The following is a 142,039-nucleotide window of genomic DNA, read 5'->3' on the forward strand; positions in this document are numbered from 1 at the left end:
TCCCTGTTTTGTTGTCCAGAAGCTCTTTTCGGTCATATGAAACAATGTATGAAACCAAATAGAACAATTGATCAGGAAGACGGCACCATTATAAGTCCATGGACTCATGCTGCTTATGGAAAATCCTGACTCTACCATCAGCATGATCCAACAGGAACCGGGACTCGTGGGACCAGGCAATGTTTTTCCACTCTTCAATTGTCCAGTGTTGGTGATGGCGTGCCCACTGGAGCAGCTTCTTCTTGTTTTTAGCTGATAGGAGTGACCGTGTGGTCTTCTGCTGCAACAGCCCATCCTTGACGAGTGGCGCCTTTCAAGATGCCGTTCTTCACACCACTGTTATACGGCACCGTTATTTTGTCTGTTTGTGGCCCGCATGTTAGCTTGCCATTCTCCTTCGACCGCTCTCATCAATGAGCTGTTTTCGCCCACAGGACTGTCGCTGACTGGATGTTTTTTATGTGTCACAACTCTCTGTAAACCCTAGACACTTTTGTGTGTGAAAAGCCCAGTAGGCCAGGCATTTCTGAGATACTGGAACCAGCGCGCCTGGTACTGACGATCATACCACGCTCAAAGTCACTTAGGTCACTCGATTTGCCCGTTATAACATTAAATGGAACAGTAAACGAATGCCTTGATGCCTGTCTGCCTGCGTTACAAAGCAAGCCACGGCCACGTGACTCACTGTCTGTAGGAGCGAACCATTTTCGTGAACAGGGGGTGTACCTAATAAGTGTACAAAACATTAGGAACACCTGCTCTTTCCATGACATAGCTTTCATTTGGATTCAACTGGTCAGTCTATGGTCCCTTATTGATGTAACTTGTTAAATCCACTTCAATTAGTGTAGATGAAGGGGAGGAGACCAGTTAAAGAATTATATAAAATAAATGGCGGTGTCAGAGGAAGTCCCGTGTGGTGCCAGGTTAACAACCTCTCCCTCAACGTGATCAAGACAAAGGAGATGATTGACGACTACAGGAAAAGGAGGACCGAGCACGCCCCTATTCTCATCGACAGGGCTGTAGAGGAGCAGGTTGAGAGCTTCAAGTTCCATGGCCCAAACACGCCAAGACAGTTGTGAAGAGGGCACGACAAAGCCTATTCCCCCTCAGGAGACTGAAAAGATTTGGCATGGGTCCTCAGATCCTCAAAAGGTTCTACCGCTGCACCATCGAGAGCATCAATGGAGGTCCATCCAGGACCTCTATACCAGGCGGTGTCAGAAGAAGGCCCTAAAATTTGTCAAAGACTCCAGCCACCCTATTCATAGACTGTTCTCTCTGCTACAGCACGGCATGCATGCAAGAGGCTTCTAAACAGTTTCTACCCCCAAGCCATAAGACACCTGAACAGCTAATCAAATGGCTACCCAGACTGTTTATATTGTCAAGAACTGCAACGCTGCTGGGTTTTTCAAGCTCAACAGTTTCCTGTGTGTATCAAAAATGGTCCACCACCCAAAGGAGATCAAGCCAACTTGATACAACTGTGGGAAGCATTGGAATCAACATTGGTCAGCATCCCTGTGGAACGCTTTCGACGCCTTGAAGAGTCCATGCCCTGAGGAATTGAGGCTGTTCAGAGTGCAAAAGGGGGTGCAACTCCATATTAGGAAGGTGTTCCTAATGTTTTGTACACTGTGTGTGCGTGCGTGAGTACGTGTTAGATATTGTGGGCTTCCTGGGATTTGCTTTTGTATGTTATCGCTGTAAGAGCAAGTTAGCTAGCATTTACTAATTGTAGTGGTCGCATTAGCTCCCTGCTTATTCAGTTGTTTTCATGCTAACAGACGAATCACAAATCTACAGCCATCAACATACTGTTGGTCCTGCTTCCTTGTGTCTATTGTCAGGTACTTACATTTATTGTATTCTGTACTATTTTTGTCATTGTTATGATGTTTGATTACAAAATACCCAGTCTGATATTGACATGCAAATGACTAATAACGAATCTACAGCCGTCAACCTACTGTCCGTCATATCTAATGTGCTTCCTTGTGTCTATCGTCAGAATAAACACCAATCAACAGGGGATCCCTGTCTGGACAGAACACAACGCAAGAGTTCCGTAGTACGATCACATCTGTTACACATGTCAGCATTAGCACAGGGACACAGCCAGCCAGGGACCTGCTCCCTAGTCAGAGGAGTCATCCCTCCAGCCCCCAGTCCCTCGCTGTGGGAACATCTGCTTTCTCTGCTGCATCAACGAGAAAAGGGTATTTTTATAACGACGTCACAGCAACACAACCATGAGAATGTCGTGGCTACAGGTGGGTTATTAAAAAAAGAAAATGGCAGCACAGTGACTCATGTTTTAGTTAGCGCTGCATATCCTCAGTTGATCAGGTGGTGGATATTAGTGATACTGCTTGTGGTTTGATGTGTTTTGAGCAGATAAATGGTTGTACTGTTAGCTTAGTCTTATTTTTGTGTCATATCAGGCATTCGTCAAGATGTGACTGGCACATCTTTGTCTTGGCATAGTAAATGTGTGCAAATTAGTCCTATAAAAAACTGCAAGCATAATAGCTAGCCAGAATACATATTTTAATAGGCAGAGAAAATACTGTTCAGAAAAAACACAAAAAATAAATGTATTTCATACATCGATTACCATCGCACAGCATATTAAGAAGTACACTAGTACGAAACATTAGCAATCTATTCGTGGGTGACCTCCAAAGAAAGAGCTAGAGGTCAGATGGATATTGTTACACAGTCGAGAGCATGGCACTGTCCAGGGCCCTTCTTCACAAAAAATCTGAGTAGAAGTGCTGATCTAGGATCAGGTCCATGTAATCTTATCCATTATGCTCTGAAAGGCATGACTGATCCGATATCAGCACCTACCCAGGGTAGTCACTAGTTACCACAGCCACAAAGTCATAAACCCAGCCTATTTCTATTGTTTTCATGTATTTCTTTTTTGCAATATATAGCCAATTTAGACATTGTGGCTGTGCTATCTAGTGGAAACCCCACACTCAGAGACTCTTTGAATACAGGCCCAGATGGTAAAAGCAGAGTATGAAGACCTTTCTAAGGGCGTCTGAAGCGCTTCTCGATTGTCCAAACAATGCGAATGGATCAAGGCAGAGTGTAATTCATGTTAATGGGAAGATTATAGTGTGGCCTTTTGGCTCTCTCACATGCCTGATTTACACCATAGGGTCAAACTGAACTAAGCCGAGCTGTACAGTACTGGGTTGGCCTCGTTACGACTCCACCATAGTAGCTGGAACCGTGCTGCAAAGGATAATAAGAAAATACAATATTCAAGCCAGCACAGTACGTTTTGGTCCTGTAGTCGACCCTGTAGTGTGAAACTGTCAGTCAGGCAACAAGCAGGGGCCTGATGATGATTCTGTGCCGCTGCGCCGGTCCTAGTAAAATACCAAATCAGCAAACAAGGCTTGTCAAAGTGAATAACGTACGTCAGCAAAAGTGGAACGAACGAGAAGAGGAAAAATGTACCAAGCAGATTTGTTTCCCGAACTTCAAAAATTAAGAGGGAGAGAGAGAGAATATGCTTAAACAAACATCTATGAGGGCCTTGACCCAGAGAGCAGCCTCAGAGCAGAGTGATTAATGTCCCCTGAAGAAGACGAGGGAAGGAAGGCAGCTGGGGTCGGCTCCGTCTTGCCAACGGAGCCGAGGAGGAGCTGGGAGGAGGAGGAGGAGGAGCTGGGAGGAGGAGGAGAAGTAAATAGAACTCACACTCTCACAGGAACACTAACATCCAGACTTCGACAAAAAATAATGTGGAATTATGGACTGTTTGGATCTTTTTGTTGTGCTGTCCGTCTGACACACACAACTAGCTCTAGGACTCTATTGACATTTAAGTGGAATTATTGAGAACTAGTTTTGATGGGGGTCATTGTGACATTCTTAGGAGCACTCTTCATTTGGGAAAATAGATGAGAGAGAGTCTTCACTTGGCTGAAGGCAGTTAGTTCAGGAATAGCAGTAGTCTCCTCACATCTCTTCCAGAATTCCCTGTCTGTCCTGACTCTCAATTAGATTTTTTTAACAGGCAGATTCAAAGGTTTCATAATACCTGTTTTTTGTTTCTCTTGAGCACGTATGAGAGGACATCTAGAAGACTATCTCTCTGTAAAGGGATGTGAGGGAGATATCATTTTTTCCCTCAAGGCTGAACTAATTTTGATTTTAAACAGTTTTGGCATTTAATTGATGATCAATGTAAATTATTTTATACTATATATTATTTTATATCCAAATCACAATATGTTCATTTTCAAAGGATAATTATCGTCTGACTCCTCAGTATGTTTCAGTACACTCTTAGAAAAAAAGGTGCTATCTAGAACATCTAAAAAACACCTTGATTAAGTACATAATTATGAAGATTGTTACATAGAATCGTCCCAAACCTTGAGCTCCATCCACTCCATAAACTAGGCTAATTCAATACAGCAGTAACATCATGGTAATGTCTTAATTCCACAGAAACAAACACAATGGTGTAAACTGAAGAGAATTGGGGTGCTCAACCATGTTGCTGGCAGTGCGAAACACTGGTTGGACAGTCCAGACCCAGACTGCATCATGTTTTTACAGCGCCAGCCAATCAAAGGAGGGTGTGGGACGGCTGGGAGGTTGTGACCCGCCAGGGTCACATGTTCTCATTGCTGTCTTGGTGATGGCACTGGCTGACCAATGGCGTCTCCAGGAAAGGCAGCTCCTCCCCTGAGCCCTGGAGCTTTAGGACTCTACTGCTCAGGTCCACACAGCACTGGAGATAAAGGATGGATAAGGGAGACGTCAGATGGGTGACCGTGACTGACTATAGGGTCAAAACATGGTTTAACATCAACTCTACCACAGATAGAGTGCAGTGCCATGGAAACGCCATTTGTTTGTAGTACTGCCATCATCCAACAAAGTGCCATTTTAGACAACAGAAGGTTAATAATGTTATGTAAACCAATATCCTGGGAAAAGTGGCTGCTGCTGCTCCAAATAGCAGTTAAATCTGTCTGTCTGCACATGGTGACATTAAAGGGAGACTGTACTCTTTTCAGTTCTGTGCTTTTCCATCCAAATGGTTCTTGAGGGGCTCCATGCAATGTTGCACAACATTGAGTATGCCCCAGTGCGCATGCATATGTGATCACAATTCACACAATGGCTGTGAGATGCACCTGAGTCTAGCTCTCTGCTTTCCATTGGGCCTGACAGACTCCACTGAGCTCTGTGTTTTACTTCCAGGTCACCAGAATGGCCCAGGGACTAAACTGAACATTTTGTCTCCGTTCTAACAGTTGTCTATAACTGTAACTCCAGGCTTCCTCCATCTGAATGTATGAGTATCTTTCCTTGCAGGCATACGTGATAATTCAATTAGGATTCACCCTTTTTTCCAAGCCACCGATCTATTTAAGGAATATTTTGAAAACTTTTCAGCTATGATTTAAATTGAGTTAAAGTTCCCATCTTGAGTTTTGCCGAGGGAGATGAATACTGAGACTGGGTGCACTTGGAAGGAAAATTGGCTCCGGTATCGTGGATCCTTCAGGGGTGCTTTTGCGTAATCGGAGATCTGGTTTCCAGTGTACTCTTAAAGTCTAATTAATTTGATTCTCTGTGAGAAATGGTCGCAATTAGTCTCATCCCTAATTCTACTTTCCCTCTCAGACCCTCTAAGACAGAATTCTGTTCGTGTTTTCCTCTCCTGTTCTGTTTGTTGATTGTCACGTTGTGTTGTCATTTCCTGGTATATCCTGGGGAAATGGCAGCATTTTAAACCTCAGTGAGATGTGCTGATCTGAATTCTGTCTTATCTGTCTGCTTTCACCTGCAGTCCTCACCAGGCAACGCCAGCAGACAGCCGTAACCCTCAGATAACATAACACAAACCTGTCTGTCTCCATCTCTGTTTTAACCTGATATTACTTGATGTGTTCTGATAGGAACCGGCATCTTCAATGTGTTACTAAGGTCTCTGCATAATCTAATTGCTACATTCAATGTCTGCCTCCCTTTTTCCTATGATTATTTTTAGCAGTAATTTTCATTAGCTGTGAAGTTCAAGTTGGGGGAGATTTAGGGAGGATGGCAGATCAAACACAGCATTTACATATTTGCGACACTAATGAGGACTTACTTTGATTTCCTGCAGAGTCTGAAGACCCAGGCACAGCTCAAACACCTCATCCTCTGTGGAGAGATGGAGAGGAGAGAGGAGAGACAAAGAGAGGAAGAGAGCGATAAAGAGGAGGGAGAAGGAGAGACAAAGAGAGGAAGAGAGAGATAAAGAGGAGGGAGAAGGAGAGACAAAGAGGAAGAGAGAGATAAAGAGGAGAGAGAAGGAGAGAGAGATAAAGAGGAGGGAGAAGGAGAGAGAGATAAAGAGGAGGGAGAAGGAGAGACAAAGAGAGGAAGAGACAGATAAAGAGCAGAGAGAAGGAGAGACAAAGAGAGGAAGAGAGAGATAAAGAGGAGAGAGAAGGAGAGACAAAGAGAGGAAGAGAGATAAAGAGGAGAGAGAATGAGAGACAAAGAGAGGAAGAGAGAGATAAAGAGGAAGAGAGAGATAAAGAGGAGAGAGAGAGCTGACTGATTAATTAACACTGTATAAATGAGCTCAAAACTAACAGGAATCTTCAGCACTTCTCAATTCTCCCATCTGCGTCGTGTGCTTGTGTGTGTGTGTGTGTGTGTGCATATCTGTGTGTGTGCGCGTGCATGCTCTGTGTGTGTGTTCAACCATTAAGATATTAATCTCTCCCTGCTTGCTCAGTGTTATTTGTCTTTGTGATTTGACCCTGGCTGCTGAATAGGAAAGGTCAGGAGCACATGCTGCACACTGAGTACACACTCACACTCTCTCACACACATACTCACACTCTCTCACAGACACACACGCTGTCACACACATTGGCTGCCAAGCGCATCTCCAACACCTTTTAAGACAGCTGACTTTTTAGAGCAAAGCATTCAGGAATAACACAGCCAGTAAGCAAATCTATTCCCGTCTGTTAATGATCAGTACCCAGATGCAACACAGTGTTGGGTCTAGGCACTGATTCGTTGGGGGGGTTTTACCAGGGGGTTTTGTATTGACATTGGTAAAGGGAAGTAATCTTGATGGTGTGGAAAATGGCTTGTGGTCATTGTGAGATAGCACCCAGACGGTTTGTATTGATCACTGTCAGGAACATTACTGTTTAACCACAGCGTTTTATGTAATCAAGTGTACTTGTCCAATCCATAGTATTATTCAATTCAATTTTGTTTGTCACAGTCTGTATGTTTACGGAGAAAGAAAAACAAAAGTGTTTCATTGACACTATCATAACACCTGTATTCCTACCCTGTATGAGTGGACTCTCTCTTGCTTCATTGACAGTCAATACAACTGGCTGCAATGCTGCTTTAAATGTTTATGTGACGTAATATGTGGTCTCCCCTTCCTTACCGGTGACGTGGGCAGAGCACTGGACACTCTGTCTGCCCAGCTGCAGCTGCAGGCCCCTCACAGAGCCCTGGCCCTCTGTCTGCTCACAGGGTGGACCTTCCTGGGTGGGAACCAATCTGGCAACACAAAACACGGCCATGGTAGAGGTTATTAGGACGCTACTCTGTTCTGTCTCTCACAGGCCAGTTTGTTGATGCTGATGCAGTCTGATGTTGGTTGTGGTTGTGTGAGTGCCTGTGGAACTCAAATGTGTGTGTTGGCACTCTGTACTTCGGTGCTGGTTGGCAAACCTGGACCCAGGAGTGTTATGTGATGGGTGGGTATTCGTGGGTGTGGTAGAGGTCGACGGAGAAAGAGAGATACCGAGGGAGAATAAGGCCTCTCACCCAAGCCTCCTGCAGCAGGAGCTGGAGATGCGGTTGTGTTGACTCCCGGTGTTGATGGAAGCCTTCACCTCAGTGTCACAGCACTGTGGAAACACAACATAACAACTACTGTGTTAACTGACAGTGTACGTGTATAGTCAACACACTTATACTCCCACAAAGGAGAGAACATCAGACAGGAACACGTATATTTGTCCTGCGGCTTTAGTGAAATAGATCTGTTTGATTACAAAAGGCTTTTCATCAAATGGGTCCCAACAGCTCTGCTACGCCTGCCAAGTGCCTGCCTGTAAAACTGCCAAACTACGATATAAAGTCTGAATTAAAGGCTTACCGACTATAGAGTTTTGGTCATATTTGTGCTAGTAGTCCATTATTAAGTCACATTTCCCAACCAATTACAGGTAGTGTTTAAGACTAGGCGTTTTCTAGGTTTGGCATAGTTGTTTATATGCAATCACATTTGTATTGATCCTCTGTCTGAGTCAGAGACTATTAGACCATGAAGCCTGTGCTGATGATGCAGGACTATTCTGCCTCATGGTTAGAGATAATACCAAACCAACCATGACTGTTTTAGAAAAAAAACACCTATGAAATTAGTCTCACTCCAGTGGATGTGTTGACTATTAGTTCAACCATTAGAGCACGTGACTGTGCTTGTTTTCTGAAAAAGATGATGATCCCATGTTATCTGAGGCCTCTCCATGCTTTTATCATCCTGAATGCATTACTAGACAGTGGAATATTAGCCCAATCAGCAGAGCCTGCGGAAAATATTCTTCAAATAGTGTTCGTCCAAAACCATTATGCTCAAGGGCAACATCTTCTGTACAAGAGCAACATGATGTTGTCTTCTGAGCCAGAACCATAGAACAGTAAACAACACTGAAGTGAGGATCAGCAGTGCTGTCTTCTCCTGGGTACCTAAAGCATCCTATCTGTCTCACTTCCTGTCATCCAGCCTGTGTGTGTGTGTATGTGTGTGTGTGTGTGTGTGTGTGTGTGTGTGTGTGTGTGTGTGTGTGTGTGTGTGTGTGTGTGTGTGTGTGTTCAGCCAGGGTGGTGGTCCTTTATCCTCCTCCACATCTCCCAGTGGTTCTGCCGTAGGGCACTTCATGTCACAATGCAGTGATTCACGGTAAAGGGGAAGCAGACATTGCGGCAGATTCTAATGACTGCAGGTAGCCTAGTGGTTAAGAGCAATGGGCCAGTAACAGAAAGAGAGCTGGTTCAAATCCCCGAGCCGATTAGGTGACAAATCTGTCGATGTGTCCTTGAGCAAGGTACTTAAACCTAATTTCTCCTGTAAGTCGCTCTGGATGAGTGTCTGCTAAATGACTAAAATATAAATGTAAAATGTTCTACAATGAAGTTTCTGTTGTAAATCTTAAGGCTCTTATTAGAATATGACAAATCACACTTCTTCGAGTGGAAGGGAGAACAGGCAATGCTGGTGAAAACACGCAACTATGGAGGGAGGATTTAAAACATGTTCACACTTCACAGCATATGGTGGATCTGCGAGAGTGAGAACGGAACAAGATGTCACACCCGCCCCCTCTCGATGGAGAGGGAAAGACACCGAGTGGACACATAATGATATGCTTCCCTGAACACGAGTTAACACAACCCAGTGACATAACCTCTGTGTCCTTGCTAGGTCAGCAGTACTACCTTGTGGTTTCTGAGCCAGTGTCCCTCATCTCAAGCCTTCTCTAACATCCATGTTTTGAATGAATGGTTCGATAGGTGGATGGATGAATAAAGGTTGGATGGGTGGATAAATGAATCATAGATGTATGGATGGATAAAACATCCTGAGAAAGCACATTTTCACTTTGTATCACACATACATCGACTTGGCTCTAGGGCATTTTTACCCCCTAGATTAAAGCCCACTAGGACATCAAATCCCGTTGCTGTGGCTGGGTGTAAAAATGTAGTCCCCGACACACAATATAGTTGAGCTTCCCCCCCTTAATCCCTGCAGGCTTCTCACGGCCAGGCTTCTCAGAAGGCCTGCAAACGTGTGCTTTTGTCTCTGCCTGAGTGGTGAAAAATTCCTCCCTTTCTGTGATGTTTAAAAATGGCTCTGGAATTAATGGGTAGGTAACTATGGAGCTTTTAAACAAACAAGATCAAAGATATGCGGATCCCCATGGAATGTTCCCAGGCAAACCACTCACTTCAAACACATACACAGTAGCTGTGCTCGAATACTCATACTAACCGCACTAACCATACTACTTGTGACGTAAATTGAGTATATAGTATGCTTATTGGTAATAGTATGGATATAGTTAGTATGCCAAAAGTTCCCGGTTGTCGTACTACATTCGCCAAAATACGAAATGTAAACTGGGTAGTTTGAGCCCCGAATTCTGATTGGCTGAAAGCCATTGTACATCAGACCGTATACCACAGGTATGACAAAACATTTAGTTTTACTGCTTTAATTACATTGGTAACCAGTTTATAAAAGCAATAAGGCACCTCAGGGGTTTGTGATATATGGCCAATATACCACAGCTATGGGCTGTGTCCAGGTGTAACAGTTGTTAAAGTACTACGTGAATTTCACCAGGTGCATATATTAATATGTCGTGTTGATTTGTTATGCATGCCTGCATCCTGGGAGAAGGGGAGTGTGTAGTTACGTTTTGCCCTGCATGCTCGTGCTCAAATCATGTTGATGCACTATGAGAGGTAGGCACGCTTTTTCTGTCTTCAGAAAAGTTTGATTCTTTTAAGTACAAAGTCATACACACAGTGTTTTTGTTCATGAATAATGATGTATATTTAGAGGTTACTCATAAGTGGATGGTATTGTTAAGATGCACTTGTAATTGTACTTTTTAGGATGATTTCAACATTCTGAATTCAACATGTGGTTAATATCTAGCTAAGGTATTAGCAGGCTATTGTATGGGTGAACGATGGCTAGCTCCTCGAATGATCCCAGTCCCCCCTATTGTGCATCTGTTGTAGAAAGAGGCGACGATTCTCAGAACATATGTGCTCTACAAATGTTTTATTTCCTTTTGGATGCAGATGCAGGATGCAGAGAGTGAGTTCTGCTTGATTAAAACTACCTGATCTCCAAAGTCCACGTCTATAGTCTCAATCAACCACACACAACGCAGAGTTACAGCGGTGCAGTATAGCACCGGTTACACAGGCACTCCGCATTGTGTCATGCCTGAAAACAGCCCTAAGCAGTGGCATATTGGCCATATACCACACCCCCTCGGGCCTTATTGCTTAAGTATTCACCTTATTTATGAACCCGGAAAGAAAACAATGTCCAAACGTTCTGTTTTGTGGAGTACTTCCGTTGTGACGTTCTTGCCTTTTTGCGAACGTTAGCTAGCTAGCTCAAAATGTCGTGGGATCATACCAAAAAAAAAACTTTCAAAGCCAAATCAAATGGCAAGTCTGTGCCACATCCGCGGATTATTCAAGAGTGGGAGGACGATATGAAAAAATGGCCGAATATCGCCTCCGAAGACATCTTCAATTATTTTGTCTCGTCTCTCGGTGTGGATGGGTCAGAGGTGAGGAGCTATTATTCACTGTCTTGAGGATGACAACCTGCTGTTCCTCAAAGCAGATGCCCAGCCAGAGCAAAACACACCATCATTCTGCCTGGATTCTTATATCATCTGTTGGTACGGTGGAGAGCTCCAAAAAAAAAAAGCCAGCTAGCTCGCTGGCTTTTTGTTTATCATAACCCTTTCTTTGACTGATACGTTTGACGTTAGCTAGTTACTAACTAATTGTGATGATACCATATCACTGACCAGAACGTTAACTAGTACAACATGCATACACGCTTTTTGGTTTCAATGGCTCATTGTGTCAGTATATCAGTTTAATCTCGAATGGCAATGAGGTAGGTACAGAATCACAGTGAGTTTTACAATCGAATAGGAAATTACCAGCATAACCTAAACCTACCAGTTAAAAGGAGACTGTGTAAACTAGTCAGCTGTGAATACCATGTAAACTAGTGTTCTGTACTGTAATTGACTATTCTAACAGTGGTGTTTTGTTGAAGGTGCAGAATGCTGTGTATGTGTAACAGTATAAATTTAGACCGTCCCCTCGCCCATACCCGGGCGCGAACCAGGGACCCTCTGCACACATTAACAACATTCACCCACGAATCATCGTTACCCATCGCTCCACAAAAGCCACGGCCCTTGCAGAGCAAGGGGAACTACTACTTCAAGGTCTCAGAGCAAGTGACATCACCGATTGAAAATCTATTTAGCGCGCACCGCTAACTAAGCTAGCCGTTACACTCACCCCCCTTTTGACCTTCCTCCTTTTCCGCAGCAACCAGTGATCCGGGTCAACAGCATCAATGTAACAGTATAACTTTAAACCGTCCCCTCACCCATACCCGGGCTCGAACCAGGGACCCTCTGCACACATTAACAACAGTCACCCACGAAGCATCGTTACCCATCGCTCCACAAAAGCCGCGGCCCTTGCAGAGCAAGGGGAACTACTACTTCAAGGTCTCAGAGCAAGTGACGTCACCGATTGAAACGCAATTTAGCGCGCACCGCTAACTAAGCTAGCCGTTTCACATCCGTTACATATGGAAGATTGACAGGGGTGTCCTGTACAGATGAGAAATGCCAGTGGCACTCTGGGGACGCAGCGGAATTTAGCTCCAAAAAGGTTGAGCGAGATCTGTTTCAAACGTCACAAACCAAGTGACGAGTTCTCTGACATCACCCCAGCCGCTTCTCCATCTCTACCTCCAACTCCTGCGTACTATTCCAAAACCTTTATTAAGTGCGTTGTGGAAGGGGCCAATGTTCCAGTGGGGTGCCTTCTGCATCAAAGCTAAACTCAACAGTCGTCAGGTTCCAGCAGCAGCCACACAGCTACAGCAGCCTTATGGTGAACACGGCATTAACACGCAGTGTCAGAAATGCTTTTCATTTTGTGACGTTTATGTTAAGCTGGAGGAGTGTAAATGTGCCAGCTTGGAGAAGGTCACTAAAGCACAGAGTGTGTCCCATGCATTGTATGACGCGCGTAAACTTTGGATCACTGCTAGCTCAGAAAAGAAGGTTTGTGTGCGCAACCCAACAAATCCCGACCACTTTGTGCGGGAGCATCTCTTCCCCCAGGTTCCGCAACCACATATGGCAAGGAGAACGAGCAGGTGGCCTACACATGGATGGAGAGCTGTGGGTTTAGTCTGGAGAGTAGAGGCACAGTAGTGAGTGTCAAAGAGCCATGTCATTCTCCAAGCCCAGATGGAGTGTTAAACTCTCAAGAGCTATTCGAAATCAAATGTCCTCTTCTGATTAAAAAGTGTGAGTCTCTGACTGAACTGTTCTCTGGCAAACTCACCGATGTGAAGCTGGTGGATGGGGTTCCTCAGCGGCAACCTAATGCAGCCTGTGGGTACTACATGCAGGTGCAAATGGTTAATGAATGGAGAGATGTGTTAACAGTTGATGTTATTCTTCAATAACACAGACCCCAAAGCAAATCATTGGGAGAAAAATATATTTATTCAAAGAGAACAAATCATTGTTGTTATGCTTGAAAGTAGGTGGCAGATGTTTATTCTTCCCTGTCCTCAATGTTTCTCCTCTGAACAAAGAGACAGGATGTAGTTTATAACCCAACCCTAGCCTGCGGTCGACCAATTAGAATTCCTTGCAATAAAACTGGGCCAATGGCCAAATAACAAATATCCTGTTTCAGGCTCAACGTATAGACAATACGGACCAATGAAAACTTGCCACATGGAGCTATGAGACACGGACTGAAATTCCTTCCGTGTCCCTGACCCATTAATCTTCAGTTCCCCATTACAGAAAAACAACTATTTCCATTGATAATGAATTCCCTCTTGACTTTAAGTCCTCTGAGTTGTGTATTTATCTTTGAATATTCGTACAGATGCAAACTGCTTGTCTGGGCTCCATCCGAGCAGGTTGTTATTGATGTGCCTTTTGATGTGAAGTTCTGTGCTGATGTTGTCCCTAAACTGAAGGGGTTCTATTTCACAATATGCTGCCAAGGATAGTAGATGAGTTCCAGTCAGGCAGACTAACTATGTGCTCCAAATATGTTCATCTATGTGTTATCTAGGGGCCTTATACTTAAAAGAAAAAATAGTACATATATTTTGTGTCTTGTAAAGCTCTGTCAGCTCTACCTTATTATTGAAGCATAACTCTAGATTGGTGCGTTTTTGTCTGTCACAGTTCTCCTTCAAATGCACATTTACCTGATTATATTTGCAAAATTCTTGTTTTTTTAATATCTTGTCTTGTACAGCTCTCTTCATACATGTTTATCTAATGCCTACGGATAATGATTTATGAATGTTTTTATTGTGCCTTGTTATAGCGCTCTTTTCATATGGCACTTCATGAACTTATCTCAGCATACCATAACTCATCTTGCACTTGGCAAATGATGGTGTTAATAAAAATCACTATGAAATTCAACTTCGTTGACATTTTCTTTTGATACTTAACATTTTGAAATGAAGGACGAGGAGGCATGTCTAAAGGTTTCAAATGTGTTTTCAGTTTGATTCTGGGTTTGGTTTTCAAGGGCACAAATTAAGAAAACTGCAAAGCTATCATCAAGGCAAATGGTGGCTGCTTTGAAGAATCTAAAATACCAAATATATTTTGAATTGTTCAATAGTTTTTTGTTTACTACATGATTCCATATGTGCTATTTCATCGTTTTGATGTCTTCACTATTATTCTACAATGTAGAAAATAGTAAAAAATAAAGAAAAACCCTTGAATGAGTAGGTGTGTCCAAACTTTTGACTGGTACTGTATTTACACCCCTTGATTGGAGTCCACCTGTGGACATTTCAATTGTTTGGACATGATATAGAAATAAAACACACCTGTCTATGTACAGTAAGGTCCCACAGTTGACATTGCATGTTAGAGCATAAACTATAACATGAAGTCTGTAGATCTCTGTGATATAAATGTGACGAGGCATATATCTGTGGAAAGGTATAAAGTGTTGAAAGTTTCCAAGAGCACAGTGGTCACCAGCATTGGGAAACTGAAAAAATATGGAACTACCCAGACTCTGCCTAGAGCTGGTTGTCCGACCAACCTGAGCAACCGGGCAAGAAGGAGGTGACCAAGAACCACTCTGACAGAATTATAGAGTTCCTTGGCTGAGAAGGGATAACCTGCCAGAAGGACAATCGTCTCTACAGAACTTCACCAGTCTAGGCTTTATGGGAGAGTGGCTAAACAGAAGCAACTCCGGAGAAAAAAGCACAAGACAGCAGGCAAATCCTTGATGAGAACCTGCTTCAGAGTGCAAATGACCTTAGACTGGGGCTAAGATTTATGTTCCAACAGGACAATGACCCCAAGCATACAGCCAAAGCAATGCTGGGTTGGCTTCAGAACAAGAATGTGAAAGTCCTTGAGTGGCCCAGCCAAAGCCCAGACTTGAATCCCTTTGAAAATCTGTGAAAAGACTTGAAGATTGCTGTTCACCACCGCTCCCCATCTAACTTTAACAGACCTTGTGAACATCTGCAAGGAAGAATGGGAGACAATCCCCAAATCCAGGTGTGTAAAGCTGATACAGATATACCCAAGACGACTCAAAGCTGTAATCGCCGCCTAAGGTGCTTTTACAAAGTATTAACTCTGGTGTGAATACCTATGAAAATGATATATTTCTGTATTTGATTTTAAATACATTTGCAAACATTTAAAAAAAATACTTTGTCATTATGGGGTATTGCATGTAGATGGGTGAGATTTTGTATTGTCAATCAATCAATCAATAAATCAATCAATCAATTGTATTTATAAATTACTTCTTACATCAGCAGATCTCACAGAGCGCTGTACAGAAACCCAGCCTAAAACCACAAACAGCAAGTAATGCAGGTGTAGAAGCACAGTGGCTAGGAAAAACTCCCTAGAAAGGCCAGAACCTAGGAAGAAACCTAGAGAGGAACCAGGCTATGAGGGGTGGCCAGTCCTCTTCTGGCTGTGCCGGGTTGTAGCTAAAGTTATTGTAGTTAATCCATTTTGAATTCGGGCTGTAACAACAAAATGTGGTTTGGAATAGATGGAGCTTTGTTGATGAACTCATACACGTACAGTGCCTTCAGAAGGTATCATACACCTTGACCTAGGTGTATGAAGGTGTATGATACCTTCTGAAGGCACTGTACGTGTATGAGTTCATCAACAAAGCTCCATCTATTCCAAACCACATTGATTTGTTGGAACCTTGAATGCTCTCACAGGTATGATTCAGGCAGGTGTGATTCAGAAAGCCAGTCAGTTAAATGCTGCTAGGTAACACTGGGGACATTGAAAATACACTGGGGACATTGGAAATACACTGGGGACATTGGAAATACACACCACACTGCCTTGCGATGACATGACATCGGTCAGAAAGGATGCAACTGAGTGGGTGTTTTTTGTGTGGCATTTTGTGTGGCAGTCATCCTTGGTCTACAGAGTGACTCAGATGAGGTGATCTGGAGGAGGGAAAGTACACAGTAGTCTCTGCCGCCAGGGTCAAACTCCTTTAACTGGGGGTATATTTCTGTACCTCTCATCGAAGTGGATGCCTGGTTAGTCTCGTGTATGTAGGTGTTGTTTCATCAGTCTGAGCCTGTGTTCCAGACAATCGATACATGTGGGTGGGTGCAGTATGGTGTTTTAAAGTTAGTCCAATTATTACGTTGCAGTAGGTGGGTTGTCAGTGGGTTGTCTGTGGGTTGTCAGTGGGTTGTCAGTGAGTTGTCAGTGGGTTGTGTGCAGAAATAATGTCGCCTGAACATACGGAGTCAGAATTTAATTGAATGCTATTCATTCACTGAAATAAATGATGTTGGCAGTGAACTCAATGCATTTGCGTTACTGGTTTGTCTTCCCATCTTACATATAGATTGATTCTACCAATGTTGTTCGTATGATTATCTTGTGATGTTAGTATGATGGGGTCTTCAGCTGTGTGTTGACTTCATTATGAGGCTGTTGTTGATCCTGCATGTGGAGGAGTCACTGTTACAGTATGTTACATTAGCTCTTCATTTAGCCACAGACACAGTGTGATGAGAGTGTCTGAGGGGTGCAGAGGGTCGATATGGGGACTCTACAAACCCTAGCATTAAAGCCATTAAGAATTGATGAAAGCGGGCTCAGTGGAATACAATGAGGGAATGCATCATCTGGATAAATGATGAGTCACTGTCGTCTCTCTGAGTGCTTCTCTCTCCTCCTATCCCTTTATCTCTCCCTTTCACTCCTCTTTTATTCTCATATGGAATGGAACACAATAGTATCTGAGATTTACTTTAGGTGATTAAAAAGAAGGATGGGTGTTCAAGCGTACCTTGCACTGGACCAGCAGGGTAGTGAGGTGCCTCTCCGTCCTCTGCCTCTCCTTCCTCCCCTCCTCTGTTTTATCGTTCCCAGTCGTGCTGCTTGTCTTCCCCCCGGCCTCGCTGCTGTCCTCCTCCTCGTCCGACCTCGTCTCTAGGCTCCTCTCGCTCTCCTCTGGCGAATCCCTCTCCTCCGTGGAGTCGTCAGCCGTGCTCTCGCTCTTCTCCTCTGCGTCGCCGGCGCCGCCCTCCTTGCTGTCGACCAGGGGCGAGGGTCTCCCCACGCGGGCCTCGCCACGCAGCTGTGTGATGTTTCCCGCCATGAGGCGGCGCTGCACGATGCTGTGGGGCTGCTGTAACCAGGAGACAGGGCAGGTAGAGGGATGTCAGACACCAGTTTCAATGGGTTAATCCTAGTCCTGGACTAGATTAGATTAGAGAGTTTAATAGTCACATATACAGGCTGGCAGATGTAATTACAGGGTACAGTGAAACGATTGCGCTCCAGGATCCAACAATGCACGACAAAGTGAAAAAAACTATAAAAATGTAATAAAAATTGATAATAAAATAATAATATATACATATTACAACTGTGGCAATGATAAATGTCCATTGGGGTGGGGGCAGGGTGACTCAAAAGGATGTCACTGGAGAATCTCCATTGAAAATGCTTTTTAGTCTTAATAGGTCTTTTAGTTTTAATAGGTAGTGCACAGTAGACCTGGAATGGTAAATAAATAGAAAAGAGAACCAGCTAGGGGCGGCAGGTGGCCTAGTGGTTAGAGTGTTGGGCCAGTAACCGAAAGGTTGCTGGATCGAATTCCTGAGCTGACAAGGTAAAAATCTGTTGTTCTGCCCTTGAACAAGGCAGTTAACCCACTGTTTCCTGGTAGGCTGTCATTGTAAATAAGAATTTGTTTTTAACTGACTTGCCTAGTTTAATAAAGTCTAAATTAAAAAATGTAATAGAACAAATTGGCTGATGTTCAATGTTAGAATGTTATGATGATTCCATATTCTTCAGGACGGAGAGTTCATTAAATATGATACATTTCTATCTTAGTGTTCTGTACAGCTTTCATGTTCATTTACTCAGACCAACCCCATTCCATAGCGATATTAAGGCAACTGTTGTTTTATGATTTGATACTTGCCTGGATGACGAACAAGAAATGTGATTTTAAACCATTTCAAAACAACTGGTGGCCAATGGCTGAGTTGAACAATTGTTTTCATGTGATAAATCTAAAATTAATAGAATTTTGAGCTCCAGAGCCTCATGGTAATCTAATTGTTTTCCAGTAGGGAGTCACTCTAGAGAAAGATGGAAATAGTTTTTCTAAGAGGCCATGTGGTTCGAAGTGAACAGAAGGTCAGCAAACACCAGCAAAACCAACAGTATCAATTCACCAGAAGGACGATGTCAGTCATTTCAGATATCATAACTGCTGCTGAAAAACGATGCTGCTACTGACGTGATGGAAACATCCATTGTCTCTATGCCAGAGGCACATCGTTAGCTGTAAATAGTGTGTGTGCGCGCTTATGTGTGTGTAGGCGCGCCTCCAATTTGATGTTTTTATCTGCACTGTGCATGTCTGTACAGTATGTAGCCTACAAAACAGTTGTTCTGCTTGTATCACACAGTTGCTGGTCTCAAATCTCACCTTTGGGGCCTCACTGTGAGTTCAGTTGAGGTGTTGAAGGTTTCTGGTAATGACCACAACATCAGAGCATATCAGAGCCGAGCTGTCTGTCTGTCAGTCTCCTCCTGGGCTCATTTCTCCTGTGCTCCAGCTCTCCCTGTCAGCTCGTCAAAGTGATTACTGGTCAGTGCTCTCATACTGGCTCACACAATAGATCGTATCAGGCCTCTGTATACCTCTGTGGGTAGGTGTTCTATTGATCAGGGAGGAAGTGCTCTCTGGAGAGGCTTCTCTGTAATCAGGCTTATATGCACTCTCTCTCTCTCGCTCCCTCATATATACTCTCTCTCTCGCTCTCACACACACACACACACACACACTCTCACACGCACCCAGAAGCAGGTCTGCGTATGTGTGTTAACCACATGATCAAGGTCAAATTAATAGGTAAGCAAAAACAGGAATCTTGTTTTCTCTGACTTTTCTAAGACTTCAGTGGGTATACTGTATATAGTGAACTCCAAAGTATTGGGATAGTGGCTTTTTTGTTGTTGTTTTGGCTCTGTACTCCAGCACTTGGGATTTGAAATGATACAATGACTATGAGGTTAAGATACAGACTGTCAGCTTTAGTTTGAGGGTATTTTCATCCATATCGGGTGAATCGTTTTGGAAATGACAGCCTATTTTGTACATAGTCCCCCCATTTTAGGGGACCTAAAGTATTGGGATAATTCACTCATGTATATTAAAGTAGTCAAAAGGTTAGTATTTTGTCCCATATTCCCGGCACGCGATGATTACATCAAGCTTGTGACTCTACAAACTGGTTGTTTTGGTTGCGTTTCAGATTATTTTGTGCCCAATAGAAATGAATGGTAAATAATCTATTGTGTCATTTTGGAATCACTTTTATTGTAAATAAGAATAGAATATGTTTCTAAACACTTCTACATTAACGTGGATGATACCGTGATTAAGGATAGTCCTGAATTAATCATGAAAAATGATGAGTGAGAAAGTTGCAGACTCACAAATTTCAAACCCCCAAGACATGCTAACAATTACAATAACAGCATTTGGGGGTGGGGGGGTATGATAGTTGTGCGTCTGTAACTTTCTCACTCAGCATTATTCACGATTCATTTCAAAATCTCTGAGCGATGGCTACTGTAAAGTCAATAAGATTGCATTATGAGAGGAGGCTCAAATGAAGAACCTACATCTGTAGGTGGGTTCTGCTGCTGGTATTGTGGGAGACTGCAGTTTCTCTAAAGGCTCTGTGTCACACCGGAAGTGTCTGGTGAGAGTTTACACAGACGTGACCCTTGACCTCCTCAACACCTTCAGCAGATGAGCAGGTGTCCGTTTTGTATGAAGCCTAGAGTCTGTAGTCTAGTGCCTCCTCTAAAAGATACTATTACTGAGAGCAACTGTAGGACATCACAGCACAATCAGCCTCATTACTATGTTGTGTTACAATGCCACCTCTGATGGAGTTATTTTATAGTTCTATAATAAATCATGTTATTTTACATTTTCTCTCTATGTTAGTGTTATTAGAAAACCTCATAGCCTTGGTACCTTGTATCCTGCTCTCTCTGCATATAAATGAAGTATTCACATGGCCCACTCCTGTAATCACAGTATTGTATTGTATTGCACCCAGATACGAAGAGCACAAATCCCCAGAGGGTTGACTGTCCAAAATACTGCGATTGCGCAATCATGCCCAATAGCCTGAGGAACAGATGGAGCAAGACGGAGAGGAAGGAGGAGGATAAATGCCACGCTGGTATTTTGTCCCCTTTTCTCAGTTGATTGTATTGTTCATCCTTGTTTTGTATTGTGCAATGTGCAGGGCTAATTTCCATTCTCTACACAGTGCTGGAAGCTGCAGCTTGTTCTGCCTGTTTACAATATGAATGAAGATGAGGGGATAATTTAGGAGGGTAGAGACGGGGAGATAATGAATGAAGGATAGAGAGATCCCAGCTATAATACTGTCCTCTTATTTATTTAACTCAGCCAGTCAGTTAAGAACAAATTCTTATTTTCAATGACGGCCTAGGAACAGTGGGTTAACTGCCTTGTTCAGGGGCAGAACGACAGATTTGTACCTTGTCAGCTCGGGGATTTGAACTTGCAACCTTTCGGTTACAAGCCCAGCTCTCTAGCCACTAAGCTACCTTGCTGCACTACTCTGTGTGTGCGTGTGTGCGTGCGTGCGTGCGTGCGTGTGTGAGTGTGCGTGCGTGAGTGTGCGTGCGTGTGTGTGCGCGTGTGAGTGTGTGTGCGTGCGCAGTGTATATAATGGCTTTCCTCCTGCTCCACAACACTGACTGACATCTGTCTCTCTGTAACACACCCTGTCATCCTAGAGGTCACCTAGGGGTCACACTGTATTCCTCTCTTCATATACACATCCCAGTCCTATCTGTCATCCCTTTAGTTCTCCCTCCCACATCTCCTACTATTTTCCCTCCCATCTCTCCCCTCCTACCAGTGCGAAGGCAAAAGTATATTGTTGCTGTTGCTTCCTCATAGTCCAACCAAGGTTAATGGATACGGGATGTGAGAGGTATTCAATCACTCCCAGAGGACATGGAACTTAGATAGAAAAATCCTTCTGTATTGTTCCAAAGCAACTAGTTTGGGCATTACACAATTCATCTGGGTACTTTAGAAGCTACCAGTCTGTATGTCATTGTCCTCCCAACCCAGCCTCAGTTCTAGCTGACCATGTAGTTGTTAGGCTGATCTGTGTTAGTCAGCTCTGACACAAGCTGTGAAGAAGGCCTCTCCACAGGAGCCCTCCCCAGAATAGGCTTTTCACAATGAGCAGCTCGATGTCTGCTCCACATCAATCAACAGGACCACTTGGACCGGGCCTGAATCATAGTGATCTATTATTATAATAGATAATGGTCCCGGAACGAAGTGGACAGTGTTTTCTGACTGTGTCATATCTGACAAGCGTTCAAATCAAGCCCCATGTGGTTCCTTTGACCTCACTCACACTCACCTTCCCTGCTATCAACACCCATAGAGACGGGTTTTATCTCGATGTCCGCAGCCCTTTATCAAAGATGTCATTGGAAAACCAGCAGTGTGTCATTCTCGTTTGACCCCCACCATTCAGTCTTCTATCTTCCATCAGCACCAGCCTTGTTGAAGGCAACACAGAAAAGGCGTAATTGCCGCAGTTTTCTCATTTGCAATTCTCAAAGCTTGCAGCATCAGATAATTGATCTAAATCCAACAATGATTAAGGGTACTTCAACACGTGTCCCCCCGCTCCTTCCTGCTGTAATGAACAGCATGTGTACCGAAACACACACAGGGAGATAGATAATGAACCCAGGTAAATGTGTGGCTGGCTGATGGAGGGGCTTCCCTGGGTGAACTACTAAAGGTTTATCTGGAGGGAGGAGTCACAGTCTGGAGGGAGGAGTCACAGTCTGCGTCCACAAATGGCTCCCTGTTCCCTATTTTGACCAGAGCCCCATAGTATCCCTGTCATTTCAGACACAGACACAGTCTGTGGAACTACTGATTTACCTGACTGCGTCCCAGTGTGTTGCTTTTTACATTTATGGAGTTTTTGTTTGGTCCTTTGGAGGAGATAAAAAAAAGAAGAAGAAATAAACATATTTCTCATTGACACTTAGAGAGAGAGATAGAGAGAGAGAGAGAGAGAGAGAGAGAGAGAGAGAGAGAGAGAGCGAGAGAGAGAGAGAGCGAGGGAGCGAGAGAGCGAGAGCGAGAGTGAGAAACAGAGAAACAGAGAAACAGGAGAGGCAAAGAGTGGCCTGGTTGCCTGCCTCCCCACCCAATGAGAAACCTTCCTTTAAATCCCATTATTATAAATCAGTTAAAGAAAATCTCCATTACCCATACTTCCCCTCCTCAGTGCTCCTCTCTGACTGGCAAAGAGCAGAGCAGATTGAAGCTGACAGCAGTGTACCCAATGTAATTCCCCCTGCTCCATGTGAGTGAGGAGGCAGCTGGCTGTTGTAGGTTCCGATTGCCCTGCAGCTACAGTGAGGTCAGACTGTTTGGATGCAGATCCTCTGTCCACAACAAGCGGCCTGTGTACAGTGGTTGTGAACTGCCATACAGTATGTTCCCTGGCCTTTTTATAAAGTTCAAATGCAATTCCCTGTTCTAGCGCTGCACTTTGGCGTATGTGCTTAGTCTTTTGTCTGGTTCCAGGGACAGGGATGAAAGTGGCTGTAAAATAACCCGTTTGGAGACAAAGATTATAATAATGTCTGATGTTGCGTCTGTCTGGTCTCTTTTCTAGCCATGACATCCTCAGAGACAAGATAGAGTGCTAAAGTAAGCAGTATGATTTCAGGGCTTTTGCAACATGACATTCTCAGAGACAAGATGGAGTGCTAAAGTAAGCAGTATGATTTCAGGGCTTTTGCAACATGACATCCTCAGAGACAAGATGTAGTGCTAAAGTAAGCAGTATGATTTCAGGGCTTTTGCAACATGACATTCTCAGAGACAAGATAGAGTGCTAAAGTAAGCAGTATGATTTCTGGGCTTTTGCAACATGACATCCTCAGAGACAAGATGGAGTGCTGAAGTAAGCAGTATGATTTCAGGGCTTTTGCAACATGACATTCTCAGAGACAAGATAGAGTGCTAAAGTAAGCAGTATGATTTCAGGGCTTTTGCAACATGACATTCTCAGAGACAAGATGGAGTGCTAAAGTAAGCAGTATGATTTCAGGGCTTTTGCAACATGACATCCTCAGAGACAAGATGTAGTGCTAAAGTAAGCAGTATGATTTCAGGGCTTTTGCAACATGACATTCTCAGAGACAAGATAGAGTGCTAAAGTAAGCAGTATGATTTCAGGGCTTTTGCAACATGACATCCTCAGAGACAAGATGGAGTGCTGAAGTAAGCAGTATGATTTCAGGGCTTTTGCAACATGACATTCTCAGAGACAAGATAGAGTGCTAAAGTAAGCAGTATGATTTCAGGGCTTTTGCAACATGACATTCTCAGAGACAAGATGGAGTGCTAAAGTAAGCAGTATGATTTCAGGGCTTTTGCAACATGACATTCTCAGAGACAAGATAGAGTGCTAAAGTAAGCAGTATGATTTCAGGGCTTTTGCAACATGACATTCTCAGAGACAAGATGGAGTGCTAAAGTAAGCAGTATGATTTCAGGGCTTTTGCAACAACAACAAAATAATACATCGACCGAATACCGCGAGTAAACCTTGATTATTTATTCAGTTTCAGCTGTCACAGTTCATCACTTTTGTGCCAACCGTCAAATGGCAAAAGCATAAGTACATGCAAAACTGTCTCGTTTTGCCAAATAGATCATACAAGGCATTAATTTTGATGTGTCACACTAAATATGGAGTTACCCCTATTGAATCCCCCCTGGGATAAGGTAGCAGTCATACATCAGACATTGTGCTATACAACACCTTTCTGGTTGTAAATGCACCCTGATAGGTGGTAGTCTTTATTGGCTAAGTGGTTCACTTGGAATTGGCGTCCCTGCTATGAATTAGGCTCATCTTTGTCTGCATCCATCAGCGTTCATTGGCTGATATCATGATTAGCCATCATTCATTTCAGCCAGCAGAGATGATGACTGGATGAATCTTAAATAGTGATTTGTGATGGTTGGTTAAACATGTACAAAGGATGTGAAGATTCCTGTCCCTTCCTGTCCCTCCCCTAGTTGGTCTCTAGAAATCAATTGTCTCTTCAATTAGCTGTAATTAAAGAGTATAACTTCCTTTGGAGCAGAGATTGAAATTGTTTTTTTATTGGCATGACATATAATATGTGTTATGTTGTTATCACTGTATAACACTATTGATGAATACCAATACCAATACCATCATTTCAAGCCCTCCTCAAATACACATACATATACACACACACACTGCTTCTCTGTGTTCTTAATACATATTGCAGACTGCTGATTTGGCTGATGAGCGTCTTGCTGTGACCTCCCTCGGGACACGTCCACAGTGTTCCAGTTCAAACCGGTCACTATGATGCTCACTCTCTCTCTCTTTCTCTCTCCCTCCCTCCCTTTTGTCATGGCATGTCCTTTTCTCTCTCTCTCTCTCTCTCTCTCTCTCTCTCTCTGAGAGATTAGAGCCTAATTGCCATGTGGGCTAATTATCTGACTGCAACAGGCTCCTCTCTCTGTCATGGCTGAAGTCACATGACTCTGCTAATGCCTGCTTTTCCATTTGGATCAAGGTCCCCAGCCGCTGGCTTCCTGTCATACAAACCATCAGGGTGTAGCCAGCGACACATCTGCTCTCTCTCTCCTCTCTTCTCTCTCCCTCCCCTCTCTGTCTCTCTCTCTCTTTCTACTCTCGATCTCTCCCTCTGCCATCCCCTCGGTCTCTGTGCCTGTCTGTTTCACCCAGGTATTTTTAGGCGGCTGTCTGTCTGCTGCCGCCCATCAAAGCTTCTGCCAACTGAGAGAGGGAGAGAGTGGATGAGAGAGAGCGGGGAGGGTGAGAGAATGCAGAGCAGAGAGAGAGAAACAGGTAGGAAGAGAGGGTGGAGGGATAGAGAGAAGGGTCCTCGTCTGGCTGAAGTCAGAGGGGGGCTCACCTCCGCTCTCGTCAGCTGGACTTATTGGCTCAGTGCTGGGTTCTAATGGTAATCACTAGAACCTTCCTAAGATGTCTCCTGAATCAATTCACCATGGCCCTCCACAGTCAGAGTTAGGGCACTTTTCTCAAACTTCTTAGGGACATGTCAAGGGATCATATTGAGTGAGTGAGTCCAGACACCCAGACACTAAGTCCAGACACTTCCTCCACTCTGCTTTTCCCTTCCCTCGCTCTTGCGATTGAATGGTGGGTTGTCTTTGCCCTTTTCATGCTCACTGCTCCCTGGCTCTGGTATAGGATGATTACCAGAGCGGGAGAGCGGGAGAGCGGGAGAGCGGGAGAGCGGGAGAGAGGGAGAGCGGGAGAGCGAGAGAGCGAGCGAGAAAAGAGAGATAGAGATAAGGAAGAGAGAGGAAGAGAGGGAGGGAGGGAGGGAGGGAGGGAGGGGGGAGAGGGAGGGAGAGGGAGAGGAGAGAGGGAGAGAGAGAGAGAGAGAGAGAGAGAGAGAGAGAGAGAGAGAGAGAGAGAGAGAGAGAGAGAGAGAGAGAGAGAGAGAGAGAGAGAGAGAGAGAGAGAAGCTGAAGCCAAAACACATTCACTCATATAACTGGCTCTATACTGTTAAATGATGTACTGGCTCAGCTGAAGCGGAGTGACAAACCAGGCTACATCTAAAGAAGCCTTGCGTGGTTCAATGTGCGCTTTTACACCAGGATTAGTTCTATTTTAATGACTTGAGAATGATAATGAGGACAGATGTCTTCATCATTCCTCAATAGGGGAAGGAACCCATGAGACTGATAATAGTGCATTCTTGAGATATGAACACTATTTCAGAATGACAGACACACACACATATAGTCGGTCTATTCAGCTGTGAGGTGACATCACTACCCTGTTGTTGCCTATCAGCTGGCTTCTGTTTGGTCTCAGAGTAGCACCACGCACCTTAGGGACACTCCTGCTGCTCTTCTACAATTCACTTTAGCCATGTCTCCACCCGGAGCGTGATTGCTTTTGACAGTCAGTACGGAGAGCGAGGCACGGCGGGGGAGCTGTAACAATGGCTGCCTCTCTGGCGTTCTGCCGTCCAGGCTCCGAGGCCATTACAATGCGATGCAGGGCCGTGAGATGACATGCAAATCATTCTGTAACCCCTGTGGCCTGTTTCCTCCATCGAATGGGGTTTCTAGCAAATGAGGTATGAATCAGAGTTATTTTCTCTTTCCTATGAGCAGATAATTGGTATTAGCATAAGAGGGATTTATCCCAGTAAGGTGGTAGAATGAAATGCTGCCGTTCAGCAGATGTGGTCTGCATGTTGAAGCTGATGCAGAAAGGATTACATTCAGCTCTGACTGCATTACATCTTGACAAAGTGGCATAAAGTTAAACATGTGACTGTAAATATACACTGAAGAGCCTGAGTGTGTCAGTGGCATCATCCTCTGTTGTTGTCACCCTTGTAATCAAATGTTCCCCTGAATATTTCTTGTTTATATTCAGAAGAATGGAGAAGCTTGTTTACAAGTCAAACACCATGGGTGAATCCCAAATGGCACCTGGCTTACTACTGTATATAGTGCACTACTTTTGCCCAGAGCATTATAAGTGTGTAGGGCATAGAGGGCCCTTTAGGATGCAGGAGACAGTTACCTCCAGGTTCTCTCACTGCATAGAGAGTGTGAATAGAATCCAGAGCACCAGACAGGCTCCAACAAATATTTAATTTCGCTCAAAATTACAGCTTGTTATCCTCCCACCATGCTTTTGTGAGAGAATTCAACTCTGAGAGCAAAGGAAAATAGATTTAGATATGATATTTAGATATAACGTGAGAGGGTTGAGAGAGATGGAAGTTAGTCATGGATATGCTGCTGCTGCCTTCTGTGAAAGCTGGATTTAAATACACAGTGTAATCACACACAGACACACACACACACACACACAGACAGTGTAAACACACACACTTCTGATGCTCTCCAGTCATTCTGGAGATTCTGGGAATTTGGGAGGCAGCCATCTAATCAAGACTGTGTCAGGAGTTGACAGTGTGGCAATAAAGCCATTATCACAGGAAGCCCTTGTGTCCATAGAGGAGGACTGGGGGAGAGAGGACTTAGGGAGGTAGTTTGGGCTGATTGAGCAGGAGGTGGGAGTATGGTGGGGGACGGACGGACACTTCATAACAGGGACTGTCGGTCTGTCTCACAGTGTGGTCTGTCAGTGTGTCATGCATTGATTAGAAGAATGTGGGTGGCTGCATGGGTGGCTGCGTGGGTGGCTGCGTGGGTGTGCGCCTGCATCTTAATCTAACTTGCCTCGCTCTGTTTGTTCTGTCGCTCTGACCTCATAGCTAGTATACTGATGGAAGGAGACGTGTGAGGGCCACACTGTGTCTCTGAGGCTCCATGTTCTCTGACAGGGTTTGACAGGCAGTCCTCTCATCTACTGTATCTACCGAGTCTTTCATCTTCTATGCGGTTGCATGGCCTACCCTCTTCTCTTGACACCTCGTCAGATAATGGAAATTGCAGTTGATGGTGCAGCGGTAACAGTGAACGGTGGTAGATCCATGATAGGAACACCACAGGTTTGATAGAAAAGCAGCATGGTGTTGATATTCAACTCTTTTTCTGACGACGACATCAAGAAAACCGAGCAATATCATAGTCAATCAAGGGTCCACCTCATTAGTCATAGACTTAGTACATTTACTTTACACCGCATTTTAAACCTAGTAAATCATGCAGTTAGATTCAGCCAACCGTTGACCCCATGTCTTTCAACCTGTCTCCCAACGGTCCCCAAAGCACCAACAATGCCAAGCAGCTGGTGGCAAACAGAGGACAGCCTCTTCAACTAACTATCCAAACAAGCTCATTTCAACATCTTCTATCTGCCAAGTCTCATCCAAAATGTATTTAGCCATTAGCCACCACCACGAAGAGTCAAAGTGACACAGTACAAGCAATAGAGTGTGATCTAATGGGACTTTCAGACAGCCACTGACCAGGGTCGTATTCATTAGGTAAAGACTGTTAGAGGGAGGGACTATCGGAACTTGTTCAATAAGAGCAGGGCACACTGTAGTAAAACATTCTACAACAGAAAACAAACATGTTCCCTTGCAAAACGTTTTGCTACGGTGACTTAATGAATAGAACTCATGTAAGTGACAGTACCGCCAATAACAGAATAAGAATAGTCCAATGGGACATTGACAGCCACTCACCAGATCTTTGGAGGTGCCCAGTCTCTTGAGCCCATCCAGGGGCAGCAGGTCGGCTGAGTCTTTGTGTGTGAACTGGGTGGCCTGCTTCAGACGCCTCTGCTGGCCCAGGATGGCTTTATCCCGGATAGCCAGATCACCCTTCTTCGACTCACTCATGGTCAGTCAGTCAACCAGTCAGTTAGTGCAGTACAGTACAGCTAGCTAGAGTGTAGAGCAGAGCTGCTACCTTCAGCGTACCACTGTCTGATGTAGCCTGGTTTGGAACAGCAGTAGCAGCAGTAGCAGCACAGAAGGGTATGAGTGTTGAAGGCAGAGCAGCACAGCCCAGTGCCCTGTACTGTAAAGTCTCTCCTTTTCACTTCCAAGAGATAGATCGCAGAGAGTAGATGATACCGTTGATTACTCCTGTTTTAGTTGGTCTCTTCCAGAACAAATGTCTTCCTTCACCTTTACTGTGTCCGTCTTCAAACTGTTCCACCTTCAAACTGTGACCTCCCTCTCTGTGAGGGTGAGGTTGTTTTGAGGTGCTAGTCCTTGGCATCTATTTGTGTTCTGTGTTGCTGTCAGTGTCCAGAAATGATTAGTGTGCTGATGGTCCTGTTATGTAGACATGTCTCTCTTCAGGCTGGGCTGTGTGTGTGTCCTCCTCTGTCAGTGCAGTCTGTCCTTGCAGCGCTGCAGGAGCAAACTGTGCCCCTCTCTTTCTCTGCTGTCTCTCTCCTTTTCTCTGCTCTCACTCTCTCTCTCTCTGCTCTCTCTCTCCTCTCTCTCTGCTCTCTCTCTCTGCTCTCTCTCTCCTCTCTCTCCTCTCTCTCTGCTCTCTCTCTCTCCTCTCTCTCTCCTCTCTCTCTCTGCTCTCTCTCTCTGCTCTCTCTCTCCTCTCTCTCCTCTCTCTCTGCTCTCTCTCTCTCTCCTCTCTCTGCTCTCTCTCTCTGCTCTCTCTCTCTGCTCTCTCTCTCCTCTCTCTCTGCTCTCTCTCTCTCTCCTCTCTCTCCTCTCTCTCTGCTCTCTCTCCTTTTCTCTGCTCTCACTCTCTCTCTGCTCTCTCTCTCTCTCTCTGCTCTCTCTCCTCTCTCTCCTCTCTCTCTGCTCTCTCTCTGCTCGCTCGTTATCCTCGCTTTCTTTCTGTCTCCTCTCTCTCTCCTCTCTCTCTCTCTCTGTGATTCTGTCTCTTCCTCTCATTGCTGCTCTCTGGAGGAGTATATACCCACCCCCTGTCCCTCCCCTCAAGCCCTCTTTCCTTCATACACACTGACACACTGACACACACACACACACACACACACACACACACACACACACACACACACACACACACACACACACACACACACACACACACACACACACACACACACACACACACACACACACACACACACACACACACACACACACACACACATATATATATGTACACACACACACATCTGGACTAGTTTCAAAACACGACACCCACATGTTCTCGGTTAATGCCCCGTAGTGGGGGGACACTTTGAAGTAGAAAAGCACCCTAGCTGCCTTCTTATTACCTCCCTACCCTCCACACACAGAGCTGGAATACCTTTCTGCCCTGGCTGACGTACAGAACATGCTGAGTCATGCTGCTATAGAACATCAGAGATGATCACATCAGACGCTTACTACCTGAATAAATACATAAAGATCAGATTCTCTCCCCTTGGATTTATTTGAGCCTTTCCCCTGAATGTCCTTCAGCTGTGCACCGAGCCACATCTAAAGCACATCAGAGATGTAACATGTTATAATGCCGTCAACCAATAGAGATTCTAACTCCTGTACAGTGGTAGTTCTATGTGATGGATAACACATTGAGGGATCCACTCTGTCAGCTATATGTGTATTTAGCTGAGTTCTAACCAGTTGTCATTTGGTTCCTCTGGGTTTTCAGTGGTTCCGGCACCTATGCTACGGTTGTGTCTGTGATTAGTGTCTGTGATTAGTGTGTGTGTGATTGGTGTCTGTGATTAGTGTGTGTGTGATTGGTGTGTGTGATTGATGTGTGTGATTGGTGTGGTTGCCCCAGCATTGATCTCCACTCAATCAAGCCCCATGAATAAATGAACAGGCTCCAGCATGAGATTCACAAACCCCTTCAGTTCAGACCCCCCTCATTTATATAAGTATAACCTCATGTATATATAATTATCAAAAGGGGAAAAAATCAATCCCTCAATGAGCATCGGTGTAATAGAACCTATTAAAAGGGTAATATATATTTTGCAACTCATTGCTTTTGACCTTGGGCTAAGCAGGTTAAGTCATAAACAACATTTCTCTGGTGCTGCAAGAATGCATGTGGCCTAACGCAATACGTTTACATTTACTCATGCCTCACATGTTTCATGTACTCAACATTTACATGTCAAACAGAGTATAATGTCCTTAAAATGTCTCTGTGCACAGAATATTGTTTTCACACATGCAATTAACCTGTTTACCGGTGTTTATTTAGGGGACTGTTGGACTTCCCAAGGTGACTGATTGGAAATGGACTGTATTGAAAATCTAAATACTCAGACAGGGATATACTGCCACCTTCTGGTGATATTTTTCTTTAACCCTGGTGGATTGTTACATGGGGTTTTTGTCAAAGATGTGCTCTCTCACACCACAATTTGCACAGCTGACATTAAAAGGTTGTATTTTTGCTTTGGCACCAGTCTGTGTTTGCTCTCTTGCCAACTCCTTATGGAATTATCTACAATGCCAAAAAGCATAAACAAATCTGAGACCAGGCTAGTTTTGTTTATGTCGTTTAAGAGAAATGTAATCTAAATCGGTGTGTTTGGTGGGGGCTGCAAAATGCTTTTAGCATTGATTTGCAGCTGTGTAGAATAGTAAACATAGTTGCACAAATGTTGTAGATTCAAATCTCAAAGGAAGCAGACAAATTCCAGATGTTTTAATGGCCACTATTTTAGAATTCTACTAATGTGCAGGGCCATTCCAATAGAATTCAGAATCATTTCCAAGTGATTGTTTCCATAGAGACATTACAAACCAAGAGTGTATAAAAAATATTGTTTTAATTCAAATAAGCAAAGTGTTGATTCACTGCAAGACATGGAGGTGGTTCAGCCCTATGCAGAGAAATATCTTATGAAGCTGACATTCTATGCAGAAGACGATCCTGCCTTCAGTTTAGGTAAATATTGTTTTTTTAATGTAAATTGTGAAATAGCCACCAATTTATTATTATTTGTCAGAGTTATTTCAAACTATTTCATAGTTCCGTTCTTTGTTTCATGATTGGGCAGATTTCATGAAGGAAACATACTCCAACTCAACATACACAGTGACAGTGCGACTGACCAATACAGAGGAGAAGCCTCTGACACAGCAGAACCTGCAGTGTGTGGCCCTCAGCATCCCAGACCTCCACTACCGTCTCACAGGCCATCCTTATGCCCTGGGTCTCCTCCACCTTGCCTACCTCCAGACAGACCCTCTACCCCTGGACTATAGCCCTCCAGCTAGACCAACCCTGGATCCCAGAAAGCAGACATGGGACAGAGTCTCTCTGGAACATTCCACTATTCCCCTGACCAATGTGTCTCTTCCTGAGGGCCAGTTCCATGGCTCTCAAGGGGATAGCGAGAGCAGCAGTATCACTGACTGGTTCCTCTGTGACGGGTCCTTTGTGCCAGACTTCCCAGGGAAGGAGTGGACCTCTGTGAACTACAGAGGCCTAGAGTTTATAAGGGCTTTCTCCCCAATCAGACAGACTGATGATGCAGCTGATATACTGGGAAGGTGTAATATCACCGATTACACTGCTTACGAGCAGTTTGTCTTCTCTGTCGATGTGGACATCCTCAAGGCAAAACATCCTTCAGGAACAGAGGAATCTAGTCCTGCCTCCAAAATGTTAGAAGAGAATAGTTTAGAAAGAGAGGAAGCTAGTCACGCTTCCAAAAGGGAAGAGGGGAATAGTTTTGTAAAAGAGGTCACTCGTTTGGACGACAAATGGGACAAGGGGAATAGTTTAGAGAGAATGCCAGTTCCGCCTACACATGGGAAGAGATGAATCATTTAGACAGAGAGGAAACTAGTTCCACCAACGAATGGGAAGAGCAGAATAGTTTAGGAAGAGAGGAACCTAGTCCCACCTAGAAAAGAAAAGAGAGCAATAGTTCAGGAAGAGGCCACTAGTTTTGCCTACAAATGTGAAGAGAGGAATAATTTAGGAATAGAGGAAGCTAGTTCGGCTTACAAAGGGAAAGAGGGGAATCATTTCAGGAGAAAGGCTGTTAGTTCCCCCTACATAAAAAAAGAGAGGACAAAGTACCTGGATGTACAGAAGCAAGGACTAAACCGAAGACAGGGATGAAAGATAACTAAATGATCCATAAGGCCTTAATATGGCCAGACTATGAAAGTTTAGATGTGATTCAAAGTATTTTATGTCGCTTCACTTGCAGATGAAAAGGCAAAGCCTCCTACTTCCAAAAAGGCATAATCACTGAATGCATGGTTTCAATGTTTTTACAATTAAACAGAACACCTACTCCCTGAATATTTTCTTTATTCTTCTAAGTCAAAGTCCAAGGCATCTGTCAGAACAAAACCAGAGGTGACAAAACAATATACAGTACATTCATCAAACTCCAACACATCTTTAGAAGCCAAACAACATAGTTGTATTATCAGCAGAAAGACAAACCATCTCCACAGAAAAGGTTTGTAATCCCCTTTAATTAAAGGTAGACTCAGCAAAGTTACGTTGCCACAAGCAGCGCCGGAGATATTGAGATGAGCGACAGTCACACACAGTATCTGTGCACGGGTTCGCGTCACCCTGTTCTCAGCGTGGTAGCCAGGGCACCAAAATAGCTGAGAAGTCGAGCCTCACGCTCCTACGCTTCTTAGTTGTGGAAATTGAACCACTATGTTGTTTACTTTTCTGCTTCATATCGCTGAGTCTCCCTTTAAACCCAAACTACATTCTCATGGTCTTTCATCAATTTGTTCTTAACGTACCCTAATGAAAGCTCTTTCCTGATAATTCAACAGGGAAATGGGAGGGAAAAAAACACAGTTTTGGTTGGTCACTTACAATTCAACTCTTGTTCATCTGTACAAAATCCCCCCAGGTGAGGGAGAAGGCACGTTCCTTATCCATTTCATTGAACTGTACTGCTGCTGAGCTTAGCATTTGTTTTCTAAACAATGTTCATAAGTTAAATCAAGTCAATGAATTACTCAATTTCATCCATTCATGATTCTACCATTTTTTTTTCACACTGAAGAGTTCAAATATTTGTTTTAGTTACAGTATTAATTGTGGTCCGGCATCAGCAAAACCGGCAGTGTAAAACCAAAGCCACTTCTTGGCTACAAACTTTCTTCAATATCCAATATGACATGTATTACATCTATTAGTAATTTGCATTAGCGTTTAAGGTTTGTAGTGAACACTAAGATGAAGATTTTTTTATGTGCAGTGTAAACAATAGGGAAAATTCTATATGATTCAAGTCTACTTCTAATCAAAGAATCCGAAAATGGATCTCGATAGTAGGCCAATGCTGCTATGCTAACATTGACATTGACCCGCAACGCGTGACCGTTGCTTTGCCTGTGCTTGTAGCTACTTTAAGGTTTAAATAATGTAACAAGTCTGTGTCTTTCTATATTTTGCCCCACCAACAGGGATGTGGCCACACTGTGTCCTACTGCAGCCATCTACAGCTCTACCGTTACCACTTCTCTTCATGGGAGCTATGTAGCCGCAGCACGCACAAACAAGCCTCTTGTGGCATACGATGTAGTCTCTGGACTGTACGACCACTGCCATCAACTAAACATCCTTACATTCCATCCGCAACGCTCACAGAACGTTGGGCAGATAGAGGGAGCAGAGTAGCATATTCTGGCCCAGCGCGGGGAAGCGTCTGAAGGCCTCCCAGGCATCTGAGAAGATGTTGTACTTGAGGAAGACGCGGTGCTCCAGGCTGGTGGGCAGGCTGACGTCGCGCGACATAATATAGACCCCGTCGTTGTGCAGTGTACACGTGAGGTTCAGGCCCGACTTGGAGGTGTTGTCCTTCAGGTGGAGCCACTCCCCCGTGGTCACGTTGTAAGACTGCACCGTCAGCATGTCCTCTGTCTGGCTGGCCCGCCGCCCCGGACCCGGCTCCAGCTCGTGGGTGTACCCCCCCACCAGGTAGATGGTATCTTCCACCGAGAGCATCTGCTGCTTACGCACGTGGGCCGAGCAGGAGCGGAACACTGTCCAACTGTCAGAGGTGGGGCAGTAGCGTAGTACGCTGGTATTCCTGTCTAATAGATACAGAGAGAAAAAACAAACAGCATTTGTTAAAATAATTTAAGAACCAATTGATATTTTGTCAAATGAACAAGCACTATTTGTGTAGCCTACAGTTCTTCATGTCTGCTGTGTGTATACATTGGACATTTTAGAAAATGTTCTCACTTCTGCTGGGAATGAAAATCACCCCCACTAACCTCTGGCAGTATATCCTCCCATGACGTAGATCATGCCCTGGCACTCGCAGGCAGAGAACTCTGCCAGGGGGTCGGGTAGTGACGACACACAGGTCCACCAGTCCTGCTCAGGGCTGTAGCACTCCACAGTGCCCTGACACTGGCCTCCCACTGCATACAGCTTCCCTCGTACCGCCAGCAGCTTGAAGTTGGACCTGAACGGAGGAGAGACGGATATACAACAACGTTACAGGACGGAGACATACTGTAGCCTATGTAGTTTGCTGGCTCAGCATCAAAACAGATTGAAGATCAAGACATCGACAGACTGCATAGAGATCTATTCATATAGCTGACCTGTACTGACCTCTTCTGGTTCAGGGGGGCTACCTGGTTCCATTCATTTCTACAGGGGTTGTAACAGTGTGCCGCTGAGATCTCCTGGCTGGTCATTCTGTACCCACCGACAATGAACAGGTAGTTGTCCAACACGGCCGAGCCGTAGCCTCTCACATTGACCATGTCAGAGGGCAGATTGTTAGCGAGCGGCTTCCAACGCTGCTCTACTTCCCCATACCTCAGCATGGACCAGGGCTCGTCCTGGTCTGGTAGGTCCAGAGCCAGACAGGTGAAGAGTCCGATAGCCACCAGAGTGGCCGTGCCTTTCATACGCATCTCTCTAACCTGGTTGCGCAGGGCAGCAGGTAAGTCGCTGAACTCTGGTCTCCGCAGCATCGGGTGGTAGTGACAGCTCATATATCTGAGACAAGCGTTGTGTAAATCATGAGTTCCATATACCTCAGATAGGCTGTATAGTTCCACACAATTCTCTTGTCGAATTTCAGACGAAAGGAGTTTTAGGATAGAGGTGACTTGCAAAAAAGATGCAGTCTCAATCAGGTCTTCCAGGGTCTCGTTGACTACTTTCACTTTGGAGGTGTTGATAAACTCCAGGACCAGCTCGAGCCCTGGCACACTCAGCCCCTGCAGTTGCACTGAATCCTCTCTGGACTCGCGCATCCCAGAGCTGTACAGTGCACGGAAGTAGTCGCTTTTTTCTATCAACTTGCCTTTGTTGACGTTGTACGTTTTGTCATCCATGACAATTACGATTATTTGTTCGGATGACATGTTTAGTGGTTGGGTTAGCTTGATAATGTTGTCAAGTGATCTGTTTTGTTGACTGTCCTCTTCCGGCCTCGATCTGTTAATGACTGCCTGTCAGTTTACATTTCTCAGGCGCAGGGGTGGTCTGCAACTCTAGTCGCACCGCAGTCACCAGGCCTATATATGGTAATATTCAGCCCATACGTCTGGATGATGCCTGGATCATTTCAACTCAGCTGTGAGTGTGCTAGCTAGCTAGCAAGAGTGACTTGGAAATCTAGCTAGCCTCTTTATCTTTCAAAAACAGTGGGTATTATCTCGACGTACATCCAAAGAAGATGTTTTGCTGGACCATGTGGTCATTTTTAAGATGTATATACTGGATAACACACTTTATTTGCATTGTCGAGATAATCTGCAGAAAGCTGCAGTTGGTTTTTGAGGAGAAATTGGCCAGCATATTTCCTGTTTTGATCCTGTGGGTTGCGTCACTTGCTTGCTCAACCGGAAACCACTGTTTTCTTCTTCGTGTAAAGACAATGCCATGCAGATTGGTACAAGATGTGTTGCTGCCACCAGCTGGCTTGGGGTATAGGTGCAAGCCACCCGTAGTGCATGTTCCTATATTTTGCTTCACCAACTTTTCATGGAACCAGGTACATTAAAACCAACCGTTTCCAACTATCAACAACATAAACTTGCAATGAAGTAAGACTGTGTATAGGGCGGCAGGTAGTGGTTAGAGCGTTGGACTAGTAACCGGAAGGTTGCAAGATCGAATCCCCGAGCTGACAAGGTCAAAATCTGTTGTTCTGCCCCTGAACAAGGCAGTTAACCCACTGTATCTAGGCCATCATTGTAAATAAGAATTTGTTCTTAACTGACTTGCCTAGTTAAATCAAATAAATAAAATATAGCCTCTGTGGCACCTGACACACACCTCATCTAGCCTACAACCTCAGGCTGAGTCTACCCAACAGGGACATGTTTATTGGGGGTTGATGTAAGATACAGTATTTTACTGTTAACATAATGGCTATATGGACTGGAGGCAAGCATGGTGCATTACTGCCACCCAGTGATGAAATATGTAACTGTTTTGCACTTCACTGAGTAGGCCTTTTGGAGTACCAATGATATATATTTGATTCTCAATTTAACAGTAGAGTAGTAGGAAGCTGAATCTGATACTTTTGTATCAAAAAACACTCATCGAGGGAGGACAAGTCTAGATAATGGCTGATAGCTCTCTTCAAGAATGCAGATGGCCATGTATAGGGGCAGGCAACGTGTGTGTGTGTGTGTGTGTGTGTGTGTGTGTGTGTGTGTGTGTGTGTGTGTGTGTGTGTGTGTGTGTGTGTGTGTGTGTGTGTGTGTGTATGTGTGTGTTGGTAGGAGGGGGGATGGGTGATGACACGACACTATTGCAGACCCCACTACTTAGACTGGGACTAACAACAGATATTCACCCCTGCAACGGGTCTACCCTATATGGGACCTATGAGCTAGACTGTCAGGTGTCCATACGTTGTGGACACTGCCCCAGAACTGTGGTTTGCTGCACCTCTACAGACAACCATCTGGCACCTCCTTCTCATGTACCAAAGCAGATCAATTGTATTCCTATGCATACATGTTTCCAGGGTGTGGGTATATTACTGGTAACTTTAGTTTACCAGTAAACTACCAGAATGTTGGTAACTTTCAAGGATTTTATGTCATTTATCAAAGGACATCTAGTGGCCCTTTTGGGTACTTCAGATTATCACAGGCATCTAATTATATCTAGACCTCTGTGTGGCCTTATCACATGTAAAATATATAAAATAATAAAATAAGAACATTTTTTACCATAAACTCAGTCAATACCATTGGTCTTTATATAAGGGTTTCATTTAAAGTGGTGTGTGGTGCCAGGGTCTGCTGCTTGACCCAATGCTTGACCCATCTGTCTGCCTATTCAGCCTCCCCATTTTGACCAACATTCACCCCATTCCATGTTATTGGACTGCTGTAAGATTTTTTAATGTTCGCCTAATCATTTATGGAAATAAACGGTAATATATTTTAACAGTGGCCACTATTGGTAATAGGTCTATACACAGTGGTGGACCTAATAACAAAACAAATTGTTCTTGCTGTCAATTAGACCGAGGTAAAGTTGGTTTTATATTCATATGTTCAGACCTTCATTAGACATTCAACAGACATTCAACAGACATTAGTCAAAATTAATTTAAAATGGTAAAAATCAATAACTAATTCATCGATTGTCACAGAAACATACAAAAATAGATGGTTTATTCTATAAATATCTAGCATACTTTTACAATATTTGTTTTGAATAAAAATTCCAGTTTTGATTTGATGGAAATACATAAAATCTTTCAAATGCAATTTAAAGCGGTATAAATCAATAACTAATTCACCGTTTGTCACAGAAACATCAAACTAGATATGATTTATTCTATAAATATCTAGCATACTTTTGCAACTTTTGTTTTGAGTAAAAATTCCAGTTTTGATTTGATAGAGGGCATGTAGTCTGTCTTGAGGGCGTGTGGTAAAAGTTCTAATGAGTCTGTTATACCCTATTAGAAGGGGCCTGGCGTAAAATTCTGCATCTTCAGTCATATTAAATTAGATTACAGGAAAAAACTATGGGATGAAGGGGTCAGGCCTGACTAACAAAGAAGACAGGTGGATGGATCAAGAGGACCAAGACAACCAAGAGGATCAACATGGGCATCTCCACAGTGGAGATAAGGAAAACTAAGAGTGAACCATAACATACACTACCGTTCAAAAGTTTGGGGTCACTTAATAATGTAATTGTTTTTGAAAGAAAAGCTATTTTTTGTACATTTAAAATAACATAAAATTGATCAGAAATACAGTGTAGACTTTGTTAATGTTGTAAATGACTATTATAGCTGGAAACTGCAGATTTTTTATGGAACGTCTACATAGGCGTACAGAGGTCCATTATCAGCAACCATCACTCCTGTCTCCCAATGGCACGTTGTGTTAGCTAATCCAAGTTTATAATTTTTAAAAGGCTAATTGATCATTAGACAACCCTTTTGCAATTATGTTAGCACAGCTGAAAACTGTTGTCCTGATTAAAGAAGCAATAAAAACTGGCCTTCTTTAGACTAGTTGAGTATCTGGAGCATCAGCATTTGTGAGTTCGATTACAGGCTCAAAATGGCCAGAAACAAAAAACTTTCTTCTGAAACTCGTCAGTCTATTTTTGTTCTGAGAAATAAAGGCTATTCCATGAGTGAAATTGCCAAGAAACTGAAGATCTCGCACACTGCTGTGTACTACTACCTTCACAGAACAGCGCAAACTGGCTCTAACCAAGAAAGGTCTTCTCTCTACTACCGCATGGAAAGCGGGGCCGGAGTGCCAAGTCTAGGACAAAAAGGCTTCTCAACAGTTTTTACCCCCAATCCATAAGACTCCTGAACACTATTTGCATTGTGTGCCCACCCCCCAACCCCTCTTTTATGCTGCTGCTACTCTCTGTTTATCGTATATGCATAGTCACTTTAACTATACATTCATGTACATACTACCTAAATGGCCCGACCAACCAGTGCTCCCGCACATTGGCTAACCGGGCTATCTGCATTGTGTCCCACCACCCGCCAATCCCTCTTTTTACGCTTCTGCTACTCTCTGTTCATCATATATGCACAGTCACTTTAACGATACCTACATGTACATACTACCTCAATAAGCCTGACTAACAGGTGTATATAGCCCTGCTACTCTTTTTTCAAATGTCTTTTTACTGTTGTTTTATTTCTTTACTTACCTACACACACACATACCTTTTTTTCCCGCACCATTGGTTAGAGCCTGTAAGTAAGCTTTTCAATGTAAGGTCTACACCTGTTGTATTCGGCGCACGTGACAAATAAACTTTTTTCAAAAATAGCATTTTTCCTCAAGACCATGGTGTATACCTCTGGCCCTTCTTTAGACACCTCCAGACGAGCTTCAATGCCATACAACTCTCTTTCCGTGGCCTCCAACTGCTCTTAAATGCAAGTAAAACTAAATGCGTGCTCTTCAACCGATCGCTACCAGCACCTGCCCGCCCGTCCAGCATCACTACTCTGGACGGTTCTGACTTAGAATATGTGGACATCAACAAATACCTAGGTGTCTGGTTAGACTGTAAACTCTCCTTCCAGACTCATACCAAACATCTCCAATCCAAAATTAAATCTAGAATCTACTTTCTATTTTGCAACAAAGCATCCTTCACTCATGCTGCCAAACATACCCTCGTAAAACTGACTATCCTACCGGTCCTTGACTTTGGCGATGTCATTTACAAAATAACCTCCAACACTCTACTCAGCAAATTGGATACAGTCTATCACAGTGCCATCCGTTTGGTCACCAAAGCCCCATATACTATCCACCACTGCGACCTGTATGCTCTCGTTGGCTGGCTCTCGCTTCATATTTGTCGCCAAACCCACGGGCTCCAGGTCATCTATAAGTCTTTGCTAGGTAAAGCCCCGCCTTATCTCAGCTCACTGGTCACCATAGCAGCACCCACCCGTAGCATGCGCTCCAGCAGGTATATCTCACTGGTCACCTCCAAAGCCAATTCCTCCTTTGGCCGCCTCTCCTTCCAGTTCTCTGCTGTCAATGACTGGAACGATTTGTAAAAATCACTGAAGCTGGAGACTCATATCTCCCTCACTAACTTTAAGCATCAGCTGTCAGAGCAGCTCACAGATCACTATACCTGTACATAGTCCATCTGTAAATAGCCCATCCAACTACCTCATTGCCAAACTGTTATTATTATTATTTTTGCTCCTTTGCACCAAAGTATCTCTACTTGCACATTCATCTTCTGCACATCTATCACTCCAGTCTCTATCACTCAGGTGTTAAATTGCTAAATTGTAATTATTTTGCCACTATGGTCTATTTATTGCCTTACCTCCTTTATCTTACCTAATTTGCACACACTGTGTATAGACTTTTTTCTATTGTGTTATTGACTGTATGTTTGTTTACTCCATGTGTAACTCTGTGTTGTTGTTTGTGTCACACTGCTTCGCTTTATCTTGGCCAGGTCTCAGAAGTAAATGAGAACTTGTTCTCAACTAGCCTACCTTGTTAAATAAAGGTGAAATAAATACAAATGATTAAAAAACAAAGGTTGTAAAAGTATGCTAGACATACATAGAATAAATCATTCTGAGTTAGATGTTTCTGTCATAATCAGTGAAAACGTTATTGATATATATTGGTCTAAATGGCATTTTAGAGATGTTATGCATTTCTATCAAATCAGAAGTGGAATGTTTACTCAAAGCAAAGGTTGTAAAAGTCTACTAGACATTTATAGAATAAATCACACCTAGTTTGATGACTCTGTGACAAACAGTGATTTAGTTATTGATTTATACCGCTTTAAATGGCATTATATAGATTTGATGTATATCTGTGAAATTAAAACCGGAATTTGTATTCAAAACAAAGGTTGTAAAAGTATGCTAGACATTTATAGAATAAATCATACCTAGCCTGAAGATTCTGTCATAATCAGTGAAAACGTTATGGATTTATATAGGTTTAAAAGGCATTTTTATTGATGTTATGTATTTCTATCAAATCAGAACTGGAATGTTTACTCAAAGCAAAGGTTGTAAAAGTCTACTAGACATTTATAGAATAAATCACACCTAGTTTGATGACTTTGTGGCAAACAGTGATTTAGTTATTGATTTATACCGCTTTAAATGGCATTATATAGATTTGATGTATATCTGTGAAATTAAAACCGGAATTTGTATTCAAAACAAAGGTTGTAAAAGTATGCTAGACATTTATAGAATAAATCATACCTAGCCTGAAGATTCTGTCATAATCAGTGAAAACGTTATGGATTTATATAGGTTTAAAAGGCATTTTTATTGATGTTATGTATTTCTATCAAATCAGAACTGGAATGTTTACTCAAAGCAAAGGTTGTAAAAGTCTACTAGACATTTATAGAATAAATCACACCTAGTTTGATGACTTTGTGGCAAACAGTGATTTAGTTATTGATTTATACAGCTTTAAGTTGCATGTTGTAGATTTGATGTATTTCTATAAAATCAAAACTGGAATATGTATTCAAAACAAAGGTTGTAAAAGCATGCTGGACATTTATAGAATAAATCACATCTAGTTTGATGATTATTTGACAGACGGTTAATTATTGATTTTTAAATTCGTAAATTGATTTTGGTGAATGTCCGTTGATTGTCTGGTGAATGTCTGTTGAATGTCCGAATGTGTGAATATAAAACCAACTTTACCTCGGTGTCAAATAGCTGTTTTAAGATAACGCAAAGCCTGTGCTTTAGCAGAGTGACGTCGGCCGCGTGCCTCTGACAGGATGGATCTTGAGCGCAGAGTAGCGGAGTGGGTGGAGAGAACCGCGCGCATACATAACGACGGAGCACCATAACCAAAATCACTCACTGTCATTCATGCGTTTGGTCTTCAACCGAATCCTTTCACGGACTGTCTTTACACAAAACGAGGATGAGGGAAGAGTCACGCGGGTTCTGTTTTCTTAATTGTTTTTTATTCATCATCAGCGCCCGGCAATGGGTGTCCGCGAGCAGGAACCTGCGCCCGTGCAATGAGGTAAGAGCGCGCAGCTCGACATGTTCGGCAGAGGCTGTCACACTGTAATTTATAACACTGTTTTAAACTACATTAAATAAGCAAGCCATGACATTGCCACCAAGTGCGCTGAACGCACAATGTGTAATCATCTTATACTAGACTATGTCCCAACCATATTTATCATGTTTATGATACGAACGTTATCAAATGGGTCAAGAATTAACATTAACCAGAGGATTATAGGCTACAACCTTCTGCCAATCATTGTTATAAAATGCCCATTGGCACGGAATGGAGTTGATATATACGATGTTATGGGAGCCTTCTTTGTGGTGGGATTTAAAATGTGTTGGTCGCCTGTTCTTCTTATCGGCTTAAATCCTAAGCATGTTGACAAAATATAAGGCTCCATAATATGATGACGCAGCGCACTGAGCCGATCACTTGGCATCCATCCTCGTCGGTGCTGCCTTCCGTCGATGTGCGGGAGTAATATTACCGCTGAGTAAGAGGAAAACAGAGGAGGGAAGGACAGCTGAACAGCAAGGGCCCTGGCACTGCATTATCCGGTTAGATTGATCTGTTATGGCAATGATATCAACTCTCTAAGGAAAAAAGCTGCCTGGAAGCCATCTATGTCTCAGCCTTCTCCGTATTATTTGATCTGAAAATGATTGAGTGCTGTCAGATTTGTGTCCCAGAGTGTGTGCCATTACACTGCCAGATCTACACACACACACACACACACACACACACACACACACACACACACACACACACACACACACATTAACACATTAACCTCAATACCCTTTTATCTAGCTCCAAATCCACTGCACAAGCCCCATATCCACTACAGTACCAATATTTACCCACCAACCCCTCCCCAGACTCCAGTTGCCTCAGGGGAAAGCAGGTGCATTCCTCTTGAAAGGGGTTGCCATGGGGCATGGTACTAAGGGATTTCTATAGCTACCTCTCATCTAGCTGATATATGGCCTCACCTATTGAGAGTTTGTTATGTGTGTGTTTGCTTGTGTGTGTGCCCATGTCCCCAATATTTGTGTGGAAATAGCAGGAACAATACTTGTTAGAGCTAGAGAGACATGATGATCTATACAAAAGAGCTCAGGCTTATCTATACTCCATGCACAGCTGTAAACTGTCTCTTGCTCTCTCTCTCTCTCTCTCCATCCTCAGATTCCGCACCCATCTCTCTCTCTCTCTCTCTCTCTCTCTCTCTCTCTCTCTCTCGCTCTCTCTCTCTCTCTCTCACTCACTCACTCTCGTTCTCTCGCTCGCTCGCTCTCTCACACACAAACACAAACACATTTAGCATTAACAGAACCACATACAGTCAGTATATACACACACACACTCACCCACTTTGAATGCAAAAATGATTTGGGTGGCAGTGAGCTGTTTGTCGGTGGTCCTGATTGATTGCCATGGCAATGCTGGGTGAACAGAAGGTTTGGGGGGATGGGGGAAGGGGATGGTGAGCAATATGGTGGTGGAAGTGAAGTGTTGCATGACTGGCTGCAGATAGAATGCTCTCTCTCTCTCTCTCTCTCTCTCTCTCTCGCTCTCTCTCTCTCTAACACACACACATGCTTGGTTGTGTGGATTAACAGTTTTTTCCAGTAGAAGTTATAATGTCATTGACCTGAAGTGACCTGTTCATAACTGGCTTACTACTTAGTAGTAAACAAACAGTAGAACAAATGCACACGGCTGAGACAAAGATGAGCGGTAATAACCCAGAGTATTGACTTAACATACCGCAGTCTCTGACTCTGTCATCAGAGCTGCTCAGAGACCATGATGGTGACTCTCTGTTCATTTTGAATGGAGCTTTCTTCTCTTTCCGTCTGATTTAGTTTTCCTTATCTGCCCCGCTTCACTGATGACAACCTGCTCTACCACTGGCTTTCCGTCATACTTGATGTTGGCTGTTTAGTGCGCCTATGCAGCTTATTAGATTCATTTGGTGCATGCTGTCTTGAAGAACAACTGCATATGACGAGTGAATGGGTGTTCTGGCACATTGACACAGAAATGACAAGGAGGTGTCACTAAAATGAAATGCTTGCAACCTGTTCTGTCACTGCAGATTTAAGTGTGTCTTAGATTGTTTTATCTACTGGGTCATGTGTGACTGATCGTGACTGTGTTTTAGGTGAGTGTGTGTATCATGCTCTAATATGACTACTGTGTGATTGTGTATCTTCCAGACAGACTACTACTATGAGTATACAGAGTGTGACAGTGTAGGGTCTCGATGGAGGGTGGCCATCCCCCACATTCTGGGCACCTGCTCAGTCCTGCCTACTCCCACCAGAGGAACAGACTGCTGTGAGTGTGTGTGTGTGTGTGTGTGTGTGTGTGTGTGTGTGTGTGTGTGTGTGTGTGTGTGTGTGTGTGTGTGTGTGTGTGTGTGTGTGTTCATTCACATATATTTCACCTTTATTTATTCAGGTTTGCCTCATTTAGATAAAAATCCATTTTTCCAGAGAGACCTGTTCAAGATAGCAGTGTACGTTCATGAGAGAGAGAGAGAGAGAGAGAGAGAGAGAGAGAGAGAGAGCGAGAGTACAGTTGAAGTCAGAAATGTACATACACTTAGGTTGGAGTCATTAAAACTAGTTTTTCAACCATTCCACAAATGTATTGTTAACAAACTATCGTTTTGGCAAGTCGGTTAGGATATCTACTTTGTGCATGACACAAGTCATTTTTCCAACAATTGTTTACAGACAGATTATTTCATTTATAATTCACTGTATCACAATTCCAGTGGGTCAGAAGTTTACATACACTAAGTTGACTGTGCCTTGAAATAGCTTGGAAAATTCCAGATAATGATGTCATGGCTTTAGAAGCTGCTGATATGCTAATTGACATCATTTGAGTCAATTGGAGGTGTACCTGTGGATGTATTTCAAGGCCTACCTTCAAACTCAGTGCCTCTTTGGTTGACATCATGGGAAAATCAAAAGACATCAGCCAAGACCTTAGAAAAAAAATTGTAGACCTCCACAAATCTGGTTCATCCTTGGGAGCAATTTCCAAACACCTGAAGGTACCACGTTCATCTGTACAAACAATACTACGCAAGTATATACACCATGGGACCACGCAGCCATCACACCGCTCAGGAAGGAGATGCGTCTCCTAGAGATTAACGTAGCTTGGTGCGAAAAGTACAAATCAATCCAAGAACAACAGCAAAGGACCTTGTGAAGATGCTGGAGGAAACAGGTGCAAAAGTTATTATATCCACAGTAAAACAACGTGTCCTATATCGACATAACCTGAATGGCCGCTCAGCAAGGAAGAAGCCACTGCTCCAAAACCGACTACGGTTTGCAACTGCACATGAGGACAAAGATCATACTTTTTGGAGAAATGTCCTCTGATCTGATGAAACAAAAATATAACTGTTTGGCCATAATGACTATCGTTATGTTTGGAGGAAAAAGGGTGAGACTTGCAAGCCGAAGAACACCATCCCAACCGTGAAGCACAGGGGTGGCAGCATCATGTTGTGGGGGTGCACTTCACAAAATAGATGGCATCGTGAGGTAGGAAATTATGTGGATATATTGAAGCAACATCTCAAGACATCAGTCAGGAAGTTAAAGCTTGGTCACAAATGGGTCTTCCAAATGGACAACGACCCCAAGCATACTTCAGAAGTTGTGGCAAAATGGCTTAAGGACAACAAAGTCAAGGTATTGGAGTGGCCATCACAAAGCCCTGACCTCAATCCCAAAAAAAATTTGTGGGCAGAACTGAAAAAGCATGTGCGAGCAAGGAGGCCTTCAAACCTGACTCAGTTACACCAGCTCTGTCAGGAGGAATGTGACAAAATTCACCCAATTCATTGTGGGAAGCTTGTGGAAGGATACCCGAAATGTTTGACCCAAGTTAAACAATTTAAAGGCAATGCTACCAAATACTAATTGAGTGTATGTCAACTTCTGACCCACTGGGAATGTGATGAAAGAAATAAATGCTGAAATAAATAATTATCTTTACTATTATTCTGACATTTAACATTCTTAAATTAAAGTGGTGATCCTAACTGACCTAAAACAGGGAATTTTTACTAGGATTAAATGTCAGGAATTGTGAAAAACTGAGTTTAATATGTAAACTTCCGACTTCAACTGTATGTATACTGTCTAGGTGTGAATGTGTCAAATTGTGTGTGTGTGACCCTCCTCTCTCCCTGTCTGTCTGTCAGCGTTCTCGTGTGCGGTGGGAGAGTTCCTAGAGATGTCCGCTCAGCAATGTACGCCTTGTGCTGCCGGCTCCTATTCGCTGGGCAGTGGGGTGCGTTTCGACCAATGGGACACTATCCCTGCCGGCTTCACCAGCCTGGCCACCTACATGGACCCAGGACCCAGTGGAGAGGAGAGTCAGGCCTGTAATAGGTAACACACATGTCTGTTTTCCTGTCTTTGTGGGGACCAAAAAGTTGATTCACATTCAAACCCCTAACTCTTAACCCTAACCCCTAACTCCTAACTCTAACCCTAACCCTAACACCTAATACCCAATGCAAACCCTAACCTTAACACCTAACCCTAACCCTAAACCTGATTCTAATCCTTAACCTCTAACCCTAACCCTAAACATAAATTAGCCTTTGTCCCTGTGGATAAAATGTTCCTTGTTTTACTATCCTTGTGAGAACTTCTGGTCCCCACAAGAATAGTAAAACACACACACATTTACTACACATTCAGTCACACACACACACTCACAGTAATCCTGTATTCTCTTTCTCTCTGTGTACTGTAGCTCGTCGTGGACGCCGCAGGGTGTGTATCTGGAGTCTAGTCGTGATGAGTGCACCGTGTCTCTGGTCTATGCTGTGCATCTGGAGCAGCAGGGCTCTGTCTCCTTCAGCTACCAGTACCCTGACAACAACATCTTTTTTGAGTTCTATGTGAGTCTGACTCTCTCCTCCCTGCTGAAGCTTATATCAGTTCATTTATTACCTTTTTTTTGTAGCTGGTTGACGTACATAGAGATAAAAAGTGGGTCTGTTTTGCGGTAGCAGAGAAGACTTTAATTGTGCATTCATATATTTTTGTACATCAATGGCTTTACATCAATGGGTTCTACATCAATGGCTTTACATCAATAGATGTGGGCAATTGAGTGCTTTTCTGTGGTCAGGAGAATCAGCTGCTGATTGAAAGCGAGAGAATCATGTGATGCAATATTCTGAGTGGTTACCGTGGTGACGCGTATTCAGGTCCAGAACGAGCAGTGTCAGGAGATGGCCCAGACAGACGATCAGAAGTGGATCAAACTCACCACCAACGGAGAGTGGGACACACACACGGTGAGGAGGAAGGCAGTGTGTGTGACCCATGTGTGTTATATGATTGGTGTGTGTGATGTGTGTAACATAATCTGTGTGCAACATACTGTGTGACATGTGACTCAGGTGAATCTTAAGTCTGGCACTAACATACTGTACTGGAGGACGACCGGGATCCTGGTCGGAGGGAAGATGGTTAAACCAGTGTTGCTCAGGAACATCCAGATTGAGGGTAAAGACCGCTCGTACCCGTAGTCCCCATCTTCACACTCACCTCTATTCTCTCTCCCATTCTGCATGCCTCTGTAATGTGTTTGGTCAAGGCAGTGTAGTATCACAGGTTCTTACCCACTCCAGAACTCGTCCTTCTTAGATCTAGGAAATGAGACCACAGAGACGATAGCTGAATCTACATCTTAATGAATTAATGTGTCTCTTTCTAGGTGTTGCCTACACCTCGGAGTGTTTCCCGTGCCGACCAGGCTGGTTTAGCTCCTCCCCTGGCTCCTCCTCCTGCCAGCCCTGCCCCAGGAACACATCGTCTAACAAGGGAGCCGCCTCCTGTACTCCCTGCCCCGACACACAGTACTCACGTATGTACTAGACACACACACACACACACATTGAAATGTATCAGTAGATACCAGTTAAAATATCCACTGTCTCTCTCTCTTTCACTCTTTCCCTCAGATGAAGGATGGTCACAGTGTAAGGAGAGGCCTCCATGTTCAGAGAAGGATTACTTTCAGATACACACAGCCTGCGACAGCGAGGGAAAGGTAAGTCACACACACATAGTATGCATATAGAGAGAGAAGGCTGTGGTCATATACATTAGATTACAATACATAAGACATCCTGTGTATAGTATCTCTATGGTTGTGATGTAACTGCTGTGGTTGCCGTGGTGACAGACTCAGGTGATGTACCGGTGGGTGGAGCCGAGGATCTGTGAGGAGAATGTGACGGGCGCTGTGGCACTGCCCCCTACAGGGGAGAGAGAGGCCTGCCCTCCCTGTAACCCTGGTTACTACAACACCAACGACTCCACCTGCTTCCCCTGTCCTCCTGGAACACACTCTGACGGCACCTCAGGTACACACACACATACTATATGTAAACATAAACAGTGCACATACACACACTTACAGTACACACACACACACGCCTGTATTGCTGTATATTGAAATGTGTTGTTGACGGTTGTGTGTGTCTGCCCCAGTGTGTGAGGAGTGTCCTGCAGGAACAGAGCCAGTACTGGGGTATGAGTATAAATGGTGGAACGTCCTCCCTTCCAACATGAAGACTTCCTGCTTCAACGTGGGCAACTCCAAATGTGACGACATGAACGGTGAGACAGAGACGTGTCTCGGGTGATTAGGCTCAAGAGATATGTGATATGATTGTAGTAGTACACATGGGTGAATAGTAAATATGTCTAATATAGACATCCTGCTGGGTATGTAATAACTCTGTCTCTCTCTGACTGATGGGAGCATAGATATATTTTTAATAGATATGAGGTGTCCCTCAGATTGTTATTATTTTACCTTTATTTAACTAGGCAAGTCAATTAAGAAGAAATTCTTATTTACAATGACGTCCTCCCGGGAAACAGTGGGTTAACTGCCTTGTTTAGGGGAAGAACGACATATTTTTACCTTGTCAACTCGGGGATTCGATCCAGCAACCTTTTGGTAACTGGCCCAACGCTCTAACAACTAGGCTACCTGCCGCCCCTGTAAGGAATATAGATGTGTGTTTAATAGAATGTGTAATCACAGTAATATGTTGTTGTTCAGGCTGGGAGGTGGCAGGGGATCACATCCGCAGCGGTGCTGGAGGCTCGGATAACGATTACCTCATCCTGAACCTGCATGTTCCTGGCTTCAAGTTAGTCTTGGCTTGACTGCGTATTATTGTTAGAGCGCTCAGGTTTTTCCTGGTTAGGTCATATGGCCAGAATGAACACATGGCTATGATTATTGTGAAATATAATTTTTTATTGGCCCTGTGTGTGGGTGTGTGTGTTCTGTCAGGTTACCCACATCACTTGCTGGGATGACCGGGACTGAGTTTGGCCGGATCACCTTCGTCTTCGAGACAATCTGCTCTGCTGACTGTGAGCTCTACTTCATGATGGTGTGTGTCGGACTATTCACATCTGCACGAGTGTGTGTCTAGGATCTCAGGGAAATGTTACTGGCAATATCAACAGTGTATCAGCCAGTAAATCAATATTACCCAACCCAACATAGTCAGTATGACATAGCCAATACATGAGTGACCTACTTTCATATTGCTATTGGATAAATACATATCAATATCTATGTTTGTTAGTAAAGCCATATAAAACAGAACAGGGTTCCCCAACTGGCAACCCGCTGAGCCCAAAGAAATAATACAAAATGTAATTGTTGGACATAAAACACTGTAAAAACACCAGCAATCAGTTACAAATGGTAAAAAAATCTGTTCCCAAGTATTCCCACATATAATAGAGAGATATATATGACCGTATACAAATGTACGCAAGGTTTGAAGTTATTATGTTTTAGTCAAATATTATGTTTGGATTTCTTGCGGTCAATCCACTCAAGAAAACATCGGCCCTCGGCTGAATCTAGTTGATAATCCCTGCAGTAGACTCAGTTAAAACAAACCATGTATCCAAATGAAACCAAAGTATATTTGAACAAACACAACCAATCACAGTACACAATCTACACAACTAAATCACAGTAAATCAGTGAGATTTCAGATAAACCAGTCACTGTGTAAATTGTAAACCAGAGTGATCCACTGCCATATAAACCCTGTGTGTGTCGCCCCCTGCAGGATGTGAACAGGAAGAGCACCACAGTGGTGGAGTCATGGGAGGGCAGTAAGGAGAGACAGAGTTACACACACATCATGACCAGGAATGCATCCGTATCATACACTTGGGCCTTCCAGAGGACCAACCAGGCTCAGGACGTGAGTACACACACACTCGCACAAAACACATACACTCTCTCACACACACACATAGTGACACTGCACACACACATACTACACAGACACACTTACATACATATACAGATGTACTTACATATAATATATTGACGTGGGTGTATCTAGGTGCGGCGGTACATCAGTGACGTGGTGATACTCTACTCGGTGAGCGTGACAAATGTCCAGGATGGCGTGGCATCTGCTTGCCGGGCCTGCGCCCTCCTATCCCAGAGTTCTCAGCGGTCTGGGTCGTGTATTCCATGCCCAGCTGGGTTCTACATTGACAGAGACACCAACCGGTGCCAGGAGTGCCCCCCCAACACATACCTGTCTGGTCACCACACATATGGAGAAGACGCGTGTCTGCCCTGTGGCCCCGGGAGTAAGAGCAACAAGGTATTATATTACACACAAACACACAACTCATATCATCACACAACCATTAGTTACAACCTTAGAAACTAACCATGTGTAACCATTATAATCATTAGAACCACTTTATAACATTAAATCCTCCTAATCTAAAATCTCAGGGCCATAGTTATGAGTTTTACTCTCATCCAGATCAATAGTTAACCGTCTCTGGTCTGGATAAGAATGTTTTTAGCATTGGTACTATCATGTGTGTATCATGTGAGCCACTATTTGTTCGATGTGTGTTGACTTGATGCTATTGTGCCCCCCTCCTAGGAGCACTCTCGTTGCTATAGCGACTGCTCCTTCAGTCACACGGAGCACAACCGTACCCTGACCTTTGACCTGAGCTCTCTGAGCACCGTGGCCTCGCTCACCATCGGCCCCAGCTTCACCTCTAAAGGCACAAAGTACCTCCACGTCTTCAACGTCAGCCTGTGTGGACACCAGGTAACACACACACACATTCACGCATGCACACACACACATTCATGCACGCATGCATCAGCTTGTGTGGACACTAGATAACACACACATACCTCAGGGTTGTCGTTGTGTGTTCTGTTTCAGGGGAAGATGGCAGCTGTCTGCACAGATAATGTCACCGATCTCGCCAACAAGGACATGGGGAGTGATTCCACCCAGTTCGTCAACTCAGTGGACAGCTTCATCTGTCAATCAACCATCATTCCTGCGGATGGGCGGGGCTTCAGGATGGCTCTGGCATCCCAGTCTATCAGTCTGGCTGATACCTTCCTCGGTGAGATGGCAATCGAATAGTGCCTTCATAATGATTATAGGACAGTGCCACAACCACTAGTAGTCATATATCCAGAGCACAATGTATACTCTTGATCTAAAATCTGATTTATTTTCAATCATTTCATTTGAAAGTTATTTTCTCCATCTCTTCCCGTCTCTCTCTCAGGAGCGACAGTGGACAGTGATTTAGACGGAATAAACGCCAGACCAGAACTCTTCTCTGACAACTCAAAAGGCATTCCAGACATCAACTTCTTCTACAGGTAGGCCAGCGTAGAGCTAGATGCCATAGAACTGCATTCATAGTTGAATGGTTCCAGTGAAGATCAGTCTGTCTATTATCTATGCGATGTCTATTATCTATGCATATTCACTTTACCCACACCTACATGTACAAGTGACCTCGACTAACCTGTACCCATGCACATTGACCCTGTATATAGCCTCATTATTTTGTTACATTGTATTTTTTTAAACTTTAGTTTATTCAGTAAATATTTTCTTCACGCTTTCTTGAACTTCATTGCTGATCAAGGGCTTGTAAGTAAGCATTTTACATTAAGGTCTACACCTGTTGTATTCGGCGAATGTGACAAATAGAATTTGATTTGTGTGTTTGTGTTTGACTCTCTCTTTCTCAGGTCTACTCAAGCGACTGGATCCTGTGAGCGTGGTCGGAGTGCGGTCATGACAATACGCTGCAACCCAGAGAAGATGGACCGCGGGCAACTCACAGTGCCCAGGTACACACACCTGTCTGACTGTCTGCTCAACGTCACCTGTCTGACTGTCTGCTCAACGTCACCTGTCTGACTGTCTGCTCAACATCACCTGTCTGACTGTCTGTTCAGCATCACCTGTCTGACTGTCTGCTAAACATCACCTGTCTGCTCAACATCACCTGTCTGACTGTCTGCTCAACGTCACCTGTCTGCTAAACATCACCTGTCTGACTGTCTGCTAAACATCACCTGTCTGACTGTCTGCTCAACATCACCTGTCTGACTGTCTGCTCAACATCACCTGTCTGACTGTCTGCTCAACATTACCTGTCTGACTGTCTGCTCAACATCACCTGTCTGACTGTCTGCTCAACATCACCTGTCTGACTGTCTGCTCAACATCACCTGTCTGCTCAACATCACCTGTCTGACTGTCTGCTCAACATTACCTGTCTGACTGTCTGCTCAACATCACCTGTCTGACTGTCTGCTCAACCGCACCTGTCTGACTGTCTGCTCAACATTACCTGTCTGACTGTCTGCTCAACATTACCTGTCTGACTGTCTGTTCAACATCACCTGTCTGACTGTCTGCTCAACATCACCTGTCTGACTGTCTGCTCAACATTACCTGTCTGACTGTCTGCTCAACATCACCTGTCTGACTGTCTGCTCAACCGCACCTGTCTGACTGTCTGCTCAACATCACCTGTCTGACTGTCTGCTCAACATTACCTGTCTGACTGTCTGCTCAACATCACCTGTCTGACTGTCTGCTCAACATCACCTGTCTGACTGTCTGCTCAACATTACCTGTCTGACTGTCTGCTCAACATCACCTGTCTGACTGTCTGCTCAACATCACCTGTCTGACTGTCTGCTCAACATCACCTGTCTGACTGTCTGCTCAACATCACCTGTCTGACTGTCTGCTCAACATCTGAGCTGAAAACGTTTGTATTATTTGTATGTGAATTTTCATTAGCTCCTTCTACATTTCTCCTGTGTGCATGTGTGTGTGCAGTGCGTGCCCTGCAGGTACATGTGACGGCTGTACGTTTCACTTCCTATGGGAGAGTGGGAGCGCCTGTCCCCACTGCACCCAGGATGACTATCACCAGATAGAGGGAGCCTGCAAGGGAGGGGTCCAGGTAACCTATACTCCCTCTATTCCCTCTCTCTTCATCTCCTTTTACACACTCATGCTACTCTTACTTTCACCTCTTGGTATTTCAATTTAACCTACTTTCTCTACTCGCTCTCCATCACTTTCCCCCTCCTTCCCTCTCACCTCTCTCTCTCTCTCTCTGTAGGTGACTCTGTCTGTGTGGAATGAGCCAAAGCTGTGCACCAAAGGCATGTCCCTGCCAGCTAAGAGCTCCGCCCCATGCGAGGCCATTGCCCTATGGCTAAAGGTGGGGGTAGGGGGCGGGGCCTTCTTAGCTGTGCTGCTCGTCTCTCTCACCTTCTATTTCTGGAAGAAGAACAAGAGGTGATTGCCTGACACCTGTTAATGAAATAACCATCCCAGCCATATTCCAGGGCTGTCTAACCCTGTTCCTGGAGAGCTTCCCTTCTGTAGGTTTTCACTCCAACCCCAGTTGTAACCAACCTGATTCAGCTTTTCAACCAGCTAATTATTAGAATCAGGTGCGCTAGATGAGGGACGGAGTGAAAACCTACAGGACAGTAAGCTCTCCAGAAACAGGGTTGGACAGCCCTGCCATAGGCTGTAGTACAACGCTCCTGACTCCTGCATCTCTGTGTGTTTCTGTGTCACTATGGCACCCCATGTCAGGCTGGAGTATAAGTATTCTCGGTTGGTGATGTCAGCCAATAAGGAATGTGAGCTGCCGGTGGCGGATAGCTGTGCCCTGGCCGAGGGGGAGGAGCCTGAAGATGACGTGGTCTACTCCCACAAACCGTCACTGCTCGGCAAGCTCAGGGCCATCGCCAACAAGGTACCTGTGTGTGAGTGTGTTAACCCTGTGTGTATAATCGTGTGTGTGTGTATTAACCCTGTGTGTATCTCTATCTTTCAGCAGAGGGAGGGAGACAGCAGTGAGTCAGTACAGCTGAAGTCATCCCAGTCTGAGAGATGGGTCTGGGGGTAACGATGAGCAAGAACGAAGAGAGAGAAAGAAAGAAGAGAGAGAAAGAAAGAGAGAGAAAGAAAGAAGAGAGAGAAAGAAAGAAAGAAGAGAGGAAGGAAGGAAGAAGAGAGGAAGGAAGAAGAGAGAGAAAGGGAGAAGAGAGAGAAAGAAAGAAGAGAGAGAAAGAAAGAAGAGAGAGAAAGAAAGAAGAGAGGAAGGAAGGAAGAAGAGAGAGAAAGGGAGAAGAGAGAGAAAGAAAGAAGAGAGAGAAAGAAAGGAGAGAGAAAGAAAGAAGAGAGGAAGGAAGGAAGGAAGAAGAGAGAGAAAGGGAGAAGAGAGAGAAAGAAAGAAAGAAGAGAGAAAAAAAGAAGAGAGAGAAAGAAAGAAGAGAGGAAGGAAGGAAGAAGAGAGGAAGGAAGGAAGAAGAGAGCGAAAGGGAGAAGAGAGAGAACGAAAGAAGAGAGAGAAAGAAAGAAGAGAGAGAAAGAAAGAAAGAAGAGAGAGAAAGAAAGAAGAGAGGAAGGAAGATAGAAGAGAGGAAGGAAGGAAGAAGAGAGAGAAAGGGAGAAGAGAGTAAGGAAGAAAGAAGAGAGGAAGGAAGGAAGAAGAGAGGAAGGAAGGAAGAAGAGAGGAAGGAAGATAGAAGAGAGTATGGGAGAGAGAAAAAGAAGAGGAAGGAAGATAGAAGAGAGGAAGGAAGGAAGAAGAGAGAAAGGGAGAGAGAAAAAGAAGAGGAAGGAAGATAGAAGAGAGGAAGGAAGGAAGAAGAGAGAAAGGGAGAGAGAAAAAGAAGAGGAAGGAAGATAGAAGATAGGAAGGAAGAGAGAAAGGGAAAGAGAAAAAGAAGAGTAAGGAAGATAGGAGGAAGGAAGGAAGAAGAGAGAGAAAGGGAGAAGAGAGTAAGGAAGATAGAAGAGAGGAAGGAAGGAAGAGGAGCGAAAGGGAGAGAGAAAAAGAAGAGTAAGGAAGATAGAATAGAGGAAGGAAGGAAGGAAGGAAGAAGAGAGAAAGGGAGAGAGAAAAGAAGATTAAGGAAGATAGAAGAGAGGAAGGAAGGAAGAAGAGAGAAAGGGAGAGAGAAAAAGAAGAGTAAGGAAGATAGAAGAGGGGAAGGAAGGAAGAAGAGAGGAAGGAAGGAAGGAAGGAAGAAGAGAGGAAGGAAGGAAGAAGAGAGAGAAAGGGAGAAGAGAGGAAGGAAGATAGAAGAGAGGAAGGAAGGAAGAAGAGAGAGAAAGGGAGAAGAGAGGAAGGAAGGAAGAAAGAAAGAAGAGAGGAAGGAAGGAAGAAGAGAGGAAGGAAGGAAGAAGAGAGAAAGGGAGAGAGAAAAAGAAGAGTAAGGAAGATAGAAGAGAGGAAGGAAGGAAGAAGAGAGAAAGAATAGAGGAAGGAAGGAAGGGAAAGAGAGGAAGGGAGAGAGAAAGAAGAGAGGAAGGGAGAGAGAAAGAAGAGAGGGTTGGCACTGAGTTCCACTCCTCTTCATGTCTCCTGGGCTGTTTATTCCTGAGAACTCCATCGTGGCTCCAGCCACTCCAGTTTTCTCTGCAAAGGTACTTGTTCCCATGATTCTGACTAAAAACTGGAAAGTGGTTTGGCTCTCCACCCTAGACCCTACAACACAGGGGAACACATTCCTGCTTAATGCTATGGATATTATAGGGCTGCAAATGAAAGGAACTGTCACTGTTTTGTATATTTTGTATTGTCATTTGGAGTTTATCTGTACAGTCATGTCTAAAGTATTTATAATTATTAATGTTGGTATGATTCATCTTTATTAAATTCTCACTTGGCTTTGGGGCCGTGTTTGTATTTGTGTGCAGTTATGTTCTGTTAGGCTACACATTATTATTAGTTAATGTACCATGAAAGAAAAATGGCAACACACAGTCACACACACAAATAAATCCATTATCTCCCAGGACGTCCCATACTCTCGTTGCAGTTCCATTCGGTAACATAATTCCTCCCCACCACAGTCACGCCTCCAGACCAGTTTCCGCCCTTCTGAGAGAAAATACTCCGCCTGCGATTCATCGACGACAGCAGGAAAGTTTAAATATAGCCCACACAAAGAATACAATCGGATTTGTTAACTTCTGCATTATCGCGAATTCTACGCTGGAAAACCGGATAGAGGTCGGTCGCAGTAGTCAGGAGATGGTTGAAATGAGGATGAGCTGAACTCGAGCTGGCACAGTTACGGTACGGAATCATCTCTTTGGTCTGGATACTTCGGCCATGGTGTTTAGGACAAGTCTAAAATCATCCCAGTAGTCTGGGTATATATCCAGTCTGTGTAATGTTCTAAAATGTTGATGAGAATATATGCTTGTAAAGATTTACGCACGACCAAAGTTATGTTTACAACGTTAACTAATTAAATCAGAAGTGTGGCCAAAACCATTGGACCTGGCTGCTAAACAATGTTGACATTTTCTTTTAACAGAAGTTACATCATAACACTATCAGATTCAAACAGTAACATAACACATCCTAGAGCGAGCAACAATGTTTCTTTCTCGATCCTCACCAAATGTCACTTCCTGTGGTGGCGATGTAGAAAAAAAGATGAAGAGGGAGTGCAATCTGATGTATTATTCTGTATTTGGCCTAAAAGTGATGGTAGATTTCTCTCTCTCTCTCTCTGTGTGTGTGTGTGTGTCAGAGCCCACCACACTGTTATTGGCTCGGTAAATAATTTCCAGAAGAACATAACTAAGTTTCTACTACATAGAACAACAGTAGGCCTACATGAAATAGTTGTGTGTGCTTTGTCTTACAGGTCCCTCCGCTGAAGGCTCGACGGCACCATCTAATTCCTTGTCTAAGTGGTAAAATTATTACGAGAACAGTTTACATGTTCAAATAGTATCAATTGTCATGCCTCAACACGACCCCAAGAGGGCAGCCCTTTCCCGTGAAATAAGTGACTAAATCAAAACATTGTTCGGTGTGTTCTTTAGTTTTTCAAATGCATTTTCTGTTATTTCTGCGGGGCTACCGGGAGGTTTTGGCATTGTGCTCGTATATACGACGTTCCCAAACACTTCTATATCAGGAGTGAACTGGATAGCCTACATAATTATGAAAACGTTGCTTTTGTCCATAGGACTCCAGTCACGTTCAATCTTGAGCAAACTCTGCCCTCGTGGTTCCGCTGAGGAATTTACAGCGGAGTATATTTTCACTGGTACATGTGAATCAGATGGATAGGAGCTACTCATCTTTATGTATATTCACCTGGGGAAATGTAGTCCGTAGTCTGTTGTAATCTCTCAAAAGATCAACCAGATTTTTTTTTAGCAAAAAACCCTTGACATTTTAATAGATGGGTTAGCTGGACATGTCACGAAAACAATGTGCATGATTCTATGGGGGCAGAAGTCAGCGTCTTGTGGTTCTGGATGACCAGATTGCTCGCCAGAATGAGAAGTGCCATGTAGGGAATCGTAAGTGGCTCATTTTCTTGATACCATGTCTTGTTTTGACAGATTTCATGTCAATGCTATGGCCCAAATTTGCAAGCTAACCAACAACTTTAACAATGTATTTGATAGACAATTGCTCATTGTGCACATGTATTTCTGTTTTTAATAAACATTGAATTCGAAATACAGTTTACATGTTGTCAGTAATGTAAAGCCAAACCCGCGGGTTTTGCCCTATAGTTGTGTAAGCGTTTATTTTGTTGCTAAACAACCAACCCTTCTATACCTGCGTTTTGATTAGTTTACTTTGTTACCGCTGCACTGGTGGTTTCTTGAGGAATTACAATAGTTTCGCAAGTGAGGTGAGTGCAGTATTACTATTTACTAGTACCTATGGAAATACACTCCGTTGTAACGACTAAAAGGAAACCAGTTCGAACAATGTTTGAAGTCATCGAGATATTCAGTCACATTTGACTTGTAGTCGTTTGCAAGGGAGAAACGTACAAATTCTTAACAAAAGTTTTGCATAATAAACACTGCCGTTTTATTTGCAGATTGTCACAGCTTCACCATGGCTCGCGGCTGCCTCTGCTGCGTCAAATACATGTTGTTCCTCTTCAACCTGCTCTTCTGGGTGGGTGAACAAACTCACTATACACATAAAGATTTTCAAACGAATTGATCTTCTGATTCTGCATTATATTTTATTATTAAATCATAGTATACTAAAGGTATAATAATGATTAGCGTAATGACAATAATCATGTATTTATATTTTATTCTGCCTCTCAGTTGGGGGGCTGTGGTTTGTTGGGTGTGGGGGTGTGGTTGTCTGTGTCTCAGGGCAGCTTTGCCACCCTATCACCATCCTTCCCTTCCATCTCTGCTGCCAACCTCATCATCACCCTGGGTGCTGTCATCATGGTTACAGGCTTCCTGGGTTGCCTGGGTGCCATCAAGGAGAACAAGTGTCTGCTGCTGAGTGTGAGTGAACTACACAACCCACGATGCACCACACTACATTGCTTGGCACATTGGTAACCTCACCTGCCCCTCTCTCTTCTTCCCTGTAGTTTTTCATCACGTTGTTGGTTATTCTGTTGGCGGAGCTGATCCTTCTCATCCTGTTCTTCGTATACACAGACAATGTAAGACTCCCATAGAAGCCTCCTGTCAATTCAACCCCATGTTATCCTTCCTCCTATGGTTCCTGTACCCATAGTGCCTCTGCCTACATTTCTCATGATCCACTGTGTGTGCAGGTGAGTGATAACGCCAGACAGGACCTGCAAGAGGGACTTGCTCTGTACAGCACCAACAACAACGCTGGCCTCCGCAACGCCTGGAACACCATACAGACAGAGGTACGGTACCTAACTACTAATGATCTACCATACAATGCCTGGAACACCATTACAGACAGAGGTACGGTACCTAACTACTAATGATCTACCATACAATGCCTGGAACACCATTACAGACAGAGGTACGGTACCTAACTACTAATGATCTACCATACAATGCCTGGAACACCATTACAGACAGAGGTACGGTACCTAACTACTAATGATCTACCATATAACGCCTGGAACACCATACAGACAGAGGTACGGTACCTAACTACTAATGATCTATCATATAACGCCTGGAACACCATTACAGACAGAGGTACGGTACCTAACTACTAATGATCTACTATACAAGCCTGGAACACCATACAGACAGAGGTACAGTACCTAACTACTAATGATCTACCATACAATGCCTGGAACACCATTACAGACAGAGGTACGGTACCTAACTACTAATGATCTACCATACAATGCCTGGAACACCATTACAGACAGAGGTACAGTACCTAACTACTAATGATCTACCATATAACGCCTGGGACACCATACAGACAGAGGTACGGTACCTAACTACTAATGATCTACCATGCAACGCCACACTAATAGCATAGCATTCCACAAGGGAGAGGTGCAATATATAACCCTGTCTCCTCTCTCTCCCTGTCAGTGGCATTGTTGTGGGGTGAATGGGTACACAGACTGGCACACTGCCCTGCAGGAGAAGGTGGTTCCTGACCACTGCTGTCAGGATATCTACCAGGACTGTGGGCGCAATGCCACCAACCAGTTCTGGACACGGGTCAGTTTGTTTGTTTAAAAATGTCTGAACTTCTCCCTCCCACCAGGGAGGGTGTGTCTGATCTTCTCCCTCCCACCAGGGAGTGTGTGTCTGATCTTCTCCCTCCCACCAGGGAGTGTGTGTCTGATCTTCTCCCTCCCACCAGGGAGTGTGTGTCTGATCTTCTCCCTCCCACCAGGGAGTGTGTGTCTGATCTTCTCCCTCCCACCAGGGAGTGTGTGTCTGATCTTCTCCCTCCCACCAGGGAGTGTGTGTCTGATCTTCTCCCTCCCACCAGGGAGTGTGTGTCTGATTTTCTCCCTCCCACCAGGGAGGGTGTGTCTGATCTTCTCCCTCCCACCAGGGAGGGTGTGTCTGATCTTCTCCCTCCCACCAGGGAGGGTGTGTCTGATCTTCTCCCTCCCACCAGGGAGTGTGTGTCTGATCTTCTCCCTCCCACCAGGAGTGTGTGTCTGATCTTCTCCCTCCCACCAGGGAGTGTGTGTCTGATCTTCTCCCTCCCACCAGGGAGGGTGTGTCTGATCTTCTCCCTCCCACCAGGGAGTGTGTGTCTGATCTTCTCCCTCCCAACAGGGAGTGTGTGTCTGATCTTCTCCCTCCCACCAGGGAGTGTGTGTCTGATCTTCTCCCTCCCACCAGGGAGTGTGTGTGTATTCCTGTGTAGGAGTGTCCTTTTTCACTTCTCAAGATTGTATGTTCCTCTCTTGTCAGGGTTGCTATGAGAAGGTGGAGGAGTGGCTGGATGACAATAAACACCTGCTGGGAACCATAGCCATGTGTGTTCTGGTCATACAGGTAAGGGGTGTGTGTGTGTGTGTGTGTGTGTGTGTATAATGATGTTGTTGCAGTGTGATTGATGTGACTTCCTGTCTGCAGCTCCTGGGTATGGCCTTCTCCATGACTTTGTACCAGCAGATCCACCGATCCGGGAAGAAGTACGAAGCTTAGAACACACACACACGAGTTTGAGGCCCATTACTTTTATACAAAATTATACTCTAAAAAGGCACAAACTTGCACACACACATGCCACAAAACGACTTTTATTTGAGTGTTTATATTCACACACCCATGTATCATTTTGTGCACAAAGGCCATTTTTATGTTTTTTTGAGGATCATCTTTATCATTATAATGTTCTTGGCCGGGATTGAATCGCATTCTGATTGAATCCCAGCCCTAGTTCAGTTATGGTGGGACTAAGGGTGGGTGAGGAAGGGGGGGTGGATTGTGTGTATGTGGGTGTAGGGTTATCCCTCGGTCATCCAGAATAGAATGAATGGCTTGAACACAAAAAAAGAGTAGAGGGACAGAGGTTTAGTTGCTCATGCCTTAGAAATCCTTAAACGGATTAGTTATATTGTATGGATGCATTATTGTAAAACCAGTTACTGAGATGTGTTCAATAAAAGTTAAGCTTATTCTGTCAAAGTGCTGGCAATCTTTCCTTCAGTACAAATTCCAATTCTGTTTACTAAAGCATCATCTAGTACTGAACTGTCATCTAGAAACTGTTACAGGAGTGAACTATCATCGTCATCTAGAAACTGTTACAGGAGTGAACTATCATCGTCATCTAGAAACTGTTACAGGAGTGAACTATCATCGTCATCTAGAAACTGTTACAGGAGTGAACTATCATCGTCATCTAGAAACTGTTACAGGAGTGAACTATCATCGTCATCTAGAAACTGTTACAGGAGTGAACTATCATCGTCATCTAGAAACTGTTACAGGAGTGAACTATCATCGTCATCTAGAAACTGTTACAGGAGTGAACTATCATCGTCATCTAGAAACTGTTACAGGAGTGAACTATCATCGTCATCTAGAAACTGTTACAGGAGTGAACTATCATCGTCATCTAGAAACTGTTACAGGAGTGAACTATCATCGTCATCTAGAAACTTACAGGAGTGAACTATCGTCATCTAGAAACTGTTACAGGAGTGAACTATCGTCATCTAGAAACTGTTACAGGAGTGAACTATCGTCATCTAGAAACTGTTACAGGAGTGAACTATCGTCATCTAGAAACTGTTACAGGAATGAACTATCGTCATCTAGAAACTGTATCTAGTAAACTTGTAAGCAACTTCAGTGGATGTTGAAGCAGCAAATGTGTCAAATGATAGCCCTGGTTTAATAAAAGGGATAATCAACTAGTGGCTCTGCATTATCTGGAAAATAATGCAAATCTGTGGAAGGTCAGTTCCACTCCGCGAGCTTGTCCTACCTAGAGGTTATGTGTCCAAACCTCATATCTTGTGCTTTTATGTACGTTTCAAACAATTACCCATGCCAAACATACAGAGGGGACTGTGAAGAAGTCGGTGGCTCTGGTGTAAGGATCTTATCCCATAAGCACAGGGTTGTAGGTTCAAACCCTGGTGCTGGCTCATTGTTGCCCATTGGGACTGTGAGTCAAGGGGAGTGGTTGCCACACAAAGATGGTTGGTGCAACAATACTGGATCATACTGAGCACAGTCCCCTTGCAACACTACTGGATCATACTGAGCACAGTCCCCTTGCAACACTACTGGATCATACTGAGCACAGTCCCCTTGCAACACTACTGGTATGCCTGATCAGTTGAGCTGGCAGATAGTACCAAGTTCTACAGGCTGAGCTTCCTCACTAATGATTCACTCAACTCGCCTGTGTTTGTTTTACTAACTCTCTTGCAACCTCAGCAATGAAACATGAAGGGGAGGGGTGTAGAGCTGAAGAATGAGAGGAACGGGTCAGAAGGTCTCCAACCTAAAACAGGGGAGGGGTGTAGAGCTGAAGAATGAGAGGAACGGGTCAGAAGGTCTCCAACCTAAAACAGGGGAGGGGTGTAGAGCTGAAGAATGAGAGGAACGGGTCAGAAGGTCTCCAACCTAAAACAGGGGAGGGGTGTAGAGCTGAAGAATGAGAGGAACGGGTCAGAAGGTCTCCAACCTAAAACAGGGGAGGGGTGTAGAGCTGAAGAATGAGAGGAACGGGTCAGAAGGTCTCCAACCTAAAACAGGGCAAAAAAATGACAGCTCAAGAATGGAGACTTGTTTATGATAAGAAAAACATTTAATTGTGTTCTTTATAACAAACACTTACTGGATATGAACCCTACCCAACTCCACAGTCATTTGGAGATTGTTTCTCCAATGGTTCAAAGCCCATACTCAAATGTTACCACATAACCCACTGACCAAGACATAGAATATCTGGTTGATATTAACTTGTCTATTTACAAATCCTTGTCTGTGAGCCATGTCCACAAGGCCACGGGCCGTGTGAGACTATGTCTGGGGGAAGAACAATTATCCAAAACCAATTTTGGAGTTGGAAGTCCATGGTTTTGTCGTTGTTGTAGACGACGTTGCCCCTGATGACAACGTAGCGGATCAGTTCCTGGTGTCCTCCTAACTGGTAGATGAGATGCTCCCAACCACCGGACAACAACATGGACTTCCAACCTCAAAATTGGTTTTGGATAACACAACACTGTCAGTCTACACTAACGTGTCACCCACACACAGACAATCAACACAACTTTAGGTAGTCTCACTCACACAATCAACACAACCTTAGGCAGTCTCACTCACACAAACCAATCGGTTCCATTCACACAGCTACTGCATTTTAGACATTACATTTAAGTCATTTAGCAATGACAACGCCATACACAGTCCTCACCACAATTACAAGATAAGTCATCTAGCTGCTGCTGAAGGTTAACGGTCCACTGGAACATACACTGTGGTGTCTGACCAGTAAATGAAGCCAGCTCTTACAATATAGTAGCATTTATTGACAGCAACTTTACCGTGGTGCGATGAGGACCAGCAGGTCGCCATGTTTGTTGACCTCCAGGGAGCCGTGCGCGTGAGAGCGGCCCAGGACGTAGGCTGCGTTGATGGTGAGGGCGGCCAAAGACTCGGGCATGGACATCCTCAGGTTGACACACGCCAGGTGCATCACCACCGGCTGGGATTGACAGAGAGGGATAAAGAGATGATGACAGAGGGATCGCTATATAGAGGAATAGGCTTTTACCTTCTTCTCCCACTAACTCATTGAACTTACCCCCACAGCCCCCTCCATCTTTCCCCCCTAACTTTCCTCCTCTCCCCGTCCTCTGGTACCCACCATAGAGCAACAGTAGGCATTAGGGTTGAAGTCACTCCTCAGGGCAACAATGACCCCAGCCTCCAGCATGTCTCGGGCCCGCGGCTGGGGTAACCGCAGGATGCAAGCGGTGGTTGGGAGCAGGACGGCGGTGGTCTTAGCTGTCGCCATGGCAGCAATGCCATTATCTGTCACATCCTCCAGGTCAAGCTCTAGGTCGAGCTCTACCCCACCAGAGAGAAAACACACACACAATGCAGGAATGGTTAAGTGAGATGGACATGTTGGGTTCTGAGAATAGGAAATATAATTATTCATGTCACTGAGGGAGTGCAGAGGTTTAGAGGGTCGACACCAGAAGTTAAGGGATATAGGAGGAAGGTAAATAGTGGGTGCAACTAAGCTTGGAATGTGTTGAGTGCAGGGAAGCGATTACATAAGGCAGGCATTGATAAGGGGAGAGGGCCATGGATTAGTGGTGGAGGGGGGGGGGTTGAGGTCAGGTCACCTTAAGGGAGAAATAAAAGTTTATGGCCCGTATCACTAGTGTCCTGCCTAGCAGTAAAGAACGATGTTTGTACAGGGTGGAGGCAAGAGCAGCCCGGGTGTGTTCCACTGTGAAGTGGATCTCTCCTCCGGCACGGTGCACATCCATGTAAGTGGCACCAGCCAACTGTCGCCACACACAGCATTACCTAGGCTGCATTTTGACAGGCAGCCCAATTCTGATCTTTTTTCACTACTTGGTCTTTAAAACAGATCTCGTGTGAAATAATCTGATGCGATTGGTCAAAAGACCAATTTGTGGGAAAAATATCAGAATTGGGCTGCTTGTGTAAATGCCATATAAACCTTTACTTTTACTCTAAAAGGTGAGTCGCATTACAAGCCGTTGAGGAAGAGGGGACAGGACCTATGGAAGTCATATTTATCTTCACGGCAAATTCATGCACCCTGTCTCCAGCCCATACGGGGTGGGTGTGTGCAGCAACCAGTCCTGAAACGTAATAATACACAGAGCACGGCTGTATTTCTACAAAACCTAATTCTCTACATGATAGAACACCAAACCAATGATTCAAATATTTGTCTCAATAGAACAGGGGAGCATTCGGCAGGACCAAACATTTTGCAACATTAAAATATGCCAGGTAGGCCAAACATGGCTCTCTGACACACAGGAGGCTGCAGAGGGGAGAACGGCTCATAACCATGTATTTGATACCATTCCACTGATTCCACTCCAGCCATTACCACGAGCCCGTCCTCCCCAATTAATGTGCCACCCACCTCCTATGCTGTGACATGTAGAATAAGGAATAACATCAGCCCTATTCATGGCATTTCTATCTGCACCGTTCGACAAATAAACGTGGCCAAGGTTGCATGTTTACATGGCCCTTGCTATCCGGGATCCTTGGGACGTCCCACACCATTGCAATGTACATTTAAAATGGTACGGGTTAAGTTTAGCATTGGGAAAGGGCTATGGTTAAGGATCCCAGATAGCACAAACCATGTTTACACCTTCGTGCACGCCTAGATCTACCGCCCCCTATTGTCCAGGGTGGTGTATTGCACAGATACTTGCCTGGAATGACACATGCCAGTTGCATCGATTACTTCATCAAACGAGCACCCTGCATATTGGATATCAATGGTGCTCGCTGGTCCAATATCCTTTATCAGGCCGTCGCTGCACGAACAATACACAGCTCTTTTAATCAATAGTTTGCGGTGGAATAACATTTGGTTTAGCCAAAATGTAGTTTTGCTTTCACAGCACGTTAGGGCAATCTGTAGTCAACTCGTTCAAACCAAATTGTAACAAACATTAACTAGTAGCCACATCCCTTCCTTCGTCAGGAACTTCTCACCGTTGTTGCAACTTAAAACCACCTGTTTCGCATTCTTTACCAAAAGTTTGTTAGACATTTTGAAATAGTCAAAATTAAGCTTAAAAATGTGAATTACTTTTGTAAGTCACCTCTGTCACTTTCTAGTGGTTTGGGGAAAAGTTCATATGTGGACAACAGGTGTTCAATGTGCAAGTTCGGGAGGGGCTTTGGAAATGAGGAATATGGTACAATGTTTGACAAGTTCTGTTCAATGTGTAGTGTTTGTTACACCACATCAATCACCTCCCTCACAAACCTGTAATAATACCACCAGACAGCAGGTTTAGGAATGGGTACAATAACCATCATTTTCTACATTTATTCTACAGTGATAATACATATTGGATCATAAACAGTAAAAATAAAAAATTAAATTAAAATAAAATAAAAAATGCTCTTGAAAGTTCCACACATGTAATGCTAACTTTCTTACCAAGAGTCCATTTTCCACACAGTGAAAATGAAAAAACAAAGATTCAAACAACAGTCATCCAGATCTTCAGTTGCAAGTCTCATCCTCGCCATCATTCTTTCATTTCTCCGTCCTCCTCCTCTTCCTCCACTCCTCTAATATATAAAACATTATTGCACCTGTGGGTAGAGAATACGCACTTTAGATCATAGAGAATTACACTGAAAACAGCCACTATCAAACATCTGCATCAGTCACACCAGAAGTATGCTGGATACAGAAGTCCAGAGAGAATACATTTCTACTGGTATTCATTAAAGGGTTGACTTGCAGTTCAACAAATATTTCAGAATATGGGAGTTAAATTCTATTGCAGAAAACATCCGATTTCAACAAATACTTCCTTTCTTGAACTGGGTATTATTTACTACAAACCAAACAAGCCAAAGTGGGACTTTGTGGGACCTGCCTGAAGCGTTGAAAAACGCTTTCTGTTGAAACAGTCTACACTAATGAATACACCCCAGATCACTGCTCTAAGAAAAGTAGGTATTTCATGAATGGAGTTGTTGCCGATCATGATCACCTCAGGAGTGAAGGACAAGGGGCAGAAGGCAACATTGTAGAGAATCCAGAAGAGGGCTCTTATTTACCTAACAAGTACTTCTCCAAGGTGACCAGCCAACGCTCCATCTACATACTCTTCTGTGTTCGCCAACTGTCGAAACCAATGACAAAAACGTGACAAATTTACGTCGCCATTTATTTGCACCAGCCACACACACTGTCCAGGTTCGGCGCAAAATACAAGTCTTGTACCTGCGGCATACGTGGACAAATTTAATAACTTGTGGGAGACTTATTTTGATATGAGATAAGCAGATAGGAAGTGAGTCTACAACAGACCCACGTTTGGAAAGTCTGTTAAATAACACAATGCTTTGTCTCAAATTCCCAGTCATAATGACCGTCCTGTCCACCAGCACTGTAAGCTGAAATGGAACTGCTTTTAACTTCTGGCTTCCCACGTACTGTTTTTGTGCAACCAAATTCAATTGAAAGCAACGCTAGCGTATATAAATACACCCACGTTGCTAAAAGCACCCGTGTCCAGGTGTGTTCCCTCACCTGCATGTTCATGTAGCTGTCCACAGACACTAGGTAGCCCTTGTACTCCATCCCCCACTTCAGCTTCACCATCACCGGCTTGCCTGTCAGGCCATTCAGGAAGGGTTTAGGGTTCAGAGGTAAACTCTACAGACACACAGAAACAGGAAGGTGGGACTAATTGTTATGGTTAATAATTTAATGGAACAAAATAGAACGTTCAGACCCATTTGTAGGGACGAACAGACGTCTATCATCATGCAATGAAATGCATATTAGATTTCAATCTGCAACATCACTTTATTTGCTGCTCATTCACTGTAAATGCAATGAATGAATGGGATAACGTTAGCTTGCTGGAAAAAGGCACCCAAATTAACTGCTAATCCGTTTCTCTTTTCAACAGATCCGGGCAATTTTATTATAAGCAACCATATCAACACTCACCATTGCTGTACGAAATGTGGTGCTTTTATATCTTAGTACTTTACTATCTTTTCGACACAAAAACGTCCAGACTTGTACGCATTGCCGCCGAAACCAGGAAGCTGGAGCCTTTCAACTTTGACCCAAAACAAAGGTTAATCGATTGAGAAAAAGAGCTCGAATTATTTATGTACCGCCACCTAGTGTACCGAGTGGCAAAAATTAAGAGACATGATTTAAATGTTCATGTTCATTGCTCATTGCGGCAGATATTTTAACGGAAATGTTATAGATACACAAAGGACAGTAAACTGTTATATTTATCCATGTCCATCTTCAAATGGTTGCATTTTATTCAAAAGACTGCCCATGTGAAGTTAACTGAACACCTATGGGGCAATGGCGCCCTCTGGCGGTTATAGTGGTTATCGTATTGAGTATTGCACCACGGTCCACTTCCCCAAAATCTTTGGGCCATGATGTGACTTATTTGCTATCAATGGATGTAATCTACCTAGATAAAGCTTTACTAATTTCTATGTAACGCAGCAAATAAACAAATTGATGTTTTCAAGACAAAACCCAGTCTTCGGCCATGCCCCAGGAGGAGTGACCATCAATGGAAACCACTGGTGTCCAAGGTAATTGTGATTGAATTAAAACATTTGAAACAAGATTTTAAATCTGTATTTCATTTCAAATAAAATGTTTCTTTATGAATACATTTAGTCTGGAATTGCATGAAAAACATATGGCATAGAGGTAGACTGTCATATCTGGGTCTATCTGGCAGCTCTCTTTATGCACTGCCAGTCTGGAGAATGCTCTCATTCATTTTTCTGTCTTGAAGCGTTCGACTGTTACTAAACCATTTGGCAAGTTTGAACTTGAGATCATGAATAATACTTCCAACAGCAAGGGATGGTTTCAGTGGAAATTCCTCTGAAATACTGATGTCCTTACATCAATGTTAATATGTTTGTGTGAGCATGTTCAGGTGTGTGTGTGTGTGTGTGTGTGTATGGACAAACATACACCTAGGTATGTATCATGGGAAAACTAAAGGATAGATAAATTATCACTCATCATGAGCTGCTGCATGCATGACATAGGATAACACTGACATGTCCCATTGTCTACTGTGTAATAGATATGCAGGGAGGAAGACTCATGGCGAAGATGGAAACAGAAGTGCAAGATATAATCCAGGAGAACTAGAGCTTTCAGCAAAACAGAGAATGAGAGATATTAGACAGTATGCAGGTCGGCTCTGGTGTGCTCCATAGAGAGGAGCCATGCTGGGCTCATTGAGGTGAAGTGGAAAGCAGCAGAGAAGAGGCGGGTTGAGGGCCTATCAAATAATTAGAGCAGGAGATCACTGAGCTAAAGGAGGAAGGGGAGGGGGCATTGGGAGTCAGAGCCCCACATCATTCCTGAATACCAATGCAGCTCCATGACTTTACTGTACTACTGTATAATGCTCATCACCAGCACTGACCACACGAGGGCAGCATGTACACAGAAACGGTTTGTTATTGATTTCGTTCAAATTTCACAATATTTGGAAGCCTACTGCAGAGAGAGAATATGCTACAATCAAACCCCATATCCCCAGCAGTGCTGTCACCAACTACACTATCAGTGTCAGATCAGAGTCAGATGAACTCGTGGATACCATTTCTATGTCTCTGCGTGCAGTTTGAAGGAAGTTGATAACTTGCAGATACCCATAGACTTCCAGTTATTGCACTAACGCAAGTTAGCATTGGCTCGCAAAGCTATCCTCTTACTTTCTTCATAATGGACACAGAGACCTAAAAATGGTATCCACGAGTTCGTCTGACTCTGGGGAACTCTTTGCCAAAATTCCAAAGTATCCCTTTAGGAGTCCTTTGGAAACGGAAACAAGACTTTGGTAGGCTATTAAAAATTCATCTAGGAATTTAAAGGCCAACCCCTGGTACAATCTTCTCTGCATAGGGCAGGGTAGTTCATTAATATATTGGTACTGTGTAATATGGATCAGTTAATAAATCTCAATTGGTTTGCATTCCACTCCAATTAGCTGGGATTTTGTTGGGATAGGCCATCAGTAGCATATTGTCAACATAGCCCATGCAGAAGTACATTTAGCCAAGTGACCAAACTCTTTTGTTGTTGTATTTTACCCCCTTTTCTCCCCAATTTCGATCATGTCTCATCGCTGCAACTCCCCAACAGGCTTGGGAGGCAAAGATCCAGTCATGCTTCCTCCGAAACATGACCCACTAAACCTCGCTTCATAACACACACCCGCTTAACCAGGAAGCCAGTCACACCAATGTGTTGGAGGAAACACAATTCTACTGATGAACAAGTCAGCCTGCAGGCGCCCAGCCCACCACAAGGAGTCGCTAGAGCACGATGAGCCAAGTAAAGCCTGCCCGGCCAAACCCTCCCCTAACCCGGGCGACGCTGGGCCAATTGTGCGCCGCCCTATGGGACTCCCGATCACGGCCGGTTGTGATACAGCCTGGGACTGAAGCCAGGTCTGTAGTGACATCTCTAGCACTGCGATGCAGTGCCTTAGACCATTGTGTCACTCAGGAGGCCCTCAAACTCCACAATTTTAAAGTAAGTGCCCAGTGAAAATCTCAATTTTAAAGTTAATATTAATCGCTTTGACTCATCCTACACTCATATTTGTGGCCAAAGCATAAATTGGAGAAAAAACCCTTCAAAATCCCAACCTCAAATTTGTATTTTAAACAGATGTTTAAAAAATGCTTGCTATTTCCTCATATAACATGATGTCATCTCCCTGAGGAGGATGAGCTGGCCTATCCTCTTCTAGAGGAGGATGAGTTGGCCATTCAATGGTCTACTTCCGTGAATATTTACAATGCCCAGTGCACACACACCATTCTGTTTTTTGGGTATGCCCACACCATTCCAACACAGAAAAGCTGCTTTTTAGCATAATTAATAAAAAATCGTGTAAGGAAAACTATTTCACTCATATTGTAAGTTATTATAGGTCATATTTCATAGAAATCTGGAAACACTGGGCAGTTACTTTAGTTTAAAGTGAGTCGCTGGCTAGGTTTCCATCCAATTGATAACATATTATTTTGTGAATATTCAAAAATATGCATAAATAAAATATGCGCATTTGATGTGTTTTCATCCAATTGACTTGTGCTAAGTCTGTGTGTGATGACATAGTGCACATACAAATAACTGTTGCGTTTAAATTCACATGTACAGATGAACATTTTTAAAGTTAAATGGGTTTCCATTGTATTTTCAACTCTACTGATGTCACAAAACGTGTTAAATAGCGAATGTGCCCACTCTGGTATAGGCACGTGCGCTCCCTCCACCAGCTCGCAGATACAGTTGTGGGTACAGTCTACATGATAAGATTATAATGGCCAAAAGGGAGATTGTTTTAATTTGTCAAACGGCAGCCAAGCATGGATTCATCAAATCACCAGAATAAGATCCTGGATATTTATTGGAAAGCAGCATCAAGCTCACCACATTGCACTTTCACCACCCTGTGAAGTTCTTCCTCATTTATTTCATCTGTAGCCTAATAAACTGTATGTTTTACCGAGTCGTAGTAGGATGACATAAACATGTCATTCCGTGACTCCAAGTTTACTTCGATATGATAGTTATATCAATATTTGGGCATAAACGCGTTTCCACCTTAATTCTCGCATAATACATTTACCTACACAAAAATATCCAACCTTATATTTTACCGACAAAAATTAGCTGTTTCCATCAGGTTTGTTGTCATTTTTTTATCGGACATATAGGCCTACTTTATTCGCCTAAAAAGGTTGGTTGGAAACGCGGTTAGAGTCTCCTTTCTAAAAGGGGGCAATTATTACCTATTTGGATCCTGTTCAGCTCACGAGCCTCAATAATTCTGGACCCTGGGTTTTGTTATTCTGTGTTCCTTTGTTTTGTTTAAACGAAGTGTCAATCAACTTTACCGTATTTTTTTTTTTATCTGGATAAGTGTCTGTGGATTGGAGAGGTTTGGATGACCACAGCGTGCCAGCTCTGACCTGACACTAACTGGATCCTGACGACCAGGAATGTTCCTTTAAAGAGAAAAATGCAAAGAGACGGGGCGGAGCCGCAAGCCCGCTGTCACTCTCTCAGTAATTCCATAGTAGATTCACAGTTTATCTTCAGGCTATTAGCAAGCAAATTAACTAACTGTAAGGTAGAAGGTCCCGGCGAATACGAGAGAACGCAAATCAGTCCTCGGCTTTTGCAGAAGTAATGCGGAATAATGGAATACTTTTCCCTGGGTGTCTGAACCGGCTGTGTTGTCAAACTGGGGTCTTTGTTCTTCTTTGATCATATCTGATTGTTATTGAAAAAGGGAAAGTAAAGACTATACTGGCTTTGAACCTTGGCTTTACATTCGGAGGATGAAATCTTGCATCTATTTGCCACTTGAATAACACCAACGAGGTGTCGCATTGCCTATTCACAGGGCTTCTCTCTAGGTATCTCATCGCCTAACCTCTTCTTGGGAACACTTGCTCGTGGGTCGGAACTATGATGTGGACTTGGTTTGCTGTTTTTACCTGCACTGGACTATCTGGTATTCTTGCAGGTTTGTATTTTTTCTTTAAAAAAAAACCTGCTTCTAATCGAATTCAATTCATAGGCAGTGTATTCATTGTGTACAACAATGTAGCGTTCCCGCTGTCTCGGAACAATACGCCTGACAAGTGCAGCAACGGTGACAAAAGTATTTCCTTACGCTCCGCTCTGTTGACCACCTCGGGTCAACATTCTATTTGTGTCGAGGTGAAACTCGTGTCTCATGATATCACTGAGATTTTCTCTATAATGTAGAATGTTTTCAAACGAACCACAAATATACCGATATGTTTTTATAACTCAACCTCAAAAGACCCATAACAATGAAGGCTACTGTGAGCTACCATCCATTGTTGACTGCCAAAAATCTATTTTGAATACCTGCCCACATTATAAACAGAATTGTTGTGTTATAGAAAAACATGAAACCCCCGTTCCCCTGTGTGCATGTTGGCCGTGGAGAGGGCTCTTAAAGATGGCAGTGTTGCCCAGCAGGTGTTCTTACATACCACACCCAATGCATCTGGAACTCGTCTGGAGTGCACATCCTCCTCCCATAGCTGCCCAAAAATTGATCTCTGTCAAAGTCCACACTGAAGCATTCAAGTCTAAACTTTTAGCTTCAAGTTTAGATTAAATACACAAGAGATCCTCGTCCATCTCCTATAACCTGTCCTATCTCTCTTCCTATAGATTTGGGTCGTGTAGGGGGGGTAGCCGCTCGTTGTGAGAGCCAGGCGTGTAACCCCCGAATGGGCAATCTGGCGCTAGGTCGCAGGGTCCTGACCCAGACCGTGTGTGGCTACAAGGGCACCGAGCCCTACTGCTCCTACTCTGACCCCTCCTCCTCCACAGCGCCCTGCCCCCCGGCCAGGTGTGGGGAGTGCAATGCGGCCCTCCCCCTGCAGTCCCACCTGGCTGCAGCCATGGCCGACTCCTCCTTCCGCCACCCCAACACCTGGTGGCAGTCGTCCGGGGAAGTGGAGTCTGAGACTCTGCAGCTGGATCTGGAGGCAGAATTCATCTTCACCCACCTGATCATGGTGTTCCGCTCACCCCGCCCTACCGCCATGACCCTGGAGCGCTCGCAGGACTTCGGGCAGACCTGGAAGATATTGCAGTACTACGCCAGGAACTGTAGCGCCACCTTTGGACTGAAGGAGGGAAAGGCAGTGCTGGACAGGGCCCTTTGCACCTCCAAATACTCTGGAGCTTACCCCTGTACCAGGGGAGAGGTGAGGTGTGTGTGTGTGTGTGTGTGTGTGTGTGTGTGTGTGTACAGAGACAGACAGGACTGTCTGAGACAGAACCAGGTGTTAGTCCAGACAGCAGCTCAGACTCACACCTCTAGCCGTTCAGGATGTGCCCTGTCATGGCACCTTACTTATGGACGGATGAACAGCTGGAAGGAAGGATGATAGATGTTGGCTACTGTACTACACACAGGAGTGTCCACTCCACTTCCCCCCATTCATAAAGCTAACTTGCATATTCCCCTGTGTGTCTGAATCATGGGTCTCTAATCTAAATACAGGTACTAATCAAAACCGTGATGAGTTGAGTCAGGTGTGTTAGTGCTGTTCTGGAACTCCAGTCTGCACACCCTAACCTCTCTTACAGCTCTCTACACCCTGGGTAGTCCATAGAGCCCAAGACAGCAGCAGCACTACGGAGGATAGTGTTATTACTAGGGAAGGATGGTTATCAGGTGGGGGTGGGAATTATGTGGCAAGAAAGGGTTCCTGGCAGCTCCTTGATGTCTAACTGAAAGAGTGTGTGAGTGGTTTCAGCTCCTACCAAGGCAGAGCTAACAGTACACAGTGCAGGGAGATCATGTAGTGCAGGGTTCCCCAACTGGCAGCCCACGGGACCAATTTGGTGGTTTTATTTGCACCGCCCAAATTTTCTGAGAATACTTTTTTTTTTTTTTTTTTTTTTTTTTTTGTTGGACATAAAAGACTGTAAAAACACCAGGTAATCAGCTCCAAGTAATTTTCATTTAGGAAATCTGTTCCCAAGTATTCCCACTCATAATAGAGAGACACGTGATCGTAAACAAATGTAAGCAAGGTTTTAAATGATTGTTTTAGTCAAACATTATATCTGTTTGGGCTTCTAGCGGTTCATTTGCCTTCTACAAATTATTTCCAATTATGATCCAGCCCATCCGCTTCAGAAAATAATGGGCCGCGGCTGAATCTAGTTGATGATCCCTGATCTAGTGCATGTTGACTCTGTAATGACTCTAGTTGATGATCCCTGATGTACTGCATGTTGACTCTGTAATGACTCTAGTTGATGATCCCTGATGTAGTGCATGTTGACTCTGTAATGACTCTAGTTGATGATCCCTGATGTAGTGCATGTTGACTCTAGTTGATGATCCCTGATGTAGTGCATGTTGACTCTGTAACGACTCTAGTTGATGATCCCTGATGTAGTGCATGTTGACTCTGTAATGACTCTAGTGGATGATCCCCGGTGTAGTGCATGTTGACTCTGTAATGACTCTAGTTGATGAACCCTGATGTAGTGCATGTTGACTCTGTAATGACTCTAGTTGATGATCCCTGATCTAGTGCATGTTGACTCTGTAATGACTCTAGTTGATGATCCCTGATGTAGTGCATGTTGACTCTAGTTGATGATCCCTGATGTAGTGCATGTTGACTCTAGTTGATGATCCCTGATGTAGTGCATGTTGACTCTGTACTGACTCTAGTTGATGATCCCTGATCTAGTGCATGTTGACTCTGTAATGACTCTAGTTGATGATCCCTGATGTAGTGCATGTTGACTCTAGTTGATGATCCCTGATGTAGTGCATGTTGACTCTAGTTGATGATCCCTGATGTAGTGCATGTTGACTCTTTATTGACTCTAGTTGATGATCCCCGATGTAGTGCATGTTGTCTCTGTATTGACTCTAGTTGATGATTCCTGATGTAGTGCATGTTGACCCTGTAATGACTCTAGTTGATGATCCCTGATGTAGTGCATGTTGACTCTAGTTGATGATCCCTGATGTAGTGCATGTTGACTCTGTAATGACTCTAGTTGATGATCCCTGATGTAGTGCATGTTGACTTTGTAATGACTCTAGTTGATGATCCCTGATGTAGTGCATGTTGACTCTAGTTGATGATCTCTGATGTAGTGCATGTTGACCCTGTAATGACTCTCGTTGATGATCCCTGATGTAGTGCATGTTGACTCTAGTTGATGATCTCTGATGTAGTGCATGTTGACTCTGTAACGACTCTAGTTGATGATCCCTGATGTAGTGCATGTTGACTCTGTAACGACTCTAGTTGATGATCCCTGATGTAGTGCATGTTGACTCTGTAATGACTAGTTGATGATCCCTGATGTAGTGCATGTTGACTCTGTAATGACTCTAGTGGATGATCCCTGGTGTAGTGCATGTTGACTCTGTAATGACTCTAGTTGATGATCCCTGATCTAGTGCATGTTGACTCTGTAATGACTCTAGTTGATGATCCCTGATGTAGTGCATGTTGACTCTAGTTGATGATCCCTGATGTAGTGCATGTTGACTCTGTAATGACTCTAGTTGATGATCCCTGATCTAGTGCATGTTGACTCTGTAATGACTCTAGTTGATGATCCCTGATGTAGTGCATGTTGACTCTAGTTGATGATCTCTGATGTAGTGCATGTTGACTCTGTAATGACTCTAGATGATGATCCCTGATGTAGTGCATGTTGACTCTAGTTGATGATCCCTGATGTAGTGCATGTTGACCCTGTAATGACTCTAGATGATGATCCCTGATGTAGTGCATGTTGACTCTAGTTGATGATCCCTGATGTAGTGCATGTTGACTCTAGTTGATGATCCCTGATGTAGTGCATGTTGACTCTGTAATGACTAGTTGATGATCCCTGATGTAGTGCATGTTGACTCTTTATTGACTCTAGTTGATGATCCCCGATGTAGTGCATGTTGTCTCTGTATTGACTCTAGTTGATGATTCCTGATGTAGTGCATGTTGACCCTGTAATGACTCTAGTTGATGATCCCTGATGTAGTGCATGTTGACTCTAGTTGATGATCCCCGATGTAGTGCATGTTGTCTCTGTAATGACTCTAGTTGATCATCCCTGATGTAGGGCATGTTGACTCTAGTTGATGATCTCTGATGTAGTGCATGTTGACCCTGTAATGACTCTAGATGATGATCCCTGATGTAGTGCATGTTGACTCTGTAATGACTCTAGTCGATCATCCCTGATGTAGTGCATGTTGACTCTGTAATGACTCTCGTTGATGATCCCTGATGTAGTGCATGTTGACTCTGTATTGACTCTAGTTGATGATCCCTGGTGTAGTGCATGTTGACTCTGTAATGACTCTGGTTGATGATCCCTGATGTAGTGCATGTTGACTCTGTAATGACTCTAGTTGATGATCCCTGATGTAGTGCATGTTGACTCTGTATTGACTCTAGTTGATGATCCCTGGTGTAGTGCATGTTGACTCTGTAATGACTCTGGTTGATGATCCCTGATGTAGTGCATGTTGACTCTGTATTGACTCTCGTTGATGATCCCTGATGTAGTGCATGTTGACTCTAGTTGATGATCCCTGATGTAGTGCATGTTGACTCTGTAATGACTCTCGTTGATGATCCCTGATGTAGTGCATGTTGACTCTAGTTGATGATCTCTGATGTAGTGCATGTTGACTCTGTAATGACACTAGTTGATGATCCCAGATCTAGTGCATGTTGACTCTGTAATGACTCTAGTTGATGATCCCTGATGTAGTGCATGTTGACTCTGTAATGACTCTAGTTGATGATCCCTGATGTAGTGCATGTTGACTCTGATGTAGTGCATGTTGACTCTGTAATGAATCTAGTTGATGATCCCTGATGTAGTGCATGTTGACTCTAGTTGATGATTCCTGATGTAGTGCATGTTGACTCTGTAATGACTCTAGTTGATGATCCCCGATGTAGTGCATGTTGTCTCTGTAATGACTCTAGTTGATCATCCCTGATGTAGTGCATGTTGACTCTAGTTGATGATCTCTGATGTAGTGCATGTTGACTCTGTAATGACTCTAGTTGATGATCCCTGGTGTAGTGCATGTTGACTCTGTAATGACTCTGGTTGATGATCCCTGATGTAGTGCATGTTGACTCTGTAATGACTCTAGTTGATCATCCCTGATGTAGTGCATGTTGACTCTAGTTGATGATCTCTGATGTAGTGCATGTTGACTCTGTAATGACTATAGTTGATGATCCCTGATGTGGTGCATGTTGACTCTAGTTGATTATCTCTGATGTAGTGCATTTTGACTCTGTAATGACTCTAGTTGATGATCCCTGATGTAGTCCATGTTGACTCTGTAATGACTAGTCGATCATCCCTGATGTAGTGCATGGTGACTCTGTAATGACTCTAGTTGATGATCCCTGATGTAGTGCATGTTGACTCTGTAATGACTCTAGTTGATGATCCCCGATGTAGTGCATGTTGACTCTGTAATGACTCTAGTTGATGATCCCCGATGTAGTGCATGTTGACTCTGTAATGACTCTAGTTGATGATCCCCGATGTAGTGCATGTTGACTCTGTAATGACTCTAGTTGATGATCCCTGATGTAGTGCATGTTGACTCTGTAATGACTCTAGTTGATGATCCCCGATGTAGTGCATGTTGACTCTGTAATGACTCTAGTTGATGATCCCCGATGTAGTGCATGTTGACTCTGTAATGACTCTAGTTGATGATCCCCGATGTAGTGCATGTTGACTCTGTAATGGTACTGCTCCACAGGCTTTTCCCTGGTAGTATTGCCTACATGTTATCCTGTCATCTTTTTTGATCCGCTGTATCGTACATCCAAAAGCAGTCTTCCCCTGTGAGTGGTGTGTGTGTGTGTCCATGCAAGTGTGAACATGTGAAAGTGTGTATGTGTTTATTTGAGGGACCCAGCTAATATAAGATACTTGTGTCATGTTGTGATGTGCTTGCAATGCATGTGTGTGTGTGAATGTTTTTGTGTGTCAGGGAAGCGAGACACTGTGATAGTAGCATGACCTTTACCCTCTAACCCCTGTGTGTTGACCCTGAGGTCAGGGGAGGGGTCCAGACTCCAGTGTCTTTCAGCTCCTCAAAACAGAGCCTGCTATACTAAACCATCCTCCACTCTCTCTATCGCTATGGCTACTATATTTATCTTGTGATGTTCATCATTAACTAAAATCATAATGCTGACATAATGCTGACAGCTCAATTGTCTGCGGCCTGTCTGAGGTGATGACAGCAAGGCATGTACAGAACTGTGTGTGTACTTTACCACGGGAGCTGAGAGTTGTGCTCCGTGTGTTTATGTCCATACAGAGGGCAAGGTGCACACGCGAATATGCCTACCCTGTCAGGCTTTCACCTACTAGCTCAATATGTCAAGTGCATCTCTGTGTGACTGTGTGTTTGTGTCTGTGTGACTGTGTGTTTGTGTCTGTGTGACTGTGTGTTTGTGTCTGTGTGACTGTGTGTTTGTGACTGTGTGTTTGTGTCTGTGTGACTGTGTGTTTGTGTCTGTGTGACTGTGTGTTAGTGACTGTGTGTTAGTGTCTGTGTGACTGTGTGTTAGTGTCTGTGTGACTGTGTGTTAGTGTCTGTGTGACTGTGTGTTTGTGTCTGTGTGACTGTGTGTTTACATATTGAATGTTTGAGCTTAACTGGAGTGACAGTTATGTGTCGAGAAGGTGACTGTGTGTATATACACCCGTGTGTGTGTTTAGTCAGTGTTAAGTGTTTGGGCTCCTGCAATCAGATAAGTGTTTAGCTGTGATGGATAGCAAGAAGGAGGGAGGGGGAGGAGATGTGTCTTAGCTTGGAGCGATACTGTGAGGGAGCAGGTATTCCCAGCTTTCCCCCTCCTTTATCTGATGAACATTAAAAAGCATGTCATCTCTTGTGCTGAGAGCTGAACATGTTCATCTGAATGGGGGAAAACCTGGGAGGCTTGTTCAGGTACTAACTGAAGAGGTTGTTGGAGAGCTCAGGGCTCCTTGTGTTATTTATGAGGTCAGCTGGGCTGGAAGAATGTGTGTTTAGGTGTTATAGAGACTGTGATCTTCTTAGGGAGGGAGCCGTCCAACCAGAGCCCCACACACACCTCTCTCTCTCTGTCTGTCAGGGAGGAAGTGCCCTTTGCCCTGATGGAAGTTGGTCCTGCAGGCGAGACGGCCCATCCCCCTCCTCTCGCGATCTCTCTCTCTCTCTCTCTCTTGCTCTCTCCCTCCATCAATGCCCATTGTTCCTGTTTACCAGAATACAGTCCACAGTGCTTTGAAGGAATTAGGGCTGTTAAAGCCAGACTTACACTGTTTTTCAGATTGTAACAGGAAGAAAAGATTATGAGCGTAGAAAAGCCACACGCTCCCCCTAACTAAGGTTTCTGTGGGACTGCTCTCTCTGTTTCTATAGTTTGACAGAGAGAGCATACCCAGACAATGACTTGACATTTCGTATGCACGAAAAACTTGAATGCTATTCTTCATTTGTTTGTTTGTATGTGTGTTAGAGTTTGCATTCGTTGTGTGGGCTGCATGAAGTCTGTGCCCACTTCCTGCAGCTGGAGCATACAGAAGGCCTCTTGTGGAATCTTTGCAGGGTTTGGAAATGTTGATTGGGTAAGTGTGTGTGTAGTTGGGAATGTTCATTGGATGTTGTGTGTGGAGTTTGGGATTGTCCATTGGGGATGTGTTTGTGTGTGGGGTGTGTGTGTGTGGGACAGTGTTGCTGCGGTGTCGCCGGGCTATCGCAGAGCCTTTGTCCAGGGCTAAGTTATGTGGGGCTGCATCTCTCGCCCGCTCTTTGTCTCGTCCTCCTCTCCCGCGGACTGGCGCCCCTTGCCCTATTTGTTGTGTTCCCTTAATTGCGAACACAATGCCGTGACTCTGTGACCTATTCCAACAACAGGGAACTTAATAGTGCTCCTCCCATCACACCCCAGGCCAGCCATACAGCCAATGGGGACACAGCATGGGCTCGACTCACACAGTCAACCCCCCCAAAAACACACACACACCCCTCACCCAATGGTATCTATGTCAGGGATACTTCTCTGTATACATCAATGATGTCGCTCTTGCTACTGGTGATTATTTGATCCACCTCTACGCAGACGACACCATTATGTATACCTCTGGCTCTTCTTTGGACACTGTGTTAACTAACCTCCAGATGAGCTTCAATGCCATACAACTCTCCTTCCGTGGTCTCCAACTACTCTTAAATGCTAGTAAAACTAAATGCATTCTCTTCAACCGATCGCTGCCCGCACCTGCCCGCCCGTCCAGCATCACTACTCTGGACGGTTCTGACTTAGAATATGTGGACAACTACAAATACCTAGGTGTCTGGTTAGACTGTAAACTCTCCTTCCAGACTCACATTAAACATCTCCAATCCAAAATTAAATCTAGAATCGGCTTCCTATTTTGCAACAAAGCCTCCTTCACTCATGCTGCTAAACATACCCTTGTAAAACTGACCATCCTACCGATCCTCGACTCGGCGATGTCATTTACAAAATAGCCTCCAATACCCTACTCAACAAATTGGATGCAGTCTATCACAGTGCCATCCGTTTTGTCACCAAAGCCCCATATACTACCCACCACTGCGACCTGTATGCTCCCGTTGGCTGGCCCTCGCTTCATATTCATCGCCAAACCCACTGGCTCCAGGTCATCTACAAGTCTCTGGTAGGTAAAGCCCCGCCTTATCTCAGCTCACTGGTCAGCATAGCAGCACCCACCCGTAGCACGCACTCCATTAGGTATATCTCACTGGTCACCCCCAAAGCCAATTCTTTCTTTGGCCGCCTCTCCTTCCAGTTCTCTGCTGCCAATGACTGGAACGAACTGCAAAAATCACTAAAACTGGACTCTTATCTCCCTCACTAGCTTTAAGCACCAGCTGTCAGGGCAGCTCACAGATTACTGCACCTGTACATAGCTCATCTGTAAATAGCCCATCCAATCTACCTCATCCCCATACTGTATTTCTTTATTTACCTTGCTCCTTTGCACCCCAGGATCTCTACTTGCACATTCATCTTCTGTACATTCTACCATTCCAGTGTTTAATTGCTATATTGTAATTACTTCGCCACCATGGCCTATCTATTGCCTTACCTCCCTTATCCTGCCTCCTTTGCACATGCTGTATATATATTTTTGCACTGTATTATTGATTGTATGTTTTGTTTACTCCATGTGTAACTCTGTTTTGTTGTATGTGTCGAACTGCTTTGCATTATCTTGGCCAGGTCGCAGTTGCAAATGAGAACTTGTTCTCAACTAGCCTACCTGGTTAAATAAAGGTGAAATAAAAAAATACATACTCTCCTCCAATAACACTCCCTCCCAGCATCACACACTTCCCTCAATGACAACTAACTCCCCTTAAACAAACACACTTCTGCCCCAGTGATATCTGTGGCAGAAACACACTTCTGCCCCAGGGATATCTGTGGCAGAAACACACAGCCCTCTCAGGAACATAATTCACCCTCAACAACAACAGCAGCAGTGTAAGCAGGTTGCCATAGGGGCAGTCACCAGGGTGATGGCAGTTGTGCTTGGGCTGGAGGGTAATATGGAGGGATCATCAATTTAGGGATGCACGACTCAGAGAGGGAGAAAGAAGGAGAGACCGAGAGAGAGGTGCAGAAAAGAAGCTGCGTTGTCACCAAGTCTTGCATAATAACATAGTGCCACTAACTCGTATCATTTTGACTGACTGTTGGATTGGTTGATTGACAGGTGATCTACCGTGCCCTCCCCCAATGGGAATCTCTTGACCCGTATGGGGTGGCAGGCCAGGAGCAGCTGAGGGTGACCAACGTGCGCATACGTCTGCTGGAGCGCCAATCCTGTCCCTGCCAAGCCAAAGATCCCACCATTGGAGCCCCGCTCACCCAGCACTTCGCCATTTATGACCTTATTGTGAAGGGCAGCTGCTTCTGCAACGGGCACGCCGAGCAGTGTGTCCCTGCGCCCGGCTACCTCCCTGTCAGGGACAGAACTAACCACGTGGTGAGTGTGTGTGTGTGTGTCTGTGTTTCTGTCTGCATATCTGACTGTCTGTGTGCATGCATGCGTTTTGTGTATCAGTCATTAGCATAGTGATGAGGGATATCACCTTTCTCTGTCCCACTTCCTGTGCTGGGCTTGCTCTGTCTGGGTAGATAAAAAGCTGCCTTTCCTGTGATCCAGATTACAAAGGAAATGTTGATATGGATTCAGCACTGGGCTAATGATGGTGTGGAAGTCTCAAAAAGTGTGTGCTGATAAAGGTGTGAATGGACATGACTGATTCAGTGTGTAGATTGACATTAGAGATGCAGCGAGCGTTTCCAGACTGCCTGTGGAACTTCTATCTCTGCCGTCTCCACAAGCAGTTCCGCCCTTTTGAAGCAGAGTGCCTATTCTATTGCAATCAGCAGGCCCAGAGAGCAGGGAAAGTGAGTGTGATGAGTGTGACAACAGAACCTTTACACTGGAGACACAGACACAAAGACATAGACACAGAGACTGTCTGACTGTGGGTAACTATAACTTTGTGTATGAGTGTTAAGCCCACAATAGCAGTGTCTGTGGCAGTATTACAGTATCTAGGAGCTTGTATGTTTGCAGCCGGTCAGTCTGTCTCCTCTGTGTGAGCCCACTGTAATCAGAGGTGTCTGTCTGTCATCCTCCCCCATAATATCACTGGCTTATCTAGTAACCCAGTGGGCTACACCTAGTTAACTTAGTTTGGACTTGACTCTATCTAGGCTACAAAAGCATCCTCAGAATGTGTTTTAAGCTTTTAAATGTTGATATTCTAAACATTAGGATATATCACAATACAACATGACCTAACGTTGTAGGAACGTCAGTGTGTCGTGTGATATGAGGGAGAGTTGGGTAAACAAGCATTGAGACGTGGGACGGTATGAGGTTATATAAGTACTTTCTCTCTCTCTCTCAATTCAATTCAATTCAATTCAATTCAATTCAAGGGCTTTATTGGCATGGGAAACATGTGTTAACATTGCCAAAGCAAGTGAGGTAGACAACATACAAAGTGAATATATAAGGTGAAAAACAACAAAAATGAACAGTAAACATTACACATACAGAAGTTTCAAAACAGTAAAGACATTACAAATGTCATATTATATATATATATATATATACAATGTACAAATAGTTAAAGGACACAAGATAAAATAAATAAGCATAAATATGGGTTGTATTTACAATGGTGTTTGTTCTTCACTGGTTGCCCTTTTCTCGTGGCAACAGGTCACAAATCTTGCTGCTGTGATGGCACACTGTGGAATTTCACCCAGTAGATATGGGAGTTTTTCAAAATTGGATTTGTTTTCGAATTCTTTGTGGATCTGTGTGATCTGGGGAAATATGTATCTCTAATATGGTCATACATTGGGCAGGAGGTTAGGAAGTGCAGCTCAGTTTCCACCTCATTTTGTGGGCAGTGAGCACATAGCCTGTCTTCTCTTGAGAGCCATGTCTGCCTACGGCGGCCTTTCTCAATAGCAAGGCTATGCTCACTGAGTCTGTACATAGTCAAAGCTTTCCTTAATTTTGGGTCAGTCACAGTGGTCAGGTATTCTGCCGCTGTGTACTCTCTGTTTAGGGCCAAATAGCATTCTAGTTTGCTCTGTTTTTTGTTAATTCTTTCCAATGTGTTAAGTAATTATCTTTTTGTTTTCTCATGATTTGGTTGGGTCTAATTGTGCTGTTGTCCTGGGGCTCTGTAGGGTGTGTTTGTGTTTGTGAACAGAGCCCCAGGACCAGCTTGCTTAGGGACTCTTCTCCAGGTTCATCTCTCTGTAGGTGATGGCTTTGTTATGGAAGGTTTGTGAATCGCTTCCTTTTAGGTGGTTGTAGAATTTAATGGCTCTTTTCTGGATTTTGATAATTAGTGGGTATCGGCCTAATTCTGCTCTGCATGCATTATTTGGTGTTTTACGTTGTACACGGAGGATATTTTTGCAGAATTCTGCGTGCAGAGTCTCAATTTGGTGTTTGTCCCATTTTGTGAAGTCTTGGTTGGTGAGCGGACCCCAGACCTCACAACCATAAAGGGCAATGGGCTCTATGACTGATTCAAGTATTTTTAGCCAAATCCTAATTGGTATGTTGAAATGTATGTTTCTTTTGATGGCATAGAATGCCCTTCTTGCCTTGTCTCTCAGATCGTTCACAGCTTTGTGGAAGTTACCTGTGGCACTGATGTTTAGGCCAAGGTATGTATAGTTTTTTGTGTGCTCTAGGGCAACAGTGTCTAGATGGAATTTGTATTTGTGGTCCTGGTGACTGGACCTTTTTTGGAACACCATTATTTTGGTCTTACTGAGATTTACTGTCAGGGCCCAGGTCTGACAGAATCTGTGCATAAGATCTAGGTGCTCTCTCTCTCTCTCTGTCTCTCTGTCTCTCAGCAGTTTGCTTTCTGTCTCTGTTTCGACCCAGGACAGTCATATCTACCAAACCCAAACAACCAGATCATGGCAAGACAGTGAGGAGAGATTAGAAGCCTGTAAACACACTCAAACAAGACGGGAGGGTGTGAGTTTGTGTACATGTTTTCCTCCCTAATTAGAACCAGAATGTCCTAACAAGGTAGGAAAACAATAAACTTTTTGAAAAGTCAGGACTTTGTTCATGTTCTGAATTTCTTCAATTGCTATTTTAGGCTTAACGGTTAGGTTTAGTGTTTGGGGCTAAGGTCAGGGTTACGGTTAGGGTTAGGGTTTGAGGTTTAGGTTAGGTTAAGGGAAAATAGGATTTTGAATGGGAATATATTTTTACTCCCCAAAAAGTCCTGAAAATTCTGAGTACTCCTCGCCATGGAACGGGGCGTGGTCGGTTGTGGGTGGGGTCAGGCCTGAACCGGCCCCACCCACCACATGTTTTCATTGGTTGAGGGGCATTCGCATTCCACCACGCTCTGCTTGGTGATATGTCAGCACATACAGTATCAGTCAAAAGTTTGGAAACATCTACTCATTCAAGGGTTTTTCTTCATTTGTACTATTTTCTACATTGTAGAATAGTAGTAAAGACATCAAAACTATGAAATAACACATATGGAATCATGTAATAACCAAAAGTTTTAAACAAATCAAATATATATTTTATATTTGAGATTGTTCAAAGTAGCCACCCGTTGCCTTGATGACAGCTTTGCACACTCTTGGGCGGCAGGGTAGCCTAGTGGTTAGAGCGTTGGACTAGTAACCGGAAGGTTGCAATTTCAAACCCCTGAGCTGACAAGGTACAAATCTGTCGTTCTGCCCCTGAACAGGCAGTTGACCCACTGTTCCTAGGCCGTCATTGAAAATAAGAATTTGTTCTTAACTGACTTGCCTGGTTAAATAAAGTTTAAAAAAAGAATAATAATAAATAAATAACGCTCTCGGTAGCCGATGTGAACAAAACCTTTAAACAGGTCAAAATTTACAAAGCCGCTGGAAAAGACGGATTACCAGGACGCGTACTCAAAGCATGCGCAGAACAACTGTCAAGTGTTTTTGTACACTGCTGCTACTCGCTGTTCATTATCTATGCATAGTCACTTCAATCCCACCGACATGCACAAATTACCTCAACTAACCTGTACCCCCGCACACTGACTTGGTACCGGTGCCCCCTGTATATAGCCTCGTTATTGTTATTCTTATTGTGTTACTTTTTATTATTACTTTTTATTTTAGTCTACTTGGTAAATATATTCTTAACTCTTTTGGAACTGCACTGTTGGTTAAGGGCTTGTAAGTAAGCATTTCACGGTAAAGTCTACACTTGTTTTGTTTGGCACATGTGACAAATAAAGTTTGATTTGATTCTCTCAACCAGCTTCATGAGGTAGTCACCTGGAATGCATTTCAATTAACAGGTGTGCCTCGATAACAGTTACGAATTTATTTCCTTCTTAATACATTTGAGCCAATCAGTTGTGTTGTGAGAAGGGGTGGTATACAGAAGATAGCCCTATTTGGTAAAAAACCAAGTCCATATTATGGCAAGCACAGCTCAAAACAGCAAAGAGAAACAACAGTCCATCATTACTTTAAGAAAAGAAGGTCAGTCAATCCAGAAAATGTCAAGAACTTTTAAAGTTTCTTCAAGTGCAGTCGCAAAAACCATCAAGTGCTATGGGGAAACTGTCCCCCACTGAGGACCGCCACAGGAAAGGAAGACCCGGAGTTACCTCTGCTGCAGAGGATAAGTTAATTAAGAGTTAACTAATTAACTGTGAGACGCAGAGTAGGTGAACGGATGATCTCCGCATGTGTGGTTCCCACCGTAAAGCATGGAGGAGGAGGTGTGGGGGTGCTTTGCTGGTGACACTGTCTGTGATTTATTTAGTATTCAATGCACATTTAATTAACATGGCTACCACAGCATTCTGCAGCGATATGCCATCCCATCTGGTTTGCGCTTAGTGGGACTATCATTTGTTTTTCAACAGGACTATGACCCAACACACCTCCAAGCTGTGTAATGGCTATTTGACCAAGAAGGAGAGTGATGGAGTGCTGCATCAGATGACCTGGCCTCCACAATCACCCGACCTCAACCCAATTGAGATGGTTTGGGATGAGTTGGACCGCAGAGTGAAGGAAAAGCAGCCAACAAATGCTCAGCATGTGTGGGAACTCCTTCAAGACTGTTGGAAAAACATTCCAGTTGAAGCTGGTTGAGATAATACCAAGAGTGTGCAATGCTGTCATCAAGGCAAAGGCTGGTTTACTTTGAAGAATCTCAAATATAAAATATATGTTGATTTGTTTAACACTTTGTTTTGCTTAATACATGATTCCATATGTGTTATTTCATAGATTTGATGTCTTCACTGTTATTTTACAATGTAGAAATACCTTTGAATGAGTAGGTGAGTAGGTGTTTTCACACATCGAAAATATTAGTTTACTCCATTGCTATGGTCACCGGTGCCTGTCCTTTGTGTGTGGTGTAGTGTAATTTTTGGTTTGCCTTCAAAATAAAAATCCCTAATTGAAAGTGACGCAAACTAATACAAATAGTGGAATCATGCTACATTTGGACTAGATAATGCTAATTAAGGTTGGAATGTTGTTAGATAATTTAATATTAAATACAATAATTCATTAGTTTGACAATAAACATTAAACAAATCAAATCAAATTGTATTTGTCACATACACATGGTTAGCAGATGTTAATGCGAGTGTAGCACAAGCATTTCGCTACACTCGCATTAACATCTGCTAACCATGTGTATGTGACAAATAACATTTGATTTGATTTGAAATCCCACTGGATGTATTAGACTGCATAATTGCTTTGGGGCATACAGTATGCACTGTACAGCCTTACCCCATTTCATGGGTGCACAATCCATGGGTATCAGCCTACTTAGTGAAACCCACAGAACATAACTATGTAGAGTTTACACAAATATTAGCATCTTAGCTCTTTTGCAGGACTCTGAAACCACTGTGAAATGAGCCATATTAGATCTGAATTTTCAATACACAATAGGTGGACTCGTGAGCTAATGTGGCTGGTTTCACAGTTGTTTCTGAGTCCTACAATAGAGCTAATACACTAATATGTGTTTAAACTCTACATAGTTATGTTCTGTGGGTGTCACATAGGTTGGGCTGTTAAGTGCAATTTGAATGTTCAATATGCAGAATAGACTGACTGGGAAAGGGATTTCCCAAGGTCAAAGTCTTGCAATGAGAGCTAAGATGCTAATATTTGTGTAAACTCTTGAGAATTGTTTTCTATGGGTGTGACTGTGTATGTAGGCTGATACCCTATTTCCTGGGGGCACAATCCATGGGTAAGGCCGTACAATGCATATAAGTATGCCTCCAAAGCAATTATGCAGTCTAATACATCCACAGTAGGATTTCATTTTTGTTGTTGTTGCAAACAACAGGTGTGGCCTAACAGTGAAATGTTTACTGACAGGCCCTTCCCAACAATGCAGAGAGAAAGAAAATAGAGAAATAATAGAAAAAATAAAACACAATAATAAAAGTAGTAATAGATACACAATTGGTAACGATAACTTGGTACTGGTACCCAATGTTGAGTTGATGTGCAGGGGTACGAGGTAATTGAGGTAGATATGTACATATAACTAGGAATAGAGTGACAGATAGTAAACAGTAGCAGCAGCGTATGTGATGAGTCAACAAGGGTCAATGCAGATAGTCCTGGTATCTATTTGGTTAACTATTTAACTAACAATTTAGCAATCTTATGGCTTGGGGTTAGACTTGGTGCATTGGTACCACTTGCCATGTGGTATCAGAGAGAACAGTCTATGACTTGGGTGGCTGGTGTCTATGACCATTTTTAGGGCCTTCCTCTTACACCGCCTGGTATAGAGGTCCTAGATGGCAGGGAGCTCGGGCCCAGTGATGTACTACTAGGCTGTGCGCACTACCCTCTGTAGCGCCTTGCGGTTGGATACCAAGCAGTTGTCATACCAAGTGGGGATGCAGCCAGTCAAGATGCTCTCAATGGTGAAGCTGTAGAACTTTTTGAGGATCTGAGGACCCATGCCAAATCTTTTCAGCCTCCTGAGGGGGAAGAGGCTTGTCAATGAGGGACTTTTATTCTGAACCGCAATTCCACTTTTGTGGCTAATTGTTAATGTGGCTAGCTTCACATAGGTAGGGACAAGCATGTACCAGGGCAGCATTCAACAGGAGGACTGACATAACGTTGGCCAACGTTCAGATATAAATGTATTATGTAGAACAAATATGCCTTTCTGATTTAAGAAATCATGTCAGTTCTATTCATGGCATTTGAGTCTGCAACGTTCCAAAACGTTTTTTTTTACTGAACATGCCCAGGCGAACCCATTGAGTTACACGAACCCAGCTCTGCGCATCTCTTGTCTGGAAGGCCTCAGCAAATGAAACCGTGTGGTGGGCGGGGTAGACCGGGCAGACCACACTCACAACCAACCCCGCCCCCCTAAGTGTGTCGTGGTGAGGGGCTTCTCAAAGATTCACTAAGCTGTGTGTGTGTGTGTGTGTTTGTGTGAGTAGAGTAAACCCAGTAATCAGTGACCTTGATATTGAGGGTTATTAGTGCCCAGAAAGTTTAGTGCAGTCCGAATGTTTTTGGGGAGAAACAGTGTTTTTGTTGTTGTGTTGCAGGGCTCACAGGTCCAGACCACATGGGAGGGTGATCATGGTCTGTGTGAGCCATTCTGAGTTGACCACAGAGCCAGTTTTTGACCCACATCCAACCCTCCTGGCCCATGCTCAGCTACTGGAGAGTTAGCAGCAATTCGCATAGCAAGCGGAGAGGCAGTATGAGTATCTCAGGGTTATAGAGACTTGCACAGTAACTGGAGTCTGAGAATGAGTTTCTGCAGAGGTGTTGGAATTTAAAGACTGCACCTCATGGAGAGTATTGTGCTATACAGGTGTTTGCCTGAGTACACACACACGCTGATGATCGGATTAACACACACACTTATCATGTTGTTTGGATGAATACACACACACACACACACACACACTGCTGATGAATGACTTAATTTCACATTAGCCAATAAAGCTTTCGTGGGGGGGAGCTGTCGAGGTCTTCCTGAACACCCCTCTGTACCGTCTGCCACCCCTCCCTGTCCATGTTCAACAACCTCTTTATCAGAGGGTCAGAGTGTTTGAAATACAGGCCTGTCAAAACGGAACACGCACAAGCTCTTGGAGATGGGGGGTGCAGGCATTAGTGTGTGTGCATTTGTATATGTATGTGCATTTTATTTGTGTGTGTGCTTGGGAGCCTGGCTGCTTGGGTTTGTATTTGTGCGTGTGTGTATTGGTGTTTGTGTATGCGCTAATTGTCCCATATCCCGCAGGTAAACATGTGAAATTGTTTGGAATACCAGCTGTCTGGAGCTTGGCCAATGTCTCTCTCTTCTCTCCTTCCCCCCTCTTTCTCCTCTCCTCCCCTCTCTTCTTCTCTCTACTTGCCTCCTTCCCCCTTTTCCACAATCAGTCCTGGTTACAGATGATTTCATTCTCATTGATGTAGTTCTGTACACAGAGTTCTTTCACTCCTTTTCTCTTTGTTTGTCCATTCCAGACCTACCACATCCATTTCTCACACTGTCTTACCTGCCTGTCCTTATCTTCCTCCATTCTCCTGGTTGATGGAATATGGTTGGGGTTATGTCTTGGGCTGGCACAGTGGCTGGGATTGAGTTTGAGATAAGGTTAGGGTTAGATCTGGGGTTAGTGCAAGGGCCTGGGATATGTCCCAGTTCCGGTAGCTACAGGTCTCTCCCATGCCTGTGTTTAACCCTCTGTGTGAGCGTCTGTGCAGCATAGGGGAGGGGAGAGGGCATTTTGAGGTAGAGGGCAGCAGCCTCTATAGCCATACACTGTGGGAAACAGAAACTACCACAGGTGTTGGAGTGTTGTTGAGCGTTTGTGTTCAGTGTGTGTGTGTGCGCATGCGTCAGTGTGCTTGAATGTGTGCGTGTGTGTGTGTTCAGGCCTCTCTCTGTGTCTCTGTTCCCCACACAGAGGCACTGTAACCCAAACAGATAAATAGCTACCTCAGATGCCATGTCAACCTCCCACCTAGATCACATCATTAACCACTCACAGGAATGACAAGGAGACTGTTATTGTGCTCTCAGCGCTGCATATTTCCGCAGACACACACACATACACACACACTCAGACACGGTCCTTTTCAGGCCCCTTTCGTCATGAGGCCAATGTTCATTTCCAGCGATGAAGCCAAACAATCAGTCTCCATTCAGCAATTACAGGACAGGACCTGAAAGAGAACAGGCAGGGGAGCCCCCCCGACCCCCAGGGGTTAGACTTGGGGTGCTGCTGCTCTCACATGGGAACTGCTCTCTCCCTTACACTGACCTCTTTGTCCCCTCCTTCCTCTCCTCTCTCCTCTTCCTCTCTCTCAGGTTCATGGGAAGTGTGTGTGTAGTCACAACACTGCAGGTGTTCACTGTGAGCGCTGTGCTCCGCTCTACAATGACCGACCCTGGCAACCTGCGGACGGACTCACAGGGGCTCCACATGAGTGCAGGAGTGAGTGACACTACTGCTATTCACTATACACTAGGGCCAGGAGTTTTATCTGAGGATAGGATCTGGTCAGGAAAAACTCACGGCCCTACTTACAGCCATCATTGATCATAATGACCAATCAGTGCCTGTTTAGAGAAGATTGACAGATATCTGTGATTCTGATGTCCCGCCCTGTCTCCCTATAGAGTGTAAGTGTAACGGGCATGCCCAGAGCTGCAGTTTTGATTGGTCGGTGTGGCGGGTGTCCGGCCAGCGCAGCGGAGGTGTGTGTGAGTGTCTACACAGCACAGAGGGACGCAACTGTCAGAGCTGTAAGACTGGCTTCTACAGAGACCCCCAGAGGGCGCACACGGCCCAGGACTCCTGTAAACGTAAGACAAACTCTCGCACACGCACTCCAGATGGCTAAAGCAAAAGCTCAATGTACTTCAAAGATTTCAAGTAGTATTTGAACCCATGTCTGACTCACATTCACTGGCTTGCTCTATCACTCACTCACTGACTCAATCACACAAACACTCACACACATAAACACACACCGTAGGAATCCAGAGAACATGAGACCCATACGCACCGTATACACACACCCTTACTGGCAGAGCCAACTCATTCCTGCCCGGAATGCTGATTGCTGAGATCGCAAGCCGAGACGTGCTGGATAACGTCGCTCCTGATGGGCACCTGGTTCTTTGTGTGTGTGTCTGAGTGTCAGTGTTTGCTGTTTGCGTTCACCTGTGAGTCACTGGAGTGGTTCGTCATCACTAATCAACACAGTGGCGGCTCATGTAAGGAAAGGGAAAGGGGGATACCTAGTCAGTTGTACGACTGAATGCATTCAACTGAAATGTGTCTTCCACATCTAATCCAAGGACCTTGTGTGTTGTTTGTGCTCTGTGATGGGACTTAAGTAAACACTAGATACCCATCCATAAACACCACAGTGGTTACATTCTCAGATTATCTGTCTGATTTGACCCAGTGAGCTCAGTCCTACAGTTATGCAGAAGGCTGGGGAGACGCTGGCTGGTGTGTGTGCGTGTGCGTCACTGCATGCTTGTGTGCATGTGTTTAGGTTTGCCTTTAGGGAAGTCTGTAGCATTTCGGTATTTTCACATTGTCAACAAGTGAGAGTGGAACACATATTTGGGGAATGTTTGTAGACAGGACACGTTTAGGAGGGGAACCCCAGTGTCAGAGTGAGGTTGAAATCTGACAACTGAGGAATTTCCCTCCGTCTCTAGGAACACATTTCCAATTCCAGGCATGGCGGAGCTCTTTAAAGAAAACACACAATCGAGCCGCAAGCTCACACACACACAGTAACAATGAGTGTGTGTGAGAGATACATTTTAGTTTGTTTTCTAAGTGGGTGTGTTCTGTGGTTGTTCGGGCAGCTGCTCTGTCACGTATCACTACAGACCCATAATGTTCTCATTGTGAGAGCTCACTGCGTCAACACACACACACACACCTCTCCACACATTCTCATCTCTAAACTCCAATTATTATACAACTACTGTATTAACAATGTCCTATTATACAACATGATCCTATTATACAACATGAGAGAGAGAGGGAAAGTGTGTGTATGCACCTGCGTGTGTGTGTGTGTGTGTGTGTGTGTGTGTGTGTGTCGATGGCTTTGCTGCTTCTGGGCTGGTATTGTTCTCCTGTAATGATTAACTTGAGGCGATTGAACACTACAGTCTCAACAGGACCTCAATAGATGATTTTCAGGAAGAGAAATTATTTGAAGTTCAAGTTTATTATCGTTAATCGGGAGAACCCTGAAGAGAAAGACTGTCTCTCCTAGCTGACTTACATATGCCTTGGGGATTTAGATGTCAGTGTAATGATTCCCCTGTCTTTATGAGTGTGTGATTGTGTGTGTGTGTGTGTGTGTCTGTGCGTGCATGCGTGTGTCCGTGAGTGAGTGTGTGTGTGTGTGTGCGTGCGTGCGTGGTCTGCATGGGTCTTTACAAGGTCTGTTGATAATGAAAGATACAAAATGAATGAAACAACAGATGCATCTTATCTTATATTTGTTGCCCACGGCGATAAGTGATAAAGGTACAGCCTTGTCTGGGTCTCAGACAGTAGAGCCTTGTGACATCATCTCCCTGCACCCAGACAGGGGAACGGGGGAGAGACACAGGGGGTCTGGCTCTGGTTATATAGTAATTTACTGCCAGTGGGGTAGGATGGGGGGGGTTCAATCATCATTAAACAACAGAAATAAAGCTCTACACCACCCCTCCTCCTCCCCTTCCCATCTCTCCTTCCCTCCTCTTGTCTCTCTAGTCCCCCCCCCCTTTGTATCCCTCGCTCTGATGAGTACAGATTTATGGTGACTACTTTGGCTGTTACTCTCACCCCCTGCAAAGTTTTCTTGTAATTCACATACTATGAGGACAGCAAGAATGTGTATGTGAATTTATGTGTACATTTTATGTGGTGTGTGTGTGTTTTGAGCCTTTGCAAGTTGTGTGTTTTTATAGGAGGGGGGGGGGGGTGATTGTGTGTGTGTGTGGTGGTTGTTGAGTGGGCAGAACATAGCACTGACTGTGCTTGTCCCTCTATCTTATATTGCTGCAGTCTGTTAAAAGAACACTCAGCAGAGAGAAGGGAGAGAGAACTGTGGAAGGTATTTGAGAAAGATGTGTGCGAGTGTGCGCACGACTGTGCATTCCCGCGCGTGTGCTTGGGTGCATGCGCCTGTGGTAGCCGCGTGCATGTGTCCTTGTGTGTGTGATGGCGATCTGATAAGAGGATGACAGAGAGACCATTGTGCTTCGTGGTCCAGGAAAACCTTGGACTGTTCCAGTCAGTCCAGAGTCCTTTGGGAAGTGGTCTCTCTCCCTCTCTGTCTTATCTCTTCCTCCTCCAGGCTGGGCTATAATGAGGTGGCACGCTCTGGAGTGTGTCTATCTGTGTGACAGTTACACAAAGGGAACTCTACATGACTAATACGTGCCTAATAAAGTCATAGGTAGAAAAACAAAATATACTCAACTGGAAATGTTGCCAGCATTAGGGTTCTCAATCTGAATGTGTGCAGTGGTTTACTTTGAATGGATTTGATTGGCTGTGGTTGAGTGTGGTGAATTTAATTGCCTGTGATTGAGTGTGGGTGGATTTGATTCGCTGTGGTAAGGTGCAACTAGATCCAAATTAATGTCTGTGGTTTATTTGTGAGGAGATAACATTGGGTTGAGTACCGATGTATTTGATTAGCTGTGGTGGAGTTATTGTTGTATATGTGATGTGCCATGTCTCCCCTCTCTTTCTCCTCCCCCCAGCATGCGGCTGCCACCCCCTGGGTTCAATACCATTCCACCTGGGCAGGGGGTCTCTCTGTGACCCTACCAACGGAGACTGTGTCTGCAAGCCCGGCGTGGGGGGCTCCCACTGCGACAGGTGCATGGTGGGATACTGGGGTTTCCATGATTACGGCTGCCGTCTGTGCGACTGTGCGGGAGACTGTGACCCCTTTACAGGATACTGCATGTCTGGGTGAGTCATATATACAGTTGAAGTCAGAAGTTTACATACACCTCAGCCAAATACATTTAAACTCAGTTTTTCAAAATTCCTGACATTTAATCCGAGTAAAGATTCCCTGTCTTAGGTCAGTTAGGATCACCACTTTATTTTAAGAATGTGAAATGTCAGAATAATAGTAGAGAGAATGATTTATTTCAGCTTTTATTTATTTGATCACATTCCCAGTGGGTCAGAAGTTTACATACACTCAATTAGTATTCCTTAGCATTGCCTTTAAATTGTTTAACTAGGGTCAAACTTTTCGGGTAGCCTTCCACAAGCTTCACACAATAAGTTGGGTGAATTTTGGCCCATTCCTCCTGAAAGACCTGGTGTAACTGAGTCAGGCTTATAGGCCTCCTTGCTCCACACGCTTTTTCAGTTCTGCCCACAAATTTTCGATGGGATTGAGGTCAGTGCTTTGTGATGGCCACTCCATTACCTTGACGCTGTTGTCCTTAAGCTATTTTGTTAGAACTTTGGAAGTATGCTTGGCGTTATTGTCCATTTGGAAGACCCATTTGCAACCAAGCTTTACTTCCTGGCTGATGTCTTGAGATGTTGCTTCAATATATACACATGAAGTTCCTTCCTCATGATGCCGTCTATTTTGTGAAGTGCACCAGTCCTTCCTGCAGCAAAGCACCCCCATAACATGATGCTGCCACCTCCACAACATGATGCTGCCACCCCCGTGCTTCACGGTTGGGAAGGTGTTCTACGGCTTGCAAGCCTCCCCCTTTTCCCTCCAAACATAATGATGGTCATTATGGCCAAACAGTTCTATTTATGTTTCATCAGACCAGAGGACATTTCTCAAAAAATTACGATCTTTGTCCCCATGTGCAGTTGCAAACCATGGTCTGGCATTTTTATGGCGGTTTTGGAGCAGTGGCTTCTTCCTTGCTGAGCGGCCTTTCGGGCTATATCGATATAGGACTTGTTTTACTGTGGATATAGATAATTTCGTACCTGTTTCCTCCAGCATCTTCACAAGTTCCTTTGCTGTTGTTCTGGGATTGATTTGAACTTTTCGCTCCAGAGTACGTTCATCTCTAGGAGACAGAACGCGTCTCCTTCCTGAGTGATATGACAGCTGCATGGTCCCATGGTTTTATACCTGCGTACTATTGTTTGATGAACGTGGTACCTTTGGGCGTTTGGAAATTGCTCCCAAGGATGAACCAGACTTGTGGAGGTCTACAATTTTGGAGGTCTTTGCTGATTTCTTTTGATTTTCCCATGATGTCAAGCAAAGAGGCACTGAGTTTGAAGGTAGGCCTTGAAATACATCCACAGGTACGTCTCCAATTGACTCAAATTATGTCAATTAGCCTATCAGAAGCTTCTAAAGCTATGACATCATTTTCTGGAATTTTCCAGGCTGTTTAAAGTCAGTCAATTTAGTGTATGTAAACTTCTGACCAACTGGAATTGTGATACAGTGAAATAATCTGTCTTTAAACAATTGTTGGAAAAATGACTTGTGTCATGCACAAAGTAGATGTTCTAACCGACTTGCCAAAACTATAGCTTGTTAACAAGAAATGTGTGGAGTGGTTGAAAAACAAGTTTTAATGACCTCAACCTAAGTGTATGTAAACTCCCGACTTCAACTGTATACCAGTCTCAACGTCAACAGACTGGCCAATAAAAATAAAAGATTAAGATGGGCAGAAGAACACAGACACTGGACAGAGGAACTCTGTCTAGAAGGCCAGCATCCCGGAGTCGCCTCTTCACTGTTGACGTTGAGACTGGTGTTTTGTGGGTACTATTTAATGAAGCTGCGAGGTGAGGACTTGTGAGGCGTCTGTTTCTCCAACTAGACACTCCATGTACTTGTCCTCTTGCTCAGTTGGGCACTGGGGCCTCCCACTCCTCTTTCTATTCTGGTTAGGGACAGTTTGCGCTGTTCTGTAAAGGGAGTAGTATACAGCATTGCATGAGATCTTAAGTTTCTTGGAAATTTCTGGCATGGAATAGCCTTCATTTCTCAGAACAAGAATAGACTGACGAGTTTCAGAAGAAAGGTATTTGTTTCTGGCCATTTTTAGCCTTTAATCGAACCAACAAATGCTGATGCTCCAGATACTCAACTAGTCTAAAGAAGGACAGTTTTATTGCTTAGCCTTTTAAAATGATAAACGTGGATTAGTTAACACAACGTGCCATTGGAACACAGAAGTGATGGATGCTGATAATGGGCCTCTGTACGCCTATGTACATATTCCATAAAAAATCTGCCGTTTCCAGCTACAGTAGTCATTTACAACATTAACAATGTTTTCACTGTATTTTTGATCAATTTGATGTTATTTTAATGGACAAAAAATGTTATTTTCTTTTAAGTGACCCCACATTTTTGAACGGTAATGTGTGTGTGCGTGTGTGTGTGTGTGTGTGTGTGTATGTATATATATGTATATATATATATAAATATATATATATACCATCGGATATGATATCTATAATATTAAGTTTATATTAACAGCAAGTGTGTGTGTGTGTGTGTTTATATGTGTGCAGGTCAGATCTGGACCTGTATAATCTGGAGGGTAATTCCAGTGAGCTGGTGAGGATCTTCAAGGCAGATGAGCTCTTTTCTGCCCTACACTACTCAGGTTAGACATGGGGTCACCAGTGTGTGTGTGTGTGTGGTATGCAGTCTGCTCCACAGCCCAGTGCCCAACTGTTAATGGTTAAGTAGTGAAAGTTATTGTACATCCTTACAAGGGCAGAGAACAAAGATCTGTGATTCTGTGTGTCTGTGGACAGTTTCCAAAATGTCCCTCTCCGAGACCTCCCAAGGCCTTCAGCTGAGTGAGACAAATTCCTCCTTGATCTCACACACACATACTCACACACACTGTCCTCACATTCCTAAGTCACCACTTATCTACGTCACACACACACACACACACACACACACACACACACACACAGAGCAGGTGTCAGTCACATATCTGGACGGGGTATTGGTGTGTAATATGTCAATATGATTGTGTCCCCTGCAGAGAAATGTGAGTGTAAGGAGCAGGTCCTGGCCAACAGCAAACTCTTCTGCACCATGAAGTTTGCCTATGGTGAGTACTGAGACACACATGAACAACAGCGAGAGAGATTGTGGTAATAAAACCATATTTGTTTTTTTTTGCTTCCTTGGTTTCCATTGTGTTGTTTGTTTATTGATAACTCTATGTAAACAGTATTTTATTGTACAATAAAGGCTTTCCCTCTCTATCCCTATCTTTGTCTCATATCTCCCTCCCTCTTGTTCTCTCTCTCTATCTCGCTCTCTCTCTCCCTCCTCTCCTCCCTCCCTCTTTCTCCCTCTCTCCTTTCCTATCGTTTTCTCTCTCCCTCTCTCCTCCCCCCTCTCTCTCTCTCCTCCATCTTTATCTCTCCCCTCCCTCCCTCTCTCTCTTCTCCCCCCCTATATCTCTCCCCTTCCTCCCTCTCTCTCTTCTCCCCCCCTATATCTCTCCCCTTCTTCCCCTCCCTCTTTTTCTCAGTGTTGAAGGTTAAGGTCTTGTCAGCCCATGATAAGGGCTCCCATGCTGAGTTGGAGGTGAAGGTTCAGAAGGTGTTGAGTCAGAGCACTAAGGTGAAGATCCAGAAAGGACGAGTAACACTCTACCCAGAGTCCTGGACCGCACGGGGCTGCACCTGCCCCATCCTCAACCCAGGCCAGTCTCACACACACACACACCTATACACACACGCATTCACAGGCACACGTGTGCACACAAGCAGTTACGTACGTACGCACGCACGCACACACGCACACACGCATGCACACACAAACGCAGGGCTGCTGAGCTAATGATGTCTCTGTTTATGCTTTGACTACTTAGGTGGGGAGTACTTGGTGGCGGGCCATGCAGACAGGAAGCAGAACCGTCTTATCGTCAACATGAAGAGCTTCGTCAAGCCCTGGAGAGCCAGCCTTGGACGCAAGGTCCTCACACTAATGAAGAAAGACTGCACCTGGTAAACAGACTGGAGGACACTGGGAGTTGGACAGACTGATAGATGGAGAAAGAAGACACTGCCATTCATTTGTTTTTGCCTTCTCTGGAGGGGGAATTGTCTTATTGAGGTAGGGACTAAACAGACTATAAACGCCCACCCCTATCTGCCCTGGGCCAATAAGAGTGTGTGGCTGGCAGAGAGAACATACACAGACTCTATGAGCCTCTGTTTGAGTGACAGTTCGGCCCTCTCTTCCAAGCGCACATACACACACAGCCACTCCCTCTCTCTAGCACTTTAGCCCATGGCAGAAGGGCCAATAGGATCATGTGTTGACCTCAAGACTGGACAACAGAAGGACACATTTGACCCCTTGTGACCCCTGTAGGAAGGCTTGTGGTGGATGACCTATGCCTCATTCCCCGATGTGTTCTGTTACAACAAACTGCCTGTCAAGCTGTGTAACAGAAACAGATTTGTACACACAGAATGATGTTGAATAAGCCATGCATGCCACTACAGGTGGTTGAGTCCAGGTGTGTTTGCGAATGTGTATGTGTGTTGTGAACTCTGTCTGTGTGTGTGTGGCTGCGTGTCTGATGAGTCTAATTGATCCATTTTTTACTTTGAAATTTGGGCAGGATAACCTATAGAGATGTAGCATCTCTTGTGGAGGGGTTCCTGATAAAAACAGTCCAATCACAACAACATATACCACTGTATATATATATATATATATATATATATATACATATACAGTGCCTTGCGAAAGTATTCGGCCCCCTTGAACTTTGCGACCTTTTGCCACATTTCAGGCTTCAAACATAAAGATATAAAACTGTATTTTTTGTGAAGAATCAACAACAAGTGGGACACAATCATGAAGTGGAACGACATTTATTGGATATTTCAAACTTTTTTAACAAATCAAAAACTGAAAAATTGGGCGTGCAAAATTGTTCAGCCCCCTTAAGTTAATACTTTGTAGCGCCACCTTTTGCTGCGATTACAGCTGTAAGTCGCTTGGGGTATGTCTATCAGTTTTGCACATCGAGAGACTGAATTTTTTTCCCATTCCTCCTTGCAAAACAGCTCGAGCTCAGTGAGGTTGGATGGAGAGCATTTGTGAACAGCAGTTTTCAGTTCTTTCCACAGATTCTCGATTGGATTAGACTTTGACTTGGCCATTCTAACACCTGGATATGTTTATTTTTGAACCATTCCATTGTAGATTTTGCTTTATGTTTTGGATCATTGTCTTGTTGGAAGACAAATCTCCGTCCCAGTCTCAGGTCTTTTGCAGACTCCATCAGGTTTTCTTCCAGAATGGTCCTGTATTTGGCTCCATCCATCTTCCCATCAATTTTAACCATCTTCCCTGTCCCTGCTGAAGAAAAGCAGGCCCAAACCATGATGCTGCCACCACCATGTTTGACAGTGGGGATGGTGTGTTCAGGGTGATGAGCTGTGTTGCTTTTACCCCAAACATAACGTTTTGCATTGTTGCCAAAAAGTTCGATTTTGGTTTCATCTGACCAGAGCACCTTCTTCCACATGTTTGGTGTGTCTCCCAGGTGGCTTGTGGCAAACTTTAAACAACACTTTTTATGGATATCTTTAAGAAATGGCTTTCTTCTTGCCACTCTTCCATAAAGGCCAGATTTGTGCAATATACGACTGATTGTTGTCCTATGGACAGAGTCTCCCACCTCAGCTGTAGATCTCTGCAGTTCATCCAGAGTGATCATGGGCCTCTTGGCTGCATCTCTGATCAGTCTTCTCCTTGTATGAGCTGAAGGTTTAGAGGGACGGCCAGGTCTTGGTAGATTTGCAGTGGTCTGATACTCCTTCCATTTCAATATTATCGCTCGCACAGTGCTCCTTGGGATGTTTAAAGCTTGGGAAATCTTTTTGTATCCAAATCCGGCTTTAAACTTCTTCACAACAGTATCTCGGACCTGCCTGGTGTGTTCCTTGTTCTTCATGATGCTCTCTGCGCTTTTAACGGACCTCTGAGACTATCACAGTGCAGGTGCATTTATACGGAGACTTGATTACACACAGGTGGATTGTATTTATCATCATTAGTCATTTAGGTCAACATTGGATCATTCAGAGATCCTCACTGAACTTCTGGAGAGAGTTTGCTGCACTGAAAGTAAAGGGGCTGAATAATTTTGCATGCCCAATTTTTCAGTTTTTGATTTGTTAAAAAAGTTTGAAATATCCAATAAATGTCATTCCACTTCATGATTGTGTCCCACTTGTTGTTGATTCTTCACAAAAAAATAGAGTTTTATATCTTTATGTTTGAAGCCTGAAATGTGGCAAAAGGTCGCAAAGTTCAAGGGGGCCGAATACTTTCGCAAGGCACTGTATATATATATATATATATATATATATATGACAATACACATATTACCTCCCAATATGTAATACTGCTGTGACCTACAGAGCCCTGAATTCATCTCTATTCCTTCCTATGTCTGCTCCTGTACAGTATTACTTGTATATATCTATATAAATATGATGATGTCCTCTCTCTTTCTTTGATGATGTGTTAATGTATTAATGTCATTCCGGTCAAATGTTGAGGCATTACATTTTCTTTAGATTTCCTCACTGTGGAAAAAACCCTGTCCTCCGGGTTAGTGAGGACACAAGACCGATAAGTGAAAGCACACGCACGCACACACACCGACTACTGTTTATAGACTCTAAAAAAACATAGTTAGATTCCTCCATCAGGAGCCTTGGAATACCTCAGATTAGTTTGATGAAAATATCCATATCATCCTTCCTTTCTCTCCTGCTCCTCCTCCTGTCTTTCTCTCCCTCACCAGATTATGTAATAATACACCCCTCCCCCTCTCCCAAAACACTGACACGTTCACACAGACTCAGGGAATGTTGACCATAACAGAGAGATGGGAGAGTAGACAGAATGTTTCGCTTTAGGGAGAGGGTGATTGCTGCGACATTCCGGACCATTTCTGGCGTTCTCGTCAGCTTGACGTGGATGAGCTGAAAGTGCCGAGGTATTCCACACACTGCACACTACGGGCGATCACAGGAGTGGGGTCAGAGGTGTGGGTCAAGAGTCAAGGCCATGGGGAACTGAACTGCCCTTGGAACAGAGACACAACAGTGAGCCACACACACCCCACTGGGAACACACTGGTTGAACCAACGTTTCTTCAACCAGTGTTGCACCAACGTTGAATTGACATCTGTGGGACCTGACTACTGTAGCTGGATCACACAACACATCCATATCAGCTACTGCCCTCCATCTCGCTCTCTCTCTCCTCTGCTCGTGGGACTGAGGGGTGTATGATGTGAGAAGGTTGACTAGTATGTGTGTGTTTGGTCTCTGTGTGTATACAGTGTCTGTTCATTAGGGTTAGGTGCATTGCTCAAGGGCACATTGACATATTTTTTAGCACCTAGTAAGCTCGGGGATTCGAACAAGCAAGCTTTCGATTGCAGACCTAACACTCTTCAATGCTAGGTTACTTGGCACCTTGTGTGTGGGTCAACATCCACCCAGACCACTGTGTTGTATAAGGGGATACAGAGACAGGAAAATGGAGAGATGGGAGGGAGAATTAGGGGGTGGGGAAAGAGGAGAATGTGGTCAGGAGAAAAGAGGAGAACAGGGGAGACACACACCAACCTGATCCCAGACCTGTTTCATGTGTAAGGAGGAGAGAGGATGGGGAATGGGAGAATGATATATATATATATATATATAGAGAGAGATATGCCCTACTGAGAGTGAATGAGCATTGTGTGGTCTTATCCTATCTGCTCCCGATTCAGTTAGAGAGGAAATGAAGAGAAGGGAAACTATCAACTCAGAGACTCAATCACTGATCCTAAAAATACCACAGCTATTCTGTCCTATGTATCTATCAAACCATTCACACACACATGCAGGAACACTTCTTTATCAAAAGTGGCCTACATCAAAAGAAGCCAGAACTGGGCTTTGCTCTTGTTGACATAGCAGGGTGATTGAGACACAACTTGTGATTATGATACTTCCAAGAAAATGAGCCCCTGATGTCATCCACCTATTATGCCCACATGTACACAGAGTGAGTGACACAGTGAGTGACGCGCAAGAGAAAGGTGCTGACAAAACAGACAGACAGACAGACTGGTGGGTAGGCAGACAGACATAAACCATTAAGACGTACCAATGAACACATAAATGCTACAAACATAAACCATAATTATGGGGAATGTATTTATTCACTGGTTGTAAAACCATTTCCCCTCACCCATCAGCAACTGTGTTTTCACTTGCCACAAACCGCCACTATATAGAACTTTCACAAAGCTATAGTATCCACCTTTTTCAATACAGACAGGAGGTGTGTGTGTGTGTGTGTTTATGTTTGGTTTGTGGAGTATGTAGAGTGTGGGTGAGAGAAGGAGCGATGGAGAGGAGAGAGAAAGAGGGAGCGAGAGGGGGGAGGGAGGGAACATGTGTGGACATGAAGACTCAGTTAGGGCCGCGGGATATAGAAGGAGAAAAACAGTGATTCAACAGGAATCGGAGGACAGATCTACACACACACATACATGTACCTCTTTCACACACACACACACACACACACACACACACACACACACACACACACACACACACACACACACACACACACACACACAGTCTTGTATAACTAACTTTGTGGGGACACAAAATTCAGTCCCATTCAAAATCCTATTTTTCCTAACCTCTAAACCCAACCATTACCCCAAACCCTAACCCCAAAAACTAAACCTAGCTCCTAACCCTAAAACTAACCCTAGCTCCTTAACCCTAAAACTAATTCTAACCCTAACACAAATTCTAACCTTAACCCTAAACCCCCTATAAATAGCATTTGACCTTGTGGGGACTAACAACATGTCCCCAGTTGGTCCAATTTTAATTTGTTTACTATACTTCTGGTCCCCACAAGTATAGTTAAACACGTCCACACACACACAGAATCACCTTTCACTCACTCACTCATTCACTCACTCACTCACTCACTCACTCACTCACTCACTCACACACCTGTGGTACTGCTGAAAGCTAAGCCCTTCTCCATATCAGAGGGGATTAGTGAGAGAGACAGTGACCATACACGTGTGTGTGTGTGTGTGTGTGTGTGTGTGTGTGTGTATACAGTGTGTTATTATTGGCTTTCCTCCTGCTCCACAACACTGATTGACATCTGTTTCTCTGTAACACACCCTGTCATCCTAGAGGTCACCTAGGGGTCACACTGTATTCCTGTGTGTGAACCCAGTCACCGGTAACATGTGCATATTTTTTCATTTTTCTGTTTAGTGATCAACAATCCTCTCTCTCAGTACCCCTTTTGATGCAGAGTGAAGGTTGGCAATGTCTCTTGACTGTGTCCCCTCATTCTCACATTCACTGTGTCAGGACATTTTCCACATGAGGCCAGAGCTGCTGACAAAGTTTGGGAACATTGGGTATATATGCGTGAGTCAGTCTTAGGCTCCGGTTGTGGTTAGCATGTGGTTACTTATGTCTCAGGAGTTCTGGGGTTTAATGTTAGACACCCAGTCTGATACCATCTCTATAGTGTGTGGCTTCAGCCCCCAATGCCCTCATTAACCAGCATGGAGCCCTACACTTGCATCCCCCCAACACACATACACACACCTAATACTCTCACATGCAATGTTTGCAACGTATTCTCAGGTAAAATGAAAAAACACCCGCACAACTTGAACATTGATTGATACATCACTGCCATCTTGTGGCATTGATACGTTTTGAATGTAATTGTTTTTCCAGAAGTGGTGACAGAAAAAAACGTGTTTTTGGGTTGCTTTATTAGTAGCCTTATTGGTGTAGAAAAGGGTAAATAGGCCATTTGCAGTGCAGTGCCAAACAGTATGTATGTCATACTCAACAGCAGAATGTGCTTAATAGAATGTGAAGGGCCACTTCGATTTTATTTCAAATATTTCCTCTGATTGTGTTTTGTAGGCCTGGCTTCATGAATTTGACACGACAATATCCTGAGATTATGTCACAAAATTGTGCCATCTGTGCTGAGTAGGTTAGAGGTTGCCCCTAACCACTGATACAAAGTCAGATGTTTTCTAATCACCTCAATGATAACGTTTAGAGTTTGGGTAGAATAATCTGATCCTAGATCTGATGTTAGGAGAGCGTCTACCTTGAGCCAGGCAACGACACTTGACGCTACCCTACCGAGGACGTGCTCGAGCCAACACCACGCGACAAGAGTAGATACAAGATGGCGACCGTTTTAGTACCAGAGGAATAAGTGCCGTGAAGGATAGGTATGGTACTTTTTTAAATTTTCGGCTTTCTTTACAATCCGTGTCAGTTGTAATGGTGTACACATTCATCTGAAAACTAACTACCATGTTTGATAAACAATTCAAACCCTGACGCATTGACCCCTAACGTATTTAGACTTGGTTTGACAATATTAGCTTGGTTGCTGCTAGCCATGTAGCTAGCTCTGTTACTCACCACGTCAGCCAACAAACTAGCTGGATACTTTATTATTTTACTAGCGATTGTTTAGCTATCTTACGTTAGATATTCGATTTGTGTTTATTTAGAAGATACATACCGCCGGACGGAGAGAGAAAGCACAAGGGCACCTTAGGTGCACGCACGAGCCTTTGATATCCTCGATAAGTTTACGAGTGGGTTCTTGTCAGCAGTAACGTTAGCGCTGTTATAACTATAGATAGTTAGTGACATCAGGATAGAAGAAGGAGCGGTTAGTTACCAGTATTTGGGTGACATTTGTTAGCTAGAGCTAGTTTTCAAAGTTGTCTTGCGGGGACAATTTACCAATGTCGGGTGAGTTAGTGAAGTGGTAAACACGTCTGGGAAAGCTTGCTAGCTAAGTCAGCAGGTTTGAAAACACATCTCTCGCTTTATGTTATCAGTGTTGACTGGGTAAAATGAAGCAGAAGCAAAGGAATGTCCTTGCTAGTAACTGCCCACCAGATCTATTGTGGATTTTTTAAAACTAAACAATGTATCACGATTGTCGATGGTTATAAAACCACAATTGCATTGATTAAATGTTATATAAAACAGTGGGAGTCAAAGGGGTACAATGTTGACAGACAGACACTCCTTCAGTGGTAACAGCTACTTATTTAAATCATACACCCTTTAGAACTTGGACCTGTGTAGTCAGGATCGGCCTTGTCCTGTTTCTCCTCCTAAATATACTATAGATTGGTTCATGGAGAAGGGTAACAGTAGCTGGGACTGGCATCCTCTGATCCTCGAGTTTAGTTTCCCTTTTGATCTTCCTATCCACCTCTTTCTCCTTTCCCTTTCTATATCCATCTCTTCTCTTGCCTCTTTCTCTTTGTAAGGCTGCCTGTACACATACAAAGGGTGCTCTACCCTCCCAGCTCAGCCACCCTTTGTTTTCCAGGCTTAAGTCTCCCTTTGGCCCCATTGGGGGGTGATGATGATGGAGCTGAGACTCTAAAACAGAAATCCCCAACCACAGCAGTTTTCAAATGGTGCTACAGAAGTGCCTAACCCCCCAGTGTTATGCAAACTGTTTTAAAGGGTACATTAGAGGAAGGAAATCTGTAATGGCAGAAAGCCACATCTGATCACCACAGTCAACATTCAGGATATTGTCCTGTTTTTTTAAATGTATTTTTTACAATAAGTACCCATGTTAGAGAGCTAACTGGTAAAATGCATGACCACAAGTTATTATAAAGACCAGAATGGGTTGTGGGTTAAAAAGGTTTTGATACAATTGTTTTCACTAACACGCATCTTGTAAAACAAAGGATCTCTTTATACGATTTGGGTAAGGCCTTTACTGAGAGGAGATTAGAGAAGTTTAAAGAGTTTTGTACAACTGCCTTACTCACTCAGTCTCTCTCTTCCTCCCCAGATAAAGCCATGCCGTGGGACCGCCCAGTTTCTGAGCTCGCCATGGTGATCTGAAGCCCCAGTGTGGACGTGTCACATCCACACTCGCCTACCCACAGACACACACACGGACTGAGCCCCCCAGCAAGTGTGTGCGATGGACAGGTGTAAGCACGTGGGGCGGCTCAGGCTGGCCCCAGACCACTCCATCCTCAACCCCCAGAAGTGGCACTGCGTGGACTGCAACACCACAGAGTCGGTGTGGGCCTGCCTGGGCTGTGCCCACGTTGCGTGCGGCCGCTACATCGAGGAGCACGCCCTGCAGCACTTCCTGCAGCATCACCACCCGTTGGCCATAGAGGTCAACGAGCTCTATGTCTTCTGCTACCTATGTGACGACTACGTGCTCAACGACAACGCGACGGGAGACCTCAAGCTGCTGCGCTCCACGCTCAGCGCCATCCAGAGCCAGCGCTACGAGGTCACCACCCGCTCAGGACGCATCTTGAGATCGGCTAGCGCTCCGCCCGACGCCCCCCAGCCCTGCGGCTCCAGCGAACTGCAGCTGAGGGACGAGGACCGCATGTTCACGGCGCTCTGGCACCGCCGCCGGGCACTGATGGGTCGAGTGTTCCACACCTGGTTCAGCCTGACGGAAGGGGGGAAGAGGAGGGAGGTGGAGGAGAGGCAGAGAGAGGAGGAGGAGAGGAGGAGGAAGGAGTTGAGAGAGAGGAGGAAGACGTTGAAGAGGCAGCTACAGGAAGCGTTGGAGAGTGCCCCACCCAGGAAGAGTCACCGCCTGAGGAGAGCCAGCCAGAGAGCTGCTGCCGCCGCTGCTGTCACCCCCTGCTCCACACGAACACGCACCCACAGCACCACTTACACACCCCAGACCCCCTCGCCCCACAACCAAGAACCCAGAGCCCCGCCACTCACACCCCCAAGAGAATGGGCCGCCCCCCTAAAACCCCTGCTCCCAAACCCTCTCGCTACTCAACCCCCTCTTCTTCCACCAAAGGCAAACCCAGAGCCGCCTCTGCCCAAGCCCGGACTGCCCCCTCCCCGGCCCCCCGCCGTGCCCCCCCCAAACAGGGCGACTCGCCCCTCAAACGGCGGCCCACTGTCACTCCGGGTGTCACGGGTCTGCGTAACCTAGGCAACACGTGCTACATGAACTCCATCCTGCAGGTGCTGAGCCACCTTCACATCTTCAGGGAGTGTTTCCTCCGGCTGGACCTGACGCAGGCCCTGGAGCTGCTGGCCTCGGCCGTTCACGGCCAGCTAGTGGTTCCCAGCCCCGGGGGCCCTGTGTCGTCCTTCCCGCTGGCCCAGAGGAGAGGCCCCCAGGTGGGTGCTGGGCTAAGCGGGGGTGCCTCCAGGGCCCGGAGCATGGAGCTGATTCAGCCCAAGGAGCCCAGCTCCAAGCACATCTCCCTGTGCCACGAGCTGCACACACTCTTCCAGGTGATGTGGTCGGGCAAGTGGGCGCTGGTGTCGCCCTTTGCCATGCTGCACTCGGTGTGGCAGCTGATCCCAGCCTTCCGGGGCTACGCCCAGCAGGATGCCCAGGAGTTCCTGTGTGAGCTGCTTGACAAGGTGCAGCACGAGCTGGAGAGCACAGGGACTCACACGCCTCCCGCTGGTGTGTCAACTGGACAGAGACATCTCATCAAGCAGGTGCTCAGCATAGTCAACACCATCTTCCACGGTCAGCTCCTCAGCCAGGTAAGAGAGAGCGAGGCACACACTCTCCCAAACACTGATACACATTTTTATACTGATAAACACACACACTTCTGCGATTCACCAGTCTGGACATGGTTTAAAATGGATTGAAAAGGGATTAAAGGGCCTTTACATTTATTAGTAGTGATCTTACTGGAGGATTTGGATGGGAGCTTATACTGCACAATGTGTGTGACTGTTACCACATTTTGTCTTGATAGTAATATAAAATAAATAAATATAAAATACAATATGCCAAAATGATACCGTCTAAATGTGCTTGGCTCCAATCAAGAAATGGGGACATTTCAATGGCAGATCAACACACTCTGAAGCTCCATCATTTTAATAGTTAATGGAAGGGTAAATCCATTTGAATTCATAAACTTTTCGACGGAACCCCCTTTGATTTGAACTAAACCTTCCATACTTGCCCATTGTAGAACGGCTCAGAAAGTGACTTTTTGGACCCGAATGCCAAAACACTCGAGATAAAAGTGCTCGAAGTTGACCCCTTTTGCATACCATACCAAGAGACATCCATGTCTTCATCAATGGAAAAGATAAATGGTTGAGATTTATATCATTTTAAAGTTTACAAAAGCGTTGTCAAACTACTTTATAATTACTTGATTTTTGTTTTGTTATTGACATTTTTAACCTCTACCGTTCAAAAGTTTGGTGTCACATATAAATTTATTTTGTTTTCCATGAAAACATACGTGAAATTAGTTGCAAAATGAATAGGAAATATAGTCAAGATGTTGACGAGGTTCAAAATAATGATTTTTAATTTAAATAATAATTGTCCTTCAAACTTTGCTTTCATCAAAGAATCCTCCATTTGTGGAAATTCTCCAAGATGTTAGCCAATCAGTCTATCCGTTTGTGTGATCCTTGAGATCAGAGATTTAATGACCCTGATCCTGTTTACAGAAGCAAATACTTTTTATGTGAAGGTGGGTGCTGTATATAACAACTATTATTTTTTAGATCTCAGTCTCTATTTTTACGAAATTTACTTGTACAAAAATTTAAGATTGAGAATGCCATTATTTTTTTCTATACATTTCTGGAGTTGGAGCTCACCGAGACCGGAGTGTCTGTCTGTGCGCAGGCCTGCTACGCGAGTGCAGGTGCGCACTGAAGGCTAGGAGTGGAGAAGTGGTTATCGGATTGGAAAACCTGATGCGTTGTGGGAAAATCTAGGTCTACAGGTCATTGCGCACTGTGCTGAAAGACCTCTAAAAAACGTATTATGTATCTGTTACTGTGCCTGCTCTTTACTCAATGCCATCCTGGATTAAATAGGCTGAATGATCAATGGGTGAGTGAATTATCTTCCCCTTATGCCCTACAATTTGCAAACACTCTGACGAGACCATGTCAATACCACCAGGAACTTGGTCTCTCTCTGCAATTACATTTGTACCACTCTCAAACGCAACTGGACCTATACTTGATGGCATTCTTCCAAAATCAAAAACTATTGAATTACTTTTTTTCCTGTGTTTGTTTTATTCACAATGGTGCTGGCTCCACCAAGTCCTCACTCATTGGGCAATTGAGATATATTGTTATGCTTTTATTGTTGATTTCTGGTAATGTGTGACCAAACCCTGGGCCGGTAGATACCATGCAATCTCCCTATGATTTTGAAAATAGAGCAGGTTTTGGCCTCTTGCATGTTTAATGTCAGAAGTCTATTTCCAGAAATAGACATGATTAGAATATGCAGACGTAATGGTTTTATCAGAAACTTGGCTAATGTAATCTGTGGCAAATAACTCAATTTCTATTGATGGGTACACAGTTTTTTAGAATGGCTCGGGTGAGTAAAGGGGTTAGAATTTATATGATATCCGAGTTTAACACCTCTGAAATTCTCTCAATTACCAAAGCCAAACATTTTTAATTGCTTGCGGTTAAAGTAAACGTATATGAGGACACCCACATCACTGTAGTCTGCTGCTACAGACCAGCATCGGGAGACTCACTTAACTCTCTTTCTGATGTCCTGCACAAGCTAAATGACTCTGAATTCATTATTTTGGGAGATTTGAACTGGGACATGCTTAGATCTGTATCGGACTCTTTTAAAGAACTGTGTGACTCTGAATCTCGCTCAATTAATTTAAAAATAAAAATTTGTACTTAACTGACTTGCCTAGTAAAATAAAGATTAAAAAAAATAATGTGCCAACAAGACCGAATCCCAGAGCACCTAACAAATCCACGCTATTGGACATTATGCTAACGAATACACATCAACTGGGATATTCTGCAATGATGTCAGTGATCACTGCAATTGCTTGTGTTAGAAATACAAAAATGACCCAAGCCATCCCCCGTTATATTTTTAAAATACATTTTAGACAGTTTGATGAGCAAGCGTTCTTACATGATCTGTACCATAATATTGACAGAGTAAGTCTGATTCCCGATGTTGACACTGCCTGGGACTATTTTTATATGACATTTGTGTCGATTTGGGATAAGCATTCCCCAGTGAAGAAATTTTGAATCAGTGGAGGGGACAATCCCTGGTTTTCAGATAACTTGGCAGAATTAATTAGAAAGATAAATGTCTCTTGGGCTCAAGCTAGACATACAAATGCTCCTATTGACTGTACCTCCTTCAGAGCGCTAAGAAACAAATGCACAGTATTGATCAGGACGTCCAAATCAGATGACTATTTAAATGCTGTCACAGAGAACTTAAACAACCCTACCATGTTCTGGAAGCGAATCAAATCAGTGTCATGTTGTAATGTATCCTCTGGCCTTCCTGACCATTTAATGATGGAGTCCAATGAAGTGAAGGACAAAGCTGATTTTTGTAGGGGTTTTTAACAATCACTTCATATCTGCTGGTTCAGTTTTTGATAATGGTGGGGCCCAGGCCTCTAATGTAAGCTCTGTTACTGTCAACTATGATATAGGCCCTCATGTGAACCTTTTTTTTTTTTTTTGTAACAGTATTTTTTTATTGGAATTTCACAATTTTCACCCATATTAGGAGATACAACAACAGAGACAAAGCAACAAAAAGAAAACAGCACTCACTTACACATACCTACGTATATATACATATATACATACGTACACCATTTTCCTCTTCCCGCTCGGTGCTTCTCTCACCCCATCCCCATCATTGCGTCTCTCAATACATACATTTTAAACAAACTTACCAACAGAAATTAAACAAAAAAGCTCAGTTTAAACCAAGAAGTTAGGTTCCACACATGGAACGTACAGTGTAGTTCTGAAATACATAGATCCCCGCCATTCTAAGAGAATCCTTGCAGCATAATAGCTATGAGAACCATTTAAATTTTGAGCCTGTAGCGTAGCCTAGTGGTTAGAGCGTTGGACTAGTAACCGGAAGGTTGCGAGTTCAAACCCCCGAGCTGACAAGGTACAAATCTGTCGTTCTGCCCCTGAACAGGCAGTTAACCCACTGTTCCCAGGCCGTCATTGTAAATAAGAATGTGTTCTTAACTGACTTGCCTAGTTAAATAAAGGTAAAAAAAATATTTAAAAAAAATAAAATAAAAAATACTGAGGTCTATAAATAGACACTAAAAGGTCTGCAGGTCCAGACAACCTGGACCCCTACCTCTTAAAGATAGCAGCTGGTATTATCACTGAACCTGTTGCTCACATTATCAACTTGAGTCTCTTGACCAATTCCATACCCAGCATTTGGAAATCAGCTTATGTCCTCCCACTGCTGAAGGGTGGAGATCCCTCAGATGCTAATAACTATCGTCCTATCTCCAAACTCCCTATCCTAGCCAAAGTCTATGAATCCCTAGTGAACCAGGGATTCATAGACGTCTTCATTGAAAAGAACATACTGAGCGAGGTTCAGTCTGGCTTTAGATCGGGCCACAGTACCACAACTGAAGCTATGGCAGTGGTAAATTACATCATAAATGCACTTGATAAAAAGCAACATTGTGCTGCTCTGTTTGTGGATTTATCAAAGGCCTTTGATTCAGTTGACCATGAATTGTTTCTAGCTAGACTCAGAAACATTGGTCTCAGTGAAGGGGCAGTAAATTGGTTTAGGAACCATTTTTGACGGAACACAATGTGTATATAGTGACAATCACAAGTCTAGCTTTCTTGAGATTAGTAGAGCTGTGCCCCAGGGTTCCATTTTAGCTCCTGTGTTGTTCTCAATTTTTATTAATGATTTGGGAAATGGGATGCAACCAGCAAAGTTACTTATGCAGATGACAGTCATATATTCATGTGCTCCTTCTCTGGTTCAGACTGTTGGAAGAGCTTCAGACTGCTTTTCAGTCACTGCAGGCCTCCTTTTATGGTCCTAAACTGGTCTTGAATGTACAAAAAACTAAATTCATGACCTTTACCAGAGCTAGAACTCTCAGAGAAGGTTAGCATGGTCACATCTGGTGACGTATCCATTAAAGTGTCATCTTACAAATACCTAGGTATTTGGTTGGATGACAAGTTGTCCTTTTAAAGTTCATGTGGATAATCTTGTGACAAAGCTTAACTTGAAATAGTTTTTTTATTTTTGTAATCAGGCTTGCTTCCCACTTATGCCTAGAAAAAAACTTGTTCAGGCCACTTTTCTCTCTGTAATTGATTATGGTGACTTGTTGTATATGCATGCAACCTCATCTGTCTTACCGAGACTGGACTCTGTTTATCATGCATCCTTGTGCTTTATTACAAATGCCAAGTCACTCACCTACCATTGCACATTGTACCACGTGGTAGGTTGGACCTCACTTTATATTGGCAGAAAGATACAGTTGTACGTGCTTTTACACCTGCATTGTTTGCTGTTTGGGGTTTTAGGCTGGGTTTCTGTACAGCACTTTGAGATATCAGCTGATGTACGAAGGGCTATATAAATAAATTTGATTTGATTTACAGTGGGGCAAAAAAGTATTTAGTCAGCCACCAATTGTAATTTTCATCATAGGTACACTTCAACTATGACAGACAAAATTAGATTATTTTTCTCCAGAAAATCACATTTGTAGGATTTTATTTGCAAATTATGGTGGAAAATAAGTATTTGGTCAATAACAAAAGTTTATCTCAATACTTTGTTATATACCCTTTGTTGGCAGAGGTCAAATGTTTTCTGTAAGTCTTCACAAGGTTTTCACACACTGTTGCTGGTATTTTGGCCCATTCCTCCATGCAGATCTCCTCTAGAGCAGTGATGTTTTGGGGCTGTTGCTGGGCAACACGGACTTTCAACTCCCTCCAAAGATTTTCTATGGGGTTGAGATCTGGAGACTGGCTAGGCCACTCCAGGACCTTGAAATGCTTCTTACGAAGCCACTCCTTCGTTGCCTGGGCGGTGTGTTTGGGATCATTGTCATGCTGAAAGACCCCAGCCACGTTTCATTTTCAATGCCCTTGCTGATGGAAGGAGGTTTTCACTCAAAATCTCACAATACATGGCCCCATTCATTCTTTCCTTTACACGGATCAGCCGTCCTGGTCCCTTTGCAGAAAAACAGCCCCAAAGCATGATGTTTCCACCCTAATGCTTCACAGTAGGTATGGTGTTCTTTGGATGCAACTCAGCATTCTTTGTCCTCCAAACACGACGAGTTGAGTTTTTACCAAAAAGTTATATTTTGGTTTCATCTGACCATATGACATTCTCCCAATCTTCTTCTGGATCATCCAAATGCTCTCTCGCAAACTTCAGACGGGCCTGGACATGTACTGGCTTAAGCAGGGAGACACGTCTGGCACTGCAGGATTTGAGTCCCTGGTGGCGTAGTGTGTTACTGATGGTAGGCTTTGTTACTTTGGTCCCAGCTCTCTGCAGGTCATTCACTAGGTCCCCCCATGTGGTTCTGGGATTTTTGCTCACCGTTCTTGTGATCATTTTGACCCCACGGGGTGAGATCTTGCGTGGAGCCCCAGATCGAGGGAGATTATCAGAGGTCTTGTATGTCTTCCATTTCCTAATAATTGCTCCCAGTTGATTTCTTCAAACCAAGCTGCTTACCTATTGCAGATTCAGTCTTCCCAGCCTGGTGCAGGTCTACAATTTTGTTTCTGGTGTCCTTTGACAGCTTTTTGGTCTTGGCCATAGTGGAGATTGGAGTGTGACTGTTTGAGGTTGTGGACAGGTGTCTTTTATACGGATAACAAGTTCAAACGGGTGCCATTAATACAGGTAACGAGTGGAGGACAGGTGAGCCTCTTAAAGAAGAAGTTACAGGTCTGTGAGAGCCAGAAATCTTATTACTTATTTTCCACCATAATTTGCAAATAAATTCATTAAAAATCCTACAATGTCATTTTCTGGATTTTTTTTCTCATTTTGTCTGTCATAGTTGAAGTGTACCTATGATGAAAATTACAGGCCTCTCTCATCTTTTTAAGTGGGATAACTTGCACAATTGGTGGCTGACTAAATACTTTTTTGCCCCACTGTATGTGTTCATCTAGAAAGCCCTTTTGGGTAAACTCCCTCTTTACCTCTGTAGTATGGTCTCCTTCACCACCAATAGTTACCATACCCGGTCTGCTAGGTGGTTGCTACTTAAAGTCCCCAGGACATTCACAGTATTAGGCAAGACTGCCTTCTCTTCTTGTGCACCAGACATATGGAATAGTCTACAATCCATGCTTCATCTAGATATGTTAGTGTCACTGAATGAATTTAAAATATTGATGGGAGACTCTGTTACAGAGGAGTGTAAATGCTTTTTTTTATGTTGTATGTTTTAATTATGTAATGTATTTATTGTTGCTGCCTTCTTGGCCAGGTCTCCTTTGAAAAATAGACTTGTGTCTCAGTGGGCTTTTTCATGGTTAAATATATTTTTTTATACAGCCTTGCAGACCTTTGGCATTCTAGTTGTCAATGCGTCGAGGTAATCTGAAGAGATTTCACCCCATGCTTCCTGAAACACCTCCCACAAGTTGGATTGGCTTGATGGGCACGGTCAAGCTGCTCTCACAACAGCTCAAACGGGTTGAGAACTGGTGACTGCTGGCCACACCATTATTGACAGAATACCAGCTGACTGCTTCTTCCCTAAATGGTTCTTGCATAGTTTGAAGCTGTGCTTTGGGTCATTGTCCTGTTGTAGGAGGAAATTGGCTCCAATTAAGCGCCGTCCACAGGGTATGGCATGGCGTTGCAAAATAGCCTTCCTTCTTCAAGATCCCTTTTACCCTGTACAAATCTCCCACTTTACCACCACCAAAGCACCCCCAGACCATCACATTGCCTCCACCATGCTTGGCAGATGGCGTCAAGCAATCCTCAGCATCTTTTCATTTTTTCTGCATCTCACGAATGTTCTTTGTGATCCGAACACATCAAACTTAGATTCGTCTGTTCATAACACTTTTTTTTTTACAATCTTCCTCTGTCCAGTGTCTGTGTTCTTTTGCCCATCTTAATCTTTTATTTTTATTGGCCAGCCTAAGATATGGCTTTTTCTTTGCAATTCTGCCTAGAAGGCCAGCATGACCACAGACCACTTCTCAGTTCATATGCTTCCTGGCTGATGTTTTGGTCACTTTTGAATGCTGGCGGTGCTTTCACTCTAGTGGTAGCATGAGACGGAGTCTACAACCCACACAAGTGGCTCAGGTAGTGCAGCTCATCCAGGATGGCACAACAATGCGAGCTGTGGCAAGAAGGTTTGCTGTGTCTGTCAGCGTAGTGTCCAGAGCATGGAGGCGCTACCAGGAGACAGGCCTGTACATCAGGAGACGTGGAGGAGGCCGTAGGAGGGCAACAACCCAGCAGCAGGACCGCTACCTCCGCCTTTGTGCAAGGAGGAGCACTGCCAGAGCCCTGCAAAATGACCTCCAGCAGGCCACAAATGTGCATGTGTCTGCTCAAACGGTCAGAAACAGACTCCATGAGGGTGGTATGAGGGCCCGACATCGGGGGTGGGGGTTGTGCTTACAGCCCAACACCGTGCAGGACGTTTGGCATTTGCCAGAGAACACCAAGATTGGCAAATTCACTATTGGCGCCCTGTGCTCTTCACAGATGAAAGCAGGTTCACACTGAGCACATGTGACAGAGTCTGGAGACGCCGTGGAGAACATTCTGCTGCCTGCAACATCCTCCAGCATGACCGGTTTGGCGGTGGGTCAGTCATGGTGTGGGGTGGCACTTCTTTGGGGGGCCGCACAGCCCTCCATGGGCTCGCCAGAGGTAGCCTGACTGCCATTAGGTACCGAGATGAGATCCTCAGACCCCTTGTGAGACCATATACTGGTGCGGTTGGCCCTGGGTTCCTCCTAATGCAAGACAATGCTAGACCTCATGTGGCTGGAGTGTGTCAGCAGTTCCTGCAAGAGGAAGGCATTGATGCTATGGACTGGCCCGCCCGTTCCCCAGACCTGAATCCAATTGAGCACATCTGGGACATCATGTCCCGCTCCATCCACCAACGCCACGTTGCACCACAGTCTGTCCAGGAGTTGGCGGATGCTTTAGTCCAGGTCTGGGAGGAGATCCCTCAGGAGACAATCCGCCACCTCATCGGGAGCATGCCCAGGCGAGGTCATACAGGCACGTAGAGGCCACACACACTACTGAGCCTCATTTGGACTTGTTTTAAGGACATTATATCAAAGTTGGATCATTCTGTAGTGTGGTTGACCACTTTAATTTTGAGTGTGACTCCAAATCCAGACCTCCATGGGTTGATAAATTTGATTTCCATTGATAATTTTTGTGTGATTTTGTTGTCAGCACATTCAACTATGTAAAGAAAAAAGTATTTAATAAGAATATTTCATTTATTCAGATCTAGGATGTGTTATTTTAGTGTTCCCTTTATTTTTTTGAGCAGTGTATTAGCATCTAGTACAGAGTAGGATGCAGTTCACTATGGGCACGCAATTCATCCAAAGTGAAAATGCTGCCCCCTATCCCTAACATGGACAAAATATGTGTTTTTCTTTGAAAAACAAGGGGATTTCTACGTGGCCCCAAACCTTTGAACGGTAGTGTATATTTTTAAAGAAATTATCAAATAGTTTTACAACCCTGTTTGTAAGCATTTTAAATTATATCAAACTCAACCATTTATCTTTTCCAGTGATAAAGACATGGATGTCTCACCCTGTAGGGTGGAGTATGCAAAACTTTGAACACCTTTTAACTCCTGAATGTTTTCAGGTTCAAAAGTCCATTTCAGACCACTTCTTCCATGGCCAAACATGTATGGAAAGGTTTGTTTAAATCAAAAGGGATGCTGTCTAAAGTGATTGAATTCAAATCGATTTACCCGTAATAGAGTGAGTGACTGTGACTGAATGTGTGTACTTTCTGCTTCTGTGTGTGAAAGAGAGATGTGTCTTGAGTTCTCTGAGCTTACACCCACACCTGCTCTTTCCTAATAAGGGGGTGAGTGTGTGTGTGAGTGAGTGGGGGGGCAATGTTTCTAAAGCTGTGTATCTCAGATAATCCAGTTCCTGTGTGTGCTACTGCGTTAGTTAGCTCAGCTGCCCTTGGCTTGCCTTCACACAACTCTCTTTCATCCTCACTTTCTCCCTCCTCTCACTCTTTTGCCCCCCAACTCTCACTTTCTCCCTCTCTCTCTGCCCCACCTCTTTCTCTCTCTTCTCTTCCCCCTCCATCAGGTGACGTGTCTAGCATGTGACCACCGCTCCAACACGGTGGAACCCTTCTGGGACCTATCGCTGGAGTTCCCCGAGCGTTACCACAGCAACAGCCGGGAGAGCGCAGCGCAGGTCTCGTGCCAGCTGACGGAGATGCTGGCCAAGTTCACGGAGACCGAAGCCCTGGAGGGCAACATCTACGCCTGCGACCAGTGCAACAGTGAGTGACGGAGGCACACACAAACACACATTCATTCAATGGTAAGTTTGTTAGAGGTACAGTAATTTTGCGAAAGCAGTTAAGTTTTCTCTATTTCTGTCTGCATGTCAAACTACCATCCAGTGCTATAGTTAGACTGAGTGAGTATTCACATAGCCCTGTCCAGAGCATGTGGCCTTAGATGGAGCGGAGCATGCTAAATTTGACTGTAGCGAGTTTCCCAAAGGCTGGAGCGTCGGCCTTCTCGCCCACTCCAATTTCGCTCCAGTAGCGCTCACTTCACAAGCTCAGGGCATGCCCGGACCAGCATGCATTTGTAGTCTACTTGTGTGCTGCTTTATCCCCTTGCTTTAGTTACTGTTATCTAGTATGCTAAATATTTTCAAAAAGGAACTGATAAAACACAGGTGAAAAATCAAGGTGCGTTACAAAGATGAGGAGCAAGAGAGGGAGTGCAGGGATATTGTGTCGACAACTAAAGAATCGCTGTGGAATCTGAGAAGACAGGTATCCCGAAAGCATGATGGTGTATTTACTACGTGCACACGCCAACAGAAAATAACGAGTTTGGTAGCTAGCTATGTATTAAATAAAATAAAATGATCTCTTAAACCCCATCTTATTAGCATAATACAAAAGTTCCCATAAAAATCTCAGTTTAAGCTAGATATGTTTTTTTTTTGCATTGGATGCGTCTCTATCCACTGCATCTGCCTATGTCGCATTTCCGCATCTGCGGTGAGAGGTGACCGAGCTAAAAGCGGTGTTTCTCACCATGAGATATCCCGAAAATTGGTCTTCACACAAAATCGTCTGTAGCGTGTGAACGGTTTGGCGCTCAAACTATTACGACCCCTCTATGGACGAACATGATGTTGTTCTCCGTTTTGCTCTACGACCCCCACAAACGGCTTGGGACTCGTCTGAAGTCGGTACAGCCGATCTGCCAAATTCTGTCTGTAGCATCCAAACAGTTTGGGCTACACACTAATATGACCCTTCTGTGCGAAGGTGAGACTCTCACGAACAGGTTGGTTGTTTTGCTCTAGGACACCCACAGGCCTCACGACTCGTCTAAAGGTCCCTCAGTACCAGATGAAATAATGAGTGGAAGTATATACGGAGACTGTTTAGTGCCAAAAATAAGGTGTTAAATACATGTAAAGAAGAAACAAATGTTTGCTGATCTTTCTTATATCTCCGATATAGGACAGACACTTCAAAACAAACCTTCATTCTATTAGCCCATACAAATGCATTATGGAACAGATAGTTCCCTAAAAATATCCAAATTAAATTAGTCCTGAAGTGTCTGTCCTATATTTGAGAGATATAAGATCAGGAAACATTTGTTATTATTATATTTTTTTATACGTGTATTTAACCCATTATTTTTGGCTCTAAACACGGTCTATACCGGGGTGGGGGGTTCTACTAAGCTATATGGAACTGTTTTAAGTGTCATGCCAAGGATCATTTTGCTATTGTCACGAATATTACCGAAGGTGACTCCCCTTCTTGTTCGGGTGGCGCTCGGCGGTCGTCGTCACCGGTCTACTAGCTATCACCGATCCTTTGTTCTGTGTTCCTTTGGTTTTGTCTGATTGGTATCACCTGTTTCTTGTTTGGTTGTTAGGGTGGGGTTATATAAGTTTGTTCAGCCTGCTTGTGTTTCGTGCGGGCTTGTTCGTCTGTTTTGTGTTAAGTGTATTTTGTTTTGTATTTACGGGTTTCGCGCTGTCCGTTCATTTGTTTTCCTACTTTTGTTCATGTTATTTTTCCTGGACATTAAAGCGTGTTTTTCCCACATCCTTTTGCTCTCTGCGCCTGACTCCACACCTCTTCACTCATTAGCCGTAACAGCTATTTGATTTGGAATTTTAAGACCCCTTGAAGTATCAAAACAATTTATACATCTTTTTAATGAAAAACATGTTTTGGCCTTATTGCTATTAGCCCATACAACCGCTATGAATAACAGATTCACTACATGGAACAAATCAAATAAATAAAAAAATAAAAATCTAAAGGGAGTTTGTTTTGAAGTGTCAAATAAAAAAAATTGATCTCTTAAACCCCATCTTTTATTAGCATAATACAAAAGTTCCCATAAAAATCTCAGTTTAAATTAGGGTCAAAAATTCATCAAATTATATATTTTTGTTATAGTCCAATGGGTCTTAAAATTCCAAATCAAATAGCTAAATGCTCCTGTGACGCCCGGGGTTACCGTAGTAAAACCACCCGAACCTCACCCGGCTTAGACAGGGCTAAGACTCTGGGTTAAATGTTTAGTTCATTTTTGTTCTATTATCTATACAATCATTGGTTTTGGCTCAATAGGCCTGGCATATTCTCTTTCAAGGAGGTAAGCACTGCCCCATGAGCGATGAGCGGGGATTTCCAGGCGCTCAACTCCTCACTACTCTGGTCCTGTCTAATGCTCACTCTTGTCTCTAGGTAAGCGGCGGAGGTTCTCCTCCAAGCCTGTCATCCTGACTGAAGCTCAGAAACAGCTGATGGTTCACAAACTGCCTCAGGTTCTGCGCCTGCACCTCAAACGCTTCAGGTACTGACCGCATTATGACCACACAATGACTACAACACACCCATGCACCTCAAACACTGCAGGTAACCATTGAGCACATAGCAATTGCTCAAGAACCATAACACAACCATGCATTTGAAACACCCTAGCTGTCTTATTTGGTGATTTGGTCTGTTGATGTGATTGGTCGTCAGGTGGTCTGGGAGAAACCACAGGGAGAAGATCGGGGTCCACGTCAGCTTTGACCAGCTCCTCAACATGGAGCCATACTGCTGCAGAAACCCCGCCCCCAAGGGCTCGCCATACTCCAGTCCGGCCCCCGCCGGCTCCCCGACCCCCAAACACTTCCTGTACGAACTGTCCGCTGTGGTGATGCATCATGGGAAGGGCTTTGGCTCTGGCCACTACACTGCCTACTGCTACAACAAAGAAGGAAGTAAGAACATCTCACGCACACGCAAAATACATTTTTATGTAAAAGATTACAAATACAAAGGTGACACACAACCTTCTCTTGATACATTTTCTTGGAATTGACCTACATCTAATACCCTTTCTCTCTTCTCCTTTTCCCTCTGTCAGGGTTCTGGGTCCACTGTAATGACTCTAAGCTGAATGTGTGTTCTGTGGAGGAGGTGTGTGGTGCCCAGGCCTACATACTCTTCTACACGCAGCGCTTCACTCAGGACAAAGACAGGCCGCTATAGGACCAGGACCCACTGAGCCCCGCCCCAAACCCTCCTTTGTACCTCAGCAGTCCAGTGACGTGACATCATCAGCATTACCACCACCACCAAAACATCTCAAACCCCCCTCTCTCACGCTCTTCCTTTGTGTTCATTTTTATCTCCTCTGGGGGGGAGGAATGATAAAATTATCATTTATTTTTCTAAAAGACACAAAGGACAGTCTTTTTTTAAAAATTTATTTTTGTCTTTGTGAATCTCTTGTACATGTTGTTTATATGGGTTTTAAAAGAAAAGGAAAACATGTTTGATAGTGTAAAGGTTTATTTTATCAAGAGTATCAGCCAAGTTGTGCGTTGTATTATAGACACGCCTTTACAGGAGTAGAGACAGACTTTGGCCAGGTGTGACTGTGTAATCTGTAGTTCAGATTTATTCAGGTGTCAACCTTCTGCTCTATGTTTTTCTTTTTCGCAAACAATTTGAATCAACTACAGTGTTTCTCACAGCCACTTTAGACAGTTGACTAAGGGATGTCAGTCAGTCAAATTCTCAACTGGAATGTAGACTGAAACAGATAATTCCCTCCATAAATAGTCTTTAGAGTTTAACCCCTTTAGTTTCGCCAGAGACGTAAGGGGAAGCGAGACACCTCCCTCGCTCCTATTTTCTGATTCATATATAGTCAATGAACTAAGCTGACCAGACCCAGCTGCTAATGCATTGGTGCCTATGGGAGAGCCACCACTTAAGTGGACCGGAACGGTGATATTTAAAAAAAGAAAAGATAAACAGCCTGAGTGGGACATCTTAATTTATCCACCATCTTTGGTATCGCTCTCTGTAGTCGGTCAGGAAATGGTTTATAATTGACTACTGACCTCACGCCAAAGCACGAGGGAAACGGTTAAAAAGTATCTCAGCTTCCCCCAAAAACAATTACAGAACATTTGCAAGATATATTCTGATTGGTTTTGGAAAATCTATTTTATAACCGGTTTCCAGCTGAATGCTGCCCTGTCTTCAGTGGTGCTGGTGTTTTTAGGCCTGTTGCCTCCTAACTTTTGGTTGGTATCCCGACAGCAGTCATAATTGTCATAGAAAAGTGCCCTTCGTTATCAGAACATATCTATTTTTGTAGTTCCTTTGCCAGAAGTGCATTTGGTATCAGTTCTTTGTAGCAGTCCTACCCAGGCCAGCATTTAGAATATTGAATGTATTTTTGTATACTCTGACATCGAGGATGTTTCACAGAAGTTATGTTTAAAAACAGGGCCACTGACTGTTAGAGATTTTGTAATTGATTCCTTCCCCCTCTAGTTGTTTGGAATCACCAGCAGGTCTGACCCGTCTCTCCTGTGTGTGTGTGTGTGTGTGTGTATACCAGCATGTGTTCACACAATATAGTTGGCTCTGTATAATGTAAGTATAAAATAGCCAGACTGGTGCAAGTAGATCCTTGCTGTGTGTTTGAAACTGTGTGTGAGAGAGTTCTCCATGCTGGTACTAGCTTAACTGCTCTCAACCTAAATGCTGTTCATCTCTAGATTCACCTTTTGGGGAGAATTCAAAGCACATTTCCACCCGATGTATGTTGGCATTGTGCTCATACTGCCTCGGGTGTGTACACATTTATGGAAGTGATACTATGCAAATTCTTACCTCAATTTTTAGAGAATTACCTCATGAGAATATATTTTCATTTTTCTAAGAAAACACTAATTTGTGTACTTTTTTAAATCCGCACCACTATTAATTCAGTTAAGGTTCCTACCATGCTGTAGCCCTCACACAATCCCCTTTCACTTGACTATTTCTAAATAGGGTATACATAATGGCGGCTGCCTACTAGACTCAAGATTTGTATATAATGACGAGACGCTCATGTCTCCCCCTAACAATGGGAGTCGTCGTCCAAAATAAGCCCAAAGAAATGCTTTGGACAGAGTGAAATCTTTGCCTTTTCCTCTCTGATCGAATCTACTGGAGGCCTGCAAGGACAGTGGGCTCCCGAGTGGCATAGAGGTCTAAGACACTGCATCTCAGTGCTAGAGGCGTCATTACAACCTGGTTCGAATCAGGCCGTGATTGGGCGGCGCACAATTGGCCCAGCATATTCTGGTGTAGGCTGTCATTGTAAATAAGTAGTTGTTCTTAACTGACTTGCCTAGTTAAACAAATTAAATATAGCCAATCAAGGATTTCTTCCCAGTGCAGGAATACAGAGAGAATTCTTTTTATTTCAATAGTTCTTACAAAAACATTTCCAGGGAACTCAAAATGAAGCACTACATTTGAGTACATATAGTGGCAGCAGCCATTTTCACAAATCGCTTCTCCAGTATTTGTTTATTAAGATGAGTGCAGAGTCCTCTCCCTGTATCATGAAGCCAAACATACAGCTGTAGATGCATGGTTGTCTAGTCGTCATCGTTCCCACCAGGAACTCGAAAGGGTTCTGACGAGCAATCGAGTGACTAGTAACTGTCAGGACCCGATGACCAGAACACTGTAGGGTCAGGCTGAAAGACCGCAGTCTGAACCAAGAACTGTATAGCAGTAAGGGCCAGGAGTTTTTCCTGATCAGGTCACATGATTAGGAAACACTCCCTTCCCTATGCATACTTCGAGGGAGAGGAAGGTACTTATTTTGGTAAGGAAAGGTTTGTTTCTTCACATTCTTACTGGGTCTAAATACTGGGTGTTCTAAGCAGTTGAACTGTAACAGTTTGAGATTCTATGGCAGCTTCAGACGATTGCTGAGACACCGTGTCCACAGATCCCTCTAGCAGGGGGGGGGAAATGACGACTAAGCTTTGTGGTTAACAAAATAAGAGGGGAAAAAAAGATTCAGCTGCTGCTACATAAGCTCGTCCCTCCATGCTCGCTCTTAAGTAGCGGTAAAAATGCATTGTGGGGGTACCTTACAGCAGCATTTTTCATAGCCCTTACTGGCTGCTCTCTGCCAAGGTGGGAGAAATGGGAAGAGACCAAAGGAAGGTCCTGTATTTAGATGCTGTTTTTCTGTTGGAAGTGCAGGCAGACGGTTCAGTGTGTCTATTCTCTGTATTGGGGTGGAGGGGTTTGAATGAGGTTGGGTTCCGTATTCAATAGTCGTCCCCTCGGCTCACCACCTCCTTGCAGGTGGGCCTGAGCAGGATGGTGTGCTCGAACTGGGCGGTGTAGGAGCCCTTGGTGTCGCAGAGCGGGGGGTAGGGGTCCACGATGCCCAGGTCGCACAGGTTCTTCAGGGCCATCAGGTACTTGCTCTCCCCCAGCCGGTCTAGCCAGCGCCGGCAGAACGCCAGTGTGCCAAAGTTCTCGTTGATAACGTTCAACAGGTGCTTCGCCCGGGGGAGTCTGGGGGGAGAGAGAGAGGGGTAGAGAGAGGGTGGAATACACAGTCCAGTGTTCACACAGGCAACCAACTTACCTGATTGGGACGTGTCCCACATCAAAGTTTTTCATGTAATGAGAACACTCCATGTCATCATGGACCACGCCCTTCCCTGTGCTGCCAAATGTCTCGATGGCGTACACCTCTCCCTCCTGGTGGTGCAAAAGAGGGAATCAGTCAGAAAAAGGACACTTATTGGGGTAGGAGGACACTGCTGCAGTCAACCAAATACATTGGGGCAGGCAATCCTGTGATAGAAATTCCTTGATCGTCGACGACACCAATTCAGGCATGCAGGTATTGTGTTAATGGCTAATTGGATCTGGCTCGGTTCTTAAGCACACCATTAACTCAGCATCATTACTCAGTCGCCCTCCCACAGCACACCATTAACTAAGCATCATTACTCGGTCAACCTCCCACAGCACACCATTAACTAAGCATCATTACTCGGTCAACCTCCCACAGCACACCATTAACTAAGCATCATTACTCGGTCAACCTCCCACAGCACACCATTAACTAAGCATCATTACTCGGTCAACCTCCCACAGCACACCATTAACTAAGCATCATTACTCGGTCAACCTCCCACAGCACACCATTAACTCAGCAGCCCTTTCTAACCTCGCCCCCCTATCTCCCTATGCTCTTCAAACGCTCAGTAAGACAGATACACACCTCCATCCTGGTAGCTTCTCCTCCTTTGACAATGGGGACAGTCTTGCCGGCATGTATCCTGTACTGGCCAATTGAGTGGCCGTTCAGGTTTCTGATTGGCTTCACTGGAAATTAACATTTGTGAGGAATTATATTCGATCATAAATTACAACAAATCACTGTGTGTGTGAGATATATATATATATATATATTCAGTAGCTCAGTACCTTGGTATGTTTTGCCGTCAATCTCCACCTCGTACGACTCCATCACTTCCTGAATTCTCTCTCCAACGTCACACAGACGCACGTCGATTCCAGCACACTGATGAAGCATGATTGAGATGAGACTGAACATCTGAACTACACTTACTTCAAATTCTATCAAGCGGCCTCAGGAAAGGATGGCGTGTGAATGGATGCCGGACCTTGATTCCAGTATTGGTGGCGTCTCTCACGGCCTCCAGCAGTTTGTCATACTTTGGGTTGAACGTGACGGTGAAGGCACAGTCAATGATCCGACCTGAAAACACAGTGGGAGTGAGCACAGCATCCTACATGGTCTGAGTGGTTAGTTGTGTCTGTTTATGTGCCAAGTATGTTTTGATGTGTGTGTCAGCTGAACCGTGTGTGTACTGTGGCAGGGGTGTACCGTTGATGTGTGTTCCAAAGTCGATCTTGCAGACGTCGTCGTACTGCAGTACGGTGGGGTCTCCTGCGTTAGGGGTGTAGTGAGCCGCACAGTTGTTCAGAGAGCAGCCGGTGGGGAAGGCCAGGCCTGCATTCAGACCATTCTCCTTGATCAACTTCCTGGAACAGTTCTCCAACCGCTCACTTAAACACAGACACACGCACAGAGAAATTAGTTATACAGAAAGAGATAATATAAACTGATAATAAAGGGATGAAAGCGCAAGAACGGATGTATGCAAAAGATGAAATGCAAAAGAGATGGAATGCAAGGGAAAAAGACTGACATATAGGAAGCAACATCTCAGCTGTGATGATGAAGGCTCACCAGATGTCGATCATGGTCATGCCAGGTTTGATGAAGCTGCGGACGTGCTGGCGGACCTGTCTATGGGCCTCAGCAGCCTGTCTGAAGTCGCTCCACATTTCCTCGTTGGCCTTGTCCAGAACCCGCTTCTCTTCATTGGTGGTCCTCCACGCCGCGGTACGCCTGCACCAAGGGGAATCAGCAACAAGGTTAGCGGTCAGCACACACACACACTTGTTCCCATCACTGTGCGTGAAATTCACAAGGGGATCAGCAATGAAGTTAACAAACATTGTCATTGCACGACTACCTGGAGGATCAACAACAAGGTTAGTGCCCACGCACACATCTTACTCCCCCACCCAGCACAGTGACTGAGGGGGAAATCAATGCAAGCATGGCTAGAGGATAAACCAAACAAATTATGCCGAGGACGACAAGTGTTTTGGGTGTTGCTAAAACTGCAATATGCAACTTTTTCAGCGACCTGACCAAATTCACATAGAAAAGTGTGTTATAGATCTGTCGTTCTCATTGAACGCAAGACTAAGAAGCGGTAGATCTGTTCTATGCGCAATATTTCTATGCTTCCTGTATGCTTCCTTCCTGCACGGTTTATTTCAGAACAAACTCAAACCTCCCTCCCCAGTTTGTGTTGAAGGTTGGACAGGTATAGCATGATGATCAGAGGAGCTGCCACTCTAGTATAACACAGTGCTGGGGAAATAAGAGGCTGGGCCCCGCTTCCACAGTAACCAGGTACAAACCACACACCAAGCCAAGAGTAGGTGTTTTGTGTGATTGTGTGTATGAACCTTACCCATCCTGTAATGAGGGGTATTCACATTCCTGACCAATGGGGAAAACACCACTTGGATACAAGTCACAGATGGGCACAGACGGAGGGTCAGTCTGAACTTTGGCTGTGAAAGACCGGAAAAAACAAACAGTCACATAGCCGTTCATTACTAGTTAATAAACTATCTAGAAGGTTTGAGTTGGAATTCCAGGGGTGACAGAGCAATATTCAGGCAAAAGCCAAACATGCCCATTAGCCTGGGGGGGAGGCACCCAGAAGGCTGCAGGGTTATGGTTATGCTCCAGAGTGCACCAGTAAGGCAGAGAGCCAGCCAGTCAGATCCATCACTAGCTCATAGTCTACTCTCCCATTGCACCCTATACATGACCAGACAAAGTGAAAGCCATAATTCTCAAGTGTCAAATGAAATAAGATCAACTCACGTCCTTTCTTCTTTTTCTTCTTCTTCTTCTTTTTGCCTGCCGAGTTCTCCCCCTCGTCTCCATCTGAGAGAAAAGGGGAGGAATTTGAAGTAATTTAGTCATATTCAAAGGTCACACAAGAGTTTATCAGCTCCCAGCAAGCAATGTATTGGTAGATGTGTATGTAGTTATGTGTGAGGTCATCTCTGCGCTGTGTCCACAGCCAGAGATGGGCCAGACATGTGGATGGTTGAGGGTGCTGAGGATTTGGGTCATGGGGCGCAACAACAGGACTGGACCCAGATCAGCTGCTCCGCGGCAGGGTGAGGAGCCATGGTTGGATCTCAGCCCATGTGGTTCTGGGTCTGCCTAGTACTAGGCTAAGGTAGAGTACTGTTACGGTCTCTTACCATCCTCCCCATCTTCTTCTTTCTCTTTGTCCTCCAGAGCCTGCTTCTCCAGCTGTTGTGTCACATCAGCCACTCCATTGCCCTCAGCCTCGGTGCCGGCTGCTGCAGTCATAAATTGCACAGAGACAGATACACATGGGCGAGCTCATCCTATACAGCTTACTAACCACGACATGGCAGCCGTGGCGACCACAGCTCCATCACAACAGAGAGCATCCAGGAGACCCGGGGGAGGATGAGAGATGTGTTATGTGCGTGCATGGGAAGGTACTGTCCAGTGGGGAAGTGATCCTTTTGGACTGTGGACAATGATCCCATTCCGCAAAGTGTATCCCCGAGGTCAGGGACTTGGCAGGAGAGGGGAGAGTATTAACATCTGTGTATAACCTTGGGGGCCAGCACACGCCCACGCAGCTAAGCCTGCTTTACTGGTGTAAACACACACATTACAAGCTAAATGTTGTGTATGTCAATTTAAAGGGCAACTGTCTGACATCCATTAGACAAATGCATGCGAGCTGTAGCTAGTTGAGCTTGTTACAAGAAGATGGGTTGCTCGAAATAGCACATGCTGAGGATGACGTTATGTCAGCAGTAAGTGTGCAGTGTTCAGTGAGCATGCTGTCTGAATCAAAACAGCATCTTGACATTTCATAGCTAGCTAGCAGGCAGCGGGACAATCATTGTGGTCAGTCATGCGTAACTAGTTAGTGTTAAATATATAAGTTATCATGAAACACAGTTACAACCTCGATCATCGAAGTATATGTAATCAAACTGTATTCTGGCGTTTACGTTATGTAAGAAAGTTAAAGTTAACATAACAGCATTCCACCACACATTATGAAACATCAAAACTCGGCTTTGAACTTGCTAGCGACTTGTGGAACATGCCAGCAAAGGACTACGAACTGCGGCTAAGCTAGCAAGATATCTAGCCAACTAACTAACTACTAAGTTTGCTTGTATGACTATTTCCGTCTGTTTACTGACATTTCGGCATTGTGTTCGGATTGACAGATGTATCGGCCAATGCTTAGTTATCGAGCTACGGGTGTGTTATGAGAGCGAGGCGTGTTTCATAAGGCCTGGCGCACGATTCACAAGGCACACTCTTCTCTAGGCACGCACGGCTCAGCGGTAACTGGCCTGTCTGTAACTCTTACCGGGGCCTGCCGACTTCTTCTTCTTCTTTTTCTTCTTCTTCTTGGCTGTCTCCTCGGAAGGGTCTACCTCCTCTTTCTCTTCTGCATCTCCATTCAGGACCGTCTCTTCTTCAAGCTTCTGCTCGGTTACCTTCGCCTGCACCACACCCGCCATGATTGCAGGCGTTAGGGGAAAAGGAAGCGCGGTGGTTTGTGGGTAAGGTGAGTGAGAAACTTGCCGAATCAGCTGAGCGCGTGCTGTGCTTGCTGAATGCAAAGTTGCTGTATGAATTAATTCATGGATCACCATCACAATTATCCTAAAGTATGTATCCCCAGAGACAAAATATCATACACAGTGAACAGCCCTGATTCAACAAACCTGGTTAATATGTTATAACAATATGTGAATGTATGTTGTACTCTACATCTTAATAACCTTTACTGTGTATTATTACGAATGAGAAAAATATTGGCCGCTAGATGGCAACATGTATTAATACTAGGTAACAAAGGATTTGGAGAAGGGCCCATATATTTCCATACACATATTCCAGCAGCAGGAGCAATTTAATAATCGTCAGTCACCACCCAACAATAACTCTATTGCAACCAGCTTCCAAATTCTCTCGAGAATAGCCAACTCCATGCTCCCTGCCCTAGGCTCCTTCCAATGATCTGGGAGAACTGGGAAAGCCAGGTGAGGAAGCAGCAAATCCCCAGTAGTAGGCTTCCACCATTCAGGTCAGTTTCACCTTAAATCTGAAGTCTTCGGACATTAGGAGAGGAAGCCAGCTCAGCGTATTGACATGGTGCCTGCTGGTTGTTTAAGGATGCTAAGGCTAATTCAATGAAGACAGGAAGCTATGCCTGCCTGCTCCATGGTTCTTTGGGGAGAGAAGGATGGAAGTACATCATTTTAAAATGATTGGACAGCTGGGTTTTTGGAGACACACACTACTGCTCTGTTTTGTCTCAATGTGGCTTTTGCAGTCTGAATATGGACATTTTTTGCTCTGCCCCTAATAATACCTCCTTCTGTACTTCCACACCAGGGGAAACCATCCTCATTAAGTATGTCAGACAGCCCTCTCCCTTTCTGTTCTCCAGCAGCCTGTCTAGCATGGACTGATTGGGTTTGTGTTTCACCGGGTGGCTGATACTGGGGCACACACTCACACAGGGACACAGAAGAAAGCTAGAGGGGCTGTTTGGTCTACCTCAGACAGACCAATGAGGTTTCAGTTTCACAGACACACACTAATTGTATAGGAAGTTAACCTGGGACTATTCACAACAGCTAAATGCTTTTAAATGTGTGAGACGTGTGTGTGTGTGTCTACGCGCTGGGTCAGGGTCTACATGTGGTACAGGGATCACCAGCTGTTCTAGGTCAGCCATATTTGGGACTCCACAAAAGGTCAGGTAACCCTCACACTACCCTGACTTTAACCCCCTTCCCCCTGGGGTTAGGGTCAGTCTCAGGCAGCTGAGAGAGACAGGGAGAAAGAAAGAGACCGATATAAAAAGAGAGACACAGTCAGCTCCAGAATAGCATTTTATTTTACAAATGAAATGCAGGAGGGACAGAACCAACTTCAGGACGTGGACATATGGGGGAGGGCTGGAAGGCAAGACAAGGCAGACACGGTGAGGGGACAGACACCCTCGGACAAACACAAGTGGAATCATCTGTGCAGTCAATAAGCACATGCTGTCCTTCGATCATCACTCTAATTCATTGTAATCAATGATAGTAGCATTCCAGGACACTCCGTAAAACTGTCCCAAACCAATAGAGTTGGATCACATTCTAGTGAATATTATGGAAACACAGATGCTGAGACCGGGGAGAGAATTTTTAAATATTTTTTAAATGTAACCTTTAACTAGGCAAGTCAGTTAACAACAAATTCTTATTTACAATGACTGCTTACCGGGGAACAGTGGGTTAACTGCCTTCTTCAGGGGCAGAATGACAGATTTCTTACCTCCTCAGCTCAGGGATTCGATCCAGCAACCCAACGCTCTAACCACTAGGTTACCTGCTGCCCCAGATACAGTGGTACAATCTCCATGGAAACATTTTCAGATGTACACAAGACAGAACCAAAACATTCTGACACAGCAGACCATTCAGATCTGAGATCCGTGTAGTAGATAGGGAGTTACAGACACACGCAGAACAGATTTCATAGTAGGTGCAGTAGGGGTGGCACGAGGTAGTACAACACTTTCCCTCAATAATCACCCAGTTGTCATCCCCTCATGGCCTCTTCATTGGGGCATCATTGATCCTGTATCCTGCATCAGATGAGCACTTGACGAGATCATTGGGGAAATAAGCACTGTGAATGTGTTTGGTTCATTAGTGGATGGGGATGAATTTCATTTCACAGCAATCCACTGCCTGACCATATTCATCTTTTGAATAAAAACACATAATATGTCAAAAATATTTCCAAATCTGGTAGGCTAGCCCATTTTACAAGGTCAACTATGTCCACCCTTCTCTCCGTCTGCTCATTGGTTGCTGTGGGTTGAGTGACAGATGTTTTAGCCAACACATCTTTGCAGTTATAGGGCCATTCCTAGTGAGGCGGGGAGTGTGTAGAAGTGCAGACTCAGAGAGGCAGACCAGAAATAAAACAATGGTCAATAAAATAGCTTTGCTCTGCTGTCTTTGAAATGTACCTCTCCTTCCCCTTTTACAGTGTGGTGTGTGTATAGTAACATCTTACATTCAGCCCTCGGTCAGTGATTCAGTACCTGAGCATTCTGCCCTGGGCTGCCGTGTGCACGTTCAATAGAGCAACCACGCATCAGACTCTGCCTGTCAATACAGGAGTCATATAGGGAGTGATGTGGTAAAATGTATAATAATCATTTATCTAATTAGGCTTTTTGACTCAGACATCAATATGCTAAACTGTTAGACAATGTTGACGTACCACGGAAAGGTACTGGTCAATAGTTAGAGACAATGTAATTGATGCTATAACCAAGTCTCTCTGCCTCCAATAGCTACAGGGGATCCTTAGGGTTAAACTGAAGACCTTGTGACGGTGAGGTCAGAGTTTGTCTTGTGGTTCTGGTACCTGAGTAGCACAGGAGAGCGGCCACAGGGGGATTGTGGGTAAAGTATGGACACATGGATGGAGGAGTGTAACAGAAAGTGGTGTAGTGTAGTGCTCTTCTTAAAACTCACTCAGACGTCACATACACACAATGCTCTCTCACCCAATCATGCACGCACACACACACACAGATGAAGACATGACAGAGAGCCATGGATCCAAGGAAACGGACAGCCGCAGTAAATAACCCAGGAGTGGGTTCAGACATAAATACAGGAACCCTGGCTGTCTGTCCATAACTGTTCTGTTCAAAGCTCCGTAAAGCAGGAGGGTTTAGACTCTAGTTCTTCTCACATGTCTGTCCATCAGGCAGCGAACACTTCTCTCCTTCATCCTCTTCTCCGCTGTCTCCAAACGTCTGCTCCTCCATGTTGGCGAAAGTGTGCGAACGTGCCGCCACCTGGGCGGCGAGGGCGGAATTAAAGCTGAGCGCCGCCGAGCCGTGTAGTTCCGTCAGCCTGTCCATCACCGTGATGGCGGGGATCCGGGGCTGCAATAGAAGGTTGGGCCCGTTTAGTCCTGCCCCCTGGTCAGGCAGCCCGTCATATTGGTAGAGTTGCGCCCCGCCCGGGACTGAACCTTCACCCTCCTCCCCCTTTACCTCCGCCTCACCACAGCAGAACTCTGTAAGTGCTTTTTCCTCTGCCTCTGTGAGGGGGCGCTCGTCCCCGACCCAGTCTTCCTCCTCCTCGTCGTTCAGCCTTTCCGATAGGTTGTTTCCCTCAACAACACCTGGTTTGGCCACGCCCACAAGTGTCAGAGTGTCCAATGGGTCGGAGGGTGTCTGAGATTCTATAGAAGTTTCCGCGGAAACTATAGGCATCACCGCCGCTAGGAGACAAAATAAACACATCATTCAATGACCACATGAAATGAGAGACAGAGAACTAAAGGAGCGGCAGAGGCAGAGAGGTGCATTGTGGGTAGGCGGAGCGAGACCTTGGTCGTTGAAGAGCAGCTGTTTCCACTTCCTCCTCTCGCCCTCGGATGCCCGCTGGCCCAGCACAGCTTTGAGCTCCGATAGGACGCGCCGAGACTCCTCCCTCTCCCGCCGGTGGCGCTCTCGTTCCTCGGGAGACAGCATGTCAACCACCGACCCCGCCCACCCATTCTCATCCTCAGAGTCCGACACGTACGCTTCCAGCTCCTGGCCAATCAGAGGGCAGGAAAGACCCATTACACATAAAGACACACACTACAGGCACCTAGTTGAGTGTGTGTGTGTGTGTAGATCCACAGTGAGTGGTGAGGTTCAGTACCTGCTCCTCAGGCACGGGGTCCCTGTCCAGGATGAGGGTGTAGGTTGGGGCAGGGGTGCATGGCACAGGAGGGAGACACTGCTTTGGACCATCAGGAGTTCCTGAAAGAGAAAGGATGGAGAGAATGTATTACACACACACACTCAAAATGGAGACACCACTCTAGGCAATTATCTGTTTGCTTAAACTGTGTATCAGATCTCCTGAGTCAGTCAACCTGCTCACAAAGAGTAGACCTCTAAAACGTGCAGAAACAGTCTGTGGTGAAACTAGGGCATTGTTCCCTCCCTCCCATCCCTGCGAGGTCTGGTTCTTATCCTATATTTGAAGGAGCCACTTCCTCACTGACTCTGAATAGTCTCTGGGCTGGGCAGGGGGGAGTACTGACTAAAAATAACCCTTCCACTGTAACCATGGAAACCCGGGGCCTGTCACCTCTCAACCGGTCAGCTGCGTTAACTACCTAAGCCTAAAAAAGGTAGTGTGTGTGTGTTCTTCACCTGGGCAGGTGTTAGCTATCCTCAGCATGCGCTCCACTTGGCCCACAGTGTCCTCCCAGCATCCGGCGCTGGCCTGCATGTGGGGCTGCAGGTGGCCGAGACGCTCCTGGAGGTCCTGGTAGCCCTCCACAGTCACCTCCACCGCCTCCTTCGTCACCATCAGCTTCTCCAGGTCATCCTCCAGGATAATCATCCTAGTGGGGGGAAGAGGTGGTGAGATGAGGGGAGGGGGAGAAGGGGATGGGGCGAGTGGGGTAAGGAAAGGGGGCTAAAGGCGTCCGCATGCTTCCCAGCCGAAACAGCGACCACATTTTGTGACGCTTTAGTTCATTTCGGACGTCAGCACACGAAATTTTTTCTCAAGGCAAGCCGAAGTCAGTAGCCGAAGTCTACGCCCCTTCGTAAGCGATTGGTCAACAATAGGGATTCTTCGATACAGTTTCTGTTGTCATTCAACGAGACATTCATTCATGGACATTTTTTCATTGAGAAATACTGCACCAAACATCTTAGTTAGATGTAAAATTGTGTGACTAAGATCTCCTCTGCAAAAACGACAAAATTAATGACAGATTTCTTGAGCTATCTTACATTCATGTAGACTATTTGAGGAAGTGTGTACTGGCTACGGCATCTCAAAATGGACAAACAATACTATTGCCGCTTTTTTTCACGTTTTTCAAGAGAAGGTCCTTTAAGGGAGTATGCAAGCACTCTCGTTCATTTCACAGAGTGGAGTCGGCTATGCACCAGCCGAACTGAAGAATACTGACGCCTGTAGAGGGCTGAGGAGGGTATGGAGTAAGAAGTGTTAGGGTTAGGAGGGCGAGGGTTGAGTAAGGGGTTAGGTTTGACTCACTCGTTGAGCAGGGCCCTGAGATGCAGCTGCAGGCTGCGTACAGACGTGTGCAGTGTGTTGAGCTCTCTGCATTTCTGCTGAACGCGCCCCACCCTGTCCGAGCCCTGCGTCCGGCGCTGCGTCTCAAAGTACCGGTGGAACTCGTAGCTACGCTGCATGTCGCCCAGGCAACCGACCAGGGCACCGTGGAGAGGCTGTGTCACCGTGGCAACAGAGCGGTGTATGGGCAGAGGAGGGGTTCCACCTTTGACCCAATCTTCCCTGGGCTCCTCCAGTCGTCGTGGTGACAGCAGCAGGGCCAATCGGCGGAAACATTCTGAGCTCTGCCCCACCCACAACTGGAACAGCACCTGCAGGACGGAAAATCCAGAGAGACAAACAAGAGTAGCTAACACCCTCACTCTGACAATGACCCTCATTTCACCTATTGACCTGCATCTAAATGATCTCTTCCTTCTATCTTCCTCATCATGTTTCTCTTCTACTCTTTCTTCCACTATCTATATAAAAGGAAGTTCTCCACCCCAAATCTAACCCAATCTCATCTTCCTTCCTTCCGTCTCTCTCCCTCCCTCTCGTGGTTCAGGTAGGTGGGTCTTACCTTGAGGGCAGGGAGGCTGTAGTCATCGGTGAGCTCCTGTGCCTCCTCATCAGTCAGGTGCTCTGTCCCCAGGCCCATCCCCAGCTCCTTCAGAGGCACCGCAGACACGTAGTTGGTCACATTGTCGATCTCAGAGTTCAGGGGGTACGTGGGTACTAGTTAAGGAGCCATCAGCTCACAGATTGACACTCATATATTAAATGACGCACCAATTGGTCAAACAGAATATATCCTCTAACACACATTCACTCAAGTGTAACTTCCGGGTTGGAGCGAGCGGTCGCATTCGCACTTCGGCCGCAGGTTGTATAACTTTTCATTACATTTCACTATAGTACAACGGTTTGATTTGTCTAATCTTAGCAATTTCTTCTTAGCTAGCTACATAGCCGTCTTTGTATCAAAGATAATTGCGTAATTATCGTATTTCGTCGTCCTAACGCAGTCTACACTGCTATCTGCCCAGCAGCTAGCCAGCTAGCTAACGTCCACCGTCTATCGAATAGCAGCACTAAAAACTATTACACTCAACTGAATGACCTGATTAGTGTAGTGTTAGCTAGCTACATAGTTGTCTTTGCTGTCTTCGTATCCAAGATAATTGTGTAGTTTAGAGTGTGTAGTCTTAGAGTGATTATCTTAATTTACCGAGGTTAGCTAGCCAGCTATTTGTCGTCCTTAACGTAGGAGACACTGCTAGCTAGCCAACAGCAGCCAACGTCCACCGAATTGAACTTCCTCACTCAACAACCCGGTCGCATTCGCTTCGCTCCACAGGTAGTATCACATTTTCATTTCATTTCATTACAGTACAACGGTTTGATTTGTTTGATCGTAGCTAGCTACATAGCTAGCTACATAGCCGTCTTTGTATCAAAGATAATTGTGTAGTCTAGAGCGATTTTCTAGGTTAGCTAGCCAGCTATTGTCGTTCTTTTAACGCAACGTAACGTAATCAACACTGCTAGCTAGCCAGCTGGCCCCGAATAGCAGCACTGTCGAAACTATCACACCCAACGGAACGACTTGATTAGTGTAGTGTCAACAACGCAGCCACTGCCAGCTAGCCTACAAAGTCAACAACGCAGCCACTGCCAGCTAGCCTACTTCAGCAGTACTGTATCATTTTAATCATTTTAGTCAATAAGATTCTTGCTACGTAAGCTTAACTTTCTGAACATTCGAGACGTGTAGTCCACTTGTCATTCCAATCTCCTTTGCATTTGCGTAGCCTCTTCTGTAGCCTGTCAACTATGTGTCTGTCTATCCCTGTTCTCTCCTCTCTGCACAGACCATACAAACGCTCCACACCGCGTGGCGCGCCACCTAATCTGGTGGTCCCAGCGCGCACGACCCACGTGGAGTTCCAGGTCTCCGGTAGCCTCTGGAACTGCCGATCTGCGGCCAACAAGGCAGAGTTCATCTCAGCCTATGCCTCCCTCCAGTCCCTCGACTTCTTGGCACTGACGGAAACATGGATCACCACAGATAACACTGCTACTCCTACTGCTCTCTCTTCGTCCGCCCACGTGTTCTCGCACACCCGAGAGCTTCTGGTCAGCGGGGTGGTGGCACCGGGATCCTCATCTCTCCCAAGTGGTCATTCTCTCTTTCTCCCCTTACCCATCTGTCTATCGCCTCCTTTGAATTCCATGCTGTCACAGTTACCAGCCCTTTCAAGCTTAACATCCTTATCATTTATCGCCCTCCAGGTTCCCTCGGAGAGTTCATCAATGAGCTTGATGCCTTGATAAGCTCCTTTCCTGAGGACGGCTCACCTCTCACAGTTCTGGGCGACTTTAACCTCCCCACGTCTACCTTTGACTCATTCCTCTCTGCCTCCTTCTTTCCACTCCTCTCCTCTTTTGACCTCTCCCTCTCACCTTCCCCCCTACTCACAAGGCAGGCAATACGCTCGACCTCATCTTTACTAGATGCTGTTCTTCCACTAACCTCATTGCAACTCCCCTCCAAGTCTCCGACCACTACCTTGTATCCTTTTCCCTCTCGCTCTCATCCAACACTTCCCACACTGCCCCTACTCGGATGGTATCGCGCCGTCCCAACCTTCGCTCTCTCTCCCCCGCTTCTCTCTCCTCTTCCATCCTATCATCTCTTCCTCTGCTCAAACCTTCTCCAACCTATCTCCTGATTCTGCCTCCTCAACCCTCCTCTCCTCCCTTTCTGCATCCTTTGACTCTCTATGTCCCCTATCCTCCAGGCCGGCTCGGTCCTCCCCTCCCGCTCCGTGGCTCGACGACTCATTGCGAGCTCACAGAACAGGGCTCCGGGCAGCCGAGCGGAAATGGAGGAAAACTCGCCTCCCCTGCGGACCTGGCATCCTTTCACTCCCTCCTCTCTACATTTTCCTCTTTCTGTCTCTGCTGCTAAAGCCACTTTCTACCACTCTAAATTCCAAGCATCTGCCTCTAACCCTAGGAAGCTCTTTGCCACCTTCTCCTCCCTCCTGAATCCTCCTCCTCCCCCCCCTCCCCTCCTCTCTGCAGATGACTTCGTCAACCATTTTGAAAAGAAGGTCGACGACATCCGATCCTCGTTTGCTAAGTCAAACGACACCGCTGGTTCTGCTCACACTGCCCTACCCTGTGCTCTGACCTCTTTCTCCCTCTCTCTCCAGATGAAATCTTGCGTCTTGTGACGGCCGGCCGCCCAACAACCTGCCCGCTTGACCCTATCCCCTCCTCTCTTCTCCAGACCATTTCCGGAGACCTTCTCCCTTACCTCACCTCGCTCATCAACTCATCCCTGACCGCTGGCTACGTCCCTTCCGTCTTCAAGAGAGCGAGAGTTGCACCCCTTCTGAAAAAACCTACACTCGATCCCTCCGATGTCAACAACTACAGACCAGTATCCCTTCTTTCTTTTCTCTCCAAAACTCTTGAACGTGCCGTCCTTGGCCAGCTCTCCCGCTATCTCTCTCAGAATGACCTTCTTGATCCATATCAGTCAGGTTTCAAGACTAGTCATTCAACTGAGACTGCTCTTCTCTGTATCACGGAGGCGCTCCACACTGCTAAAGCTAACTCTCTCTCCTCTGCTCTCATCCTTCTAGACCTATCGGCTGCCTTCGATACTGTGAACCATCAGATCCTCCTCTCCACCCTCTCCGAGTTGGGCATCTCCGGCGCGGCCCACGCTTGGATTGCGTCCTACCTGACAGGTCGCTCCTACCAGGTGGCGTGGCGAGAATCTGTCTCCTCACCACGTGCTCTCACCACTGGTGTCCCCCAGGGCTCTGTTCTAGGCCCTCTCCTATTCTCGCTATACACCAAGTCACTTGGCTCTGTCATAACCTCACATGGTCTCTCCTATCATTGCTATGCAGACGACACACAATTAATCTTCTCCTTTCCCCCTTCTGACGACCAGGTGGCGAATCGCATCTCTGCATGTCTGGCAGACATATCAGTGTGGATGACGGATCATCACCTCAAGCTGAACCTCGGCAAGACGGAGCTGCTCTTCCTCCCGGGGAAGGACTGCCCGTTCCATGATCTCGCCATCACGGTTGACAACTCCATTGTGTCCTCCTCCCAGAGCGCTAAGAACCTTGGCGTGATCCTGGACAACACCCTGTCGTTCTCAAATAACATCAAGGCGGTGGCCCGTTCCTGTAGGTTCATGCTCTACAACATCCGCAGAGTACGACCCTGCCTCACACAGGAAGCGGCGCAGGTCCTAATCCAGGCACTTGTCATCTCCCGTCTGGATTACTGCAACTCGCTGTTGGCTGGGCTCCCTGCCTGTGCCATTAAACCCCTACAGCTCATCCAGAACGCCGCAGCCCGACTGGTGTTCAACCTTCCCAAGTTCTCTCACGTCACCCCGCTCCTCCGCTCTCTCCACTGGCTTCCAGTTGAAGCTCGCATCCGCTACAAGACCATGGTGCTTGCCTACGGAGCTGTGAGGGGAACGGCACCTCAGTACCTCCAGGCTCTGATCAGGCCCTACACCCAAACAAGGGCACTGCGTTCATCCACCTCTGGCCTGCTCGCCTCCCTACCACTGAGGAAGTACAGTTCCCGCTCAGCCCAGTCAAAACTGTTCGCTGCTCTGGCCCCCCAATGGTGGAACAAACTCCCTCACGACGCCAGGACAGCGGAGTCAATCACCACCTTCCGGAGACACCTGAAACCCCACCTCTTTAAGGAATACCTAGGATAGGATAAAGTAATCCTTCTCACCCCCTTAAAAGATTTAGATGCACTATTGTAAAGTGGCAGTTCCACTGGATGTCATAAGGTGAACGCACCAATTTGTAAGTCGCTCTGGATAAGAGCGTCTGCTAAATGACTTAAATGTAAATGTAATGTAACATCAAAGGGTTACTGGTAGAAATCAACCTTTAGTGCTTGCACTGTTTAATTCCTGCATAAGTTGAGTCTGGCAATACCCCCTGTCTCTGAGTGTGTGTGTGAAGGATATGCTTTGAGCATGTGGCAGGTGGCTCGGCGGGAGGCTCTGAAGGCCGAGCGGAGCGCCCGGTACACCGCCTTCCGCAGGCCAATCAGCTGCTGCCCCCGTGGCCCCAGCCCCGCCCTACTGAAGGAGCTGGCCGCACTCACCCTGTCGAGCAGACTTGACAAGTGAAATGTGATACAACTGTGCAGACGTCCCAGAGAGGCAGGGAAGCACACGCAACACGACATGCTAACAACATGCTAATAACACCTTTATGACAGACAACAGGAAAGGCTAACAACATATGACACGGATATGACAAAATGCTATCACAAAACAAAGACGATAAAAGATGAAGACATATACAGTGACAATACTGTCCTACCGACAATACTACAGACACTGAACAGTGAAACAGAGGGCAGGGCAGAGATAGGTAAAAAGTGGGCCCTTCAGGTAATGATAAACTAAGATAATAATAGATACTAGCCTAAGTGCTAATCTTATAGTTGGGGAGATGAAAGTGCTAGTGGGTGAAAGTGGACAGCAACGTTAAGGACAGAGTACGTAACTCACAGCAGGGTTAGCATGTACACTTACAATATGAGTAGGAAGGTGAGGATGCACACTCCCAC

At 44.6% G+C, this 142,039-nt stretch overlaps 10 protein-coding genes across 17 annotated transcripts in view; 4 read left to right on the top strand and 6 right to left on the bottom strand.

The window, feature by feature from the left end:
• Nucleotides 1-2,538: 2,538 nt before the first annotated feature.
• Nucleotides 2,539-29,891, bottom strand: LOC115107073 (nuclear receptor-interacting protein 2-like). Its single transcript, XM_029630443.2, has 6 exons — nucleotides 28,725-29,891; nucleotides 17,233-17,574; nucleotides 7,843-7,925; nucleotides 7,457-7,572; nucleotides 6,143-6,195; nucleotides 2,539-4,771 (listed from the first exon to the last, which is right to left on the bottom strand). The coding sequence occupies exons 1-6, from the start codon at nucleotides 28,878-28,880 to the stop codon at nucleotides 4,652-4,654; spliced, it is 870 nt and encodes a 289-aa protein (XP_029486303.1). The 5' UTR covers nucleotides 28,881-29,891; the 3' UTR covers nucleotides 2,539-4,651.
• A 3,365-nt stretch (nucleotides 29,892-33,256) lies between these two features.
• Nucleotides 33,257-36,802, bottom strand: LOC115107074 (kelch-like protein 42). The gene is made up of 3 exons (XM_029630444.2): nucleotides 35,563-36,802; nucleotides 35,217-35,410; nucleotides 33,257-35,030 (listed from the first exon to the last, which is right to left on the bottom strand). Exons 1-3 carry the CDS (start codon nucleotides 36,324-36,326, stop codon nucleotides 34,579-34,581), a joined length of 1,410 nt encoding a protein of 469 aa, XP_029486304.1. The 5' UTR covers nucleotides 36,327-36,802; the 3' UTR covers nucleotides 33,257-34,578.
• Nucleotides 36,803-42,751: 5,949 nt separating this feature from the next.
• LOC115107075 (endosome/lysosome-associated apoptosis and autophagy regulator family member 2-like) lies at nucleotides 42,752-57,087 on the top strand. Its single transcript, XM_029630445.2, has 22 exons — nucleotides 42,752-42,977; nucleotides 45,194-45,314; nucleotides 47,209-47,398; nucleotides 47,769-47,916; nucleotides 48,229-48,318; nucleotides 48,424-48,529; nucleotides 48,741-48,890; nucleotides 48,988-49,076; nucleotides 49,212-49,392; nucleotides 49,520-49,648; nucleotides 50,100-50,190; nucleotides 50,337-50,439; nucleotides 51,136-51,273; nucleotides 51,418-51,687; nucleotides 51,982-52,155; nucleotides 52,276-52,465; nucleotides 52,634-52,730; nucleotides 53,109-53,210; nucleotides 54,214-54,340; nucleotides 54,503-54,681; nucleotides 54,988-55,150; nucleotides 55,232-57,087. The coding sequence occupies exons 1-22, from the start codon at nucleotides 42,873-42,875 to the stop codon at nucleotides 55,301-55,303; spliced, it is 3,015 nt and encodes a 1,004-aa protein (XP_029486305.1). The 5' UTR covers nucleotides 42,752-42,872; the 3' UTR covers nucleotides 55,304-57,087.
• A 175-nt stretch (nucleotides 57,088-57,262) lies between these two features.
• Nucleotides 57,263-62,295, top strand: LOC115107076 (tetraspanin-9). The gene is made up of 9 exons (XM_029630446.2): nucleotides 57,263-57,484; nucleotides 58,065-58,113; nucleotides 59,268-59,347; nucleotides 59,506-59,697; nucleotides 59,787-59,861; nucleotides 59,976-60,077; nucleotides 60,733-60,864; nucleotides 61,576-61,659; nucleotides 61,741-62,295. Exons 3-9 carry the CDS (start codon nucleotides 59,285-59,287, stop codon nucleotides 61,810-61,812), a joined length of 720 nt encoding a protein of 239 aa, XP_029486306.1. The 5' UTR covers nucleotides 57,263-57,484; nucleotides 58,065-58,113; nucleotides 59,268-59,284; the 3' UTR covers nucleotides 61,813-62,295.
• Nucleotides 61,892-67,076, bottom strand: LOC115107077 (probable imidazolonepropionase). The gene is made up of 2 exons (XM_029630447.2): nucleotides 64,997-67,076; nucleotides 61,892-64,834 (listed from the first exon to the last, which is right to left on the bottom strand). The coding sequence occupies exons 1-2, from the start codon at nucleotides 65,291-65,293 to the stop codon at nucleotides 64,670-64,672; spliced, it is 462 nt and encodes a 153-aa protein (XP_029486307.2). The 5' UTR covers nucleotides 65,294-67,076; the 3' UTR covers nucleotides 61,892-64,669.
• Nucleotides 67,077-67,155: 79 nt separating this feature from the next.
• On the bottom strand, nucleotides 67,156-68,962 carry LOC115107078 (small nuclear ribonucleoprotein F). Its single transcript, XM_029630449.2, has 4 exons — nucleotides 68,840-68,962; nucleotides 68,414-68,539; nucleotides 67,939-68,003; nucleotides 67,156-67,464 (listed from the first exon to the last, which is right to left on the bottom strand). The coding sequence occupies exons 1-4, from the start codon at nucleotides 68,840-68,842 to the stop codon at nucleotides 67,398-67,400; spliced, it is 261 nt and encodes an 86-aa protein (XP_029486309.1). The 5' UTR covers nucleotides 68,843-68,962; the 3' UTR covers nucleotides 67,156-67,397.
• A 3,995-nt stretch (nucleotides 68,963-72,957) lies between these two features.
• LOC115107079 (netrin-4-like) lies at nucleotides 72,958-100,916 on the top strand. Its single transcript, XM_029630450.2, has 10 exons — nucleotides 72,958-73,439; nucleotides 74,123-74,664; nucleotides 83,246-83,518; nucleotides 92,444-92,570; nucleotides 92,756-92,941; nucleotides 95,870-96,083; nucleotides 98,643-98,737; nucleotides 99,131-99,199; nucleotides 99,629-99,802; nucleotides 99,971-100,916. Exons 1-10 carry the CDS (start codon nucleotides 73,382-73,384, stop codon nucleotides 100,108-100,110), a joined length of 1,878 nt encoding a protein of 625 aa, XP_029486310.1. The 5' UTR covers nucleotides 72,958-73,381; the 3' UTR covers nucleotides 100,111-100,916.
• A 5,408-nt stretch (nucleotides 100,917-106,324) lies between these two features.
• On the top strand, nucleotides 106,325-124,515 carry LOC115107080 (ubiquitin carboxyl-terminal hydrolase 44-like). Its single transcript, XM_029630451.2, is given in 7 exon segments — nucleotides 106,325-106,427; nucleotides 108,035-108,922; nucleotides 108,925-109,737; nucleotides 119,365-119,563; nucleotides 122,024-122,132; nucleotides 122,306-122,547; nucleotides 122,694-124,515. Coding segments are annotated over 6 exon segments (2,241 nt in total). The 5' UTR covers nucleotides 106,325-106,427; nucleotides 108,035-108,169; the 3' UTR covers nucleotides 122,819-124,515.
• A 502-nt stretch (nucleotides 124,516-125,017) lies between these two features.
• Nucleotides 125,018-130,936, bottom strand: LOC115107081 (methionine aminopeptidase 2-like). Of its 2 annotated transcripts, XM_029630452.2 has the most exons (11): nucleotides 130,648-130,936; nucleotides 129,482-129,583; nucleotides 129,093-129,155; nucleotides 128,671-128,773; nucleotides 127,872-128,033; nucleotides 127,506-127,687; nucleotides 127,282-127,376; nucleotides 127,082-127,178; nucleotides 126,876-126,979; nucleotides 126,231-126,346; nucleotides 125,018-126,157 (listed from the first exon to the last, which is right to left on the bottom strand). In XM_029630452.2, the coding sequence occupies exons 1-11, from the start codon at nucleotides 130,934-130,936 to the stop codon at nucleotides 125,905-125,907; spliced, it is 1,566 nt and encodes a 521-aa protein (XP_029486312.2). In that variant the 3' UTR covers nucleotides 125,018-125,904. The 2 variants fall into 2 exon arrangements, with proteins under 2 accessions (XP_029486312.2, XP_064864376.1); XM_065008304.1 differs by lacking the exon at nucleotides 129,482-129,583 and having other exon boundaries at nucleotides 130,648-130,829.
• A 1,235-nt stretch (nucleotides 130,937-132,171) lies between these two features.
• Nucleotides 132,172-142,039, bottom strand: part of LOC115107082 (vezatin-like) — a 16,693-nt gene continuing 6,825 nt past the window's right edge. For 5 of the 7 annotated variants that reach the window (XM_029630457.2, XM_065008305.1, XM_029630454.2 and 2 more), the window contains 7 exons: nucleotides 141,429-141,581; nucleotides 136,983-137,130; nucleotides 136,382-136,731; nucleotides 135,523-135,716; nucleotides 135,023-135,123; nucleotides 134,703-134,910; nucleotides 132,172-134,594 (listed from right to left, as the gene is read on the bottom strand). In XM_029630457.2, the coding sequence (XP_029486317.1) occupies nucleotides 134,044-134,594; nucleotides 134,703-134,910; nucleotides 135,023-135,123; nucleotides 135,523-135,716; nucleotides 136,382-136,731; nucleotides 136,983-137,130; nucleotides 141,429-141,581 (1,705 nt within the window). In that variant the 3' untranslated portion in view covers nucleotides 132,172-134,043. The remainder of the gene's footprint in view (nucleotides 134,595-134,702; nucleotides 134,911-135,022; nucleotides 135,124-135,522; nucleotides 135,717-136,381; nucleotides 136,732-136,982; nucleotides 137,131-141,428; nucleotides 141,582-142,039) is intronic. The other 2 variants (XM_029630456.2, XM_029630455.2) reach the window with 2 other exon arrangements.

This window comes from Oncorhynchus nerka, linkage group LG23, assembly GCF_034236695.1.
Source record: "Oncorhynchus nerka isolate Pitt River linkage group LG23, Oner_Uvic_2.0, whole genome shotgun sequence".
Classification (NCBI taxonomy): Eukaryota; Metazoa; Chordata; class Actinopteri; order Salmoniformes; family Salmonidae; genus Oncorhynchus; species Oncorhynchus nerka.

Coding starts and splice junctions, on each gene's coding strand:
- LOC115107076 (XM_029630446.2), top strand. CDS start 59,285: ATGGCTCGCGGCTGCCTCTGCTGCGTCAAATACATGTTGTTCCTCTTC. Junction 59,348..59,505: donor TCTTCAACCTGCTCTTCTGG/GTGGGTGAACAA, acceptor TCTGCCTCTCAG/TTGGGGGGCTGTGGTTTGTT. Junction 60,078..60,732: donor GGAACACCATACAGACAGAG/GTACGGTACCTA, acceptor TCTCCCTGTCAG/TGGCATTGTTGTGGGGTGAA.
- LOC115107077 (XM_029630447.2), bottom strand. CDS start 65,293: ATGAATAATTATATTTCCTATTCTCAGAACCCAACATGTCCATCTCAC. Junction 64,835..64,996: donor ATGCCTACTGTTGCTCTATG/GTGGGTACCAGA, acceptor TGTCAATCCCAG/CCGGTGGTGATGCACCTGGC.
- LOC115107079 (XM_029630450.2), top strand. CDS start 73,382: ATGATGTGGACTTGGTTTGCTGTTTTTACCTGCACTGGACTATCTGGT. Junction 96,084..98,642: donor ACAGGATACTGCATGTCTGG/GTGAGTCATATA, acceptor ATATGTGTGCAG/GTCAGATCTGGACCTGTATA. Junction 98,738..99,130: donor TTCTGCCCTACACTACTCAG/GTTAGACATGGG, acceptor TGTCCCCTGCAG/AGAAATGTGAGTGTAAGGAG.
- LOC115107074 (XM_029630444.2), bottom strand. CDS start 36,326: ATGTCATCCGAACAAATAATCGTAATTGTCATGGATGACAAAACGTAC. Junction 35,411..35,562: donor GCCCCCCTGAACCAGAAGAG/GTCAGTACAGGT, acceptor TCCTCCGTTCAG/GTCCAACTTCAAGCTGCTGG. Junction 35,031..35,216: donor GGGAGGATATACTGCCAGAG/GTTAGTGGGGGT, acceptor TGTATCTATTAG/ACAGGAATACCAGCGTACTA.
- LOC115107078 (XM_029630449.2), bottom strand. Junction 68,004..68,413: donor ACAGCTACATGAACATGCAG/GTGAGGGAACAC, acceptor TGGTTTCGACAG/TTGGCGAACACAGAAGAGTA. Junction 67,465..67,938: donor CTTGGAGAAGTACTTGTTAG/GTAAATAAGAGC, acceptor CTCTACCCACAG/GTGCAATAATGTTTTATATA.
- LOC115107075 (XM_029630445.2), top strand. CDS start 42,873: ATGAGGGAAGAGTCACGCGGGTTCTGTTTTCTTAATTGTTTTTTATTC. Junction 47,917..48,228: donor ACATCTTTTTTGAGTTCTAT/GTGAGTCTGACT, acceptor ACGCGTATTCAG/GTCCAGAACGAGCAGTGTCA. Junction 53,211..54,213: donor GGGCAACTCACAGTGCCCAG/GTACACACACCT, acceptor GTGTGTGTGCAG/TGCGTGCCCTGCAGGTACAT.
- LOC115107073 (XM_029630443.2), bottom strand. CDS start 28,880: ATGAGTGAGTCGAAGAAGGGTGATCTGGCTATCCGGGATAAAGCCATC. Junction 7,926..17,232: donor CCCTGCTGGTCCAGTGCAAG/GTACGCTTGAAC, acceptor GTGTTTCCACAG/TGCTGTGACACTGAGGTGAA. Junction 7,573..7,842: donor TCCTGCTGCAGGAGGCTTGG/GTGAGAGGCCTT, acceptor TTGTGTTGCCAG/ATTGGTTCCCACCCAGGAAG.
- LOC115107081 (XM_029630452.2), bottom strand. CDS start 130,936: ATGGTGATCCATGAATTAATTCATACAGCAACTTTGCATTCAGCAAGC. Junction 129,584..130,647: donor GAAGAAGTCGGCAGGCCCCG/GTAAGAGTTACA, acceptor TTATGACTGCAG/CAGCCGGCACCGAGGCTGAG. Junction 127,688..127,871: donor ATGACCATGATCGACATCTG/GTGAGCCTTCAT, acceptor TCTGTGTTTAAG/TGAGCGGTTGGAGAACTGTT.